Here is a 144179-nt window from a genome sequence, read left to right as displayed (position 1 = left end):
AGCTCCTCCCTACCCATAATGTACCAAACCCTAACTTACCTCAGATCTCGTTTGTTGCTTTTCACATATAGATGTGGTCAGCTTTGCTGTCGAGCCATTTTTCAGATAAGTGCTTTGCAATAATATTTTTTTCCCTTTTCTCATTCCTGTGTATATTTAGTGCATTTTTTACATACCATTTTTTTCTTAAGAATTTAAACTTTTGCTAATTGTATACGTCTTTTTTCTTTTCTGACCTTTCTCTTACACCATTGATATATTCCTTTTGTACCATAGTTGGTATCTTTTTTTTCTTTTTACTCCTTACCCTAAAAAAAAAAAAAAACTTTCTATTATTTCTTTTCTAGCCATTTTCATAATATCTGAAAAAGGTTTAAGAAATGCAGAAAATGTGGCCACAAGTTACCTTGTTCTGACACATGATCTCTGCATCTGTTGTTTAGGCCTGTAACATCCTAATGTAGAATGCAGTATTTGTCAAAGTTTCAATCCGTGAACTATAGCTAACTTTAAAAATAAATTGAGTTTAAAAGGTTTACTGCCCACTACTCTCCTGGAAGCCATGTTTGGGGCTCAGCCCCCTAAGGCAGCTTCTAAGGACGCTCCATAGAAGTCCCTGAAAAAGTCAGGTTCTTCAACTCTGTCTTCTACGGAGCCTCCACACAAAAAGTCCAGATTGGATCTGAAGCCGTCCGGCTCCAAGACTGCGACAGCATCTTCTGAAAGGTCTTTGGATCTGACTGCTTTATTTCCTAAGGTACTTCCCTTAATCCGATACTCTCCATCTATAGACGCAGTGCCTTCTAGAATCCCATCTCCCTTCATAGAGAGATGGCGGTCCAAGACACCATCTGGTGCTTAATCTCATTCTTCCAGGTATCTCACTGAAGCCGACATGGGTTGAATGATGAGGAAGTCTCTCAGGGCAGATACAGATGAGAATTCTCCTTGCTGTTACCCCCTTAGTTCAGGAAAATGTAGCCAGCTGTACCCCTCCAGTGCTGTCTCCTTCTCCAATTTAACACTTGTTTCAGAGTCCTTGGATCTGTGTTTGCTGAGACTGTCTGTGTCTGATCCAAAGACAGTGGTTTCCTTGGATCTAAATATTTCTTTGAGCACCCCGACTCTGATGAATTCAGAGCTGAATGGCTCTTGGAGCCAAAGCATCTCGGTCAGATTCGAGGTGTTGGAGTCGACTCCGAAGTTGCCAGAGCCATCTCTGCCCCTTGGCACCTTGGCCATAGACAGCTCGACTGCGACATCTGCCTCTGGTAGGTTGCCTTTCTGGAAGATGGGCCTGATATGGCAGAAGCATGTCTTCTCTGCTCCATTGGCTTCCTTCTTCCTGGAACAGTCTGCTTTTGAGGTAGTGGAGAGAGTGATGTTCTTCGTGTTTCACTGTTGCAGTCATTACATTTTGGTAATCTGCTGGCAGGTTGCCCTCAGTCGGCCTGAATTCCAAAGTCTTGGGTCCTGCGTCGGTTGCTGTCTTCTCTTCCATGACGTCAGGTCGTCAGGGGTATAAAACATGCAGGCAATGCCATTTTCTTTAGTGTTTCTTGCCGCGAGGTGCCCGAAGCAGAAGCTTTTTCACAAGTGCCGGTTGGCCGACTTCTGAAAAATTTTTAGTTTGAGTTTCAGAACCGAAGTCTCCTCTAAAGCTAAGTACCCCATTGGGGAAACTTTATTCTTGCTTTTTACCAATGTCAGAAAAAGTTAGTAGTTGTATTTCTTGTGGGAAGCAAATACCTCATAAGGATTTCCATTTATACTGTATTCCTTGCCAAGGCCCTGATCACAACGTGCCTGGCTGTCGGTTTTGTGCTAGATTTAACCAACGCACCATTAAGTGTCGGTATCTTTTTGCATCAAAGTATTTTGGAAACAGATTTAACTACCCAGAAATGTCATCGGATAACAATCCAGCCACCGGAGTATATAAAAAACACAAAGAAAAGGATAGAGAAAGGCTGTTGAGATCCAAAACTGACCACAAAGCTTTTCCTAAGCCAGTCGCCGGTTCTCCAGTACTCAGTGAGGCACTTTCGCAGCCCCTGATACCCGCTACCTTCGAGTCACAGGCCTCTACATACACCCATGCGGAGTCCAGTATGCTGCAGGAGACTCAGGGTATTGGACCGACAGAAGCATCTCCCTCAGATGGGTCCGGATCCGCTGAGCAGGCATCGGCTTCTGAGGGTGTATTCAGACCTCAACATTTCTATATCAAACCGACAACAGCTGCAAAACCAAAGACAAAAGCAACTTCTAAAACTAAGAAACCGATGCATGAGCCATGTGCACAGGCCTCTATGCCTAAAAAACAGATGATCAAAATGGCCGAAGACCTTATTACTTGATCAGGGTTACCCACCCACCCACCCCCGGATAAGAGGCCTAGGCAAGACACTGATTATGAATCTTCAAATCAGGGTTCTATTTCTTCTTGATTCCTCCTCTGATCAGGAATTGTCTTTACCCCCCTATGAGGATTCTGATGCTGAGGAGTCTATTCCATCTGCATCTCCTCCTGAGGATTATTCATTTGGAGAAACCTTGTATACATTGAGGGAGCATTTTCACTGGGAGGGTCAAGATTTCTCAGAATCAAAAAGAGGCTCAGAGATTTCCTCCTTCTCCCTCAGCACAAGTCTTTAGCCATCCCCCGTTTTAGACATTGTGGATGATGTGTTTTCGGAGTCAAGCTTGACCCCTGACTCCTTACCTTGGGCTCCCAGTAAACCTGACAGATATTACAGGGTACCTGATTCACATAGATTTTTTTTTTAGTAACCCTGCTGCTGATCCTGAAACTATTTGACAGGGTCCAAAGGGAGTTAAGGCCTCAACAGCAAAAACCCCTACACCCTCTGACAGGGATTCAAGGGCACTAGACAGATGGGGAAAGAAGGTTTATACATCTGCAACCTTGGCAATCAGGGCCTTAAACTGTCAATTTCATATGATCAAGTACCAGCAACATGTTATGCGATTGTTGAAACAGAAAATTATGTTGATTACAGAATGTGCAGAAAATAAAGAATTGCAGGAATTATTGCATGCAGCTGAACAAGTTGGAAAGCATACTTTGCAGTGTGGTTTTGATTCCTTAGAGGCCTCCTGCAAGGCTGCAGTTACCGGTTCTGTGATTAGGAGGCATGCCTGGATAAAGGAACAAAATTTGCCTGATCATGTTAAAGCTAAATTGCTAGATGCACCTTTACAGCATGATTCTCTGTTTGGTACTAAAGCAGAAGAGGTTCTAAAGAAAATGGAAGGCAAAGCTAAGTCTATGCAAATGGTTAAAGACTTCTTAAAAGTGCAGCCACCAAGATTCAGTAGACACTGGCCTACAAAAAATTGGTCCTTTCCTGTGTCGGACAGAGCTCAAAGGGGCAAATCCACATGCCCTAAGGGTTCCAGATACCAGGCGCAAGAGTCATACAGGTCAAAGAAATGGGGTGCTTCCACCTCCAAATCTGGGGGAGATAAAGCGCATACCTACAGAAAGCAGTCCAAATGACTTCCCTCTGCCCACACCAAGCACTTATCTTTTGGCAGCACCCATAGGGGGAAAACTATCACCTTTTGCTCAAAATTGGGAGTTAATAACCCAGGACAAGTGGGTACTAAACATTGTATCACACGGATACAGATTCCATTTCCACACTCTACCAATGGCAGGTGGTTGGCCAGATCTGCCCAAAAATCAGTGGGCAGAGGCACAGAAACAAGTTAGATCCCTCATGGATATGGGGGCCATTCAGCCAGTACCAGAACAGGAAAAAGGACAAGGATTTTACTCAAGACTGTTCCTGGTACCCAGAAAAGACCAGGCCTGGTGGCCAATACTGGACTTACTGATTTTGAACACATTCCTGGACATTCCAAAATTCAAAATGCTGACTTTGCAACAGCTGCTGCTCATGCTGGGCAAGAATGTTGGCTGGTGACTTTAGACCTAAAAGAGGCATACCTGCATGTCTCAGTAAGACACTTGTGCAAAAGATACCTCAGATTCAAGGCTGGCTTAATGCATTACCAATTCTCTGGACTGCCCTTTGGCTCATCTACTGCGCCCAGGGTCTTTACTAAGTGCCTAACACCAGTAATTGCATTTTGCAGACAAAGAAGTATACAAATATATCCTTATTTGGACGACTGTCTCATTCAAGCAGAGAACAAGGACACTCTTCTTCGACACCTGGCATTTGTGAGAAGGCTTCTAACATGCCTAGGGTACACAGTAAACGAAAAGCAATCACAACTAGTACCCTCTCAAAAGATAACATTCCTGGGTGCAAGCTTGGATACAACTTCCCAGATGGCTTGCCTCACGCCAGACAAACAAAGGCAACTGACTACTTACTTCAAACTGATGGCAACAAAAACCCAGTCTTCTGCAAGGCAAATTCTGCAGGCTCTGGGCTTCATGGCATCCTGCATCCTACTAATTCCATATGCAAGACTGCATATGAGGAAACTTCAGTGGTACCTAAAATGTTTATGGAGCCAACATGCACACAGCCTAGAAACAATGATTCCTGTCATTCCCTGCCTGCAACAGGAGTTTCTTTGGTGGGCAAAGGCATGTCACCAAAACAGGGGGCTGCCCTTCACTCTACCCCAGTCCAGCCAGACCTTAACAACAGATGCTTTAGATTATGCCTGGGGGCCCACATGGCAGAAAGATGCATTCAGGGCTTATGGACACCAAAACAAATGCATCTACCTATAAACCAGAAAGAGATGCTAGCAGTGCAAAATGCCCTAACAGCCTTCAAGGACTTACTTCATCCAGGACAATTACTGATAAAGACGGGCAACACCACAGTCATGTGGTATATAAACAAGCAAGGAGGCACACACTCATACCCCCTTTGCAGACTAGCCATGGCACTGTGGGACACAGCTATAACTTACAAAATACATCTTCAAGCTCAGTTCCTGCCAGGAAAACAAAACACTCTGGCAGACGATTTAAGCAGAAACCTTATGGATCATCACGAGTGGAAACTAAATCTACAAGTTTTCAACATGATAACAGAGAAATGGGGGAGCCCAGACATAGATCTATTTGCTTCCTCTCGAAACTACCAATTGAAAAGATTCTGCACAAGGACTTATCACAGACAAGCATGGAAAGTGGACGCCCTATCCTTCAGTTGGAAAAACCTATTTGTTTACGCCTTTCCTCCTCTGCCTCTTCTACCAAAGAGAACAAAGATGATATTAATTGCCGTGGACTGGCCCCGCCAATACTGGTACCCAATCCTAAGGCACTTGTCTCAATACCCAGCTTGGACATTGCCTCTAAGACAACAACTACTGTCCCAGCAAAACAATCAGATCCTGCACAATCAACTACAGACCCTGAACCTGGAAGCATGTGTAATCATGTAGCCATACAAATAACACCTCTCAGTAAGGCTGTGATGGATGTCATTTTGGAAGCCAAAAGGCCTAGTACTAGAAAATCTTATGCTGACAAATGGAAGAGATTCTGTGCTTGGAATCAAGCACAAGGAACTGATGAAGTAGAACCAAATATTCCTCAGATATTACAATACTTAACGGAGATGCTGGACAGAGGCCTATCTTTCTCATCAATCAAAATCAATGCCTCCATTTCGGCTCATTACAATATGGAGCCACCTAGTTTTTCTCATCCTTTACTTTCAGAGGAGCCAAAAACTTAAGGCCTCCTAGAAGATCACCATTACCTGCATGTAACCTCAATTATGTATTGGAAAACTCACCCTACCTCCATTTGAACCTAAAGTTCTTATCATGGAAAACAGCTCTGCTGCTAGCAATTACTTCAGCAAGAAGAGTCTCAGAGCTTCAGGCCCTCATGGCCATAGAGCCTTTTATCATATTTTACCCAGAGTGTCTCTGAGGACAAATCCTACTTTTATGCATAAGGTGGTTTCCAGTGTGGCCCTTAACCAAACAATTCACCTGACAACCTTCTATCCAAGCCCACAGAACAAGGGGAGAGAATTCTGCATTCTTTGGACGTACACAGACAGCTAAGACTCTACTTGAGCAGGACTAAATCTCTAAGAAAAACTGAGCAACTACTAGTGTCATATGCTGCAGGATCAGAAGGAAAGGCTATTTCAAAGCAGCCATTATCAAAGTGGATAAGCCACTGCATCCGCTTTTACTACTTACACCCTGGGAAACCTGTACCCAAGGCCATTAGGTCTCATTCCACCAGAGCTGCAGCTACTTCAGCAGCCTTTCTAAGAGGAGTACCAACCAAAGACATTCTAGAAGCTGCTACTTGGAGCTCTGTTCACACTTTTACAAAGCATTACCGTTTGCCTCTTTACTCTAAATCCAGGGCAGGCTTTGCCACTGCAGTTCTGCAGGGCCTTATAGCCGCACCTAATGCTATTTAACTCCAGCCTCCCTACCATAGCTTTGGGATTCTACCCAAATGTAATGACTGCAACAGTGAAACACGAAGAACATAGTACAGTTCTGTACACTTACCATAAATGTAGATGTTCGAGTGTATTCACTGTTGCAGTCCAGGTTACCCACCCGCCATCCCCGTCTCTCTAAAATTTATCTTTCCTTCTCTATCCTCTACTACCTTTGTGGTGTATTTGCTTGTAGATGAAGATAAAGTTTATTTTGATGCATGTATATATCTATAGTTATGCTACCTTTTTGGTGACACCTGACATCGCGGGCAAGCAAAACTAAAGAAAATGGCGTCGGCTGCATGTTTTATACCCCTGCCAACCTGACATCATGGGAGAAAAGACAGCAACCGACGCAGGACCCAAGACTTTGGAATTCAGGCCGACTGAGGGCACCTGCTAGCAGATTACCCAAATGTAATGACTGCAACAGTGAATACACTCGAACATCTACATTTATGGTAAGTGTACACAACTGTACTTTCTCTGCTTCGGCAGAACAGATTGGCTGTCCCCCATCGGATCTTCCTTCGACATGTCATGTGTTTCTGTGCCGTGACCCTTGACATTTGACTCCACAGGGACAGTGAGTCCAATCCGCCCAGACTACCCAGCAGAGTAATACTGTCTCCTCCAACACTTCCCCGAACATCCACGGAGGATGTTCCCTGGAAGAGAAAGTGCAAAAGGAGGCACTTAGATTTCCACAGGAATCTATCACAGAAGGCACTGATTTTGACATAGGGAAAGGATCTCCCAGATCACCACCTGAAGACTTCTCATTTGGAGACATTCTAGAGATCCTCAAGCAATTGGGTGGGTCTCCTCCAAAAATCCTTCTCCAGAGGAATCCCTGTTTCTGGAGGCATTTGGATCTGGCCCATCTACTTCCTGGATGACTCTGCCCACTGATGAAATAATTTCAACTCTCAGTGGGCATGGAAGGAACCTGATATGGTTGAACCTATCCTCAAGAGATCAGACAAATTCTGGCACCTCCGATAGGAAGGCAGTATTGGAGCAATGGAGAGTACCATTGAATGCCATGGTCACGAATGAGGAACTTGCAGAACAAAGTTCCGGTGTCCATCCCCCCTAATAGAGAGTCCATGGCTTTGGACAGATTTGGGAAGCATGTCTGTGCTTCAACAACCTTTGTTGTTAGGTCGCTGAATTATTTGGCACATTTCACTAGGTTGCAAAGAGATTTGATAAAGGAGCTATCAAATACTCTTTCAGGGACCCACTACTGCAGAGACTCAAACTTCAGTAGCCTCACAGTGTGCAAACTTTCAGTCCATCTCTAATTAATCCATAAGGCTTATCTCTCATGTAGCTGAGGGTACCTCAAGGGTGGCAGGTTCAGGCATCTCAATAAGAGACACGCCTGGATGCACTTGTGTGGCTTTGCTGAGCCTTTCAAGTCTTTCTTTCGTCAGTGCTCCTTTTGACAGATCTTCCTTATTTGGCCCCAAGGTGAAGGATACACACTGTAGCTGTGAAAAAGATGAAAGATCCTCTCTGCAGTAGTAGTACATTTTTTGACCATTCAAAGAACCTTCTTTAGGAATCAATGAGAGGGATGAAAAATGTGGTTCAAAACATCTCAAGGTCCTTTCCAGCACCCACGTGGCAAAGGTTCCCCCAGAGGTAAGGGGGAACACTAATGGAAGATGTCGCCCACACGGCAGAGGTGGCCTGCAGAATTAAGGGTGTACAGATGCTTTCTCTGACTGACCCTATCATCGCTCCTGAAAGGAGGCCTGATTTTCCCCCTCTGGAGTCAATCAGTGGTCATGTATCCCTGTACCAGAGAGCTTGGCTAGATGCCACAAATGGCACTTGGGTGCAGAAGATGATTCCCAAAGGTTCTATAATTCCTTTTTCACTTCTCCCTCCATTCTCACAAATATTTCCCGATGTTCCACTCAATCAGAGGAAAATAGCATCCCTAGAAATACAAAAGTTGCTAGAAAAAAATAAAAAAAAGTGTCACCCAAGAGGTCTCACCAAACCAGATAGAGTCCAGAACTTATTAATGAGTCTTTTAGTATCAAAGAAAACAGGGGACTGGAGACCAATTCTGGATCTCATCAACTTGAAAAAGTCATTCTGACATTTAAATTTTCAAATGCTTACGGTTCAGTTCATTCTGCCATTTTTAGACAAGGACAATTGGATGTGGTCTATAGACCTTCAAGATGCATATTACATAAAATTGAACATGCAGTCCAGGAGGTACTTATGCTTCTGGCTGGGAGCCAATCATTACCAATTCCAAGCCCTGTCCTTTGGTCTCACCACAGCACCCAGGATGTTCACCAATTGCATGGCAGTGATGGCAGCTCACTTGAGACTGCAGGGATTCCAGGTGTTTCCATGTTTAGATGACTGGCTTATTACCACCATGACCAGGCATCTACTCATATTAGCGAGAGACCAGGTTTATTTATTTTTATTTTACATTTGTTTACTGGGAAAGTCCGACTGGAACGAGGTCCATTTGTAGCAGAGGCCCCGGGAGAAAAGCTCCACAACAACACAATTACAAACAAAAAACAATAATTCTGTACAGAGATATATATACATTCAAAGAGATATACTATGCAATAGTTTGTTCTGAGCAAGCTTAGCTTATACATAGTAGACCCTGAATGTCAGTATTGGTAGAACAAAACGCACATTGAGTGATGCAATCAAAAACTGATGCCATTAAGGAGACATCTCACAAGATAAAATAATTTGCAAGATAGTAGGCCCTGTATGGGAGCATTTGAGTACTGTATATTAGAGGTGGTAAGTATTGAATAGAGGAGGGTAGCAGGAAAACATTTATGTGATGCAAGGACAGAGCCATGACTGCAAGAGGAGTGACTTTTTGAAAAGTGAGATAGATGGTGCTGAGGAGATATTTTGTGGGAGGTTATTCCATTCCCTAGCGATGGTGTGAGAGAAAAGAGCTTAACCTGCAGTATTGTTAGCTTTGAATATGCAGAGCAGAGTTTCATTGGATGAGCACAGAGGACGGATTGCTGAATATTGGTTTAGTAGTTGGTTTAGGGCTGGGGTTTTGTGGGGGTTCCTTATTATGCTGAAAGTGAGCACTAGTTGATGGTAACTAATTAGCTGAGGGAGTTCTAACCACTGTAGTTCCTTTAGGGCAAGACAGTGATGACTTCTAAAAGTGAGTTATTGGCAAATTTTGCAGTTTTATTGTAACACGATTCTAGTTTGTTTAGGTCTGTTTTCCTGATATGAATTAGGATTTATGATGCATACATTAGGGTAGACAAGAGGTGGGTTTGGGCTTGTTCTGATAGGAACCGTTTGTGTTTGTATAAGGTTCCTAATTTTTTATGTACCTTTTTAATGGTTTGCGAGATATGGACATCAAAGTGAAGATCCTTATCTATTTCAACACCGAGGAGCTTAGTATGGGGGGAGGGGGGAGGTTATGGTGCCGTTTTTGGATGTGATAGCGAAGGAAGGAGATGTGGTTTTGGTTTTATTGGGGGTAAAAAGGAGTAATTTGGTCTTGTTGGGGTTTAAAATAAGTTGGATCTTAGTAATCCATTGTTCCACGATTGGAAGGATTCTTGAGTAAGCTTTTGAAGAGTGGTTATGGATGGGGCTGAGCAGATTAGTGTGGAGTCATCTGCATACTGTATAAGTGATGCATGCAGGGTGGAGGCATGTAGTTTGTTAGTGAAAATGGTGAATAGTAGAGGACCTGGTATTGATCCTTGAGGGATGCCTATAGTAGTCGGTAGTTGAGGTGATAGAAAACAATCAGTCAAATGGCAAGGTATACTATCAGAGAGAGAGTTTTTGAACCAGGAAGTAGTGGATGGGGCGAAGGAAATGGTGGATAAAGTGTCTTAAAAGTAGGTTATGCGAGACCATGCCAAATGCTTTAGATAGATCTAAGAATATGGCTGATAGGAAGAAGTTTTTTCTTAGTTGGTTAACCTGGCTGGTAAAGGAGAGAAGAGCAGTAGTTGTACTGTGCTTCGGGCGGAAGCCATGCTGTGTGAGGGAGAGGAGATTATGTGAGGTTAAGAAGTGTATTACCTAGGTGTGAATACATTTCTCTAGGAGCTTGGAAAGAGGGGATAGGATAGCAGTGGGCCGGTAGTTTGATAGTTCATAGGAGTTGCAGCCTTTGTGAAGGGGAATAGTATATGATACTTTCCGTAGTTGGGGGATGTAAGCTTCTTGTATAGAGCGGTTTATAAGAATTGAGACAGGGGAGGCTAGCGACTCTGCAGCTAATTTTAGAAAATTAGTGGGTAGACCATCTACTGTGAAGAGTGGTGGGTTTTAGTTTAGAGAGTAGTTTTCTAACTGTGGAGGTTGGTGCAGGTGAGAGTGTAAAGGTGGGTATGTTATTTTGATCTATAGTTGGGGTGAATTTAGAGTTATTGTTGGATAGCTGGGTAGATAATGGGAGAATAGATTCTGTGAAGTGATGGTTAAATTGAGAAGCTATCCTGTCATTATCAGTATTGGTGCTGGGAGCTGGGGTGGTAGTTTTGCCAGGTTTTAGAAGGGAATTGATAGCCTGCCAGAACTTTTGGGGGATTTTGGAATGTTTGTTTTGAATGTCTAGTAAGTAGTTTTGTTTATCCCTTTTTGTTTGTTGTTTGGCCTCTCCAAACTTGCTCCCTTCTGGGAATTACAATAAATTACAGCAAATCTCAGTTGTACCCCTCTCATACACTGGAATTCATAAATTTCAATCTAGTATTTGCAACAGCCTCGCTTCCCCGAAACAGAGTACATACATTAAGATTCCAGGTTGCAGAAATTATTTTTACCACCAGAATTTCAACCCAATTGATTCTTCAAGCCTTAGGGTCAATGTCAGCGGCCATAATGCTTGTTCCCCTGGCAAGATATCATATGAGAATTCTTCAGTGGATGCTAGCATCCCAGTCATCAAATATTTTATCAATGGATGTCAGCTGAAATAAGGGTTACACAGACATGCAAGAAAAACCTTTGGTGGTGGATAAGGTCAGATCAGCTTTTACAAGGTCATAGTGACCATGGATGCATCTCCGATTGTGTGTGTGTGTGTGGAGGGGGGGGCACTTTCTAGGGAAAACAGTCCAAGACACTTGGTCCCCCAAGGAGGCCAATTTGCATGTAAATGTCCTGGAGATGAGAGCAGTGCTTTTAGTGTTGCAAGCTTTCCAGAATGCTGTACCTCTGTGGATAATTATGATCCAAACAGACAATATGTCAATAGTTTGGTGCATCATCAAACAAGGAGGAACCAGGTCTTATTCCTTATGTCGAGAAGGCCTCAGTGTGTGGCAATGGACAATGTCAGCCAACCACTTTCTGACAGCAGTGCACATTCTGGGGAAGTCCAAAGTGATAGCAGACAAATTGGGCAGGTCTGTTCTACTACCTCATGAGTGGTCTCTCAACAAAAATGTGACAGACATGATTTTCCTTAAATGGGGCCAGCCTTGCTGTGATCTTTTCGCATCTCCCGTAAACAGCAATCTCAGCAGCTTTTTTGCCCTAATCCCCCCCAATGGGAAAATCACTGAGGGACACTGCACTCCATGCTTGGCCCTCCGGTCTTCTCTGTGCTTATCCACTAGCCCCACTGATTCCCAAATTCCTACAGAAATCTCCAAGGTTGAAGAGCAAAGGCATCCTCATTGCACCTTATTGGCCTCAACAAGTTTGGTTCCCCTTCCTTTGGCCTCATCTTCTTTACCCACCTTGGATTCTGGATACGATTCCAGACCTGTTGTCCCACCAACAGGCCTGATTTATCTAGATATCTCAAAACTTTAAGCTGACAGCATGGTTTCTCCACTTCCGTTAATAGCCAGACAACCTATGCTATCCTTCACTGTTTCATATACTTTTGTCTTCCATAAATCCTCCACTAGGAAAGTCTACAGGTGTAAGTGGGGGCACAGCAAAAACTTATTGACCCGTTTTTCAAGCCTTACATTAAGTGTACTAGAGTTTTTGGCAGAAATTTTTAGAGAGGGAGCTAGCCTGCTGTACTGTTAAAGTTAGCAATCTCTAACTTTCATGTAGGAGTTGACGGTTCTTCTCTAGACTCTACTAAGATATGCAAGGCTTTCCTAAAAGGTACTATTTTACTTAGTCCACCTTATAAAGATACTACTTCTCCATGGGATTTAAATCTTCAGTTGCAGGCCTTAATCCATTCCCCCTTCAAACCAGCAGGAAAATGTGACCTTAAATTTCTGACTTGGAAAACAATATTTTTAGTGGTTATCACCTCTGCTAGGAGAACTTAAGAACTGTTATCCTCTAAACTTCCTTACTTGATTTTCCGTAAGAGTAGAGTGTCATTAAAAACAATCTTTCCTTCATTCCTAAGGTGGTGTTGGAATTCAGTAGCAATCAGTCCATTAACTTTCCCATTTTCTTTCCAAAATTCAAAAACAAAGTTGAATATATGTTATATTTGTTGGATGTTCATTGACAGTTGTGTTTCTACTTGCACAGAACAAAAAACATTTGAAAATCTGATCAGTTATTTTTATCCTTTGGAGATGATAAATTGGGCAAATGTGTTACAAAGCTAACATTGGCAAGGTGGAATATGGACTGCATAGCCTTTGTCTATAATAAAGCGGGCATTTCATTACCAAAACCTTTAAGAGCTCACTCTACTAGATCTATAGCAACCTCGTCAATATTTTTATCCAGTCATTCCATGGATGACATATGCGCAGCTGCTACTTGGGCTAATCCTCATACTTTTGTAACTCATTACAAATTGGATCTGGTCTCAAGTGGAAGAGCAGCCTTTAGTTCAATTGTGCTGAGGAACATCCATCCTTAGAGTCCACCCAGGATATCAGCTAGCTGGGAACTGTGTCCCAGTGTTTGAGGAATGAATGAAAGTTGACAACATCAGGCAAAGAAATTATGTACTTGCCATAATGTTTCATCTGTGTTGCCCATTTTCATTCTTCCTCAATTCCCTCCCACCAACCCCCAACCTTTGTCATCATGGACTTCTGGAAGAATAAGATGTTAAGACAACCCAGAAAAACACCAGTGTCTTATATGGAGCTCCAGATGTTGGTGTCTTTTGTTAGGAACATTCAATATCTATTTATGTCATCTAGCAAACAAGGTTTGAGGTGTGTTAGGGTTTAGTGCATTACGGGTAGGGAGGAGCTCGAGAGTTTTAGTTGGCCATGAGTAACAGCCGAGTCTGATCCGAGGTTCGGATCCGAACCCCATGGTTAAGGAAGAATGAAAATGAACAACACAAGTGAAACTTTATGGTAATTACATAACTTTTGATTTGATGTTATTTTCATTCGTGCCTCAGTGAATGGGTTTGGATCTGATCCTTTGATCTGACTCGGCCACTTTCTCTCGATTCTAGGATCTGAGACTCTAGCTCCTCCCTTAGCCATAATGCCCCTGATCATATATTTCCTCGGATCTCATTTGTCACTCTACAGTTTGGTCAGGATTGCAATCTCTTGAGCTTGTTGTGGGTTTTGGGAATGTAAAATTTATATTTTTGTCTTTAAATCTTTCCTTTTAGTCATTTACAAGAGTCTCCCTTGCCCTCTATTTGTACTAGTCTGTCAAATTTAAGAAATATTCTTGGTAATCTTCCTTACCTTTGTTGGTAACCTTTCTTCCTTCCTGTACCTCACTTTACGGTATTTTGTTTTATCATTGCCGGTACAAATCTTTTTTTATAGTTTAAAAAAAACCTTTCCTTTTCTTCTTTATTCATCAGGCTTTCTGCCACATGTTATCTCCCAATATGGTGGAAAAGCCGACAGGGTTTAAGAAGTGCACTTCCTGTGGGCATAAGATTCCCAACTCTGATGCCCACAAGGATTGCATTTATTGTCTAAGCCTGGCATACTTGGACACCTCCTGCTCCATCTGTGCTGCTTTTAATACCAGGGCCATAAGTGATAGGAGTAGTAAGCTAGTACTAAAAGGCCTCCTTTCAGCTTCTGCTCCTTCATCTGGTATTTCAACATCAGAGGCTCAAACCCATTTTCATAAGTCTAGGGAGCCCAGAGTGCACCCCTGCATGATCTCCAAAGTCAGTGCTTTCTTCTGAGCCTCCTTATAAGATTTTCAAGAGTTTGGATCCAAAGCCTATAGATTCGATGTCTGCCATTGCTAAGTCTGTTCTACTCCGTAGTCCAAGGTTTTTCCCCGAAGTTGGTATCTTGGAGTTTGAGGGCTCCCTTCCTTCAGGTGATCCCTGAAGAGTCTTTCAGGCCTCCTAAAGTCTTTCTGAGGCAGAGGTGGATAGGATGATGAGAAAATTTCTCAGAACACAGATCCAGATGGTGGTCTTGTTGGCTCTGTTCCCATCGGATCCATGAGCTTTAAATCTTTTTTCCATTCTGTTATTGCTCCTTTTCTGATCCGACCTGCCATTTCACAGCCCTCAGATCCAAGATCTTCGAGAGTTGAACTGTTGGTTCCAGAGATACCCCTATCTTCCACTGTGGCGACTTCCCTGATATGATCGGCTCCTTCCCCCCTTGAGCATAGTGGTTCTTGGAGTCAAAGCATTGGTGTCGGATCTCAAGGGTTGACTTTGACTCCAAAGTTTTCGGAGTTGTTGCTTCCCTTCAGGGCTTCAGCTTTGGACAGCTGTGCTCTGACTCCTCCCTCAGAGAGTTTGGGAGGGCCTTGGATCATCTACCTCAAGAGTCTCGGCTCCGGTGAGATTGTCCTCTATTTCTCCTGGTCCTTCCACCTACAAGGTGGTGGAGAGGGTTTTCTCTCACCCCAGAGCAGTTTCAGATCCAATCTCTGTTTCCTGTTCTGATCCTGTGTCCAAGTCTACTCATCCTACACCTCAGGGACAGCCAGCCTGTTTGAGTTTCCAAGCAGTTCCCTGTAGGGAACTCCCACTTCTTCTGACACCTCTTCACAACACCCCACAGAAGAGGTTCCTCGAAAGAGGTCATGCAAGAGGAGGCACTTAGATTCCCCACAGAAGACATCATTTTTGATGAAGGTGAAGGGTCCCCTAGATCTTCACCTGAAGATCTCTCATTTGGAGACATCTTAGAGATCCTTCACCAGAAAAGTTGTTGGTCTTCCCAAACCCCTTCCCAGGAGGAATTGGTGCTCTTGGAAGCCTTCTTGTTTGGACCGTCTATGACTTGGGTCCCCCACCTCATCTCTTGCAGGGCGTGGAAGGAACTGGACTCCATGGAACCGATCCCCAGATGCCCAGACAAAATTTTGAGCGCCACCTCTGACAGATAGCACTGAGCCAAGGAAATCCCTGTAGATGCCACGGTGGTTGCAGTAGCCAGTAGAAAAGAGCTGGCTGAGCAGAGTTCCACTCTCCATCCACCACTAGGGAATCTAGGATGTTGGACAGGTTTGGGAAGAGAGTGTTTGCTTCAGCAACCTTTGCCTTACGGTCACTGAATTACCTGACACATTTCACTAGGTTACAGAGGGATTTAGGTAAGCAACTCTCGAAGATACCTATGCTTCCATCTGTGAGACAGTCATTACCAGTTCACAGCCCTGCCCTTCAGTCCCACCACATCCCCTAGGGTGTTCACCAAATGCATGGCAGTGGTAGCAGCTCATTTAAAACTGCTCGGATTCAGTGTTTCCTTACTTAGACGACTGGCTCCTTAGCCATCTTCTGGAAAGAGCCAGAGATTACTTACTCCCAATTTTCTCACTGTCTGGGAATTACAATCAGTCTGGCCAAGTCACAGCTTCACCCAGTTCAATTCTTGGAGTTTATAAGGGCTCGACAACACACAGTCAATTGTCTAGCTCTTCTGACTCAAAACAGAGTTCTTACTTTGAAACTGCATGTCATACAGGTTCTTGTTTATCCTTCTCCCCCAGCAAAATCGTAATCAAAACTCTAGGATTGATGGCTGCTGCAGTAACTTTAATACCCACTGCTTGCCTTCATATGAGAATTCTTTAGTGGACTCTTAACAGCGCACTGGTCTTTTCATCGACATCCCTTATGATATCAGATAAAATTATCTCATGCTTGCAGAAAATCCCTGCTGTGGTGGATACACTCTGAAGAAATTTGTCAAGGGTGTCCATTTGATGTACCTCCCGATAACTCCACATTGACCAAGGACTCCTCCCAGTTGGGGTGGGGATGGGGCGAGGGCATTACTTGGGAAGAATCATTCAAGGCACGTGGTCCCCAGAAGAGACCAATTTGCATATAAATGTCCTGGAGATGAGAGCAGTGCTTCTAGCTTGGCAGGCCCTTCAGAGCTCTCTTCCACTAGGAACTATTGCTATTCATATGGAGATGTTGGTAGTCTGGTACATCAACAAACAAGAGGGAGCACCAGGTCTTACCCATTTTGCCGAGAAGCAATGAGAGTTTGGCAGTGGGTTATCTCCAACAGTTTTTTTGTAGTGATACACATACCAGGGAAGTCCAACATCTTAGCAGACAAGCTCAGCAGGAGCCTTACAAGTGATGTCTCAGTCAGTCAGTCTGGCAAATATGATCTTCCACAAATGGGGCTAACTGTGCTACGATCTTTTTGCCTCTCTCCTTAACAACAAATGCAGCAGGTTCTTTGCTGTAATCCCCCTTCAGGGACATTCACAGACAGATTCTCTAGTCTGTGTTTGGCCCTCTGGTCTCCTTTATGGTTACCCTCTCTTGCCTGTAATCCCCAGGTTTCTTCAGAAAGCACTTCAGTTGAAGAGCAAAGTAATCCTCATTGCCCCTTCTGGCCTCAGCAACTGTGGATTCCCTTCCTGTGGTCTCACCTAGTTTGTTCTCCATGGACACTGGATCCCAGTCCAAACCTCCTGTTCCCCCATCAGGGATGAGTCATCCAGACATTGCAGGCCTCAAGCTGATTGCATGTTTTTTCCAGTTACAGTGATGGCTAAACAATCCAGGCTTTCATCAGTAGTTCACAATTCTTTTTTTCATGTCACAAACCTTCGACTAGGAAGATTTACAAGAGTAAATCAAAGATCTTTTCTTTTTGGGCTCATCAGAGAAAGTTAGATCTTTTCACTGCTCCACTCCCTGCTGTTTTAGATTTATTGCCTCCATCTTTCAAAACTGGGCAGGTTTCTCCACCATCACAGTTCACTTTGCAGCCACCTCCAACTACGCCATTGGAGATGATGCTTCTGCTTTGGCTTCATCTAAGTTATGTAAGACCTTTCTTAAAGGTACCTTTTTCATTAGACCTCCAATTAGGGACCCCACTCCACCTTAGGACTTGCCTTTATATTACAGACTTTGGTGCACTCACCTTTTGAACCTTCGGCTAAAGTAGACCTTAAATTTCTGTTTTGGAAAACGGTCTTTCTGGTGGCTATAACTTCAGCAAGATGAGTATCTGAACTCCAAGCATTCTCTTTGAAACCACCGTATTTGATTTTTCACAAAGATAGTTACTTTATGCACTAATCCTTCCTTTCTATTAAAAGTTGCTTCTAAAGCAGACATCAATCAAGTAATCAATTTACCAGTTTTCATTCCCAAATTTGACAGTAAAGGAGAATATAGTCTTCATATTTGAGATGTACATAGGCAACTTCACTTTTACCTTCACAGGACTAAAGAATTTAGGAAAGGTGATCAGTTGTTTGTTTTTTCCATTTTATTACTAAAAAAGAAGACAGTCTCCAAAACTACACTAGCCAAATGGATAACAGATTGTTTTTCTTATGTTTATTCCTTGAGAGCTTAACCTTACAAAGACAGCTGAAAGCGCACTTAACTAAGTCAATAGGTACATCAGCTGCTTTTTGGGCTAGAGCCTCCATTGATGACATTTGTGCAGCTGCCACTTGGTCTAATGCTCATACTTTTATTGCGCATTACAAATTGGACATCATCTTTAGAAACAGAGCTGCATTTGATTCTGCAGTTATCCAGAACATCCTTCCATGAGGACCACCCAAGGTTACCGTAGCTGGAGACTCTGTCCTGTTCATTGAGGAATGAATGAAAATCATATTGTCAGATATAAAAGCTGTGTGCTCATCATAACTATGCAGCTGAATTGTCAGTTTTCATTCTTCCTCAGTTTCCCTCCCACCTTCCAGCTATCCATGTCTTTGGGAGAGACCTACTGGAATTGTTGATAGGAACCATAGTTCCTGTATGAGATCCCGTTCTTTCAGCTGTCACCTTCCTGTTATGTCAGTGTTAAGATACCTTGTTGTGATGTGTAATAGCAACAAACTCAATCTAAGGTAACACAGTGGTCAGGAGCATATTATGGGTAAGGGAGGAGCTGGAGAATCAGAACCTAGAATCAAGAGAAAGTAGCTGAAATGGATCCAAGGATTGGATCTGAACCCATTTGTTGAAAAACAATGAAAATGGACAACGCAGATGCATAGTTATGGTGAGTATGTTAACTTTTATTTTTCGTCTTGTAAGGAAAAATCTGCTTTAACTAACTGTTTCTTCTATTGCACAGGTCACTATTCATTGTTTACAATATGTATATGATACATATTCCAGGGCAATGGCCACTGGTATTGTTTTGAGGAGGTTTACATGGCTGTATTCTCAGAACATTCCAGATGATAAAAATGAGATTTTAAATTTCCCTTTGGCTAGAGATTTAGTTTTTGATCCCTGTGCTGCAGAGATGATCAGACGGTGATAAGAAAGTATAAGCTGATCCAGGGAATCTCTTAAGGTTTTTCAGCCCTCCCTTTCCAAATTTTCTAAGGGATTCTTTCTTTCCTCCTTCAGCTTTGGTAAAAAGCAGAGTAAACATGTTCAACAAAATACAGGTTAAGCAGAAGTTTAAAAAGAAATGGCAATGGGGTTCCAAAAAGAAGCCTCAAACCTCCCAAAACCAAGGACAGTCTGACAAGTCTGAATGACTGTTGATCAGACATTTACTCCCTCCCACCCTGGCCCATTTTTTTTTTTCTTTCAGAAAGTCTGCATATCTATTCTCTTTGGCAACAGATAGTTGACAAATGAGTTCTAAAGATAGTTTGTCAAGGTTAAAGGTGCCATTGGAAGGAAATTATTCCTTTCCATTGGTCATTCCTCATCCTGCAGATCAGACCCTCTTGTTTCCACATGCTGTCCCAAGGCGTAATAGAACCAGTTCCTCCTTCCCAGGTGGGTAAGGGTTTTTATTCAAGGATGTTCCTAGTGCCAAAGAAAGTAAGAAAATGCTTAGAGAGACCAGTTCTGGATCTTTCTTTCCTAAACTTGTGTGTGATAGTGCCCACATTCAAAATTGTCATTTCATAGCCTTGTTACCTCTTCTTTTTCTTTCAAGTTTCCTGGTAAAACTAGACTTAAAAGATGCTTATCATCACATCTGTATTCATCCAGACTTTAGATATTTCTTAAGGTTTTGTGTGTCTGGATCACATTATCAGTTCTCTGTCCTACCCTTTGCACTGTCCACTGCACCAAGATTGTTCTGGTTATAAACTCATTGCAGGCTACAGGGTAGCCAAATTTTTCCATACTTGAATTACTTGCTTATCTTTGCAGTCTTTTTCAAAGTGTTTCTCTTTCTTGAGTGCATACCTCTCAACTGTCCAGCTTTTCACAGAATGTCAGAATCTTTCCGTCATATTCTTGGTATGTTCCTCCTAAATTTTGTGGTTTTCTAGCAAATCACTGAGGATTGAAGTCATTAAGTAATGACCTATATTTGAGTTTCAGACTTCATCCTGGGCTCTCTTTCTTCCACTTCCAAAATGTAGTAAGCTAGGGTAATCTAGCCATACAGCTAAGGCTAGCGCAGCAGTGATCAGCATGATAAAAAAGTACAGTTGTTTAAGGTAACTAACGAGAACAGTAGATGTTTGTATGATCACTTCTGCAGTAGCTGCTCCTCCCATTTCCCTTGTTTTCTCCCCTATTTTTTGGTGTTTTTTTTTTTTTTTCATTTGTTTACTGGGGATGTCTGACTGTGTCAGTGGCCCTTTTTCAGTGGAGGCCCAGGGAGAAAAGCTCCATTACCAAAAACACTTTACAAACAATACAAAAAATAAGTAGCAATCAAGAATACATACCTTTAATAAATATAGGTAGTGAACAGTTTATAGATAAACAGTAAAGATTGAGAGAGTAATATAAAGTGGAAAAAAGAAAGCTAACAAACTAGCATGAAATAGTTTGTACCATCATGGAGAAATAGATGATCAGTATCATGGTATTGGTGGTAAATATTTGATGTACATGTATGGTATATGAACAAAAATATTTTATTCCAGGGTGTAGACATGTTTCTAGCATTGTCCTTTCAGGGCCCAGCTTCTCTGTCTGTGTTTTCAGGAACGCTTTGAAGGACCTGGCACCCAAACTTGTCTTATAGTCAGCTCAGCTCGAGCTTCCTGATGGTTTGGATGTGTGGAAGGTACCAAGAAGCTTTGGAAGCTGGTCAACTATTATATCCTTGGCATGATATAATGACCCTTATGGCTAAGGCTGCTGCAGCAGTGATCATTTGAACATTTTCTGTTACAGAAAGTATTCGACACAACTGTACTTTCTTTAAGCTATACAAGTAGTCAGACCAAGGACTAAACATAGTTTTGATTATGTAGATGTCTCATTCAAAGCAGCTGCCACTGGTTCCATTCTCCACAGGTATGTGTGGTTGCACAGTTAATCCATATCTGAAGACTTGAAAGCGAAAATTGTAGATTTCACCTTTAGACAAAAATCTCCTTTTTGGATGTCAGGCAGACAGTCTTTTCAAGACCTACCAAGAACAGGGGAAAGATATGAGGGACTGCAGACAGCTTCTATTAATGTCCGTACCTAGGTACCAGAGGAATTATCCAACAAAACCCACCCAGGCCCAACCAGAAACAGGAAGGCCCCCAGAAAGAGCATTCCAAGAGAAAACACAGTGTGATTCCTCTTCTGGGAGGGATCACTTTTGGAGACAAATCTCTTTGACTATGTACAAAGTTAAGATTATATTTGGACAAATCCATTAGAAAATCTGACAAACAGTTGGTCTCATTTATTCACTCATTAATGGGCTTACCAGTGTCTAAGCAAACAGTTGCTAGTTGGATCTCTAATTCCATCTTCTCTTTGCCCTCATTTCCTCAAGCTTATTCTTCCAAGGCATTAGCACCATTTGGGGCCTTCTACAAAGGAATGGATGCCAGGACCATACTAGAAGCTGCCACCTGGTCTTCTGTACATACCTTCACTGAGCACTACAGGTTTCATGCCTTCTCAAGGTCTAAGGCTGCCTTCGCTTGGTCAGTCCTTTCGGGCCTCTGGGACAGTTCTGCATCTCACTTAACCAGTCATCCTTACATCCTCTTCAACTCTGGGAATCACCCATTCATTATGAATACTGCAACAGTGATTTCAGTTAGGAATTGGCATGTTGTGTAAGAATTTACCACAATAGTAGCTGTCCTTTTGATCACTTTTGCAGTATTCCTTCCCATCCTCAATCCCCTTTACATTCCTTTTCTATAGTCTCACTGCTACTCTCTATTCCTCCTACCTCTGTCTCTATATTGTGGACAGCACCTTAGAACAAAAGGGGCTTTCTTAACACTTCATGCGTCACCCATCTTGGCTGACCAGTCTGTCACTGAAAGGGGGTCTTCAGTCCGCTGGCTTGGAGATAGTTTGAGGAATTACCCTCATATAGTTTGAGGAATTGCCCTCATACATCTGCTTATATAACTCTACGCTTACGAGTTTAGATCTCATGTTGGGCATACATCAGTGGTGATAACCCATTCATTATGAATACTGCAACAGTGATTGGTAGGCCATCTACTGTTATGGCAAGTTGTTATACAGCTGTACTTTCTTTTTAGTTTTGAAGAAAGTAAGGGGACCCAAACCAATCTTGGACCCAAGAAATTCCAGATAGTCACGGTACAGTCATTTCTACCTCTGCTAAAAGAGGATGATGTGCTTCATAGATCAGCAGGATATGTACTATCATATCAAGATTGCAAAGCAGTCCAGGAGATGTCTCCATTTTTGGTTGGGAGCCAGTCATTTTCAGTTCAGGACACTGGTGTTTTGTCTCACCACAGCCCCCCTAGGTGCTCCCCAAATGCATGGCAGTGGAAGCAGTACATCTCAAACTGCAGGGGTTCCGAGTATTCTGCATTTACTCCTTACCACTCCAAGAATCTACTAGTCCAGTGCAGGGACTTCTTGCTGCACCTTTCCCAACAATGGGGAATTATAGTCAGTCTTGCAAAGAGTCTGCTAATAATACCAACACAGCAAATAGAGTTTATCAGATGCCACCTGAATACAAATTCCCTGATAGCCAGACTTCCACAATCGACTTCCACAATCCAGAATATTGTGCCTGCATCAGGTAGCTTCAGAGGTTCTTCACCATCCTTGTCCCCCAGCAAGACTTGCCAGACTTTTGGGTTTGATGAGTTCTACAGTCCACTGTTTCTGTTCAGTGGTACTTGGTTTCACACCCCTAAATGCACCATTGCTCTTCCTACCAGTTTGCATAAAATATGTCAGTTGGTGGTAGACCTCCCTCCATAGTGCCAAAGGGGTTGACCATTCTCTCAGCACGTGGGCATTTTTGTGAAGGGAAGGTGGTTTAAAGCTTTTGGTCAGTGACTAAGGCCAGTCTTCATGTCAGTGTCTTGGAGATGAGGGTAGTCCTGCTAGCATTGCAGGCTTTACAGTACTCCTTCCCTGAGGGTGTGATCTCCTACAGACAGACAGTATGGCCATAGTCTGGTGTAAGAACAAGCAGGGAGGAACCCAGTCATATCCATTTTGCGGGGAAGCAATGAATATGTGGCAGTGGGTGATGTCTTCCTGTCGCTTTCTTATTGCAGTGCATATACCAGGAACTACCTTGTGTTCTGGCATATAAGCTGAGCAGATCTAGTCTTCTGCCCCATGAGTGGTCCCTCAGTCAGACAGTGGGGGACACAGATTCTTCAGTCACTGGGACTAAACTTGCTGTGAACTTTTTGCTTCATACCTAAAACAAGTGTAGCAGTTACTTAGTCCTGATCCTCCATAGGTTCAAGCTTTGAGGGACACTGTAGTCCACAATTTGCCCCTGGGTCTCCTTTATGCATTTCTTCCCATTCCTCTCATAACAGAATTTCTTCAGAAAGTCAGAAGGTGCAAAGCCAAAGTTGTCCCCATTTCCCCCTTTTGGCCCCTGCAAGTTTGGTTTTCATTCCTCTGGCTTCATCTAGTTCATCCTGTCTGAGTGCTGGATCCTCATCCAGATCTTCTGAATCACCCATCCAGTCAGCTTCAACAGCAACTGAAAACCCAGAATTTAACCACATGGTTCCTCCAGTTTTAATGGTGGTCAGAGATACTAGAATTTCTGCTGCAGTGATTCATAGTTTATCAACTTCACAGAAACCAAATACCAGAACAATGTATCTAGGTAAATGGAGAAGGTTTACCATATGTGCTTCGTACAATGGGCTAGACCCTTTTTCATCCCCTGTTCCATCCATTTTGTATTTCTTGGCTGAGCTTTTGTACAAGAGATCCAGCTTCTCAACTATCAAGCTACAGTTGGTGGCCATTTCTGATTTTCACTTGGGGCAAAGTCAAACTTCTGTTACTTCTCTAAAGGTTTCAAAAGCTTTTCTGAAGGGAATCTTTCCTGTTAAGACCATCAGTCAGGGATCCTGTCCCCCCTTGGGGGTATTACTATTGTGCTTCAGGCTTTAACAAAAGTTCTATTTCAGCCTGCCTCTATAGCAGATTTTAAATATCTTTTTTGGAATACTCTCTTTGGTGGCTGCCGTATCTGTAAATAGGGTTTTTGAGTTGCAGACCTCATCTTCTAAATCCTCATGTCTGTTTTTTTGTCAGGGCAGACTGTTTTTGAGAACAAATCCTGTCATTCTCCCAGAATTACCCTCTGAAGCCAACCTTAATTAGTCTATAAATCTACCAGTGCTTTTCCCAGAGATTCCTAAGAAGAGAGTATATTTCACACTTGTTTAGATGTTCATTTTTAACTCTTACTTTTATTCACACAAGATAAAGTGATATCAGGAAGTCTGATCAGCTTTTAACTTTGGGATAGAAGTATCTATATTAACTATCTAGGTGGATTTCTGACTGTGTAATGTTTGTGTATGAAAAGTTGGGACTGATTTTGCATGGTAAACCAAAGGCTCATTATATCAGGGTGGTAGCTACTTCTAGTGCCTTTATGGGTAATGTTCCTGTTGATGAGATTTGTGATGCAGCTGTTTGGTCTACTGTACATACCTTTGTGTTGCACCGCAAGATGTATGTGCAGTCCAAATCCAATACATCTTTTGGCTTGACCATTCTCAAGAGTAGCCTTCCTTGATTCCACCCAGGTGTTTCTGTAGCTTGGTACTCTGTCCCAAAGGTTGAATCAGACGAAAAAGACAGCATTAGATAAGAAAGTACTTACCATAATGCTAGATCCATGTAGTCTTGTTTTTGTCTGGTTCAACATCCCTCCCTCTGTCCTCCAGGCTTAATTGTCATTTTTTTAGTTTCCAGTCGAAAGGTTGGACCTGACCAGGGACCTTGTCTTTGGACGGCCTGTTTCTTTCTGCTGCTCATGGTTCCACCATTATTGTCTCTTATGTTATGTAGGCCTGTATAGTTTGTATGGAACAAAATCTTATGACTGTAAGCAGGCATACTCAATCAGCGGTACTCTGAGGAACTGCGGGAAATATGGGTAGGGGGGAATCTGCCCTGGATCCTACCTTCTAGATAAAGGATCTAGTAAACTAGTTGAAAACAAGACAACATGGATCTAGCATTATGGTAAGTATGCAACTTTTGTTTTATTCTGATTAAAATAAAATTAATAAGTGACATTACTGAGTTCAGTAAAGGGGCACTATATAGATGGCATAGGAGTTCCACTTCATGTAAAGGATTTTTGTGCAGTAGAGAGGATTCAGACAACTAATAACACAGTGCATAGTTAGCACATTTTTCAGCTTGATCATGTTAGGGAAGCAAGAAGAATGTTAGTGATTTCGATGAAGGAAAAACTTACTCAGAGGTGCTGAACTTTTATAAACTGGGATATGAGGTTGTGACCTTTGATGCTAAATATACACCACAATACAAGCTGTATGAAGGATAGCACTCAGTCGTCAAGGAAGAGGTAATTTGAAACTGATATTTGAACATAAAAAGAAGTAATGAATGTGATAAGTATGACTGGTATTTATGATGACTGATTTATAGGCTTCTATTATACATACTCCCCCCCCCCCAACTTCCTTTTACTTTACTGCAACCCAATTGTGTGAGCTTCTAATGTGTTAAAATAAATTAATTTTTCTACAGTAACAAATTTTGAAACTCACTGTCACAGCTTTATGAAATGTTTTTGCAGTACATAAAGCCTCCTGACCCTTCATCTCTGTTTCTTGTATACACTAATTCAGAGATTTCTGTTCCTTGACGTAGGAGGAGTGCTCCGAAGTACCAAAACCTCAGATTTTGGTTTGCATTCTCATTTTTTTCTTTCACAGTTTTGCCTTTCCAAGTTTTACAGATCAAGTTCTCAGAATTACAGTAGGAAACACTCTATTGTGAATAATCATAATTGCAGTGAAAGGCTAGATTTTTATTAATCTTTCAAATGACAGATGAAATATGTTGTTTGAGGGGTTAAACTTTTCAGAGCTATTCCAGCTTGTTTTTACTTTTTTTTATTTTAAGAAAGCTCTCTCTCAAGTCTTTTTTTTAAGAATAGTGATATTTGTCCTTAGTAAGTTTATGTGGTAGTGATTTAAGTATTTTTCTGCAAGTTATCTTTGTTAGTATGATTTTAATTGTGCTTTTGAGATTTGTCGGGAGTTGTCAGTCATTTACATTGTGAAATTCTTTCCAAGAAAAGTTATTTTTGTGCTGCCCACTTGCAGTGATACTTTAGTGTTTATTACCAAACTGTACTTAATGCCATGCAAAGCAATTACAAATGTTTGCATCAAATGGATTAAACAATATAAGCTTACAAAGTTACAGTAGCAGATATTGGATCATAGGAGAATACTAGGCTATCGAACCGGAGGTCATGTTAAGGCTAGCTGTTTCATCTCAATGTAATACCATAGAAATACTAGTTAATACCCAAGATTGCATTTAGTGATGACTTCCCATGTCCAGGAGGTTGTTGGCTGTATCCCCAGTAAGAATTTACGATGCCATGTCCACTCGTCCAGGTTCCTTTTGAACAATGTCATAAATGTCATAGAGGTGCTTTGTTTCATATGAATTGGTAGCCTGTTCCAAAGACGTGGCAGTCTCTGTTAGATAAATCTGTCCTTCCAGCATGTCCTATTTAAGTTGCGGGCCATATTTTGGTCCCTGAAACGTGTAGCTCTAGTCTTGTTTGATTTACGGATATGCAGCAAGTTCATTAGGTTTGGGTCCTGGACTGCTCTGCAATCCAGGCATAAGTCTCCCCTAAGAAGTCTATATGATACAGAGTATAATGATGGGGACTTTTGTTTGTCTGTGTAAGGCGCATGCTGGAGCCCCTTGATCTTCTATGTTAGAACCTCTGAGGTCTCTGTAATTGCTGCAGGTACTTTGAACAGTACATGCCAAACGGGGTGTTGTACGCATTTATGGGCCGGATAAGTGCAGAGTATAGAGGGGGTTATAACTTCTTTTGCTCTTGAGGGCGATGTCTTTACTAATCAAGTGTGCTACAGAGAAAGCTTTCCTTACACCTACTTTGCAGTCCTCTGCAACTTGGTCAGCCACAACCCCTCGGTTTTGACCTGAACTTCTAAAAAGTATATATCAAACAGTAGGGGGCTCAGCAGTGACCCCTGTGGCACCCCACTGTAGCTGGTTTGCTGGTTGATATGAAGTCACCCACTTGGATAGTGTGTCTGGTTTGTGAGCCATTTGGCAACACATCTTACAATGAAGGGGTTTACATTCAGTTTGCTAAGTTTATCAGTAATGTCTGAATGTGGAATTGTGTTGAAAGCCTTTGCCAGGTCGAGGTTTGCTGTGTGCACAGATTTGCCCTCGTCAGTGGCCTTGGTCACATTTACATAGAAATCCACCAGATTTAACAGGCAGGATTCTGCCCTTTACGAAGTTGAATTGGGTAGAATATAGGGTTTGGAGGTCACCTGTGTCTTTGAGGTCCATAATGATACGATGTTCTTCTATTCATATACTGCTGTGTTCATGACATCAGGGAGTTCGCCTCTGGTGAACTCTCGCACGTCCTGTCATTATACAAAAGTTAAATGCTACCACTAGGGTGCAGGCATCGTCCTGCATCTCTCTTGGACATCAGTCGTAAACGGACGTCGGTTATAAAGCGGATGTTAGCATGCACCTCTTCAGAACTTTACTGCTGCTTCTGTAACTGCCAGCTCTGGTTGTCGCATTGCCAGTAGAACCATTCCTTCATCCGACTTCATACAAGTACCCCTTAGTAGCACGTAACAAATAGAAAACCCCTGTTTTGGGTTACATGTCAGGTAGGAAGGGCAAGTGTAGGTGTGGAAGACCAATTCCACATGAGGATTCTCATGAGCTCTGCCTATTCTGCCTGGGCCGTGAACACGACCATACCACTTGTAGTATTTCTCAGGCCTTTGTCCCCAAGACCCTCAGAAGCTGTCTCACAGCCTTAAAACTATACCTTGAAAATCAGAGAATTAAAAGTCTAGCTTCTAGGATGGGACCAAATGTCGGAACCCTCAGATGAGCCCCCATTCAAGAAGGCCAAAAAGAGTAGGCATGAACAGACTGCTGCGCCCTCCACTCCAGCCGATGCTGTCAAGGCCAGTGAAGGCCTGGAGTCTGAGACGCAGTCCTTGGAGCTTCCTTTGGTGGAAGGCACTGAGGAAATCTCTCCTTTGCCTGAGGTCATGTCCCGGAGGGATTCCCAAGCGTCCGATTCGGTCGCTGAAGGGGAATCAAGGCTCATTATATCCGAGGGTCCACATGGCGTCTCCCAAATCAGAGTATGTGAGGACATGGTCTCTGATGTAGTGAAGTGTCAGCTGGTGTCCGGCCCTCTAACCCTCCACTGCATTTCTGAATCCTCTGCTCCAGACACCCATAAGAAGAGGAAAGAGAAAACTAAGCATATTTCTCAGCCGCTGCCTGCTTCACCTGTCGAACAGAGTCCGGATTGGCAGGTCTTCACCCATGGCTTGCCCAATGCCTTTCTGGCCTTGCTTTGGGGCCCTACGCCTGCCCAGACCCTCATGCCCTCTACCCCTGAGGGGCCTGCTCCAGACATCTCTTCACAGAAGAGGATTCATTGGACGATGAATCCCTAACCTATACTTCTCAGATAGCTTTTCCTCTGGGATATGCTTCGCCAGAGGAGGAGTCCAGTGGCACTGAATGCCCTGGTTAGGACCTCACCTTTGGTGAGACCATCACCAAAATGCAAAATTTGTTCAAATGGGACAGCAGTCAGGTCACTGCGACCCAAAAGACATACTATGAACTCCTACAACTGGAGTGTCCCTGCTCATCTGCTGTGCCCCCAGTACACCCTGCCTTTTGGGATGCCTTCTTCGCTGCTTCCAAAAATCCTGACTCAGCCCCTAGCACCAAAGCGTCCAGACAGATTCTATAAGGTGCCTGAGGAGGTAACCTTCCTGTATAAAGCTCCTTCTGCGGATGTTGCAGTTATTTCTGTGACCGCCGTCACAACCTCAAAGTTACTACCATCCTCCTCTCTACTGCCCTCTGATAAAGAGAGCAGAATGAAGGAACATCTAAGAAAGAAAGCTTATACGTCTACCACCCTAGCAATAAGAGCAGTCATTTACCAGACACACATGTCTAGGTATTCCTTGGCTCTCTTGGAAGATGTGGTCAAGCAACTGGGAGAGCTCCCTGACTCTCCTGCTAAAGCCAAAATTTCCTTCCTCCTGAACTCCTGCACACAAGTGACCAAACACTCCAAGTGCAGCAACGACACTGTTGAAGCATCTGCTTGGGCTGCTGCCTCTGGATCTGTCATCAGGAGGTCCTCCTAGTTAAGATTGCAATCTCTCCTTGATGACATAAAAGCCAAGCTGCTAGATGCACCCCTGGATAACAAAAACCTGTTTGGGTCAGCTGCTGCTGAACTCTTTGACCCTCCAGACCAAAGGCAAGGAACTGCAGGAACTGAGATTCTCCCCAGTTCCACGCTTTCAGAGGAACTACTCAGCTAAAGCTTCTTTTGTTAGGTCCTCAGCCAAGAGAATGCAGACTAAACCTAGAAAGGACCACAGGAAGCAGCACTCTTCCAGGTCTCTCTCCTCTACTCCACCCTCTAAATAGTCCTTTCAGGGAAAGCCTGGTAGTCTGTGACTACCAGGCCCTCCATGCAGTCCTCCCTCTTTCCATGCACCTCTCCTTCTCCCTTCCCGCTTGGACGCAGGTTACCCAGGACTCCTTGGTCCTGTCTGTCATAAAACAAGGATACCTCATGACCTGGGAGATGAGACCCTCTCCCATAGGCATCCCTCCCCCACCCAGAGACCAAATCCCACTTTTCCTCCCAATCCTGCAGGAACTTCTGACGCAAGGAACCTTAGGCTCATAGGTGTGTACTAGGCTAATGGCCCTGGGGCCTTTACAAGCCTAGCCATAGGATTACTCTGGCATAGTGCCACTCGACCTTGGTTCCCAGTGCCTATGTCGAGTAGAGCCACTGAGGTTATCCCCGGGGTGGATTTTCTGGTTCCCATCCACTCATCAAGATGTCTCTTGAAGAAGGTCAGCGAGGTGCTCTGGTTGACATGTATGGGAAGTCTTTTCCATAGCATGGGCAGTCTTTAGGTTATGAACCTGTTCCTCCAGCATGTTCTGTTAATTGTGGTAATGAGGTTAAGGTCTCTGGAGCATGTGATGCGGAGGGATTGGGATTTCTTTAGATGTACCATTTCTAACACAGCTGGGTCAGAAGAGGCCTTCATGAGGTCCCGCCCTCTGCAAGAGGGAAGGGACTTTACTGAAGAATTTTCCTAGTCTCCAGGAAGGAAGGTCCATGGAGGCCCATCCTGGACCTATCCTACCTCGACACTTTCCGCTGAGTCCCCTCCTTCAGGATGCTCGCTCTCCCTACCCTTCTTCCACTTATTTTGCCTCAGGCATTCCTAGAGTCCTTGGACATAAAGGATGCCTACCTGCACATTCCTATTCATAAAGTACCTTCGGTTCTCAGTGGATTCTGCACGCTATCAGTTTTGTGCTTTACCCTTTGGTCTTTCTAAAGCCCGAAGAGTATTTACAAAATGTCTGGCCTCAGTCATGGTCTTCGCCAGGGCAAAGGGGCTACAGCTTTTTCCTTATCTGGACGGCATCCGTATCCAGGCTCCTTCAAGTTCCATGGCCCTGCAACACCTGCACTTCACCATCTCCCTCCTTGGAGGCCTGGAATTTACCATAAATCACAGAAAATCCTCCCCAACACCCTGTCAGGATCAGGTGTTTCTAGGATGCCGGATTCTGACAAGGGAAATGTTGGCTTGCCTGTCACCAGAAAAGATTGTGATCCTCGCCTCTTTCTTCCAGGGTGTCCTTCCCCCTCAAAACTATCTCAGCCAGGGAATTCCTCAGGATCTTAGGATTCATGGCCTCCACTATCCCCATGGTCCCACTAGCAAGGCTACTCATGAGGAAGTTTGTGTTATCTGAGAAATATCTGGAAACAACACCTACATCCTCTAGAGTTCACAATCCCCATACTTCCTTGCCTGTCCCAGGAACTGAAGTGGTGGATCTCCCAGATTCAGTCAAATCCGGGTCTGCCCCTACAGCCCACACCTCCAAACTAAGACCTTTTCACAGGTGCATCAGACACAGGCTGGGGGGCAACCCTAAGACACTGGAGAGTGAGGAATGCATGGACCCCTGCTCAACAAAAGGATCACATCAGTATCAAGGAAATGAGAGCCTTGATACTGGCTTTGGATATTTTCAAGGGTCAGCTTCTCCCAGGCACCCTGAGGTGGTACACAGGCAATGCCACTGTCCTGTGGTACATCAACAAACACTGGGGGGTAAGGTCCTACCTCCTGTGCAGACTAGCACTGTAAGCTTGGGAAATAGCACTGGAGAAACAAATCATTCTCCAAGCAGTATATATCCCCTCTGCAGACAATGTGATGACAGATTCCTTAAGCAGGACCATGACCCTGTCTCATGAATGGATGAACAGAGAAGTGTTTCTGGACCAAGTCCATCAATGGGGTATTCCGAATGTGGATCTCTTCGCCTCCCCCACGAACAGACAGCTCCTGACCTTCTGCTCCAGGTCACTTCACCCAGAGGCTTGAAAGGTGGACGCTCTATCAATCTCTTGTAAGGGGATGTACCCATATACATTCCCTCCCTTCCCTCTCATTCAAAGAGTTGTCCTGAAAATTCAGAAGGAACAACCTCATATCTTGCTGGTGACTCCCTGCTGGCCAAGGCAGCATTGGTTCCCCCTTCTATTTCTTCTAGCCAAAGGGAGTCACCACAAGTTACCCCATAGAATGGACCTGTTCACACAGGACAAGGGTGCACTCTTGCACCCTCAACTGCCCACTCTGAGCCTCACATTGTGGGTGATAGGGTGTTGATTCCCTTCAGACACCTGTATACGGAGGACGCGATCCAGGTTCTGCGGGAGGCCAGAAAACCAACAACAAGAAAATCTCATCTCTCAAAGTGGAAGAGATTTTCCTTATGGTGTCAGAAAGAACAACCTACAACCACTGATGGCAGAGCCCCCAGTGGTCTTGTCCTACCTGTGTGACCATATGAAATCCGGACTATCATATTCCTCCATTAAAAACAACCTATCTGCCATCTTAGCTTGCCTACCCCTGGTACCAATTTTAGCATCTAGATTAGAGATCAAACTCTTCCTGAGAGGGGCACTACTCCTCAGGTCACCAAGGAAGCCCATTCTGCTTTCTTTGGACCTTAATTTTGTCCTAGAAAAATTGACACTACCACCATTTGAACCAGCCAAAGACTGCTCGCTCCAGTACTGCAATTGGAAGACTATACTTTTGGTGGCCATAACCTCTGCCAGAAGGATCTCTGAACTCCAGACCTTATGGTCTATCCCCCCTTCACTGTCTTCCACAAGGACAAGGGTATGTTTGCGTACTAACCCCATTTTCATGCCCAAAGTGGTAAATGACCTATCCCTAAATCAGACCATCAACCTGCCAACTTTTCCCCCCTCTCCGCAGAACCAAGCAGAGAGGATTCTGCACTCCCTAGACATACGCAGACAGCTCAGGTTTTATTTGGCCAAAACCAAATCCTTCTGAAAATTGACAGGCTCTTCATCTCCTATCACCCTAGAGCCCTGGGTCAACCTGTTTCCAAGCAAACTATATCCTCCTGGATATAAAAAAAAAAACATTTTCTTTTGTTAAACCAACCATGGTAAGTCACTCTCAGCCCCAGTTAGGCCACACTCTACCAGGGCAGTGTCCTCCTCAGGGGCTTTCCTTAAAGGATTGGACACAGCTGCTATCCTTGAGGCAGCTTCTTTTGTCCTCAGTTCACACTTTCACCAGACACTATAAACTGGATATGGTCTCTAAAACCAGGGCAGGATTTGCCAGAGCTATCCTCCATGGGTTTGTGGAAATTGCTTCTGGTCCGCCTCCCCTTCATTAGGACACGAGTTTTTGCGGTCTCCCTGATGTCATGAATACAGCAGCATATGAATAGAAGGACATAGTATTGTTGTGTAAGAACTTACCATAACCTTAGACGTCCTTTTCTTCTATATGCTGCTGTATAGTTTCCCACCCAGCCTTCCCCCACACAATTGTCTGTTTCCAGTTTTCTGTAGTAGCCACTCCATAGTCGCTGATTCTGGCGGCATTCAGTTCTGAAGAGGTGCGTGCTGACATCCGCTTTATACCCAATGTCCGTTTACGACTGACGGCTGAGAGAGGTGCAGGAAGATGTGTGCACCCTAGTGGTAGCAATTAAGTTTTGTATAACGGCCGGACGTGCGAGACCAGAGGCAAACTTCCTGATGTCATGAATACAGCAGCATGTAGAAGAGAAGGACATCTAAAGTTATGGCCTTTCCATGGCCTTGTAGATGGGACTGGTCAGGTTTATGGGTCTGTAATTCCCCGAGTCTGTGGCAAGGCTGCAAGACCACCTTTGTGGAGAGGAATAACTGTTGCTCTTCTCCAGTCCACAGGAACAAAACCTGTGGTTAGGCAAAATACAACCTTATTCCTTTCAGTGACAATATTTTATCTAGCTCCAACACCCTAGCCCAAAGGTTCCTAGAATTTATAAACTCATATGCTATGGAACAACTTGTTGCCACTCCCACAAGAGGGGAAAACATACTGGACCTGATCATCACCAACATGGGGACTCTATGCTCCAGACCAGAAGTGTATCCCTCACTGGTAAGATCAGACCATAAACTAATCTCACTGGATATTCACATCCCGACTCCACCCCCTGCCCTGAAAACCACAGTGAAAAACTTCTCTAAAGCAAATTTCACACTCCTCAAAACCGAGGTGGAATCCTTCAAAGCCCCCTGGCCTGTGGAAAACACGGCCCAGACCGCAGAATCCTTTATAAATGCATTCTATGAACACCTTCAGGAATGCATGGATCATGCAATCCCAAATAAAACCAAGACCCAATCCCCCAAAGGCAGATGTCCTGTCTGGTGGACCCCAGCCGTAAACAAACTATACAATAGAAGGAGGAAGCTACTACATGATAGAGCAAAGTCCCAAAAAGGGAAGGCATCTCTGGTCAGTATTAGCAAAAAACTACGGGCACCCAAATTCATCTAAGGCCAGCTTTGAGAGAAAAATTGCACAGGACACTAAGGATAATCACAAGGCTTTCTTTAGTTATGTTAGGAACCTGGGTGGGAATTCCCAGATATGCTCAGAATTAGTCCAAAATGACAAAAAATACACCGAACCCACAGACATTGCCAACATCCTAGCTGACAGGTTCAGCGCAAACTTCTCCCCCCCCACCAAAAGGGCAAATATCTATCCCAGCAGAGTGCTGCCCCCCTGACATCTCAGATAAGAGCTGCCCTCTCCAAAGCAAAAAACACAGCATCAATGGGACCAGACGGTGTCCCGGGCTGCGTCCTACATGAACTCCAAGAAGAGCTAAACCCAAACATAAAACTTCTGTTCAATCTCAGCCTTACTACAGGATATGTACCCAAAGAGTGGCGTACAGCAACAGTGGTCCCTCTCCACAAAGGTGGTGCCTCAACAGATCCTGGAAACTATCGCCCCATAAGCCTGACTAGCTTGGTCTGCAAAGCTATGGAAAGGATCATCATGGACCTCATAAATAAAGATATTGGGGACCTACAGACACTGGATCCTACCCAGTTTGGCTTTGTTAAGTGCAGATCCTGCCTCTTAAACCTGGTTGATTTCTTTGAAACAGTCACCAAGGCCATTGACGAGGGGAAGGTGGTCCACACAGCCTACCTGGACCTCACAAAAGCCTTTGATGCAATATCCCACTCGGGCATTATAGATAAGCTCACCAGCTTAAATATAAACTCCTATGTCACTAGATGGGTTGCAAACTGGCTCAAGGACAGAACCCACATGGTTAGAATTGCTGGAGCCATGTCAGACTCCAAACCAGTTACAAGTAGCGTCCCACAAGGCTCAGTCCTGGGACCTCTCTTGTTCGGTATATATTTCTCGGAGGTACAGGCCAACATGGAAGGACTGTGGCTGACAAAGTTCGCAGATGACTGCAGACTGGACGCCATAATCGACTCTCACAAGCATCCTCCAAAAGGGCCTCATAGAAACAGACAACTGGTGCCAGAGCCATGGCCTCAAGCTAAACGCCAAAAAGTGTGTAGTCATCCCCTTTGGCAAAAACAAAGTGCCCACAAATTACCACATAGGTGGTAATCCATTAAATACAGAAGAAATAATTAGGGACCTGGGGACCCAAGTTGATAGCAGTCTCTCATTTGACAACCACGTGGCCAAAGTGGTTAGAAAAACATTTTATATAGCCCACCTAATCATGAAGGGATTCACATCTAGATCAGGGGAGGTCATCGTGCCTCTTTACTCATCCTTCATCAGGCCCATAATTAAGTACAATGCCCCTTTTGGGATGTACCTTACCAGACACCTGCAGCAACTGGAAAGACCCCAAAAGTACCTCACCAAGAGGATCAAAGGGCTCAAACAGATGCCATATGCTGCCCGGTTAAAGAAACTCTAGCTCTACTCAGTGGCATACCGCCTGCTCAGAGGCGATTTCTGCCTGACGTATAAAGCCATGTCCAACCCGGAATTAATGGACATGCTGCACCTCAGAAAATCCAAATCCCATCGAGCTACGCGCTCGAGAGACTTGAACCTCAGCACAGCACTGAAATAAATAGGACATGTTGGAGGGACAGATTCATAACCCAGAGGCTCCCTTCACTCTGGAATAAAATCCCAGTCCAGGTTAGGCAGAGTCCCTCATTAACTCTCTTCAAGTGGAATCTTGATGAGTGGATGGGAGATCGTAGGTTTACCCCGGGTATCACTTCTGTGTCACTGTTAGATAGAGGCACAGTATACTAACCTCGAAAAAGTGCATAGCAAAATTAATTTAAAATGGGTGGCGAAAGCCAAACACACTCTGGCTAGGCTTATAAATGCCCTAGGGCAGATAGCCTAGTATGAACTTATGAAACTATATGTAAATGTGTGGGTGTGTATGTGTGTATGTTATGTATAAATATATATATATTTATGTGCGTGTGTATATCTTTCCCTATATATATATATATATTTTTTTTTTGCTGGTGGATGAAACATCCACCAATATTCTAAATGTCATCTTGATATGTGTTGGATTTTATATTTAATAATAAGAGGTATGTAGTATTATCCAGAAATTCCAGAATAGACTTCATTGCGACTTTTATAATATTGTTACCGAAAGGAATAAGGTTATATTTTGCATCAAAGTCACAGATGACAAGACTTGCATGTAGCCAGTCCCAGAGTGCTTATCTTTTATGGTATTCACAAAATTTGTGAAAGTATAGAAGCTTTTTTAGATGCCCTGTTGTATTAGGTGCACAGAGATGTTTAGGAATATATGCATACGAGTAAAAATTAGAATGGTCCTGTCCAGACAGTTGCTGCTGTTGTGTTCTTCAATGTCTCTGTGTTTCACTCAGTCTATAAAAAAGAGAAAATCGCCTTTTTTGCCACATATAAGTGCATCCTTTTAATCTTTTAGTTATTTTTCAGTTAGTCATTGAGATATTAAGTTTTTTTGTCATTCTAGACTTTTTCTGGCTGTGTAACTTTTCTTGTCTTGTAACCTCCCCATTCCCCATCTTTGAAAAAAAAAGAAATCTTTAAATATCCTTCAAGCTTTAATAGATGGTTGTGATTTGGCTATTGTTTTAGGATTTTGGTATAGATTTTCAGTGAGGGTTAAATCTTTTCTGATTAGCGTAGTCACAGCATGGGTAAAGATGTCAAGGTGTCCGAAGAAGTGTGGGCATAAAATCCCCTCCCTGTGATCCACATTAGATGTGTGTTTTGGGATAGGGAATTTGGATGCAGGCTGTTGTGTGTGCAAAAATTTTAGTTCTCGTACCCTGATAGAAAAAGTAAGTTCTTAAAGGATTACTTTTTGATGTTGCCAAAGAAAAGGAGAAGGGCATAAAAACAGGTAAGACAAATCGTCCTCAGAAGAAAGAAGGGTGGATGACTCAACACTTTTTGGAGAAGCACTCACCAGTAAATGTATCCAAGCTGTCTGTGTCATCTTTGTCTCACCCTGAACTTTCCTCGTTAACTACGCAGTCCAGATTGGACTTTTCCCCCCAGACATGAATAATCTGGAACAACTGACTCCTTTTGGAGGAGAAGAATAGGGAGTTTCTCAGAGCAGGAGCTTTCCCAATTTTTATTCTTTCGTCCAACATTGGCTGCATCATTTTGTTTTTCTAGGATCAACCAGAGCCCTACCAAGTTGGATTGAGATAAGATGTCAACATTTGTGAAGGCTCAGCTTCAGTATGGTGTAATTTTGGGCACCTCTGGGGGGGTAAGAAAAGAACTCCAGTCCACCTTCACTACTCTTCTTCCCTTTTGCCCTGTTTCACAACGGAGTCCTGGATTGGAACCAGTGAAAATCTGTGGCATTGTTTGTAGTGCTAAAGGATATTTTTTCTTTGGCCTAGACGGCTGTGAAGGTGTTGACAGTTTCTTTGACAAATACTTTGTTGACACCAACTCGCACTAGGCCAGAGGATTTTGCCTGTCCAGGCCCATTGTCAGCATAAATGATGTCAGCATTTGACCTCTCAGTATCAAAGTCTTTTTTGGTGAACTTGACCCCTGAAATGCCAACAGTTGACACTAGTATCCATCCATTAGCACTGGCATAGATGCAGTTAATGCCAATGGATTCATGCCCAAGTACCTTGATATATGGTTCAGTTCAGAGTAGAACAGAGGTGATGACCTTGTAAGACCCAGGTACAAGTTCCACTTGTTCTACCTGGAAACGTCATTCAAAAGGAGACTTGCAGCCACATGTCGATCATACCCCACAAGGCAGAAGACCCACATAAGCAAGGATTGACGAGGTCTGGAATGCCTTCAACTGAGGATAGCTTGAATGAGTCTCCTTCAAGCCCATCTAAGAAAAGAGTATGCAAAAGGAAGCAGTTGGACTCCCCTTCCCAGATAAGATCTTGTTATAAAGGCGCTACTTCTCATCCTTTCCTGAAGACACCTCATTTGGTGAGCTCCTTGAAATGGGGAGGCAGAGGAGTTTCCGGCCAGTCAGCCTCAGCTCCCTGGAGGAATAGATCTTGCAAGAGGCTTACATGTCCCCCCCCCACGGCATTAGTAGTAACCATCCTCCCCCATAAGCTCATTGGTGTGATACGTTCCAAGGTATGGAAAGAGACAGATTTAATTGTGCCCATCCCTTGGAAACCACAGTGATTCTGACCTCCACATGTAGGCAACACTGGAGCAGAGATCCACTTACTAATTCTGTAGTAGTGTGAGTCATGGGTGATGGATAGACTCACTACCTTTTCAGTCAGTCATATCAATGAATTCATTGGTGCATGTGATAATGTTTCAGAGGGATTTAAGTGAGAAAGCTATAGATATTCTATAACAGTTGCCATTGGGCGGCCAAGATGGCACAGCTAAAGACCAAAGCGGCAACCATTAACTTTTGATGTTAAGTTGTCAATCTCGCCTTCATTCTTGCTGGATGGGTTCGGAGCCGATCCTCGGCTCCGACTCGGCACTTGCTTTAGCTCGAGAACTCCTTTTACCAGCTCGAGGCAACCCTATATCCCATGATGCAAGGCGGAACTACCTCAGATCTCATTTGCCGCTTAGCGAAAGATGTCTCCTTTGCCAGCTGAGGTGAGTTTTTCTTAGTAAAATAAGAAAAGTGTAGTTAGGAGTTTAATTTCCCTTTTTGAGCGTTAGTTTAGTCTGTAATCTAGTTACAGCCCACCCTTTCCCTCTTTTTCAGTCCTTTTGTAAACTTTTATAAGTTTTAAGTTACAGTAGTTTAGTCAGGCCTAGTTCCCCCTTGGTTATCCCTTCCTGTGTGTTTGTGTAGGGATTAAGTTGTGTGTTTGTGGGGACTGTTTGTGTCTATCCTTTTTAGGATGTCTAGAGAAGGCAAGGTCTCAGGCTTCAAGAAGTGTGACCAGTGCTGTCAGAAAATGTCCCTGACAGACGGTCACACTTCTTGTGTGTATTGCCTGGGGCCTTTGCACCTGTAGGACTCCTGTGCGTTGTGTCATGCTTTTAGCCAGAGAGTCCTGCAGGAAAGGAGGAACAAACTTATTCTCCGAGGTTTACTTAAACCTGAAGGTTCTCCTCCTAAGTCAGGAAAACCTCATAAGCCACCGAAGGCTCAGGCTACAGTGTCCAAGCCTCCTCCGGTGGCTTCGGCTCCGTCGGAGCCGATACTGTTTCTTCTAAAGTAGTGGGTTCGGTGCCGGCCGGCTCCGATACCCTGACTACGGTGGCCTTGTCGGCTCCGGCTGGAGCCGACACCTTATCCAGCATCGGAGCCGAGATATCCTCGGCTCCATCTGGAGTTCAAGGGACTTCGGCTCCGATGGTTTCGACCCATAAGAGATCCCGGTCCCCTTCTATTATGAGTATTCACTCGGCTCCGGGGTCTCCTCTTTTATCGGAGCGGAGCCATCAGAGCCGGTCTTCGAGATCTTCCAGGCTGTCTGACCACGACTTGGAGAGGGTGGTAAGCAGGCTGTTGAAGTCTCAGGCACTGGCCCAAATGCTCCATAGCCCGTCTCAACAGACTGCGGCTATAACCCCTATCATTGAGCTTCCTCCTCCGAATCCACACCAGAGTTCGGAGCCGGAGCTTCTTGGGACAGCGACTGTTTCGATGCCGGAGCCGATACATCCTTCGGCTCTGTCGTCCTCGGCTCCGATCTCTTCCTTGAGACCTTCCTTGGAAGGATCCGGTCGTCGGGTTTCCACTGTCGGCTCCGAGGGGGCTAGTGGCATCGGACCCTTGTCCGACCCCGCTCTCCCTCTCGGGGCTTCGGCTCTGGTAAGCTCGGCACCGACATCGGCCTCGGAGCCTTCTCTCTCTTTGGAGCCGACCATTCCTGTCTCTTCGAGCGGTGTGTTCTGGTCTCCCGGGGAGAGGAGCCTTTGAGGTGATGAGGAGTGTCCTGGCCTCAGAGCCAGGTCAGCGGTCCGTCCCTCTAGCTCCTCCCTCATCAGTGCCTGCAGATGCCTCTTGCCAGCCTCTTGCTCTCAGGCCCAGGGATCCATCGCCCCAGGTTTCCCCACTGGGAATTTCCTCCTCTTCCGAGGTTTCTCCTGATCCTGCAGGGGAACCCCTCGAAGAGGACGTAAGAGGAAACACACAGACTCCCCCGAGTCTACTACATCTGATACCGACTTAGATGAGTCGGAGGGTTCCCCCCAGTCCCCCTCTGAGGATGTCTCCTTTTCAGACATCCTTGAGCTCCTCAAACAGAGGGGGAATTGGCCCTCCATTGACCCCTCCGAGGATGAGTCGGTATACCTGGAGGCTTTTGGATCCCGACCCTCCACCTCCTGGGTGTCTCCGCCTTTCGACCCACTCATGCAGGTAGTGGCTCGGAAGGCGTGGGCGGCTCCAGATTCTGTGGAACCTGTCCCCAGGAGACCATCCAAGTTCATAACAGCCCCGTCGGATAAACAGTTCCTTTCCAAAGGTGTCTCTGTGGATGCTATGGTGGTGGCGGCGGCCACTAAGAAGGAACTGGCGGATCCTTCAGTACCTGTCCATCCTCCTAACAAGGATTCTAGGACCATGGACAGGTATGGAAAGCGGATGTTTTCTTCAGCGACCTTTGCTATGCGTTCGCTGAATTACCTTTGTCACTTCACCAGGCTTCAACGAGATATTCTCAAGGAACTGGGAGAAGTAGTCCAGGATCCTTCTGCTGCTGGGGCTCAGGAAAAGATTGCCTCACAGCTTGCTATCCTGAATTCCATATCTAACTCCTCCATGCGGCTCATATCTTATGCGGCCGATGGAGCGAGCAGGGCCGCAGGCACAGGTGTTGCTCTTAGACGCCAAGCCTGGATGCGGCTGTGTAATTTTGTGGACCCCTTTAAGGCGTCCTTCACCAACACCCCCTTTGATGGTTCGGCTTTGTTCGGACCTCAGGTGAAGGATACTTTGACCAGATGTGAGCAGGACGGTAAAACTTTCTGCCATTGGAGTCCAGTTTTCCACTCCTTCTAGACCTTATCCCAAGGGTCAGAAGGGGGGGAAGATGTGGTTCCGAAAAGCCCAAGGAGCTACACCAGACACACGTGGTCAGTTTACCCCCAGAGGCAGAGGGGGTAACAATAATAGACGCCGCCCTAGAGGCAGGGGGGGTCCTCAGAACCAGGGCAACAGGGAATCTCTTCCTGAGAAGCCCTTTCAGCATCCCTGAGGTGTTGCCCGACTGTCCACCCTTGGAGGCAGTCGGGGGAAGAATTTCACTGTACCCAGTAGCCTGGCAATCCCTATCCCAAGAGAAGTGGGTACAGTCGATCATATCCGAGGGTTACAAAATCCCCTTCGAAAGGTTTCCCGTACCTCTACAATCCCTTCCAGACATCTCACCCGGTCAAAGGGATTTGGCAAGACAGGAGGTTTCAAAACTCCTGGAAAAAAGAGCCATCCAGACAGTGCCGTCAGACCAAGTAGGATCCTGCTTCTACTCAAGATTCTTTTTGGTCCCCAAAAGGACGGGAGATTGGAGACCGATACTAGACCTAAGCAGACTAAACAAGTCTGTCATGAAGGCAAGATTCCGGATGGTCACGCTGCAATCCATTCTGCCCTTTCTGGGCAAGGACAACTGGATGTGCTCTGTAGACCTTCAGGATGTGTACTATCACATAAAGATTCACAGACGCTCCAGAAGGTTTCTCCGCTCGGCTGGGAGCCAGTCATTACCAATTCAGAGCACTGCCCTTTGGCCTCACTTCAGCCCCCAGAGTGTTCACCAAATGCATGGCAGTGGTCACAGCTCACCTGAGACGTCGAGGATTCCAGGTGTTTCCTTATTTGGACGACTGGCTCCTCTCCGCCACCACCAAGCATCAGCTTCTTCGGTCCAGAGACTACACCCTACAGCTTTGCAAGAAACTAGGAATTTCGTAAATTTTGAAAAATCCTCTCTGCTGCCTTGCCAATCTATCACCTTTATAGGCAGAGTTAAATATCAAAATGTTAGCCAGGCTAACAGATCAAAGGATTCTGGACATCCAAAAATTTGTTCAGCTTCTGTTACTAAGCAACAAGATCAAAGCCAGGTTTGTCTTGAAAGTTCTAGGCCTAATGGCTGCGGCCATTGTTCTTCTTCCACTGGCTCGCTTCCACATGCGTCTCCTGCAGTGGATGTTGTTCACGCAGTGGTCGTACCACAATCTTCCTATGAGACACGAGATCTTGGTAACACAGTCGTGCAGGGCTCATCTACGATGGTGGATATCTTCCCCTCTTCTTCATCAGGGCCGACCCTTTATTCCCCCTCCTCCAGTTGCCACCGTCACCACGGATGCCTCTCTGATCGGGTGGGGGGGGCATTATCAGGGCAGGATGGTCCACGGGACGTGGCAACCCATAGAATACCATCTGCACATAAATGTCCTGGAGATGAGAGCAGTGCTTTTAACGTTGCAAGCCCTCGACGACTTTCTTCCCACGGGGACTATTGCAGTACAAACGGACAACATGTCCGTGGTCTGGTACATCAACAAACAGGTCGGAACCAGGTCCTATCCGTTATGTCGAGAAGCTCTCAGACTTTGGCAATGGGCGATTTCTTCTCAGCGGTTTCTGATAGCAACGCACATCCCCGGCAGGTCCAACCTATTGGCGGACAGGCTAAGCAGATCTATTCTGAAGCCTCACGAATGGTCTCTCAATCAATCTGTAGTGGATCAGATTTTTCTGAAGTGGGGCACTCCTTGTTGCGATCTTTACGCTACCCCTCAAAACAGCAAGTGCCCAGATTACTTCACACTATTTCCCCTTCCAGGCCAACCCTTGAGAGACTCTCTAACCCAGGATTGGCCTCGGGGACTTCTTTATGCTTTTCCTCCCTTTCCATTGATTCCACAAGTCATTCAGAAAGCCACCGTTTGAGAGCCAAATTGATCCTCATTGCTCCATATTGGCCTCGACAAATTTGGTTTCCGTCTCTACATCGTCATCTTCTGGTGCAGCCCTGGCATCTGGACCCAGTTCCGGATCTTTTGATCCACCAGTCGGGTCAGCAGCACCCGGCCATTCATTCTCTCAACCTCACTGCTTGGTTGCTCCACTTCAGGCTACCAATGATTTCTGACTCAGTCAGAGACATTTTAGTGTCTTCTTTGAAGTCGTCCACTAGAACTATTTATGCTAGCAAGTGGCGACGTTTTTCAATTTGGGCAAACGCCAGAAATATTGATCCTTTTACTGCTCCTGTACATTCTGTTTTGGATTTCCTGGCGGAGGTTTTTCATTCAGGATCCTCGTCATCTACAGTCAAAGTACAACTGGCTGCTATTTCCAAGTATCATGTTGGCTTGCATGACAATAACATCATGTCTCATAGGTTATGCAAGGCCTTTTTGAGAGGAGTTTTTCTCCTAAAACCGCCTGTGAAACATCCTCCTCCGCAATGGGATCTAAACTTAATGTTGGCATCCCTAATTCTACCTCCTTTCGAACCGTCTGCTTCATGTTCTTTGAAGTTATTGATGTGGAAAACTATATTTTTACTGGCTGTTACTTCTGCAAGAAGAGTTTCTGAGATTCAGGCCCTCTGTATTCGTTCTCCTTATCTGGTTTTTCATAAGGATAGGGTTTCGTTAAGAACTAACCCTTCCTTTCTTCCCAAGGTTGTATCTCAAACCAATATTAACCAATCTATAGATCTACCAGTTTTCTTTCCTAACTATTCTGACAGAGCTGAACAGAAGCTGCATTTTTTGGATGTCCATCGTCAGCTCAGGTACTACTTGCATAGGACTAAACAAATTAGAAAATCAGACCAATTGTTTGTCTTCTATGCAGAAAACAGGTTAGGTCTTCCAGTTTCTAAAGTGACCTTATCTTGGTGGTTGACTTCCACCATTTCCTATGTGTACTCTCTCAGGGGCAAACAACTATCTTCTAAGCCAAAAGCACATTCGACCAGGAGTCTATCCACTTCTGTAGCCTTTCAGGATAGACTTCCCATTGACACTATTTGTGCAGCAGCTACTTGGGCCACGCCTCATACCTTTGTGTCTCATTACAAGTTGGATTTGGCCTCCAGAGATAGGGCCAGTTTTGGTTCCACAGTTCTCAAGAGTCTGTTCCATTGAGCCACCCGGGATACAGGTGCTAGGGACGCGGTCCCATCCAGCAAGAATGAAGGCGAGATGGACAACTTAACATTTAGAAGTTATGTACCTACCATAACGTTCCATGTTAGTTGTCTTCTCCTTTCTTGCGTCCCTCCCTCCTTCCCCCTGGCCTGGACAGATCTTGGAGAGTTCCTATTAGATTGCTTCCTCTGGAGCATTGTTATGAGGACTTCTTGTAGGAACCATGGTTCCTAATTATGTTAGGATAGTCTTTAGCAGGGTCAGTTAGCTGCCAAACGAGATCTGAGGTAGTTCCGCCTTGCATCATGGGATATAGGGTTGCCTTGAGCTGGTAAAAGGAGTTCTCGAGCTAAAGCAAGTGCCGAGTCGGAGCCGAGGATCGGCTCCGAACCCATCCAGCAAGAAAGAAGGCGAGAGAAGACAACTAACATGGAACGTTATGGTAGGTACATAACTTCTAATTTCTTCACTGGCCATGCACTTGTTACTAGAATGACTAGCTCAGGCATTCTTGTACCACAATTCTGACAGTCCTGTATCCCTTGCCTAAAAGAAAGCTCCTCTTTTCCCACTTTCAGAACACAACTTCGAAAAACAATTCCAATAAAAATCTGACTGTAAGTGCTTTTCTGTTGGACGTACCTAATTCCTCCTTCACCTCCATCACATCTTCTTCCACCATCTGTTCTCTCCTGCTGCTCACTCATGGAGTTTCACTGGAGAGCAAGGGTTTATGGCATAGGTGAGAAATTTGATCTAGGAGAGGGGTTGTTGCTGTGAGAAAAAGGTGCCACCATTTCCAGTTTCCCAATAGATACCAGCTAAAGTCTAACTTTCTTATAGGTGTATAATTTAGATCTTCATAGGTAAAGAGAGAACTTTGATTCACAATTGAGAAGTGTGGAAAATTAGTTTTTGGCACAAAGTTAATTTGAAGGCTTTTTGTTTATTTCAACGATTTGTACACAAAAATAAAGAACATTGCAGTAACAACAAAATTCCCACCACCATATGGCAATCTCTGGCTGTTTTTAAGGAGAATTTATCCATGAAGAGGCTCCTCAGAATTTGAAAAATTATTTAATATTGCAGTTTCTTAAGTAATGTTGTGATTACTGTACACCTTCACTGTTAAATATGAAATATCTTTTAAATGCAACTAAGCAATCTTATTGAAAATAAGGTTTGTAGAAAAAACAATATTGTCTAATAATTTTCATGTGAAGTAGTTTGCGCTGTTACCCTATATTCATGTTTTAAGAACATCTGTTTTATGCTTCAAACAGGAAGTTGTTACAGAATTTAACATTTACTTAAAAAATGTGGATGTTAAGCCGCGTTGGTGCAGTGGTAGGGTTGTCGCCTCACAGCAAGAGGTTCGGCTATTCGATTCTCGGCTGGAGAGCCTTCTGTGTGGAGTCTGCATGTCCTCCCCGTGGTCGAGTGGTGTTCGAAAGACATGCGTGAATGGGCGTGCCTTCGTTGAAGGTTCGTCGTCGGGCTGGCACCTCGGCACCATAAAAATCGACTGCCAGTCATTTGCAGACCGGAGTTCTGCTGTGGCGACCCCTAACCGGGAAAAGCCGAAAGAAAAACAACAACTTAAAAAATGTGTATGCTGTCTGAAGGTGTCGCTGCAGAAGTGTAATTCCTTATACTCAGCAGTTAGGTGCAGACAGATGTCTGATTTTGAGATCTTTCAGATGTTCCTAGTGCAGAGCTGGTTTTCACCTTTAGTGCTGAACATTATCTGATACAGGGCTTAAAAAGGAAGAGCAGCCTGCACAATTTTTAGTTTATACATGTGTATGTGCACAAACACACACACACACACACACACACATATATATATATATATATATATATATATATATATATATACACGTGTGTGTGTGTGTGTATATATATATATATATATATATATATATATATATATATATATATATATATATATATATATATATATATATATATATGGGGGTTTTTTTGGCCACCAAAAGAAATGTTAGTCACTTTTGGAGACTTTCCAGGCAAGAAGTGCCTGTTTTGGAACCTTGTATCTGTTTTGTATCTGATAGACTTTTTAAGTTTTAGGAAATGTTTCTGAGGTCTGTGATATCCCCTGTATAAAAAAAAAAATGTGCTTGAAAAAGATAATTTCCCCTCAAAAAACTACCACTTTTTTTTTTTTTTTTGTTTGGGGGGGGGGGGGTCACAGGATCACATCCTGCATGCACTATGCTGCTTTCATTAAAACTGCCTCTCTTTCGGTTGGAGGGCCCAAAACTGGACTGTGTTCCCTTAGCACAGAACATTTTTGGTATTGGCATAGGCATTGGCTGCCTTAGTGATGACAAGGAACACTGTTGCTGTTATAAAGAAAGTATCTCCTGACAAGAGAGGTTTAGAAAATGGCTTGTATGCCCTGATCCAGAGAGGCAGTAAATGACTTGTCCATTTCTTTCCCTGCAGCCTGTGTTCATTGCATCCATGTCTGTCCTGATCTGTTTAGAGACAGACAATGAAAGCATGTCTTAGAGTAACCAACAATTTAAGCATGTCTAAGAGTAGCCAGTACTCTGTTGAAGCAAGTGAGATCTTTGGGCTTGATGCATGTTCCCAGGTCCCCAGAACAGAAGTCTGCCCTTCACTAATTCATGCTATCCCATTAGATGGGTTCTTCTCCACAACATCCCATTCACTGTACTGCAGAAGGCTTTATAGGGTCCAACCACTGTTAGCATGTCCCCTTTCCCTCCTCATAAGGAGGATGAAGCGGCTGCTTTTAATGTTATATGAATGGCACCTGAAGGCTGGATAGCCATACTGCTGACATCAGCCCCAGTTTCTGTCCCTTTTGATTACTGTAGGTTTTTAGAGGAATGGACAACAGCCTGACACAGGATAAGCCTGTAAATTGCTTAATTTTCTGTGTCATGGACTGCTGCTTCTTAAAAATGAAAGAAAGACATTTCTTCCACGTTTATATTTTGGATTCCAAAATGGACAAGGAAGGCCTGGTATAATCCATGCAGATTTTCTCTCCCATTTGCTGTGTCAGAGACGAGGATTAGATTGTTTTTTCTGGTTCCCCTATTGAAATTGTGCATTTGGAGGCACAAAACATAATGATGAGGAAGCACTTTAAGTGTGGCTCCTAGGAGGTCTTGGAGTCTTATAAAAAAATACTTGGACTTGAGGAGTCTGGAAAACATCAGTTTTGATGCATTTCCACAAAGGTGGCCCTGGTAACTATCATAAAGTTATGGAGCATGTTATTGCAGACTTCATTAGTCTGGACTTTAAAAAATTGTCTTAACCCCAGACCCTCGTCAATTTGTCTTGTTAGAGGACAGTCCTGCATCTTTAACCTCATTAATTTCTTTGAAAAATAACCAAGACAGTGGATACAGATTATGAAGGTACATACAGCATACCTGAACCTGGCTGAAGCCTTTTACCCTGTTCCCCTTGCAGGCATTATTGACATACATGTAAATGTTAAAGGTAAAGCCTTGTTTATGGTGGATAGTTAAATAGCTGTCTTAACAGAACCCATGTGGTTAAGAGTTGCATGTGGCACTTATGAAAGCAAAAGGCTACCAGTGGTATTTGACATCTCTTTCTTAGATCATCAAGCCAACACTCTTGGCTTTTGGTGATCTGAGTCTGCAGATGACTATAAATTGTTGCTCAATGTTACAGTGACTCCAGTTGCTCCAGCATGGGTTAGACCATGTTAATAATCGGTGCAAGGACAATGGTCTGAAATTAAATCTGAAAAATGCAGCATAGGTTATTTTGCTAAACATGCTATGTAGGTGATACACCCCTGTAATTAGACACTTTTGTAAGGGATCTAGGCACTCTTGTTGATTATTCCTTATTGTTTCATTATCATGTCTCTGCTGTATTTTTTGGAAGCCGTTTATCTGGTTCATCTAATTGTATTTATTTTTATTTATTTAACATTTGTTTACTGGGAAAGTCCAAGTTGGAATGAAGCCAATTTTCAGCGGAGGCCCGGGGAGAAATGCTGCAGACGCATGTCTTTGTAACATGGGAAGAAATCCACAAAAATGCAGGGAGGACATGCAGACTCTGCACAGAAGGTGCCCCAGCCAAGAATTGAATTGGAGAACCTCTTGCTGTGAGGTGACCACGCTACTGCTGCATCACTGCACCATCTAATTTCCAAAGGTGTCTCCACTAGAGTCGAGGAAGTCTTAATTCTCCTTTACTTGTATTTCATCAGACCTGTTGTTGAATACAATATACCATGTTAAGTTGTCTGTCTCGCCTTCATTCTTGCTGGTTGGGATCGGAGCCGATCTTTTGCTCCGACGCTGCCATCTTCAATAGCTCGAGAGCTGTTTACTGGCTCAAGGCTACCCCTTATCTTATGATGCCTAGCGATAGCTACCCAGATCTCGTTTGCCGCTTCAGCTGTGAGATGTCGTTTTTCTGGCTCAGGCTCGTATAAAGCTGTTTGTATAACTTTCTTACTCTAGAATTCAACACTTTTAGTGTTTTATTATTAACGTTAGTCTTGTGTTGTGATAGTTAGTGTTTAGTGGGTAGTATCCCTTCTTTTCCTTGTAGAACTCATTTAACTTAGAGAGTTCACCCCCACCCCTCCCCCTACCTCTTCTCGTCAGGTAGGCTTTCCTTCTATCTTTCTCATAGGCATTTAAGTTAGAGGCTTTCCTATTTACTTAAAAAAAAAAAAACAAAACAAAAAAAAAAACCTTCAGCTATAGTCTTATAGTAGAGTGTGTTTTTTGTGTAGACTGTATATTGCTTCTGGTAGTTGTTATAATTGTTGTTTTCCTTCTTTAACGATGTCAAAGGAATCCAAAGTTTTTGGGTTCAAGACATGTGACTCATGCTGTTAGAAAATATCTCTGACAGAAGGGCACACTTCTTGCGTCTATTGCTTAAGCGCTGTGCACCTGCAGGACTCTTGTTCTATCTGCCATGCCTTTAGTCCAAGAGTCCTGCAGGAGCGTAAGAATAAGCTTATTCTTAGGGGTCTTTTAAAACCCCAGGATTCACCGGCCAAGAGCTCTCAGCCTGTGAAATCCCCTAAACCCACCAAGCTGTCGGCTCCAAGTTTGGAGCTCTTCGGTTCAGATTTTACCTTCCACTTCTATTCCGGCTGGTACCGACAAGTCAATCTCCCCATCTGCTCCATCAGAGACTTCGGAGCCACAAGAGGCTGAGGTCCCCTCCGCTAGAATTGGTACATTCGGCTCCTCGGTCTCCTTTATTTCAGAGCGAACGTAGTCACCGATCCTCTCACTCCTCTCGATCCTCTCGGCTGTCGGATCATGATGTGGAGAGAGTGGTCAGTAGGTGGCTAAAGTCGCAGGCACTGGCCATGATGTTGTCCAGCCCTCCTCAACAGGTGTTGGCTCCATACACTTCTCTCGTTGTTCCTCCTCTGAGTCCAATGAGTTCGGAGCCAGAGTTCGTTGGGGTTCGAGTAGTGGAACCATCGGCTCCAATAACACTATCTCCTTCGGTTCCGACGTCGGCTCCGATCCCCTCGGTGGTGCCGTCCATCGAGGGATCTGGGCGCCGGGGCTCCCTCGTCGGCTCCGAGTCCCCCTCTCAGAGCTTCGGCGCAGGTTAGCTCGGCTCCTACATTGGCCTCGGAGCCGTCTCCCTCGGTGCGGAGAAAGATTCCTATTTCCTCGGGACCGGAGCTTTCTCTGCATCGTGGCAGGGATGCCTTCGATGTCATGAGGAGTGTGCTGGCCCCTGAGTCAGCTCCACTATCAGCCCCACCGGCTCCGTCCCCCTGTGCCAACTTCTGCCCCTCCTCCAGACCCCAAGCGTAGGGAACCGATGCTCCAGGACACCCCATTGGGTGTTTCCTCTTCTTCCGAGGCTTCCCCTGATCATTCAGAGGAGCCCCCCTCGTAAGAAGAAGTGCAAGAGGAAGCATATTGACTCCCCAGAGTCTGTCACTTCTGATACAGACTTAGATGATTCGGAAGGGTCCCCAAGATCCCCCTCTGAAGATGTTTCCTTCTTGGACATCTTGGAAATGCTTAAGCAGAGGAAGAACTGGAATCCCCTAGCCCCTACCGAGGATGAGTCTGTATTTCTGGATGCTTTCGGTTCCCGACCTTCCACCTCCTGGGTTTCTCCGCCTTTTGATCCTCTTTTAGCAGTGGTGCTTGAAAGGCTTGGTCAGCTCTGGATACAGTGGAACCAACACCGAGGAGACCTGGTAAATTCATCACAGCACCCCAGGATAAGCAATTCCTTACTAAAGTGTTCCTGTTGATTCCATGGTGGTAGCAGCAGCCACCAAAAAAGAGTTAGCGGAGACTTCTTCGTCTGTCCATCCTCCTAACAAGGAGTCTAGGATGATGGACAGATACGGAAAACGAATGTTCGCTTCAGCGACCTTCTCTATGAGGTCACTTAACTACTTATGTCATTTTACCTGGCTTCAGAGGGATCTCTTTAAAAAAGCTCGGCGATGCCTTTCAAGATCCATCAGCTGAGGGAGCTCAAGCTAAAGTAGCTTCCCAGCTGGCGACGCTTAATTCTGTAGGTAACTCCTCCAATGAGGCTCATTTCCTATGCAGCCAATGGTGCGAGTAGAGCCGCAGGTACGGGTGTGACCCTTAGGAGGCATGAATGGATGCGGCTGTGTAACTTTGCGGAACCCTTTTGAGGATCCTTCACCAACACCCCCTTTGATGGTTCCTTTCTTTCTGGTTCACAGGTGAAAGACGCTTTGACTAGGTGTGAGCAAGAAGGCAAGACTCTCTGTGCCGTGGGAGTCCATTTTTCCACTCCCTCTAGACCTTACCCCAAAGGTCAGAAGAGTGGCAAGATGTGGTTCCGAAAATCCTAGGGAGCCTTGCCTGACACATGTGTAGTGATTTTTCCTTCAGAGGCAGAGGGGGAAACAATAATAACAGATGCCACCCTCGTGGCAGAGGGGGTCTGCAGAACCAGGGCAACAGAGAATCTTTCTCTGATAAGCCCTTTCAGCATCCCTGAAGGGTTGCCCGGCTGCTCACCTCTGGGGGCAGTCGGGGGAAGACTTTCACTGTACCCAAAAGCCTGGCAAAATGTAATGCAAGACAGATGGTTACGGTCCATTATATCTGGAGGTTACAAAATGCCCTTTCATTAACCCCCCCTTACCGTCAAAGAAATCCCTTCCAGATGTTCCACCCAAGTAGAAGGACCAAGCAGTAATAGAAGTTTCAAAACTGCTAGAAAAAAGAGTCATCCAGGAAGTCCCGGCAGACCAGCATGGATCCGGAATTTACTCAAGGTTCTTTTTGGTACCAAAAAAGACAGGGGACTGGAGACCGATTCTGGATCTCAGCAGACTAAACAGGTCTGTACAAAGAACAGATTTTCGGATGGTCAAGCTACAGTCCATTCTACCCTTTCTGGGTCAGGACAATTGGATGTGTTCGATAGATCTTCAGGACACGTACTACCATATCAAAATGGACAGGCACTCCAGGAGATTTCTTCGCTTCCGGCTGGGAGCCAGTCATTATAAGTTCAGAGCTCTGCCCTTTGATCTCACCACAGCCCCCCGGGTGTTCACCAAATGTATGTCAGTGGTCAAGGCTCACCTGAGACGTCATGGATTCCAGTTGTTTCCATATCTAGACGACTGGCTCCTCACTGCTACTACCAGGCATCAACTCATACAAGCCAGGGACTGCACAATCACAATCTGCTCCCAGCTAGGTATTAGAGTAAACTTCAAAAAATCTGCCTTGTTGCCCTGTCAATCTATCACTTACATAGCAGCAGACTTAGACACAAGGAACATGTTTGCAAGGCTACTGCTAGAAAGGGTGTCTACAATTCGTCAGCAAGTACAGATTCTAATGCAGAGCAAAAGGATCCAAGTCAGGTTCGTCCTTCAAACTCTGGGTTCCATGGCAGCAGCCATTCTTCTAATCCCACTGGCCCGCTTTCATATGAGGATCCTTCAGTGGCTTCTGTTCACACAGTGGTCTTTCCAAGAGTTGCCCATGTCTCACATGATCCTGATTACAGAAGCATACAAAAGGCACCTTTCATGGTGGATGGTCTCCCCACTAGTTACTCAGTGCAGACCCTTCATTCAGCCCCCTCCGGTAGCCACAGTGACCACAGATGCCTCCCTGATAGGGTGGGGGGTGCATTATCTGGGCAGGACAGTTCAAGGCACTTGGCAACCTCACGAGTACCATCTGCACATAAACGTCCTAGAAATGAGAGCCGTGCTCTTAGCGTTGCAAGCCCTTCAGGACTCCCTTATTCAAACAGACAATATGTCAGTGGTGTGGTACATCAGCAAACAGGGCGGAACCAGATCCTACCCCCTGTGTCGAGAAGTACTCAGACTGTGGTAGTGGGCGATTTCCTCCCAAAGATTTATGATTGCGACGCACATCCCTGGGAGGTCCAACGTCATAGCAGACAGGCTCAGCAGAGCTATCCTCATGCCTCATGAGTGGTCTCTGAATCAGGAAGTTGCGGATCTTATTTTCTGCAAATGGGGACAGCCTTGCTGCGATCTTTTTGCCACCCCTTTCAACACCAAATGTAGCAACTACTTCTCCCTTCTTCCGCTTCCAGGTCACATACCCAGGGATGCTGTAGTCCACGATTGGCCTCAGGGACTTCTTTATGCCTTTCCTCCATTTCCCCTGATACCGAAACTCATACAGAAAGCAAAATCGTTGGGTTACAAAATGATCCTCATTGCCCCCTACTGGCCTCGACAGATATGGTTCCCGTTCCTGCACCATTACCTTTTCGACCAGCCCTGGACTCTGGAACCGATTCCAGATCTACTGATTCATCAATCAGGTGGGTTGCATCAATCCCTCCAAACTCTCCAGCTCACAGCTTGGTTGCTCCACTTTCAACCTTAGCCAGGCTTCCCAGCATTTCCCCGACTGTACGTGAGATTGTCTCCTCTCTCAAGTCCACAACCAGGAAAACTTATGCTAGTACATGGAAATGTTTTTCTTGTTGGGCAGAGGCTAGCAACGTAGATCCCTTTTCAGCCCCAGTCCACGAAATTCTAGAATTCCTAGCACAACGTTTTCATTCCCGGTCCACTTCTGCTACGATTAGGGTTCAATTAGTGGCCATTTCTAACTTTCATGTTGGGATGTCAAATTCTAACATTATGTCTCATAAGCTCAGTAAAGCCTTTTTGAGAGGGATGACTCTCCTTAGGCCTCCAGTGAGAGATCCCCCTCCTCCCTGGGACCTTAATTTGGTCCTAACTTCCTTAATTCTGCCCCCTTTTGAACCAGCAGCGTCCTGCTCCATTAACTTTTTATCTTGGAAGATGCTCTTTCTGGTAGCTATTACTTCAGCCAGACGCGTCTCCAAACTTCAGGCACTATTTGTTCGCCCTCCATACTTGGTTTTTCATAAGGACAGGGTTGCTCTGAGGACTAATCCTTCCTTTCTTCCTAAAGTCTGCTCAGGAAGTAATTTAAACCAATCTATAGACCTTCCTGTGTTTTTCCCTAATCTCACCAACAAGGCAGAGTACAAATTACACCAATTGGACGTTCATAGACAGTTATGTTTTTACCTCCACAGAACAAGGAAATAAGGAAGTCAGACCAACTATTTCTTTCTTATGCCTTAGGCAAACAAGGTTTCCCAGTTTCCAAGGTGACCTTATCTAGATGGTTATCTGCCACTGTTGCCTTCATTTATCAGTTAAGGAACAAAGAGTTACCTATCAAACAGAAAGGTCATTCTACTAGGGCCTTGGCAACTTCTGTAGACTTCCAGTCTGGGTTGCCCATGGATTCTATCTGTGCAGCTGCTACGTGGGCAAATCCTCATACCTTTATTTCTCATTACAAGCTGGATATGGTCTCCAGGAGCAGAGCTGACTTTGGTTCCACGGTTCTGAAGAGTCTGTTCCAATGAACCACCCAGGATATTAGGTGCTAGGGATGCTGTCCCAACCAGCAAGAACGAAGGCGAGACAGACAACTTAACATAAAGAAGTTATGTACCTACCATAATGTTCCATTTTAGTTGTCTTCATCTCGCCTTCTTTCTTGCGTCCCACCCTCCGTCCCCCTGTCCTATTGGACCAAGAGGAGTTCTTGTTTCACTGGCTGGGTGTTCTCTGGTTTGTTTCCTCCACTGACTTAGAATATTTGGCAGGTATAGTCAACCTATTTGTTTTTAGACCATTTTTTTTCTCTTGCTATGTCTGGAGTTAGCTATTTCAAACGAGATCTGGGTAGATATTGCTAGGCATCATGGGATAAGGGGTAGCCTCGAGCCAGTAAACAGCTCTCGAGCTATTGAAGATGGCAGAGTCGGAGCCGAGGATCGCCTCCGATCCCAACCAGCAAGAAAGAAGGTGAGATGAAGACAACTAACATGTAACATTATGGTAGGTACACAACTTCTTTTTTTGGCATGTATCTGTCTAAACATGTCACTCAACTTGAGAGATATTGGTGATAAGATCTCAATGATACCTACCTGTGCATTCCAGTTTCACAAGGAAAATAAGCAGTTCCTTATTTTAGAGTTGGACCACAGAAAATTACTGAGGCTCAACATATAGCATGACCTTTTAGAGGAGTTGACAAAGGTTAATGTATTGCAGAATAAAAGGAATGTCTCAGAACAAGAAATTTACTCATAATCTTTCTGGACTCCCTTATAACTCAGTTTGTTTTTAGGACTAGCTGCATTGCTTAGGTCTAGGAAATCTCTGTTTAATGTTTGATTGTTTTTGATTGACCTTAAGGTAATTTAAAAATGAAGATTTTTTGCATGTTTTAAGGAAACTGCTATAAAGCCTTAGCTGTGATTTTGGTATAGAGGAGTGTCTGGGGGCAGGGGACAGAGAGAGAGGCCCCTTGTCAGCACAACATATACACGGCTGTGTCTGATTTGTTTAGGTCCAAATGTATGTAGTGCATAGTGGCTATGACTGCAGATAAAAGATAATTTGGAATCAAGGCATTTGATTTTCATTTTATGCATTTATTACGAAGATTTATTAACTGGTTTTGGTTTGAACTGCAGAAAGAGGAGACTGGCAAAGAGATCGGAAGTTTAATTATGGTAACCAACAGTGGGGGCCAGATAGGCATCACCAGTATGATCAGCAGAGAGATCAGCGATACAAAGACTATCATTATGATGATCGTCGACCTCATGGTGATCCACGTAGGAATTCTGCCAACTACAGACCAAACAGTGCCCCACGGAAGAGGTTGTATGAACAGTATGGTGGTGATAGAGATCCCAGACATAGAGACTATTTTGACAGGTACATTTTCACATTCTCTTTTTAGTTGAGTTGTGTTTTGCTTGCTTTGTTGATTTATCTTTTTGTTAATGGTGAATGTTTGGCACCCTCCTTAATTAGTCTAAATGTGGGTTAATCTTTTTCTTTCCATTTTAGCAGTTTGTTGCAGGATTCTGTTTTTGGGGGTGGTGCATGTCCATCCTGTGAGAAGATGCTGTCTGCCGTGGGCATTCCTAGCCCCTGAGGGTGACTGTTCTTTTCTGCTGCTTGAACATTTCAGATCGCAGTCCTGACTTAAGCTTCTGCTTACAGTGACTTAGCATTAAAATTTTCTCATAAATGCCAAGCAACAAGGTGAGACCTGCACCAGCAAATGTTTTTTCCACCTGGGGAGGAGCATGACTTGAAGCTGTGCAAGTGCATCAACTTCGTTTCCTGCACACATCAGATTATGGTAGTTGTCAAAAGTACCTAGCTGTAACTGAACAGGAGGGTCCCATAGATCTTTGCCAAAAACTGGAAGAAATCTAGAGAAAGTCTGCTGACAGTTCAGTTTATTTCCGAAATTGCCCTTTAGACCCTTGCCATCCCCATGTTATATACTTGCCTTTAACTAGTGAGAGATGAGACTTGCATCAGTTATATTGCTTGGGGGGGGGGGTGATGGGACCTGGTGGAGGTGCAACCTATCTCCTATTCTTTCTTGTCTCCCTTTTTTTTTTTCTTTCTCTGCAGCCAACCATGTGCTGCCTCCAGCTCCTTTCTGCTTTCACCAGGTCTACTATACCCACCTTAGCCTCTTCTTTACTCAACCTGACCTATGTCAGGAGCCTGTGAAGAGACTGGGACTGGTGCAATGTCATACTGCTGCTGGGCAGTGTACCATAACTTTTGCCTCTTGCAGCAGCCTTGACAACTCTATAATAGCTGCCCTTGGGAGGTGCGTGAGTGCTTCCAGTAAGCGGCTTACCACTTATGCAGCATGAAGCTCACCAGGCTTGTGCACTGTATTGTTGCAGTGAGCTTTGGCAGCCTCCCTCCTCCTAGGACGTGTGAGCTAACATCAACAGCAATCTCTTGTCAACCCCCAGTAGCTCCTCTAGAGTTCATCCTGCTAATCAAACAAGGGTCATGTGGAGCACAGTAAGAGCCTTATCCCACTCTGCCATGGAGCCACTTTCCAGCTACCATCTGCATCCCAGATTGTAGGTGCTGTCCCTTTCTCAATCATACTAGTGTCCAGTCTGATTCTAAGTAATGGTTTCCTGAATCTTTTGGCAAAGGCTTGATGGTTACTCGAGCCTTAACACTCTTCTTTCCAAATTTCCATCTGTTTATTTGGCTTTATGGTGTAGAGCGCTTGAGCCATGACTTGTGACTCAGTTGGCCTGGGTTCATTTAACGATCCAGACACAGAATGGGCATGGCTGTTTAGGAAGAGGTGTGAAGGGACAGTGTCTACTGGCCTGAAACTAGTAGGGTAGTTGAGGAGCTCAGCTTGATGGTACATCTCCTATTCTTGAATCCCTAGTACAGACCAGAGATCAAATGGGAGCTACCCATTTGCAAAAGGGCATTGTTACTTGAGGGGCTGTGTCACTATGTGAGGGGAGGGGCCAGGACATTTTTAAAAAAAAATCCTATTGCTAGAATGTTTGTGAGGGCACAGGTTTCCCTTATGGCTGCCTATATGATGGCCGCTTTAGAGATCCATAGAACTTGAGGATTGTCAGTCACTGGGGCAAAAAGCATGGAAAAAAGTCCAGTGATGGCTGCCTGTATAATGGCCGTAACATCATCAGCTGTTTGATGGGCAGGAGTGTAGAACTGTCAGCTGGGTGGTTGATAAGGGCATGGTCCAGAAAAAAACTAAAGTTCATCTACCCCACCTCAGACCAGCAGGGTTCAGTGGGCCAGGTAGAATAGGGTCTTTCCAATCTAGAGTTTAAGGCCAGGCCTCCTCTAAGTTAATGTTATAAGTTTGGTTGGTCTTTTCCAGAGAGGTATTGATTTGCACCTTTAAGAACATGGTATGATGCCAGCACCAGCCTTTCTGGTCTTTCCACAGTCTTTACCAGGCATGCGCTCAAGCATTGACTCAGTCACCTGACAACTGGTGAGTATTCATCACATTTTGCTCTCCACAGATATCTTACATGCATGAACTTGTGCTGCAGTAGGTATAAGACTGTAGAATTTCCCTCCTCTTATTTTTTCTGAAGAGTTTGAGGGCCCAGAGTCATATTACCTCCAAGACAGTCTGAGAGATCATGGTAATTTATTTTCAAGATGGACAAGGATGAGTCCTTCCCATATTACAGTTTGTTACTAATGCACTACACCTTTAGATAAATCTATTTTTTTAACCTCTTTGCCACTGTTTCCTGTAGATTATCAACTGCCTTCTGGTTAGTCAACTTATACATTCCCACTTTAGTGGTAGTGAGATTTGACCGTGAAAGGTCATCATTATGTCAGTCATCAGAGATGGCTCTATTTTTCCCCCTTGTATTAGCCCTGACCTCCAGTGCCCTTCCATTTGACAACCTGTAGATGGAGCATGCAGTGAGAATCAACATTAAACCATCCCTTACATCCACAAGGGGCTTATGTTTGCAGGGCATCCTTTCTCACCTACATGAGGCAGAATGTAGTTGTTACTCAAGCCTTCACTAAGGAAATCAGGCCATTTATATGTACGCCTTGGACTGTGCATTCTTTCCACCCCAGGATGGGCACACCCATCCTCCTAACCTGTACTGTACTCTGGTTACAAGGGCCATCCTAGTCATGTATTTCTGTCTCTGTGCAACTTTTGGAGAACTGTTGAAGGTCATGAAGTCCTTTGTGGACTGGTCTATGGTTGTTATCCCCCCCCCCCCCTTCCAGAAACTGTCCTATGTTTCTGAAGAAGAAGAATGGAAAGAGAGAGACATTAGATCATGTTCCTACTTTGGAATTAGTCATTAAGGATATCCTTTTTGCAGTTTTGAAACACCTGAACTGTACTACTCTGGCTCCCTTGAAGGTGTGGATGCTTTTTTAAAATCCTCAGCCATATAGTAAGATCCTGCCAAAGCATTGTCGTGCTGATTCCTGTGTGATCTCTTCTCACTTAAAATTCAGAGAACTCTGTACTTGGCCACGTCACCACCAGACAAGTTGCTAAAAATCTTGGAGAAGGGGTGTACAGGAGAAAATTCTTTTCTGCCACATTAGTTCTGTGTTTCACCTTACCAGATGCCAGTCCTCCCAGCTGGATTTGTCAGTAGAAGAACTTTCCTCCCTACCTGAATGTGTGCTCAAGGAAAAGGAGGTGAAGGTAGACTTCTTGAGGAGAGCTGGAGTTTAGACTTTGCTGATGGAGTGGCTGAGATGGTAAGCACTTGCATGTGCCAGTTAGTCTGGAATGGCTGAAATTGTCCTCCCTTCAGGGGAGTCTTGGGCAGCCCTTTCTGGCCTTCCATTGAAATCTATCCATCCATTGAAATCTATCCATCCTCAACCCCTTTTTCCCATTTTGCACAAGGGGTCGGGGTGTCACTTCAACAGTGACAATCATCTCAAGCCAAGGTTTACACTGCTGGGTGGCCAGCCCTGCCTTGGTAGTTCATCTCTACCACTCACTCGCACCTATGGCCAATTTAGTGTGTCCCAGTCACCTGCTGTATGTCTTTGGAATGTGGGAGGAAACTGGAGCACCTGGAGGAAACGCACATGACCACAGGGAGGACATGCAGACTCCACACAACAGTGAGAGTTGAACTGGAGAACCTCTTGCTGTGAGGTGACAACGTTAACAGCTTCACCACTGTGGGGGGGTGCACTAACCAGCCTGGCTTCAACGGGATGATCTAGTGGATGGCCATTTGAAGAGAAGGCAGACACTCCTCACTGAGGAGTAATATCTCTGTACCCTATTCTTGCTTCCTTCATCTCTCCTTTTATTCTTCCAAGCCTAGCTGGTATGCCAAGAAGAGAAGCAGCAGCTTCCTTATATCCAATAAATACTCCTTGTTAATGCATGCAAAATAGTGGTCAGGAGGAGGAATGAGGTGCAAGGGATGTAGGAACTGTGCAATTTATGTATTGTTGAAGTGAATTATTAAAAAGAAAATGTACAGTGGGTATAAAAAGTGTACACACCCCTGTTAAAATGCCAGGTTTTTAAAAAATGAGACTACAATAAATCATTACAAAACTTTTCCCACCTTTAATGTGACCCATAATCTGTACAATTCAGTTGAAAAACAAACAAATCTGTTTAGGGGGGGGGGGGGGTATATAAAAAAAAACGTACAGTACACTGGATGCCTAAGTGTGCACACCCTTAAAGTAATACTTTGTTGTGTGTGCACACCCTTAAACCAATACTTTGTTGTGCACACCCTTAAAGTAATACTTTGTTGAAGCACCTTTTGATTTAATTATAGCATTCAGTCTTCTTGGGTAGGAGTCTATCAGCATGGCACATCTTGATTTGACAATATTTGCCCACTCTTTCTTGCAAAAGCACTCCAAATCTGTCAGATTGTGAGGGCATCTCTTGTGCTCAGCCATCTTCAGGTCACCCCACAAATTTTCTGTTGGATTTAGGTCTGGGCTCTGGCTGGGCCATTCCAAAACTTAAAATTTCTTCTGCTGAAGCCATTCTTTTGTTGATCTGGATGTATGATTGGGGTCATTGTCGTGTTGAAAGGTGAAATTCCTCTTCATCTTCAGCTCTCTAGCAGACGTGACTGGTATTTGGAACTGTTCATAATTCCCTCCACTTTGACTAAAGCCCCAGTTCCAGCTGAAGAAAAGCAATCCCAAAACATGATACTGCCATCACCATGCTTCACTCTGGGGATGGTGTTCTTTTGGTGATGCGAAGTGTTGTTTTTGTGCCAAATGTACCTTTTGGAGTTGTGGCCAAAAAGTTCAACCTTTGTCTCATGAGACCATAACACCTTTTCTCACATGCTTTTGGGAGACTTGATAGTATTGTTTTGCAAATTTTAGCCAGGCCTGGATTTTTTTTTGTGTAAAAAAAGGCTTCCATCTTGCAACCCTAACCCATAGTCCAGACATGGAGAATATGGAAGATTGTTGTCACATGTAGTACACACCCAGTACTTGCCACAAATTCCTGCAGCTCCTTAAGTGTTGCTGTATGTCTCTTGGCAGCCTTCCTGACCAGTTTTTGTTTTGTCTTTTCATCAATTTTGGAGGGACGTCCAGATGTTCTTCATGTTTCACTGTTGCAGTCATCACACTTGGAGTTATCTGCCTAGAGGTAGCCCCTCAGTTGGCCTGAATACCAGAGTCTTGGGATTTCTGTGTCGGATGCTGTCGCCACTTCCATGACGTCAGGTCGTCCGGGATATAAAACATGCAGCCGACGCCATTACATCAGCTTTTCTTGCCATGCGAGAGCCCGAAGCAGAAGCAGTTCAAAAGTGTTGGTCGGCCGCTTCCTGAAATATCCATTTTTCGAGTTTCAAACCTGAAGTCTTCTAAAGCTAAGTAATCCCATTGGGGATCCTTTTGTCTTGTTCTAAAGGATGTCAGAAAAAGTTAACAATTGTCTTGCATGTGGAAAGCAAATACCTCACAGAGATTTTCATTTTTACTGCGTCACCTGATTAGGCCCAGACGACGATGTCCATCGCTGTCGGTTTTATGCCTTGTTCAATGCCCAAACTATTCGTCGTTGGGCTATTTTTGTCACTAAATTCTTTCGCTCTCGTTCACCGTATTCCGAAATTGCTTTGATAAGCCATCTGACTACCGATCTTCCAAAAAAATGCAAGGATAAAGACAGAGACAGACTGCATAGGTCCAAAACTGCCGACGATGCTTCCGTTAAGCTAGTCGCCAGTCCGCCGGTACTCAGTGAGGCGCTTTTGCGGCCCCTGTTACCCGCTTCTACAGATTTGCAGGCCTCTACTGAGACACATTTGGTGTCTGGTATGCCACGAGATGCTTCTTCGACTATGGAACCTGCCGATGTCTCTACCTTGGATGGGTCCAGAGCCGCTGTGCAGGCACCGGCTTCTGAGGGTGCATTCAGACCTTCCAATGTTCGTATTAAGCCGACTACTTCGTTAATGACTAAAACTACCGAATTTCTCAGGCCCAGAATTTGCACTACGCCTAGGTAACCGATGACCATAGCGCATTCTCAAGCTCCTATGCCACAGAAACAAATGCTTAGACTGACTGAAGACCTTATTACTTTAATTAGGTGAAGCCAGCCCCTCTGAAAGACAAAGAATTTCCTTTTGCTTCTACAGACCATGAGTCCGATGACTCTTTGACCCCTGTGATTACCAGGAACATACCCTTATCTACCTATGAGGACCCAGATGCAGAGGATTCCATTCCCTCTGCCTCACCCCCAGAGGACTTTTCTTTCGGTGAAACCTTACATACCCTAAGAGAGCATTTCCTCTGGGAATGCCAGGACTACCCACAGTCAAAAAGAGACTCTTGGAATTTTTAGACTTACCTTGGCATAGGCCTCTAGCTATACCCCATGTCCTGGATATTGTAGATGACTTCATGGAATCCAGTCGTACCCCTTATACTTTACCACCAACTCCTAGAAAGCCTGACAGGTACTACAGAGTACTTGACTCTCACAAATTTCTCTTTAAAAATCCCACTATGGATCCAGAGACCATTTCCCAGGGACCTAAAGGTATTCAGGCTACTACAGCTCAAAACCCTACCCCTTAGGGCAGGGATTCTATGGCTTTTAGACAGATGGGTTAAGAAGGTATATATCTTTGCAACTTTTGGCATCAGGGCTTTAAATTGACCAGCAGCATATTATGGAACTAATTAAACAAAAAATGTTGTTGATTCCTGATTGTGCAGAAAATAAAGACTTACAAGAGTTGATGCATTCGGCAAACCAAGTTGGTAAACATACTTTGCAGTGTGGTTTTGATGCCTTAGAAGCATTTTGCAGGGCTGCTGTCACTGGGTCTGTTCTGAGAAGGCATGCTTGACTGAAGGAACAAATCTTGCCAGACCATGTCAAAGCAAAATTACTAGATCTTCCATTAAACCAAGAATGTTTGTTTGGCTCAAAAGCAGAAGTAATTCTTAAAAAGATGGAGGAAAAAGCTGAATCTATGCAAACTGTTAAAGATTTGTTACAGGTACAGCCACCTAGATTCAGTAGGCATTGGCCTTTAAAAAATTGGTCCTTTTCAGTCCCTCCCTGACTTTCTCAGTCCAAACCCAGGGGCAACAGACCACAAAGACTACAGTCTCAGGGTATGCACAGCTCTAAACAATGGAGTGCTCCCTCCTCAAAAACGGAGTGGTAAGCTACCCCCTTATGGAAAAAGTTCAAAATGACTTGTCCTTCATCCTTCCCAGCCATGACTAAGTACTTGCACCCCTACGGGGAAGACTCGCCCTGCATGCAAAAAACTGGGAGTATATTACCCAGGACCGATGGGTCTTAAACATTGTATTCCAGGGATACAGATTCTACTTCTCCCACTGCCAACCCCAAGCAGATTGCCAGACCTTCCTCCAAACCAGTGGGTAGAGGCCCAAAAGCAAGTACTTTCTTTCCTCAGTATCAGAGCTATTCAACCTGTTGCAACAGAGCAAAGGGGACAACGTTTATACTCCAGACTGTTCCTGGTGCCCAGAAAAGAGAACTCTTGGCACCCTATTCTGGATCTGTCAACTCTCAGCTCCTTCCTGGTGGTACCAAAATTCAAAATGCTTACACTCCAGTAGTTGCTTCTTATGCTAGCCAAGGACTCCTGGCTAGTCACCCTTGACTTAAAAAAAGCTTATCTGCACATCTCCATAAGGGAATCTTGCAGGAAATATCTACATTTCAGGGCATGCTGTATGCACGATCAGTTCTCTGCACTTCCCTTTGGCTTATCTACTGCGCCCAGGGTTTTCACAAAGTGCCTGGCTCCAGCCATTGCATACTGCAGGCAGAGAAATATTCAAATTTACCCATACTTGGATGATTGCCTGATTCAGGTGGACAGTCAGGAATTGCAACTTCAGCACCTGATGTTTGTAAAGCGACTCCTAACTTCTCTGGGGTATTCCATCAACAAAAAGAAGTCACATCTGGTGCCCAGCCAAAAGATAGCATTCCTGGGAGCAAGCTTGAACACAACTTCCCAGATGGCATTCCTCACTCCAGAAAAGCAGGTTTATTTGACAAATTACTTTAAACTACTGGCCACCCAAACCCAGCTATCTGCAAGAAAAATACTGCAAGCCCTAGGGTTCATTTCCTCATGCATTCTACTAATTCCATATGCAAAACTGTATATGAGAAAACTTCAGTGGTACTCGAAAAGTCTCTGGTGTCAACATTCTCTGGACTGCAAACAGTAATTCCTATCATTCCTTGCCTAAGGGCAGATTTCCTTTGATGGGCAGAGGCTTGCAACCACAACAAGGGACTCCCTTTCACTCAACCCCCCGCCGCCCAAACCCTGACAACAGACGCATCAGATTATGCATGGGGGGCTCACATGGCAGGCAAATGCACTCAAGGGAAATGGAGCCGAGGACAAATTCACCTGCATATCAATCGAAAAGAAATGTTAGCTGTCCAGAATGCACTGACAGCCTTCAAATACCTTATCCTGCCAGGACAACTCTTGATAAAGACAGACAACACCACAGTTATGTGATACATAAACAAGCAGGGGGTGGACTCAGTCCTACCCATTCTGCAGGTTAACCATGGCTCTGTGGAATACAGCCTTGAGCTATCAAGTGCACCTGCAAGCTCAATTCCTGCCAGGCAAACAAAATTCACTGGCAGACGACTTAAGCAGAAATCTAATGGACCCACGAGTGGAAACTGGAACCCAACTCATTCATACTTCTAATACACAGGTGGGGGACACCAGAAGTGGACCTATTTGCTTCCCCCAAAACCATCAACTAAGCAAATTTTGCAACAGAATTTCCCCAGCCAAGCATGGAAAGTGGATGGCCCTATCCTTTACATGGGAAAACCTCTCAATCTATGCATTTCCCCCTCTGCCCCTCCTTTCAAAAGTACTACTCAAGATCAAACAGGACAGGCCAAGGACAGTCCTTATTGCAACAGACTGGCCACGCCAGCACTGGTACCCACTCCTACTCAGTCTGATAGCAGTGCCACCCTGGCACCTACATCAGACCCCCTCTCTGCTGTCCCAGCAGGAGGGACAGATTTTCATCCTCAGCCGCAAATCCTGAACCTGGCAGCCTGGCTTATTCCCTGAATACATCACCAGCAACCCTCAGCAAACAGGTGCTGGATGTTATCCTTGAGACCAGAAGGCCTAGTACTAGGAAATTCTATTAAAAAAAGTGGAAAAGGTACTGTTCTTGGAGCCAGTCTCAAGGAAAGGACACAGCCGTGCCCACCTTACCTCAAATCCTAGATTATCTAGCAGAGCTGCTCCACAAAGGCCTATCCTTCTCATCAATTAAGATTCATGCCTCTGCCATCTCAGCTCATTACAATACTGAACCCACCCCTCTTCTCTCACCCTCTGATCAAACAGTTCCTGAGAGGAGCTAACAATTTAAGATCCCTCAAGGAGAGCTCCCACTCCTGCCTGGGACCTTAACTTTGTACTAGTGAAGCTCACACTCCCCCCTTTTGAGCCTGCTGCTACAGCAGAGTTAACATTCCTCTCTTGGAAAACAGCCTTACGTCTAGCTATCACTTCAGCAAGAAGAGTGTCTGAGTTACAGGCCTTTATGGCTGTGGAACCCTTCATTATCTTCCATGCGGACAGGGTTTCCCTCAGGACTAGCCCATCATTTATGCCCAAGGTGGTATCCAGTGTGGCTTTAAACCAATCCATCTATTTACCAACCTTTTTTCCTAATCTTCAGAATAAAGGGGAAAGGATGCTGCACTCCTTGGACGTGCACAGACAGCTCAGGTTCTACCTTGACAAGACTAAACCTTTCAGAAAATCTAACCAGTTGCTAGTCAGCTTTGCTACAGGGGCAGAAGGCAAGGCCACTTCAAAGCAAACCATTTCTAAATGGGAAGCACACTGCATCCATTTCTGCTACAAACACCATGGAAAACCTACCCCACAGGGGATCAGACTTCATTCCATTAGGGCTACCTCAACCTCTACAGCATTTCTCAGGGGAGTCCCTCCCAGGGACATCCTGAAAGCTGCATCCTGGAGTTCTGTACACACCTTCACCAAGCATTACCACTTACCTATCTTTTCTAAATCCAGAGCTGGATTAGCCACAGCAGTCTTACAAGGCCTGCTAGCCAGCTGTAATACTTAGACTGCCTCCACCCTTCCTCAGCTTTGGGAATCAACTCAAGTGTGATGACTGCAACAGTGAAACACGAAGAACATGGTACAGTTGTGTACACTTACCATAAATGTAAATGTTCGAGTGTATTCACTGTTGCAGTCCTGGTTACCCTCCCTCCAGCCCCCTGTCTTTCCTGTACTTTCTACCTATCCTCTTTTTTGGCCATATCTTATGGCAATGGTATTTACTTTCTACTGGAGGTGTTCCACACCATGTGATTGCTTCCTATTTGGGGGCTCCTGACATCTGGGGCAAGAGAAACTGATGCAATGGAGTCGGCTGCCTGTTTTATACCCCTGACGACCTGACGTCATGGAAGAGGTAACAGCATCCGATGCATAAATCCCAAGACTCTGGTATTCGGGCTACCTGTAGGCAGATAACCCCAAGTGTGATGACTGCAACAGTGAGTACACTCGAACATCTACATTTATGTTAAGTGTACACAACTGTACTTTCTTTGCAACGTCACTGTTTTCCCAGATTTTCTCCACTTTTTGATGACTGTCTTCACTGTGTTCCATGGTATAGCCAATGGTGTGGAAATTTTGTACCCTTCTCCCGACTGATACCTATCGACAATGAGATCCCTTTGATGCTTTGTAAACTTTCTGTGAAGCATGGCTTTTGCTATAGCAGACAACTGAGTAAATGGTCAGGAAAATCCTACTAGGACAGCTGAACTTCATTTGGGATTAATCAGAGTCTCTTTAATTCATGGCTGGTATGTACCCAAGAAGAATGAATGCTGTAATTCATTCAAAATGTGTTCAACAAAGTATTAGTTTAAGGGTGTGCACCCAGAACAAAGTATTAGTTTAAATGTATGCACACTTATGCAACCAGCGTATTGTACTTTTTATATTTTTCCCCTAACATATTTGTTTGTTTTTCAACTGAATTGTACCAGTTATAGGTCACATTAAAGGGGGGAAAGGTTTTGAAATGATTTATTCTGGTCTCATTTTTTTTTATCACAAAAACCTGGAATTTTAACAGGGGTGTGTATACTTTTTATATCCACTGTATGTATACTGCCTGGGAATATTGAAAATGTCACTGTAGTTTTAATTTCTTTTACTTTATGCATACCCGTGTCTTTATGCAAATTGTGATTTAATAAAGTTGTTTAAAAAGTAGATAAAACACACACACAAAGAAGAAATGCTTCTTTATTGTTATATACAGTCTTGCTGTTTATATTGATACCAGCCATGTCATCCTTGAAGATGACTCTACACCCTACGGTTGGACAGTATTTCTCAAGAGTTTTTCCAGCTTCTGTTGGAGGCATTGTAAATTTATCGATGTTATTTTTGTGGTAGTGGAGGACCCTATTGTAGAACTGGTGGGCCTTTCCCCATAAAAGGTTCTGCAAGGTGTCCAAGCCACCTCCATTTAATTCTTTGGACAGGTCTAGGCTGTCTTCCTCAAACTGGCTTTAGCTGTTCCTTCAGCTCTAGACTAAACATCCAGTTTCCACCTCTTTCTGTTTCTGAAGGGGTCAGAAGGTTTGAATTCCTGCCATCTTGGACATCAGTGGTTTCCCTTATTACAACTAATAAGTTCTGGGTGATCAATCTCCCCAGTCGTCTCTCTGCTGTTGTATGATTCATGTATGGTAGCTTTAGACATGTCTGTGTTCTAGCAAATTGCTGTCTAGATCTGCACATCAGGATCCTGTGCTTCACTCTGGGTGGGCACCTCTTACCAAATTCAGTATGTAGAGTTGCTGTTGGGCTTTCTTCTGCATCCATTGTATTTACCAAGTTGTTGTCAGTGTTTACTGGAGCTTTGCAGGAGCTCGAGCTTCACGTATTTCACCTGCTTGAGCAACTAAGTTCTGAAAGTCCACTGAAAGAATGTTTGGTAGCACTTAAGTTGGGTAAGGACACATTAGTGGTTTCATGTTCAAACTCTCTTTTACTTTCTAGACTTGATGGGATTTGCAGAGCTAAGGATGTGTGTGTGTTGCAGTAGAATGTTAAGTGCCAGTGGCTTTGAAGTCATCACTTTCAAAAGATTTTCTGGCATCAGACCTCTGCCATTGACCCTGGATTGATGGGCAAGTCTCCTCATCCTTCAAGTGAGCCTTGTGCATTAGGGCAAGGGGACAGTTCATGGCGATGTATTCACCATTCCTTGGTAAAGAAGTTCCTCCATTTTTCTTCCATTTTGTCTGGTTCCTTGCTTTAAAGCAAAATTCAGAGAAGGAAACCATTTGGCTGCACCTCATAGCCAAGAACATTTGGTTTTAGACTCTCAGGTCCCTAGTAGTAGAGGGAGCTCTTCTGGTATTAGCCAGTGAAGTTACATTAGGACCTGGCTCTTACATTAGGACCTGGCTCTTTCATTAAGACCCCCCACTTATCCTGCTGAATTTCTTGGCTAGGTTGTCAGAAATTATTGAGATGCTCTCCCTCAGTCATAGTACTGTGTTTGAGCAATGCATTGTCCCCTGAACTGCCCCAGTCCAGTCAGCCAGTTTTTAGATGTATGTGCCCTGACTCAGACACCTGTACGATTTATAGGCCTCGGTCATTCTACACTCACACGTCAGCTATTCCTTCCTGTCATGACCTTAAGGAGGGTGGGATTATGACAAATCATTTGGCCACATAATTCCTTAAGAGAAGTTTGTGTCATTTGTTAAAACAAATGATGATGATGTTTCTGTTGGTACAAGTTATTTTTTTTAACTGTATATTTTTTGTATGCCTGGCCTGTAGTACGTTTCCTTCTCATTACTAATGGCTCTGTGGGATGTGAGGGGTGGCAGTTTACTTGGAAGGAGGGATTCCAGTGTGAACTAGTCTTCAGTATTTGAAGAGTAGTTCACAAAGAAAGTTTTAAAGCAAAAAGTAAAACGAATCTTGTATTTTATTTGTATATTTTTTTATTTATTTTGCATTTGTTTACCGGGAAAGTCCAATTTGGAATGAAACCAATTTTCAGCAGAGGCCCAGGGAGAAATGCTCCAGACGTACGTCTTTGTAACGTGGGAGGTAACCGGAGTACCCGAAGGAAACCCATACGAGTGCAGGAGGGCATGCAGACCCCGCACAGAAGGCACTCCAGCCAGGAATCGAACCAGAGAATGTCTTGCTGTGAAGTGTCAACACTACTGCTGCACCACTGCACTTTCCAGACTTTCCCTACTGTTTGTATAAAAAATGGTATCAGAGAATGGTGTGTAATTTTAAATATTTGTAGATTTTGATGGGAGAAAACTGCGAAAGCTGAGAAAATGAATTGGAAATTCTCAGTTATTCCTTACTTGAAGTAAAGACAATTTGTGTTGATTCCTTTGAGTTTCTGACATTATTGATTTGGAAAGAACTTGCAATGAAATTGTATCATGACACTGATATGGCTAAACTGATTAAAATTATTTGATAAAAATGTTCTCAGTGGAAAGAAAGGGCAAGCCATATGTATTTCTCTCTAATATTGGTAACCCTCTTTGTAGGGTCGTCTTGTGGTTATCTTTTTTTGCTGATCAGAATGAATTTTGCTTCTGTTTTGCTTGAAGTTCCTACTTTCTGGATTGGGTGTGTATATATTTGATGTAGTAGGTTGACTGCCTAAGTGGATTTTTCCACTGTGCCCGCTGAATCTTTGCCCCTGCATATTTCATATCTCGGTCCTTGCTGACATCATTCTGTTCCCATGCTTTTTTCCTTCAAGTTGTTTGTGTTTGTATGGAGCCTGCATTGGTTGGCAAAAGGAAGCTTCTAAGTGGGACTGGTGCAGTGGTGGGAAGGAAAAGCTAGAGTTCTTGACTGGTCAGTGTCTCATCTTCCTTAGGCAAATCTAACCCTCCTAAAGTAAGTCCATGTATTATTTTTCCATGGCCTCCTGGTCCTTGCTGAACTGAAGATTGGCTCATTTACGTGAGCTTGTTCAGGTAGATCAGAATAGTTAGGACAGTACTGCTTGTTGACGGAACCCCAAGGCCCATCAGGGTTAGCCTTCCTTGGTTGAGGAGGATCTGTCAGACAGGCCCATACCAGAATTTGTGTTTGAAAAGCAGGATGTCAGAGGCTTTGTTTCTTGGTCGGTGGTTGTTGTGGGCTTGTTGATAAAAAATACTAGATATAGGTCTGGTGAGGATGTCTGCCCATTGCATTTGGGCAGTGATCTGCTTGACACCCACTACCTGTTCATCTTGCATTGGCACAAGCTTGTGCAGTGCCCCTTGCTCAATGTTGTTGAAGGATGTTGGGTCTCCCTCCCCCCTTTTCTTGGGAACCTTCTGGTAGTGAAGTTCTTAGCACTAAGATGGGGAAGTATAGTGACTGCCAGTTTCTTGAGTTATACTGCGTGTGCCTTTTTTTGGAGATTTTTCTGTGCCCCCGCGGGCCCCCCCCCCTCCTGGCTGAGCCTCTCATAATGCTGTTTTGGAAACTTTGAGACTCATCACTTTTGATACTGCAATCCTTAAGAGGGTCAATATCTAGTGTAAGACAGTAGTCACTTTGTCATTTTGACATTTTATTTATTTATTATTTATTTATTTTACATTTGTTAACCGGGAAAGTCCACTGGACACATGTCATGTTCATGTATGTAATTTAATGTTAAAGCATCCTGTTTATGGGCTGCCAGTGATCCTGTGGACCACAGCTGGGTTTCTTCTATGCTACCTGAAATTGGACTTAGTGCTTTGGACAGGTATGGCTAGTGTGTGTACTCATCAGGTACAGTAAAGCTTAGGGCCCTGCATTCTGTATTTCATCTTTCTAAATCCCAGACCTTGTTGGTAAGGTCTGCACTTGTAAACCTTGAGGAATTTCTAGTTGTAGACTGTTTCACATATTCTATCTCCAGCTTTTCAGATGGGTCTTCAGGTTCTCCACTGTAATGTATACTGTGCAGATGCAGTTTTGTACATGTTCCTGCACAAAAGAGTATGGCTGATGCCATCGTTTTCAAGATCTGACTTTATCTGCTGTGCTCTGGGTGCTCCCTTCAAAGTTGTAGCACTTCTTTGGCCAAACCTGTCAGGCTGAGCTAGATGACCTTAATAAGAAATAGGTCTCCTTGGTGGAGAGCTGTTTCTGTTCCCTTTAGTCTCTTTCCAAGAGAAGAAGGCTTTTTTTAGTCAGCACAGAAGCATGTTTAAGTATCCTCTGGTGCTTCTCCATTGTGTTAGGAGAAACCCTTGTGTGTTGTCTGCTAAGTCTCTGTTGCTGTAGCTTGAACTGAAGTTTGGAACAATGTCCTTCTATTCTCGTGTTGCAGTATTTATACTGTGAGATTCTCCACTTCATGCAACCCAAAAGTTGGCTCCAATACAAAAGCTTTCAGCCTGGTTGCTGCAGGTGCATGGGACGTCACACATGGGGCCATAAACCAGGGACCTTAAATATGACGTCTGCATGCACAGATCTCAGAACTTTTCTGCCGCAGTCGAACGTAAGATTGAGCACTTGCTCTTCTCAATCAAGACGTTTAAAGCTAAGTACCTTGTTGGGGATTTCTTATTTATTTTGTTGCTTGAAGCTTGGTTAGCTGCCTTTACTTTAACTGATGTAAACTAAGAAAGGTAAATGTTGATGCGGACGTCAAATTCCACATAAAGACACCCACGACCATTGTGTCTTCTGTCTTGGCTGGGAACACGACCATACTTCATTTGCCATCTGCCAGTCTTTCGTCTCTGAAACCCTTAGAAGCCGCTTGGCTGCCCTTAACCTGTATTGAGAAAATCAACGACTTAAAAAAACTAGCCCTTAGGATGGATCTGTAATCGGCTGATCCGATAGAACCGCCAAAGAAAAAGACCAAAGTTTCACGGGCTATCACCACTGCCTCTCTGTCCCCCAGGAAGAAGATGAAGAGGTCCTATCATCTGGATGTTCTTTGTGTTACACTGTTGGTAATCACATTTGGGTTATCTGCCTGCAGGTAGCCGTCAGCCAGCCTGAGTACTAGAATCTTTGGATTTATGCGTCGGATGCTGTCGCTTCTTCCATGTCATCAGGGGTATAAAACATGCAGCCGACGCCATTACATCAGTCTTTCTTACTGTGCAGTGCCCGAAGCAGAAGCAGTTCGCAAGTGTTGGTTGGCCGATACCTGAAATTTTCTTTTTCGAGTTTCAGACCTGAAGTCTTCAAAAAGATAAGTACCCCATTGGGATCCTTTTTTCTTGCTCTAACCAATGTCAGAAAAAATTAACAATTGTCTTGCCTGTGGAAAGCAAATACCTCATAGAGATTTTCATTCTTACTGCGTCACCTGTTTAGGCCCTGACCATGACGTTCCTCACTGTCTGTTTTGTGCCTTGTTCAATGCCCTAACTATTCGTCGTCAGGCAATTTTTGTAAATACTTTCATTCTCGATCTCCCTACTCCAAAATGGCTTTGTTAAGCCATCCGACTACCGATCTCCTGAAAAAACGCTAGGATAAAGACAGAGACAGACCGCATAGGTCCAAAACCGCCGCCGACGCTTCCAATAAGCTAGTCGCCAGTCTCCTGGTACTCAGTGAGGCGCTTTCGCAGCCCCTGATACCAGCTACTACAGATTCGCAGGCCTCTACTGAGACCCATTCGGAGTCCGGTATGCCACGAGATGCTTCTTCGACTATGGAAACTGCAGATGTCTCTACCTTGGATGAGTTCAGCGCCGCTGTGCAGGCACCAGCTTCTAAGGGTGTTATTCAGGCCTACCGATTTTCATTTCAGACCGACGACTTTGTTTCAAGCTAAAAGTACTGAATTCCTCAGGCCTAAAGCTCGCACTAAGCCTCAAAAAACAATGACCAAAGCGCATTCTCAGGCCCATATGCCTCAAAAACAAATGAGTAGAATGGCTGAAGACCTTATTACCTTAATTAGGGGAAGCCAGCCTTCCCCCTCTGAGACCTGGAACTGATTTTCTTTCTGATTCTTCTGATCAGGAATCTGATATCTCTGTTTCTTCTGACTACTAGGATTTACCCTTATCTACTTATGAGGACTCTGATGCAGAGGATTCCATTCCCTCTGCTTCCCTTCCAGAAGATTTTTCTTTTGGTGAAACCTTGCATACCCTTAGGGAGCATTTCCGCTGGGAAAGCCAGGACTATTCTCAATCCAAAAAGAGACTTGGGGAATTTTTAAACCTGCCTCAACACAGGCCTCTAGCTATCCCTCCTGTTCTGGAGATTGTAGATGATGTTTTATTGGAATCCAGCCTTACCCAGACTCTTTGCCTCCAGCTCCCAAGAAACTGACAGGTACTACAGAGTACCTGACTCTGTCAAATTCCTTTTCAAGAATCCTACTGCTGATCCAGAGACCATTTCCCAAGGACCAAAAGGCATTAAGGCTACTACTGCCAAAAATCCTACCCCGTCTGATAGGGATTCTAGAGCTTTAGACAGATGGGGTAAGAAGGTATATACTTCTGCCACTTTGGCCATTAGGGCTTTAAATTGCCAGTTTCATATGTTAAAGTATCAGCAGCATATTATGGGCTTAAACAGAAAATTATGTTGATTCCTGACTGTGTTAAGCACAAAGATTTAAAAGAGTTAATGCATTCTGCTGACCAAGTAGGTAAACATAACTTTGCAATATGGTTTTAATGCTTTAGAAGCATCTTGCAGGGCTACTGTCACTGGGTCTGTACTTAGAAGGCGTGCTTGGCTTAAGGAACAAAACTTGCCAGCTCAAGTTAAAGCTAAATTACTGGATGCACCCTTGCACCAAGAGCACCTTTGTGACAACAAAGCGGAAGTTGTCCTCAAAATGATTGAGGAAAAAAATAAATCTATCCAAACTGTTAAAGATTTCTTACAAGTACAGCCACCTAGATTCAGTAGGCATTGGCCTTCAAAGAACTTGTCCTTTCCAGTCCCTTCCAGGCCTTCTCAGTCCAAACCCAGGAGCAGCAGACCACCAAGATTTCAATCTCAGGCAATGCACAGATCTAAGCAATGGGTGGCCACTTCCAGAGCAGGGAGTAGTAAGCCTCCCCTATGGAAAAATGGCATAATGACTTATCCTTACCCCTACCAAGCCTTGCTCAACTACTTGCTCCCTTAGGAGGAAAGCTTACCCTGCATGCAAAAAAACTGAGAACTCCTTACCCAAGACAAATGGGTTTTAAACCTAGTTTCCCTAGGATACAGATTCCACTTCCACTCACTCCCAACCCCAAGTGGATGGCCAGACCTTCCCCCCAAACCAGTGGGCGGAGGCTCAAAAACAAGTGCTCTCTCTCTCTCTCTCTCTCTCTCCCCCCCTCCTCAGTAGCCGGGCTTTTCAACCTGTTCCAGCAGAACAAAGGGGACAAGGTTTTATTCAAGACTGTTCCTGGTTTCCAGAAAAGAAAACTCCTGACATCCTATCCTGGACCATTCTATTCTCAACACCTTTCTGGTGGTTCCAGAATTCAAAATGCTAACTCTTCAGCAGCTTCTTCCTATGCTAGCCAAGGATGCCTGGCAGGCAGCTCTAGACTTAAAAGAAGCTTACCTGCACATCCCAGTAAGAGAATCCTGCAGAAAATTCCTTCAGTTCAGGGCAGGCTCCATGCACTATCAGTTCTCTACTCTGCCCTTTGGCTTATCTACTGCGCCCAGGGTATTTACAAAGTGCCTAGCTCCTGCCATTGCATTTTGCAGGCAGAGAAATATTCAGATTTACCCATATTTGGAAGATTGCCTGATTCAGGCAGTGAGTTAGGACTTGCTATTCCCCTGCCAACAGATTGTATTCCTGGGAGCAGGCTTGAATACAACTTCCCAGATGGCATTCCTCACTCCAGAGAAACAAGTTCATTTGACAACCTACTTTAGACTACTGGTCACAAAAACCCAGCTATCTGCAAGGAAAATCCTGCAAGCCCTGGGGTTCATGGCCTCTTGCATTCTGTTAATTCCATATGCAAGACTGCGTATGAGGAAACTTCAATGGTATCTAAAAAGCCTATGCTGTCAACATTCTCAAGACCTGGAAACAATGATTCCTGTTATCCCTTTTCTAAGGGCAGAGTTTCTTTGGTGGGCAGAGGCCTGCAACCACAACAAGGGTCTACCTTTCACTCTACCCTCTGTCGCCCAAACCCTAACAACAGATGCTTCAGACTATGCAGGGGGGGGGGGGGCTCACATGGCAGGGCAGTGCATTCAGGGCAAATGGAACCCAAAACAGAAGCACCTGTATATCAATCAAAAAGAAATGTTAGCTGTACAGAATGCCCTGACAGCCTTCTGAGACTTTATTATTCCAGGACAACTATTGGTAAAGACAGACAACACCACAGTTATGTGGTACATAAGCAGGGGGGAACCCATTCCTACCCACTCTGAAGACTAGCAATGGCTTTGTGGAACACAGCCTTGAGCTACCAGGCAAACTAAATTCACTGGCAGACGACTTAAGCAGAAATCTTATGGACCCACACGAGTGGAAACTGGAACCCAAAATATTCAAGCTCTTGAGGAATAAATGGGGGACTCCAGAGGTAGACCTGTTTGCCCCCCCCCCCTCAGAACTACCAATTGAACAAATTCTGCACCAGAACTCCCCACAGTCAAGCTTGAAAAGTGGATGCCCTGTCCTTTACCTGGGAAAGCCTCTCAGTTTATGCCTTTTCCCGCTGCCTCTCCTCTCTAAGGTAATACTAAAGATCAAACAGGACAAGCCAAGGACAATACTGATTGCACCAGACTGGCCACGCCAGCACTGGTACCCCCTTTTGCGTAGTCTGACAGTGCTACAACCTTGGCACCTGCCTCAGACCACTTCCCTGCTGTCCCAGCAGGCAGGCTAGATTCTACACCCTCAGCTTCAAACCCTGAACCTTGCTGCCTGGCTAATTCCCTGACCTCACCTCCAGCAACCCTCAGTAAGCAGGTGCTGGATGTCATTCTTGAGGCAAGGAGGCCTAGTACTAGAAAATCCTATTCAGAAAAGTTGAAAAGATACTGCTCCTGGAGCCAGGCTCAGGGGATGGGCACAACGGTGCCCAGCTTACCTCATATACTAGATTACTTAACAGAAATGCCCCACAAGGGCCTATCTTTCTCTTCAATTAAGATTCATGCCTCTGCCATATCAGCACATTATAATACTGACCCACCCCTCTTCTCTCATCCCCCTGCTAAAACAATTCCTTAGAGAGGCCAAAAATTTAAAACTGCCCAGAAGGGCTCCCACTCCATCCTGGGACCTTAACTTTGTATTGAAAAAACTCACTCTTCCCCTCTTTGAACCAGCTGCTACAGCAGAGTTGAAATTCCTTTCTTGGAAAACAGCTTTACTTCTAGCCATCACTTCAGCAAGAAGAGTGCCTGAACTGCAGGCCCTCATGGTAGTGGAACCCTTCATTATCTTCCATGCGGACAGGGTTTCCCTCAGGACCAATCCATCCTTCATGCCCAAGGTGGTGTCTAGTGTGGCTCTTAACCAGTCCATTCATTTGCCTACTTTTTTCCCTAATCCTCAGAATAAAGGGGAAAGGATACTACATTCTCTGGACGTACACAGCTTAGATTCTGTTTGGACTGGACTAAGCCGCTCAGAAAATATGACCAGCTGCTAGTGAGCTTTTGCTGAAGGACAGAGGGGAAGGCCATTTCAAAGCAAACAGTTTCCAAATGGATAGCACATTGCATCCATTTTTGCTACAAACACCATGGAAAACCTACCCCACAGGGATGAGAACGCATTCCACCAGGGCTACATTTACCTCTACTGCATTTCTCAGAGGAGTCCCTGCCAGGGACATCCTGGAAGCTACAACATGGAGCTCTGTACATACTTTCGCCAAGCATTACCACCAGCCTATCTTTTCTAAATCCAGAGCTGGATTTGCCACAGCAGTTTTACAGGGCCTTATTGCTAGCCCTAATGCTCTTTAACTACCTCCACCCTTCCTTAGCTTTGGGAATCAACCCAAATGTGATGACTGCAATAGTGAAACACGAAGAACATAGTACAGTTGTGTCCACTTACCATAAATGTAGATGTTTGAGTGTATTCACTGTTGCAGTCCTGGTTACCCTCCCTCCAGCCCCCCTGACTTTTACTTTTCCTCCTTGTTTTTCATATATTATATCATGTGCATTTGTTTTTTGCTGGGGGTGTTAAGTACCATATAATTGCTTCCTGTTGTGGGGGCATCTGACATCTGGGGCAAAACAAACTGATGTGATGGCGTCGGCTGAATGTTTTATAGCCCTGACGACCTGACGTCCTGGAAGAAGCGACAGCATTCGACGCACAAATCCAAAGACTCTTGTATTCAGGCCGTGTGAGGGCTACCTGCAGGCAGATAAACCCAAATGTGATGACTGCAACAGTGAATACACTCGAACATCTACATTTATGGTAAGTGTACACAACTGTACTTTCTGAGGGATTCTTATCTCCTATGCTTCACAAGTAGCCTCACCCCTGGAATATTATTCTCCATCTCCAGATGAAGATTCTATTGAAGGAGACTCCCCTCTAGAGAATATTAACTTTTGGTGAAGCCATAACCAAAGTGAAGGAACACTTCAACTGGTATTCTTCCCAAATGTCAGAAACTCAAAAAAGATACTTTGAACTGCTGCAGGTTGAATAACCCTCCCCATCAGCCATTCCCCCAGTGATGTCCTTCAAGAATGCAACTGCAGTCATAACATGTGGGTTGTCCTGCCTCAGGCAGCCCTCGGTCCGACGTCGGCTGATGTCGCATTTCTCTCCGACGTCAGAGCGGCTGGAGTACATAAGCATCAGCCGACGCCATCTTCTTCAGTCTTTCTTGCCGCGCGGTTCCCGAAGCAGAAGCAGTTCGCAAGTGCCGGTCGGTCAGCTCCTGTATTCTTCGATTCCGAAGTCATCAAAAAAGCTAAGTACCCTGTTGGGGACCTTTTCTTGCCTCAGCTGATGTCAGAAATTACTGAAAAAGTTAACAATTGTCTTTCTTGTGGTAAACAAATACCTCATAAGGATTTCCACTCTTACCTGTCTTCCTTGCCTTGGCCCAGACCACGACGTCTCGGCCTGTGTAGCCTGTGCTCGCTTCAACAAGCGCACTCTCAGGCGCAGGGCGGAGTTCGCTGAAGATTTTTTCAGCGATAAATTCGCTTACACAATGCCGTCGGATCTTCCGACATCACAAACTCCCAAGAAACGAAAAGACCGGGACCGACATCCTCGGCCCGCGTCTACCACCGACTCCACGCCAAAACCTACCGCGGGTGCTCCGGTTCCCTCTGAGACGGTCTCTCCACCGCTCCGAACTGAAGACACCTCATTACCGACGGCTCCGATTCCGGATATCACTCCGACGCCAGTTATTGATTTTCCTCCGGATACCGAAACCGAGAAAATGCCCGAGACCATTGCTGTAGACAAGGTCACTCCTGCACGTGGAGCTGCCAGGCCTCCTATGGCCATGTCTATTAAGGCCTACACCAGGGCTAAGGCAGCCAGCAAAACAAAGCATCTTACTACTAAAACCTTTCCTCAGCCTACTCCAGAGACACAAATTATGTCTATGGCTGCTGATTTAATTTCTATGATTAGAGGTTCACAGGCCCATCCTGAGAGAGGATCCCAGCCTCCTTCTGATAAAAGGCCTCGGGTTGAACCCTCTGACCCTATTCCGTCAGATGAAGACTCTGAGGGCTCTGTCCACTCTTGATAGCCAGGAAGAGCTCTTCCAGACCTATGAGGACTCGGATGCAGAGGATTCCATCCCCTCGGCCTCCCCGCCTGAGGATATTTCTTTTGAAGAAGTTCTGCATACCATGAGGGAACATTTTAAGTGGCAAGGCCAGGAATATTCCGATTCCAGGAAACGCCTTCGGACTTTCCTTAAGAAGCCCCAGCACAGGCCCTTAGCTATTCCTCCTGTACTTGATGTTTTGGATGATTTATATGCTGACTCTAGTGTTACCCCTGACTCTCTTCCTCCTGCTCCAGCCAAGCCAGACAGGTATTACAGGGTCCCAGAAACTCATTCCCATTTATTCAGGACCCATACTGCTGATTTGGAAACTATTTCTCAGGGGCCTAAAGGAGTTTCAGCTTCCACCTCTAAAAATCCATTGCCCTCCAACAGGGAAGCTAGATCATTAGAGAGATGGGGCAAAAAGGTTTACACATCCACTACCTTATCTATGAGAGCTTTGAATTGCCTTTTTCATATGTTACAATATCAAGATTTCCTGTTAGAAGATTTACAAAAAACATTGGCCACTCCTGATCCTTTAGACAGGAAGGCTTTGCAGGAAGCAGTACATAACACTCAGCAAGTAAGCAATCACTTCCTGCAGTGTGGATATGATGCACTGGAAGCTTCATGTAGGGCAGCTATGACAGGGGCAGTCATTCGTAGACATGCATGGTTAAAAGATCAACCTCTACCAGATCATGTAAAGGCAAAACTTCTGGATGCACCTTTGGAAAAGAACAAGCTTTTTGGTGCTAATGCTAAGGATGTGTTAAAGACCATCGAGGAAAAAGCAAAATCAGTTCAGACGGTGAAAGATTTCCTCCAGGTTCAACCCCCCAGATTCAGTAGGAATTGGCCTTCAAAAAAATGGTCCTTTCCTAATCCAGAAAAGTTTCAAAGGGGTAAAAACAGACGTGGCCGAGGAAGAGGCCAATACAGAGGTCCTCACAGGGGACGACAATGGCAGCCAGGAAACCAGAGAAGTGACGCAGGGGTTTCACCTGCCCCACAGCCACAATCTCAATGACTTTCCTCTACTTCCGCCTACCAGGGAACAAATAGAAGCTCCCTTGGGCGGGAAATTATCTCTGTTTGCAGAAAATTGGCACAGACTGACAAAGGACAAATGGATTTTGGACATTATAGACCGAGGCTACAGGTTCCATTTTCATACCTTGCCAAGAAAACAAGGCATGCCAAACCTACCACAAAACCAGAGGGCAGAGGCTATCAAGCAAATCTCTGCTGACTCGAATGAAAGCAATAGAAAGAGTTCCACAACAAGAACAAGGCCAGGGTTTTACTCAAGACTGTTCCTTGTTCCAAGAAAAGAATCTCAATGGAGACCAATACTGGATTTGTCCGCATTAAACACTTTCCTCATAGTACCAAAGTTCAAAATGCTGACTCTACAGCAACTCCTTCCCATGTTGGGCAAGGGGTCTTGGCTGATTACTCTGGACCTCAAGGAGGCATACCTGCATGTCCCTATCAGACACAGCTGCAGAAGACACCTCAGATTTCTTGCAGGGCCAGAGCATTATCAATTCTCAACATTGCCATTTGGCTTATCTACTGCGCCCAGAGTATTCACAAAATGCCTGGCTTCAGTAATTGCTCATTGCAGGCTCCAAGGGATACAAATCTACCCGTACCTGGACGACTGCCTCATACAAGCGGACGACAAATTGATGTTGACAAAAAACTTGGACTATGTCATACGATTACTTCAAGCTCTGGGATACACAGTCAACTTTCAAAAGTCAAGACTGAAGCCATCCCAGCAAATAATCTTCTTAGGAGCCAAATTAGACACAGCCTCTCAAATGGCTTACCTGACAGAAGACAAGCAAGAGAAGTTAACTCATTACTTCAAAGATTTAGCAAAACTCACCCAGATGACTTCAAGGGGATTCCTACAGGCCCTGGGTTACATGGCATCCTGCATTCTCCTGGTTCCATTAGCAAGACTACACATGAGAAAGCTTCAATGGTACCTAAAAAGAATTTTGTCTCAGCACAGCAACAACTTGGAGACAACCATACCGCTCATTCCATGCCTACAAAAGGAATTCCTATGGTGGGCTTCGGTGAGCCAGGCCAACACAGGTATGTCATTCAAAAAACCACAGATAACACAGACCATGACCACAGACGCCTCAGACCTTGGATGGGGGGCGCACATGGAAGGCAGGTGTATACAAGGACAATGGTCTCAAAAGGAAGCACATCTGTATATAAATCAAAAGGAAATGCTGGCAGTAATGCATGCCATCGAGGCCTTTCAACACCAACTTCAACAAGGCCATTTACTGATACGGACAGACAACACCAATGTGATGTGGTATATAAACAAGCAAGGGGGCACCCACTCTTACCCCCTCTGCAGACTGACAATGCAACTTTGGGAAAAATCACTGAGCCTAAACATCCAGTTACAATCCCAGTTTGTTCCAGGCAAAGACAATGTGCTGGCGGACAGCCTAAGCAGGAATTTCACAGATCCACACGAGTGGAGGTTACATCCGAAGATCTTCACACAACTCACTTCGACATGGGGCAGGCCAGAAGTAGACCTATTTGCCTCTCACCTCAACCATCATCTACAAAATTCTGCACAAGGACATACCATCCAAAAGCTTGGAAAATAGATGCTCTCTCATTCAACTGGAACTTCCTAACAATCTATGCATTCCCACCTCTGCCACTGATGACCTCAGTACTACTAAAGATCAAAGCAGAGAGACCCAAGGGAATCATAATAGCTCCGGACTGGCCAAGACAACACTGGTACCCACTACTAAGGAGCATATGTCACACCAGGAGGTGGGCCCTTCCCCAATGGCCTCTACTTTTGACTCAACACAATCTCAAAACAGTGCATCCAAACCTTCAGACACTGCAGCTAACAGCCTGGGAGATCCCATAAATAACCTCAACCTATCTCTCTCCAAGGAAGTTCAGCGGATACTAACAGAGGCTCGAAGACCATCCACCAGAAAGGTTTACTTAGCAAAATGGAAGAGATTCAGCAATTGGAATACCAGCAAGGGGCATGATGCATCATTGTTGAACATCCCACTCATCTTGGAATATTTGGCGGATATGCTAAAGAACGGCCTCTCATATTCTTCCATAAAGATACATGCATCAGCTATTTCAGCTAGATATAACACTGATCCTCCTGTCTTTTCACACCCTTTGCTAAGGCAATTCCTCAGGGGAATCAAGAACATCAAGCCACCAAGAAGGGCCCCAGTGCCAGCCTGGGACCTCAATTTTGTCCTAGAAAAACTGACTCTACCTCCTTTTGAAGCCAGCAGCTTCAGTTGACTTGCAATTTCTCTCATGGAAGACAGCTTTCCTGTTGGCAATTACCTCAGCAAGAAGGGTTTCGGAACTACAGGCCCTAATGGCAATACCACCATTCATAATTTTTCACAGAGACAGGGTTTCATTAAGGACCAACCCTACTTTTATGCCAAAGGTGGTATCTAGGGTTTCTTTAAATCAAGCTATTCATTTGCCTGCTTTCTTCCCCAATCCTGAGAATAAGGGGGAAAGACTATTACATACCTTGGACATTCACAGACAACTTCGATACTACCTGGACAGAACCAAGGCCAGTAGGAAGTCTGAACAACTTTTTGTAGCTTACGCCCCTGCAGTCCAAGGAAAAGCAATTTCAAAACAGACAATTTCAAAATGGATTGGACATTGCATCAGATTTTGTTATTCCTTTCATGGAAAGACTGTTCCAGCCAATGTCAGACCACATTCCACAAGAGCTACAGCCACCTCTACAGCATTCTTAAGAGGGGTGCCTACTAAGGACATTCTAGAAGCTGCTACATGGAGCTCCATGCATACATTCTCCAAACACTACAATCTCCCTCTATACTCCAGATCCAGAGCAGGCTTTGCTTCGGCAGTCCTGCAGGGTTTGATTGCAACACCATCTTTTTCCTAGAGCATACCTCCTCCACCAGCTAAGCTATGGTATTCTACCCACATGTTATGACTGCAGTTGCATTCTTGAAGGACATAGTACAGTTTTGTACCTACCATAAATGTAGATGTCCGATAGACATGCAACTGCAGTCGGATTTTCCCTCCCTCCATACCCCTCTATGCCTAGGACCCTCTCCTATCCCTGTTTCTCTTAGCTGGGGATATCTGTTATGGTGTATTTGTTTTATTGCTCATTTATTTCTCTGGAATCCTGTTTTGTCTTCCAATTTGATTACAGCCTTCCTTGGAGGGCACCTGGCATCTGGGGCAAGAAACACTGAAGAAGATGGCGTCGGCTGATGCTTATGTACTCCAGCCGCTCTGACGTCGGAGAGAAATGCGACATCAGCCGACGTCGGACCCAGACTTTGGAATCCGGCCGACCGAGGGCTGCCTGAGGCAGGACAACCCACATGTTATGACTGCAGTTGCATGTCTATCGGACATCTACATTTATGGTAGGTACAAAACTGTACTATCCCTGCTTACCTTGATGCTTTTGCTTCTTGCTGTAAGAACCCTGACTCTGAGCCACCAGCCCCAAAGAGACCAGACCATTTCTACAAAGTGTCTGAGGACCAGAAATTCCTAGTTAAGCCCCCTTTGCCGGCCCCTGCTGTCATAGCTGTGGTTACTCCCTTCCTCATCTCTGTTACCTTTGGATAAAGACAGTAAAATTATGGATAGGCTGGGCAAAAAAAGTATACCTCCTGTACCCTGGCCTTCAGAGCTATTAATTATCAAACTTGTATGGTTAAATTTGCTGTGGACTTAGTTTCCCAAGCTAGTATGCTTCTCAACTCCCTGCCTGATTCCCCTTACACAACTGAGGTAGCATCTAAGCTATCCATGGCATCCCAGGTGGCCAGGCATTCTATAAGATGCAGTTGTGATGCAGCAGAAGCCTCTGCTATATCAGCTGCAACTGCATCAGTTATGCGTAGATACTCCTGGCTCAGACTCCATCCTCTACCAGAGGACTTTAAGTCAAAAATCCTGGATGCCCCACTTGACAATAACCTCCTGTTTGGAAAGAAATCTGCATAACTTTAAAATTCTCCACGAAAAAAGCAAAGAGTTGCAGGACATTAAGCACCTGCTGGTCACACCCATACCCAAGGTCTGCAGAAACTATCCTGCTAAGACATCCTATGTCAGAAGGGCCCCTTCTACAGCCCCTCCTCCCTCTAGTAGGTACAGGAAAGGGATTAGGAGACAACCTCCCTTAAGGATTACCTCTTCTCAGCCATCTCAAAGACAGTCCTTTCAGGACAGAAATAATGGCAACAGTGCACGACTGCCTTGCCTTACTTCCCCTATCTTCCCATCTCTCCCATTGTCTACCCCTCTGGAGAGACATCTCCTCAGACAACTGGGTGCTGGCAGTAGTGGAAAATGGATATTTACTATCCTGGCAGGAAAAACCCTACCTTCAGGGCATTCCTTTCCCACCAAAAAATCATCTCTACCTAATTCTTCACATTATACAGAACCTACGGGTTCAAGGCACCACAGAACCTGTCCCATTAGGACAAGAAGGAAAAGGTTTCTACTCCAGATTTTTCCAAGTGTCAAAAAAGGATGGACCATCCTAGACTTATCCGCCCTAAATCTTTGTCTGAAAGACCCCTTTTTCAGAATGCTGTCCCTACAGACCCTGCTTCCACTATTGCCACCATGAACTTTCATGGCCACTTTAGACCTGAAGGAGGCTTACCTCCACATCCCCACACACCCAAACCACAGAAAATACTTAGGTTTGTTGGCACACTCCGTTTACTGCCTTGCCCTTTGGTTTGTCCACTGCACCAAGAGTTTTCACAAAATGCCTAGCTCCCACCATAGCATTCTGCAGGACCAAAGGCATACAGATCTCTCCATACCTGGACAATATCCTCATTCTAGCAGAACAAGAGGAGACCCTCAAAAAGCATCTCCATTTCTCCATGTCTCTGCTTCGGGGACTAGGTTTCACTCTGAACCTCCCCAAATCATCCCTATCCCCAGAACAAGACAAAGGTCTTCCTAGGGTGCAGGATCCATACAGACCTAATGAAGGCACTTTTACCCCAAGAAAAAGTTATCTCCATGACTGATTATTTCTGGGACCTTCTCCACACAGACCAGCTGTCAGCAAAATGGTTCTTGCGTCTCCTGGGTCTTATGGCAGCCACAATTCCCATGCTTTACAGAGCGAGGATGTACATGAGGAAAATGCAGAGGTACTCAAAGAATGTATGGTCCCAGCACAGCCATCCTTTAGACTCCCTAATACCTTTCCTTCCTTGTCAACAGACAGAACTAAGGTGGTGGATACAACAAATTCAAAGGAATCCAGGCCTTCCTCTGCACACACCCAGACCAGCTCAACACATGCACACAGATGCTTCAGATCTGGGCTGGAGGGCTGCTATGAAGGGATTCAAGGTACAGGCACCTTGTCAGACATCCCTCCTAAAAAAAGCATATCCCCGTCAGGGAAATGACAGTGGTTCTGTTAGCCCTGGAGGCCTTTCTTCCTATCCTTCAGCCAGGTCCACTGCTAATCTTCACAGACAACACCACTGCCATGTGGTACATCAACAAACGGGGGGGGGGGGCAGGTCTTACCATCTGTTCAGGCTGGCAATGCAAATTTGGGAATTAGCCTCACAGAGCAACTTATCCCTGCAGGTAACATACATCCCTTCCCAGGACAAACAACAGGCAGATAAATTAAGCAGGTCATTCTCCCTACATCACAACAGGTTGGTACACAGGGAAGTTTTCCTAGACATTGTCCTCCGATGGGGTACCCCTCAAGTAGATCTGTTTGCCTCCCACTGAACAGACAACTACAAACTTCTGTACCAAACACCACTCTCCACTAGCTTAGAGAGTGCACGCCTTCACCATCTCATGGAAGGGACGGTTTCTGTATGCCTTTCCACCCTTCCCTCTCATTCAGAAAGTCCTCCTGAAGGTCAGGAGAGACGTGCCAAAAACCTTGCTGGTGACTCTTTACTGGCCAAGAAAGCATTGGTTTCCTCACAAGGTGGACCTACTCACACAACAGAAGGGAACTCTAATCCATCCACACCTAGAAATGCTGAACTTAATTCCCTGGGTAATAAACTTCTAGTACCCTTCAGACACCGCTACACAGAGGACATGCTATCTGTCCTCTAGGAGGCCAGGAAACCCAATGCAAGGAGGTCCTCCATTTCTAAATGGCAGAGATTCTCCATATGGTGTCTCCAAAGACATAAGGACCCCCTTATAATGGATGTCCCTTTAGTCTTCGCTTATGAGTGTGAATTTAATTAAAGCAGACCTTTTATAGTCTTCTATGAAAATACTCCTGTCTGTTATCCCTGCCTGGCTAACCCTGGAACCTCTTTTACTCTCCAGGGTGGATGTAAAATTGTTCTTAAAAGGGGGTCTTGCACATCAGACCTTTCAGAAAGCCTACTCCACACCCTGGGACCTGAACTATATCCTGGAAAAACTTAAGCTACCTCCATCCGAACCAGCCACTTTGACATCGCTGCAGATATTCACATGGAAAACAGTCTTGCTTGTAGCCCTCACTTCTGCAAGAAGGGTGCCAGAGCTTCAGGCACTCATGGTATGCCCCCCTTACACTACCTTCCATAAGGACAGTGTGACGCTGTGCACCAATCCCTCCTTCATGCCCAAAGTGGTCAACGAACTTTCACTAAACCAATCCATTCACTTACCAACCTTTTTTTCCTCTCCTCAGAGTAACAGTGAGAGAATACTACACAACTTGGATATTCACCGATGATTAAGATTTTATCTGGACAAAACGAAGGTCATCAGAAAATCATACCAACTCTTTGTTTCCTTCCACCCCAGAGCCCTGGGCAAGGCAGTCTCCAAAGAGACTATTTCCTGTTGGATCAGAAATACCATTTCTTTCTGCTACTCATACCATGGAAAGGCCCTGAATCAGAGGATCAAGGCCTATTCCACCAGAGCAGTAGCTTCTTCCAAAGCCTTCCTCACAGGCTTGGACACAGCTACCATCCTTGAAGTAGCCACCTGGTCCACTGTGCATACCTTCACCAAACATTACAAACCGGACCATATCTCCAGAGGAGGTTTTGCTAGGGCAATCCTGCAAGGATTTATGGAATCTGCTACCTCTTCCTCCACCCCTCCTCCTTCCTGAGCTGTGGTACTTTCCCACAGTATAAATACTGCAACATGAGAATAGAAGGACATAAAATAGTTGTGTAAAATCTTACCATAACCATAGATATACTTTTCTTCCCTTCTCTTCCATGTTGCAGCATTCCTTCCCTCCCATCTGACCCCCTTTTTAAGTAGTTGCAGGACTAAGAGACTCCATGGAGCCCTTACCAGCACTAGGTCCATTCTCTGTCAAGTCTGTGGCATTTCACCTAGCTGAAAGACATCTTTTGGCATCTCCTAGGCCATTGTCTGACTGAGCAGTTACTTCTGAGGTCTGTGTGTGCAGACATCACATTTAAGGCCCCTGCTTTATGGCCCTACATGTAATGTCCCACGTAACTGCAGCAACCAGGGTGAAAGCTTTTGTATAGGAGCCGACGTTCAGGTCGCTTGAGGTGGAGAATCCCACAGTATGAATACTGCAACATGGAAGAGAAGGACATCTATGGTTATGGTAAGATTTTACACAACTATTCTTTATCCTGACTCACCTTTTCTAAGAAGAGTCAATGTCCTTCTATTCCCATGTTGCAGTATACTTAGTGTGGGATTCTCCACCTCAGGTGACATGAACGTCATCTCCTATACAAAGAAGCTTAAACTTGGTTGCTGTAGGTGCATGGGATGTCACACGCAGGGCCGTAAACCAGGGACCTTAAATGTGATGTTTGCATGCACAGTCCTCGGAACTTTTCAGCTGAGGTTGAACGTCAGATTGATAGCTTTGCTCCTGTACTATCAAGATGTCAAAAGCCAAGTAGCCCATTGGGGATTTCATTTTTTTATTGTTGCTTGAGCTTGGTTTGCTGTCTCTTCCCTCCCTTTTTAGCTGATGTCCACTAAGAAGGGTAAATGCCGATGCGGGTGTCAAATTCCACATAAAGACTTGCACGACCATTGCATTTTTTGCCTAGGCTGGGAACACGACCATACCGCTTGTCCAATTTGCCAGTCATTCATCCCAAAGATGCCCAGAAGCCATCTGGCCACCCTTAAGCTTTACTTAGAAAACCAGAGGCTAAAGAAACTAGCGCTTAGGATGTCTCCAGAGTCAGGTGCCCAGGCAGAGCCTCCATGCAAAAAGACCAAGTTATGACGGCCTACTACTACTGCCCCTCTTCCATCGGATGCCTGATTTAGGAGTTGAGGGATGTCCATTAGAGCTGTCTACTTCGACTCCCCTTGAAGAAGCCACTTCTGAAGTAACGGCGGCATGTCCATGGAGGTATCTTAGACATCTGTTTCTACCGATGTCAAAGGGGTACCAGGCCTCGCCAGATGCCCAACTGGGATACCAGATCCCGAAGCTCTATCTCCAACAATGGCCCCTGAAACTAGGCCTTCGCCCAGCACTACTCCTTTGAAAAGGAAACAGAAAAGCAAGCATCTGTCTCCCTCTGTTGAGAGATTACCTGACAGGCAATCCTTCATTCAATCCTTAATGCAGGTCTTCAAGTCCCTTAGGCCCTCGGCCTCTTCACCCTCCACCATCCCTGTTCTCAGCTCTAGGCCTGCCTCAGCTTCTTCAACCTATCTTCTCACCTCTCATGTAGGAGAAGAAGAAGAAGAGGAGGTTTACTCATCATCATCTGATGAGTCAAATCACGTACTCATCACATATTGGTTCTCCACTGGAATACTATTCCCCTGATGAATCCATAGAAGGGGACTCCCCCAGAGGACATTGCCTTTGGGGAGACCATCACAAAAATGAAAGAAAATTTCAAAAGGGATACTTCCCAAATGACTGAAACTCAAAAGCGAGGGTTTGAATTACTATAGCTAGAATCTCCCTCCCCATCTGCCATCACACTAGTTATACCCACTTAGCTTGATGCATTTTCTTCAGCATCAAAAAATCCTGAGTCACAGCCACCTGTCCCTAAGAAACCTGATCATTTTTGCAAGGTTCCTGATGCACAGAAATTCCTGGTGAAACCCCCTTGGCAGACCCGGCAGTGATTGCTGTATCAGCTGACAAGCAGTCTAGATCAATACTTTCCCCGTCCCTTTTACCTACTGAAAAGGACAGTAAAAATATGGACAGGTAGACAAGGTTTATACCTCCTCCACCCTAGCCTTCAGAGCTATCAGCTGTCAAACTCATATGATAACATATGCCCTAGACCTAGTATCTCAAACCTCTATCCTCCTGTCCTCCTTGCCTGACTCCCCTAACAAGACAGAGGTAGCTTCAAAACTGTCCCTGACTTCTCAAGTAGCCAGATATTCAGTTAGATGCAGTTATGATGCAGCAGAGACCTCTGCAAGGTCTGCTGCTTCCACCTTAGGGCTATGCTGATATTCTTGGCTTCGCCTTCAACCATGCCAGAGGATTTCAAGTCCAAAATTCTTGATGCCCCTCTTGACTACAACCTCCTGTTTTGGAAACATTCTGTAGAACTCTTTAAAAGCCTTCAGGAGAAAAGCAGTGACCTTCAAGATGTAAAACACCATCTAGTGTCCTCCATTCCTAAATTCTACAGGAATTACCTAGCCAAAACTACCTTTGTCAGGAGGACCCCCCTCCTCTGCTACTCCTTCCTCTTCCAGACATAGGAAAGGACCCGGGAGGCAGACACTCCAGACCAGCTTCCTCTCAGCTTACCCAAAGACAACCCTTTCATGACAGAAATTGCTCCAACAACACGTGACTGCCTTGCCCACCTCTTCCACTGCCTACTCCTTTGGAAAACTATCACTACAGACCACTGGGTTCTGGCAATAGCAGAAGAGGGATATTTCCTTTCTTGGAAAGAAAGACTCCCTGCAAGGGGCATTCCATTCGCATCCAAGAACCAACTACACCTTATTCCCCAGATCCTACAGAATCTTCTGAATCATGGGACTATAGACCTCTGTCCTCTCCAGGACAAGAAGGAAAAGGTTTTTACTCAAGGTTATTTCTAGTACCAAAAAAGGATGGCTCTTGGAGGCTAATTCTGGATCTGTCCTTTCTAAACCTCTTCCTAAGAGTTCCAGCTTTCAGAATGTTATTCCTCCAGACCCTTCTTCCACTATTGCCAGCCCAGGGATTCATGGCCATGCTAGATCTCAAAGAGGCCTACCTCCACATCCCCATAAAACCCTCTCACAGAAAGTACCTACATTTTACTGGGCCCTCTTCTCACTTTCAGTTTACAGCCTTGACCTTTGATTTATCTACTGCACCCAGGGTATTCGCAAAATACCTGGCCCCCAGCAATAGCCGATTGCAGAACCAAAGGCGTTCACATTTACCCCTACCTAGATGACATCCTTATCCTTGAAGAAAAAGAGGACTCCCTAAGAAACCATCTGTTTACCATGTCTCTGCTACAAGTATTGGGGTTCACTCTCAACCTCCCCAAGTCATCCCTAACCCCACAGCAGGACAAAATCTTTCTGGGATGCAGGATCAAAACAGACTTGATGCAGGCATTCCTTCCTCCGGACAAAGTTCTCTCCCTTACTGTCTACTTCCAGGACCTGATCCAGGTACAACAACTATCAGCAAGACAATTCTATGGGTTCTGAGCCTGATGTCAGCCACCATTCTTGTGCTGCCTTTAGGCAGGATGCATATGAGAAAACTGCACTAGTGTTTGAAGGATGTGTGGTCCCAACACAACCATCCTCTAGAATTTCAGATCCCACTCTTACCCAGCCTCAAAGCAGAATTAAGATAGTGGATTCAACAAGTTCAAATGAACTCAGACCTTCCACTCCCCCCCTCCCCCCACACACCAGCTCAGCACATGCACACAGACGCATCAGACCTGTGATGGGGGCCATCAATAAGAGTCTCAAGGTGCCGGAGAACTGGCACCCTACCCTCCAGAAAAAACATATCAGTGTGAGGGAGATGACAGCAGTCCTTATGAGCCTGAAAACCTTTCTCCCTATCCTCCAACCAGGTCCTCTTCAAATTTCCACAGACAATACCACAGTCATGTGGTACCGCAACAAACAAGGAGGGACCAAGTCCTTTCTGCTATGCAGGATAGCAATACAGATTTGGGACCTAGCCTCCAAAAACAACTTATCCCTGCAGGCAACCTACATCCCATCCCAAGACAACCTACAGGCAGATGTTCTCAGCAAGTCATCCTCTCCACATCACGAGTGGATGTTGAACAGGAAAGTTTTTCTAGACGTAATCCACCAGTGATGCACAGCTCAAGTAGATCTGTTTGTGTCCCCCAGTTCAGACAGTTGAAAACATTCTGCACCAAGGACCATTCCCCACTAGCCTGGAAGGTTGATGCCTTCAACATTTCATGGAAGGGGTGGTTTCTGTATGCATTTCCCCCCTTCCCTCTCATTCCAAAAGTCCTCTTGAATATCAGGAAGGACAAACCAAAAATTTTGCTGGTGACTCCCTACTGGCCAAGACAGCATTGATTCCCTGTACTATCGCCAAGGGCAATCATCACAAGTTACCCCACAAGGTGGACCTCTTCACACAGCAGAAGAGAACACTCATTCATCCTCACCTTCAGATGTTATGCATAACACTATGGGTGATAAACTTTTAATTCCCTTCAGACATCACTACTATGAGGGCATGCTTTCAGTCCTGAGGGATGTCTGGAAACCTACTACAAGGAGATCCTACATTTCAAGATGAGAAAGATTCTCCAAATGGTGTCTCAAAAAGCATAGGGATCCCTTTCTAGCGGACTTTCCTCTAGTCCTAACTCATGTGTCTGAACTTATCAAGGCTGGCCTTTCATACTCTTCAGTGAAAATCCACCTATCTGCAGTCTCTGCCTACTTACCCCTAGACCCCCCTCTGCTGTCCAAGCTAGATGTTAAATTATTCCTGAAAGGGGTCTTGCACATCAGATCGCCAAGAAAACCTGTCCCACTGCCATGGGACTTGAACTTTATCCTAGAAAAACTCACACTGGCCCCGTTTGAGCCAGCCAGCTCTGCCACACACCAAATGTACACATAGAAAATGGTCCTACAGGTGGCCCTTTCCTCTGCAAGAAGGGTGTCAAGAGTTATAAACTCTCAAAGCCTGCCCACCCCTCACTATTTTCCACAAGGACAAGGTGACCCTGCTCACTAACCCTTCTTTCATGCACAAGGCGGTCAACAAACTGTCTTTAAACCAGTCCATTCACCTTCTTCCCCCTCCCACTAATGGCAATGAGAGGATACTCCATTCCCTAGATGTGCACAGGCAACTGAGGTTTTACTTGGACAAAGTCCATCAGAAAATCCAATCAGCTTTTTGTATCCTTTCACCCCAGAGCCCCTGGCAAGGCAGTCTCCAAACAAACCATTTCCTGCTGGATCAGAAAAACTATTCACTTCTGGTACTCCCACCATGGTAAGGGCCTACTGCAGGGGGTAAAAGCTAACTCTACCAGGGCTGTGGCATTCCTCAAAGCCTTCTCCAAAGGCCTGGACACACCCTCCATTCTGGAGGCGGCCACCTGATCCTCTATACCTACCTTTACCAGGCACTACAAATTGGACCACATCTCCAGAGCCAGAGCAGGGTTTGCTAGGGCAATCTTACAGGGCTTTCTGGAATCAGCTACCTTTACCTCCACCCTTCCTTTTTCCTACGCTGTGGCACTCTCCCACAGTAAGAATACTGCAACATGGGAATAGAAGGACAGAGAATAGTTGTGTATAATCTTACCATAACCATAGATATCCTTCTCTTCCATGTTGCAGTATTCCTTCCCCCCTTTACTCCTGTTGACCTGCCCCCCCCTTTATTCCTGTTGACCTGCCTAGAGGGCACCCTGGACCACCACCTAGACTGTGGTTGGACTAACCAGAAAATGGCACTTCACACTTATTGTGGACATTATTTGATTTATACTCGTGACTGTCCGACTGGGCAATTAAGTTCCGAGGTCTATGCATGCAAACATCAGATTCAAGGTGCCTGGTTTAGGGCCCTGTTTGTGACGTCCCACGCACCTTCAGCAACCAGGCTTAAGCTTTTGTATAAGAGCTGACATCCATGATGCCTGAGGCAGAGAATCCCACACTAAGAATACTGCAACATGGAAGAGAAGGACATCTATGGTTATGGTAAGATTTTACACAGTTATTCTTTCTTTGGAAGCCATCATAATCAGGATTGTACCACTCTTGCCCCCCAACACACAAACTTTCTGTGGTTCTACTCCTCTTTTCATTTCTATTTTGATGGCAGGTCTGCCAGTATGTAACTTTTGTACAGCACCACAGCACAGTGCATCTTGCAAGGAGAAATAGAGGCTTTCTTTTTTTCAGTAGTGATGGAGGTAATTTCATCAGGTCCCTTGGCCTTATCTCTTTCATGTTGAAGGATCTTTTGGGATATCCTACATCACTGTTACAGTATTCTTAACCTTGGGGGTCTTCTGTCAAGGATACCCCAATGTCCAGCCACTATACCAAAGCCTTTCTATGTTGTTTGTACCATACCTCACATGTATGCTCCCCACACAGGATGTAGGGCATAAAGGTGACGTACGGATGCAGTTGCCAAGAACTTCTTTGCCACCAGTCCAAACAACATCATCGCTCATCGGTCTGAATGCCCTTTGCTGTGCTGAGTACCTAGGTATCTGATAAGTGCCCTGTTAGAGTCTTTTTTTCTTTTTGCTGTTGGTCTTGTTTTCCTTTGGTTACATGGAGTTCATGTCATCCAAGAAGGGAAAATTTCAGTGTGGGAGTCAGATTCCCTGTAAGGATCATCATGAACAGTGTCAATCTTTTGTTTGGGTGCTTCCCATGACCATACCTCTTGTAATATTTGTAAGGTCTCTGTTCCTAAGACTCTTAGAAGGTGGCTGTCTTCCCTGGCCATATGTCTCGAGAACTAGTGGCTTAAACGGTTGGCCCAGGGTAGCATGACAGAATTGATTAACCCAGAGGTACTTAAGCAAGAAGAAGACCAAGAAATCTCGCCTGGATTTTTCAGCTGTCCAGCCTCTACTGGGTGTCTCTGTAGAAGCAGGTGATAGCATTGTAGGCTGTCCAGTGTCTACTTCAGATTCCTCTGCTGCAGCCCAGTCAGAGGCCGGCATGGATCCTTCTTTTCGCATATCCTCTGAGGCTTTGCAGACATCTGCTTTGGATGTTGAGGGGGGAACTGAGGTTGATTATCTTGGAGAGCCCTACAGGGATTCTGCAGATTCTGGTCACAGAAGAGGTTTCAGGTGCTCTTATTGAATCTTATTAGGTTTGGAATCTAAGGTGTTTGTTAAGGCTGACATCCCTACTTAGAAAAAAACAGAAGATTAGACATTCTTCTGTACATTCCAAGGGCCCTCAGAAGGAATGGCAGGAGTTTACTCAGAGCCTGTTTAATGCCTTAATGGCCCTGAAACCTCCCCAAGGGGTTTCTGTGCCTACTCCCCCTTATACTTCAAAGTCTTGCAAAAGGCCTGGGGAACCTGATTCCTTGGATGAGGATTTGGAGTCTGATGAAGCGTCCTTGTCTTACTCTTCCCAGATGCCTTCTCCTTTGGCTTATGTCTCTGTTGAAGATGAGTCCATTAGCCCCGAGACTCCTTTGGAGAAGTTGTCTTTTGGGGACACGGTAGCAAGAATGATGGAATACTTTAAGCCGGATTCTTCTTAGGTGTCTGATATCCAGAAGAGGTATTATGAGTTACTTCAGGTGGACACGCCTAAAACTTCTGCAGTACCTCTTGTGTTGGCTGCTTTGTTAGACACCTTTATAACTGCTTCTAAGACTCCGTTCCTATTTGTGTCATCCTCCTGATCCTGCTGTGGTGTCAGTCTCCTCTGACAAGGTTGCTAAGCTTTTGCCCTCTACCAAGCTTCTGCCTTCAGATAAGGATTGTGAGGTCATGGAGAGAATTAAGTCAGTACTGCTTCCGCTTTGGCCTTTAGAGCCGCCAATTACCAGAACCATGTGACCAGATATGCTCTGGCCTTGATTGCCCAGGCTTGTCAGTTATTTCTCAGAAGCAAAGTCTTCTGCTCTGTCTGTTTTTGGTTCTACCTTTTAGGTGGTTTGCCACGCTATCAAGTGCTGCTGTAATGCTGCTGTTGCCTCTTCCAAAGCTGATGCCTTTGGGTTTGTCATTAGGTGTTACTCTTGGCTTTGCCTGCAGTAATTACCTGAAGATATTAAGGCCAAGTTGCTGGATGCTCCTTTGAGTAATAAAAGTCTCTTTGGGGTTGCTGCTGCTGATCTGTTTAACTCTCTTCAGGAAAAAGGTATAGCTTTGCAGGACCGTAAACATATATTTTTTTACATCTATCCCCAAGATGTTCTTAGTGTTTCACTGTTGCAGTCATCACACTTGGGTTACCTGCCTGCAGGTAGCCCTCAGTCGGCCCGAATACCAGAGACTTAGTATTTCTGCATCGGATGCTGTCGCTCCAAGACTGACGTCAGGTCGTCAGGGGTATAAAAACAGGCAGCCGACGCCATTACATCAGTCTTTCTTGCTGAGGAGCCTGAAGCAGAAGCAGTTCGCAAGTGCCGGTCGGCCACTACCTGAATTTTCGTTTACGAATTGAATAACCCTGAAGTCTTCTAAAGCTAAGTACCCCATTGGGGATACTTTGTTTTTTGCTCTAACCGATGTCAGAAAAAGTTAACAATTTTATTGCCTGTGGAAAGCAAATACCTCACAGAGATTTTCATTTTTACTGCGTCACCTGTTTAGGCCCAGACCACGACGTACCTCACTGTCGGTTTTGTGCCTTAACGCCCAATCCATTCATCATCGGGCTCTCTTTGTTGCTAAATTCTTTTGCTCTCTATCTCCATATTCCGAAATGGCTTCGGTAAGCCATCAGACTACCAATATTCCGAAAAAACATAAGGATAGAGACAGACCGCATAGGTCCAAAGCTGCCGACAGTACTTCCGTTAAGCTAGTCGCCAGTCCGCCGGTACTCAGTGAGGTGCTTTTGCAGCCCCTGATGCCTGCTTCAGTGGATTCTCAGGCATCTAGTGAGACCCAGTTGGAGTTCGGTATACTGCAAGACTGACTCTTTTTTGACAATGGAACCTGTGGATGTCTCTACCTTGGATGGGTCCAGAGCCGCTGTGCAGGCACTGGCTTTTGAGGCAGTTCTTCGCTCAACTGATGTTCGACTCAAACTGACTTCTTTTTTTTCTAAAACTACCAAGTTTCGTAGGCCCAGAGTACGCACTACGCCTAGAAAACTTGACGACCAAAGTACATGCAGCTGCTCCCATGCCACAAAAACAAGTGCTTAGAATGGCTGAAGACCTTATTACACTGATTAGGGGAAGTCAACCATCCGCTGCTAAGAGAAAAAGAGACCAGTCCCCTACAGCTTCTACAGACCAGGAGTCCGATGACTCTGAGGATGTTCTTCATGTTTCACTGCTGCAGTCATTACATTTGGGTAATCTGCTGGCAGGTTGCCCTCAGTCGGCCTGATTAACTAAGTCTTGGGTCCTGCATCGGTTGCTGTCCCTTCTTCCATGACATCAGGTCGTCAGGGGTATAAAACTTGCAGCCGACACCATTACATCAGTCTTTTTTGCCACGTGGTGCCTGAAGCAGAAGCAGTTTGCAAGTGCTGGTCGGCCAACTCCTGAATTTTTTTTTTTTTTCGAGTTTCAGAACCGAAGTCTTCAACTAAAAAAGCTAAGTACCCCATTGGGGAAACTTTTTCTTGCTCCTTACCAATGTCAGTAAAAGTTAATTGCATTACTTGTGGGAAGCAAATACCTCATAAGGATTTTCACTTGCACTGTATTCCTTGCCTAGGCCCTAATCACAACGTGCCTTGCTGTCAGTTTTGTGCAAAATTTAATCAACACACTATTAACCGTCAGTATTCTTTTGCATCTCAGTATTTTGGTTCATGTTTCAATTATCCAGAAATGTTGTCGGTTAGCAATCCGACTACCGGAATTCACAAAAAACGCAAAGAAAAAGACATTGACAGACTGTCGAGGTCAAAAACCGACGACGATGCTTCTCCTAAGCAACTCACCGGCTCGCGAGTACTCAGTGAGGTGCTTTTGCAGCCCTTGATATCTGCAAATTCAGATTTGCAGCCACAGATGTCTCTACCTTGGATGGGTCCGGAGCTGCTGTGCAGGCACCGGCTTCTGAGGGTGTTTTCAGACTGAAGGATTTTTGTATTAAACCGACACCATCTTTAAAACTAAGATCTAAGTCTGTGTCTAAGAAACTGATGCCTGGGCCACATTTGCAGGCCCCCCCTATGCCTAAAAAACAGATCAAAATGGCTGAAGATTTAATTACTCTGATCAGGGGTACCCATCCCTTTCCTTCTAAGAGGCCTAGGCAAGACATTGATTATGACTCTTCTGAACATGAATCTATTTCTTCAGATTCTTCTAGTGAACAGGATTTGTCTATTCCCTCATATGAGGATTCTGATGCAGAAGACTCCATTCCTTCTGCTTCTCCTCCAGAGGATTTTTCGTTTGGGGAGACCTTGCATACTTTAAGGGAACATTTCCATTGGGGAAGTCAGAATTTTTCTGAATCTAAAAAGAGGCTTAGGGATTTTCTTCATCTTCCTCAGCATAGGCCTTTGGCTATTCCTCCTGTGCTAGACATTGTTGATGATGTTTTTGCAGAATCTAGTATGTCACCAGATTCTCTGCCTCCGGCTCCTGTTAAACCAGACAGATATTACAGGGTTCCTAATTCCAACAAATTCCTTTTCAAAAACCCTACTGCTGACCCTGAAACCATTTCTCAGGGTTCCAAAGGTATTAATGCCTCTACTGCTAAAAATCCTACCCCTTCTGATAGAGACTTCAGGGCGCTGGATAGATTGGGTAAGAAAGTTTATAGTTCAGCAACTTTGGCAATCCGAGCTTTAAACTGTCAATGTTATATGCTTAAATATGAGCAGCATCTCATGGGGCTGCTTAAACAGAAAATTACGTTGATTTCTGATTGTGTGGAAAACAAAGATTTTCAGGATTTATTGCATTCAGCTGAACATACTTTGCAATGTGGTTTTGATTCTTTAGAGGCCTGCTGCAGGGCTGCTGTGACTGGCTCTGTGCTAAGAAGGCATGCTTGGCTCAAAGAGCTAACTCTGCCTGATCATGTTAAAGCAAAATTGTTGAATGCTCCTTTAAAGCAGGACCGGCTTTGTGGTGTAAGGGCTGAAGAAGTTTTGAAAAAGATGGAAGATAAAGCTAAATCTATGCAAACTGTGAAAGATTTCTTACAGGTACAACCTCCAAGATTCAGCAGGCCTACTAAGAACTGGTCCTTTCCAGTTCCAAACAGACCCCCCTCAAGCCAAATCCGGGCATCCCAAAGGCTCCCGTTTTCAATCGCAAGGATCTTACAGAGCAAAGCAATGGGGTGCTGCCTTTTCCAAATCTAGAAATAACAAGACACCCCCCCTACAGTAAGCAGTCTCAATGACTTTCCTTTAAGCCTTTCAAGCACTTACCAGTTAACCGCCCCTTTGGGAGGAAAGCTGGCACTTCATGCAAAAAACTGGCAACTTACAACCCAGGACAAATGGGTTTTAAATGTAGTATCCCAAGGGTACATATTTCATTTTCACGCCCTGCCAATTCCAGACGGATGGCTAGACCTGCCCCCAAATCAGTGGGCAGAGGCCCAGAAACAAGTGTTTTCCCTCATGAGCATGGGGGGGCTATACAACCAGTACCAAAAGAGGAAAAGGGACAAGGTTTCTATTCAAGGCTTTTCCTGGTACCCAGAAAAGACAAGACTTGGCGTCCAGTCCTGGACTTATCTACTCTAAACACCTTTCTGGACATTCCAAAATTCAAGATGCTGTCCCTGCAACAGTTACTTCCTGTGCTAGGCAATGATGCCTGGCTGGCAACTCTAGATCTAAAAGAGGCATACCAGCATATCCCTATCAGGGAGTCCTGCAGAAGATACCTCCACTTCAAAGCAGGCTGCTTGCATTACCAGTTCTCTGCACTGCCCTTTGGCTTATCTACTACACCCAGGGTCTTTACAAAATGCCTGGCTCCAGTAATTGCTTTTTGCAGACAGAGAAACATTCAAATATATCCCTACCTGGACGATTGTCTAATACTGGCAGAAGACAAGGACATTCTTCTACAACATCTGGCATTTGTAAAATGGGTTCTAACCTGTCTAGGGTACACTATAAATGAAAAGAAATCACAACTGGAACCCTCTCAAAAAATTACATCCCTGGGTGCAAGCTTGAATACAACTGCCCAGATGGCTTTCCTTACGCCAGAGAAGCAAACTCATTTGGTGATTTACTTCAAACAGGTGTCCACAAAAAACATGCTTTCTGCAAGGCAAATTCTGCAAGCCTTTGGGTTCATGGCCTCTTGCATTCTTTTAATTCCATATGCAAGACTGCATATGAGGAAACTGCAGTGGTATTTAAAAAGTCTGTGGAGTCAGCATTGTCAAAGTCTGGAAACAATGATTCCTGTCATTCCGTGCCTGCAACTGGAGTTCCTTTGGTGGGCAGAGGCCTGCCATCAAAACAAAGGATTGCCTTTAACACCTCCCCCTGCCACCCAAACCCTGACTACAGATGCATCAGACTACGCATGGGGGGCACATCTGGCAGGGAAGTGCATTCAGGGCAAATGGAGCCCAAATCAAATACACCTTCACATCAATCAAAAAGAGATGCTAGCTGTACAGAATGCTCTGACAGCCTTCAAGGACTACCTACTTCTAGGACAGTTAAAAGTAAAGACAGACAACACACAGTTATGCGGTACATAAACAAGCAGGGGTGAACTCACTCCTACCCCCTATGCAGACTAGCCATGATGCTGTGGAACACAGCCTTAACCTTTCCAGTACAACTACAAGCTCAATTCCTGCCAAGAAGGATGAATGCACTGGCAGACGAACTAAGCAGAAATCCTATGGACCCACATGAATGGAATCTGGAACCACGGATTTTCAAAATGTTAACACGTAAATGGGGGAGCCCAGACATAGATCTATTTGCCTATCCCCAGAACTATCAGCTGGACAAATTTTGCACAAGGACTCATCACCAAAAAGCTTGTAAAGTGGATGCTCTATCCTTCAGCTGGAAAAACCTGTCAGTCTATGCCTTTCCTCGTCTGCCTCTGCTCCCCAAAGTTCTAATAAAAGTAAAACAAGAAAAGCCAAAAATGATTTTGATTGCTCCAGACTGGCCTCGACAACACTGGTACCCCCTCCTGCGCAATGTGTCACACCTTCCCCCTGGCACCTGTCTTGCTGTCTCAGCAGAACAACCAAATTCTGCACTCTCAGCTCCAAACCTTGAATCTTGCAGCGTGGCTAATAAACTGAATCCACAACTGGCATCCCTCAGCAAACCTGTGATGGATGTCATTTTGGAGGCCAGAAGGCCTAGTACTAGAAAATCTTATGCTGATAAGTGGAAAAGATTCCGTGCTTGGAACCAAGCACTAGGTATAAGCGCAGCAGTGCCCAACATTCCTCAGATTTTGCAATATTTGACTGAGATGCTCCACAAGGGCCTGTCTTTTTCTTCAATTAAAATCCACGTCTCAGGCATTTCAGCTCATTACAACACAGATCCTCCCCTCTTCTCACATCCTTTGCTAAAACAGTACCTCAGACGGGCAAAAAACTTGAGGCCCCCCAGGAGAGCTCCAACCCCTGCATGGGACCTCAACTTTGTGTTAGAAAAACTCACTCTGCCACTTTTCGAGCCAGCTATAATGGCAGACTTAATATTTCATTCCTGGAAAACAGCTTTCCTTTTAGCTGTTACCTCAGCTAGAAGGATTTCAGAACTTCAAGCCCTTATGACAAGGGAGCCTTACACCATTTTTCATGCGGACAGAGTGTCCCTTAGAACCAACCCATCCTTCATGCCTAAACCCATCCTTCATGCCTAAGATGGTATCCAGTGTGCCTCTCAATCAGACCATTCATTTGCCAACCTTCTTCCCCAATCCACAGAACAAGTGGGAGCGGATTCTGCATTCATTGGATGTACACAGACAACTTAGATTTTACTTAAGCAGAACAAAACCCTCAAAGAAAATCTGAATAACTTCTGGTGGCTTTTGCTGCAGGGGCAGAGTGAAAGGCCATCTCAAAGCTAGCCATTTCCAAATGGATCAGCCATTGCATTCACTTCTGTTATACACATCATGGAAAACCTGTCCCCAAGGGGGTCAGATCCCATTCCACCAGGGCTGCATCAACCTCTGCAGCCTTTCTCAGAGGTGTTCCTACCAGGGACATTCTAGAAGCTGCCACCTGGAGCTCAGTCCATACGTTCACCAAGCATTACCATTTACCTCTCTACTCTAAATCCAGGACTGGTTTTGCCACTGCTGTCCTGCAGGGCCTTATTGCTTGTCCTAATGCTTTATAATTCCATCCTCCCAAACATTGCTTTGGGAATCTCCCCAAATGTAATGACTGCAACAGTGAAACACGAAGACTATAGTACAGTTGTGTACACTTACCATAAATGTAGATGTTCGAGTTTATTCACTGTTGCAGTCCAGGTTACCCTCCCTCCAACCCCCTATTCTTTCTTCAGATTCTACCTCTAACTTCTTTCACTATGCTTAAAAGCTCTTTTTGGTGTATTTGCTTTTGGGATTGGTGGGAAATGTATGTATATTTTGGTGTTTTTTAACTTTATTTCTCCCCATTTGGGGGGGACCTGACATCTGGGGAAAGAAAAACTGATGTAATGGCATCGGCTGCATGTTTTATACCCCTGATGTCATGGAAGAAGAGACAGCAACCGACACAGGACCCAAGACTTTGTTAATCAGGCCGACTGAGGGCAACCTGCCAGCAGATTACCCAAATGTAATGACTGCAACAGCGAATACACGTGAACATCTACATTTATGGTAAGTGTACACAACTGTACTTTTCTGATAATGAAGACATGCCCTTATCTGCTTATGAGTATTCCGATGCAGAGGAATCCATTCCCTCTGCCTCCCCTACAGAGGATTTTTTTTTTGGTGAAACCTTGCATACCTTAAGAGAAGACTATCCTCAGTCCAAAAAGAGACTCGGGGAATTCCTAGAGTTGCCTCAGCACAGGCCTTTAGCAATTCCTCCTGTCCTGGATGTTGTTGATGATGTTTTTATGGAATCCAGTCTTACTCCTGACACTTTACCTCCTGACCCTAGGAAACCAGACCGGTACTACAGCATACCTGACACTCACAAATGTCTTTTCAAGAATCCTACTGCTGACCCAGAGATCATTTCCCAGGTGCCTAAAGGTATCAAGGTAACTACAGCCAAGAATCCCACCCCTTCGGAGAGGCAGATTTAAATTTCCTCTCTTGGAAAATAGCCTTGCTTCTGGCCATTACTACAGCTAGAAGAGTGTCTGAGCTACAAGCACCCATGGCTGTAGAACCCTTCATTATTTTCCATGCTGACAGGTTTTCCCTCAGGACTAACCCTTCCTTTAGGCCTAAAGTGGTGTCCAGTGTGGCTCCCAACCAGTCCATCCATTTGCCAACTTTCTTCCCTAATCCCCAAAATAAAGGGGAAAGGATCCTGCACTCCGTGGACGTGCACAGACAGCTCAGATTCTACCTCAGTAGGACTAAGCACTTCAGAAAATCTGACCAGTTGCTAGTCGGCTTTGCAACAGGGGCAGAGGGCAAGGCCATTTCAAAACAATTTCCAAATGGATAGCACACTGCATCCATTTCTGCTATAAGCACCATGGGAAACCAGCCCCTCAGGGGGTCAGAACACATTCCACTAGGGCAACATCTACCTCTACAGCATTTCTCAGGGGAGTCCCTACCAGGGACATCCTGGAAGCTACTACCTGGAGTTCTGTACACACCTTCACCAAGCTTTACCACCTGTCTATCTTTTCCAAATGTAGGGCAGGTTTTGCAGCAGCAGTACTGCAAGGCATACTAGCCAGTTCTAACTCTTCTTGACTGCCTCTACCCTTCTTCAGCTTTGGGAATCCACCCAAGTGTGATGACTGCAACAGTGAAACAGGAAGAACAAAGTACAGTTGTGTGCACTTACCTTAAATGTAGATGTTTGAGTGTATTCACTTTTGCAGTCCTGGTTTCCCTCCCTCCAACCCCACGTTTTTTCTCTCTCTCTGGCTATTACTCACCCCTTTCAGGGGAATTGTTATTGGTATTTACTTTTTACTGGTGGTCTTTTCCCCACCATAACTTAGCTCCCTATTTGGGGGGGGCTCCTGACATTTGTGGCAAGAAAAACTGATGTAATGGCGTCGACTGCCTCTTTTTATACCCCTGACGACGATGTCACTCCTGGAGTGACAGCATCTGACGCAGAAATACTAAGTCTCTGGTATTCGGGCCGACTGAGGGCTACCTGCAGGCAGATAACCCAAGTGTGATGACTGCAACAGTGAATACACTCGAACATCTATATTTATGGTAAGTGTACACAACTGTACTTTCCAGCGGAACTATCCTACTAGGTCTGCTGCTTTTCACAGGCAACTGTTGTCAGGCCAACAAAGGCAGGAAGGGTGGTAGACAAGCTCCTCCTTAGTCTTCTCAGGTTCCTGTGGCTCAGAATCTTCCTTTCTCTGACAGGCCTGCCTCTCTTTGACATTTTGCCCTCTCCCCCCCCCAAACCCGTGGCCAGGTTCCCTTGTCCCTTCATCTTTTCCTCTTGTCTTCCAAACTGGCAACTCCTCACTTCAGATTCTTGGATTCTGTCCATCATCCATCAGGGTTGCTTCATGGTGTGGAAGTCCCTCCCTCCTTTTTCAGGGATCCCTCAGCCTCCCCAAGTGCAGCTTCCTCATTTCTCAGACATTCTTGCGTCCCTGGTAAACCCCAGGGAACTACTCAGCCTATCCTTCCTTCCCAATTAGAAAAAGGATGTTCCTAGATACTTGAAAGGAGGGCTTTTGGAGGCCTAATCTAAATTTCTCCTTGCTCAACATTTTTGTCAAAGTTCCTTCTTTTCAGATGCTTTCTCTTCAAAACATGTTCCCTTAGTTGCTGCCCCAAGCTTTTCTGGTGTCCTTGGATCTGAAGCATGCTTACCTTCATATTCCTATTTACCCTATTTTCAGGAGGTTTTTATGTTTGTCTGTTTCTTCCTCTAATTTTTAGATCTTTGCTTTGCCCTTTGGCCTTTCTACTACAACAGAGGTATTCACAAAATGCCTAGTTCCTGTGATGGTCTTTTGCATGCTCCAAGGAATTCAGATTTTTCCTTATTTGGATGACCTGTTGATTCAGGCACCTTCTCCCAGCTCACTGTTACAGGCTGTGTAGTTCATATCTCTTATTCAAAGTCTGGGGTTCACTATCAACTTTCAAAAGTCTGTCCTGACTTTGTCTCAGGATCGTGCATATCGGGACTGCAAGATTCAGAGGTTTTGTCCTTGACAGCTTTCTTTCAGTCTCCTCTTCTTCTGCCTGGCATTCAGGCCAGAGAGTTTCTACAGGCCCTAGGATTCGTGGCCTCTTCTATTCTGATGCTCCCTCTTGCCAGACTGTATATGCAGAAGCTTCACTGGCACTTCATCTGTTTGGCTTCAGCAGTGCCACTCTCTGGATTTCAGAGTGCCTCTCCTTCTTTGTCTCAAGCGGGAGGGAGTTCAAGTGGTGGATTCAACAGCATACCCTCAGATTAGGCCTGCCTTTTTAACCTCTGGTTCCTTTTCAAGAACTGTTCACTGACACCCCAGAAATTGGGTGGGGGGCTTCTTGTGGTCACTTGAAAGTTCAAGACCTCTACCCTCCCCCATCAGAAGTCAGACTATATAATCTTCAAAGAGATGAGAACTCTGATTCTGGGCTTTCAAGCTTTTAACCTCATACTCTGTTCAGACCCTCTAAAGGTTTACACAGACAACACAGTGATGTAGGTTAACAAGCCGGGGGCACAAGGTGTTATCTTCTTTGCAGGCTGGCTCCTTGGGCCTGGAATCTGGCCATCACTTATTGGCTAACCCATCACGTAGTGTATAATCCTTCAGAACACAGTCTAGTGGCAGACACACTGAACGGGTCCAAGACACAGGCTCGCAAATGAATGCCCTGCAGAGACATGTTTCTGGACATAGCCTGTCAGACAGGTATTCCTCAGATAGATCTCTTTGCCTCCTCTCTGAACAAACAGATGTTCTTCGTGTTTCACTGTTGCAGTCATCACATTTGGGTTATCCTGCCAGGGGTAGCCCTCAGTTGACCCAAATACCAGAGGCTTTGTTATCTCTGCATCGGTTGCTGTCACTCCAGGACTGACGTCAGGTCGTCAGTGGTATAAACTCAGGCAGCCGATGCCATTACATCAGTCTTTCTTGCCAAGGAGCCCGAAGCAGAAGCAGTTCGTATAGTGCCAGTCGGCCGCTACCTGAGTTTTCGTTACCGAATTGAAGTTGAAGTCTTCTAAAGCCACGTATCCCATTTGGGATCCTTTTTTCTTGATCTAACTGATGTCAGAAAAAATTCTCACCTGTGGAAAACAAATACCACACCGAGACTTCCATTCTTACTGCATCACCTGTTTAGGCCCAGACCACGACGTCCCCTGCTGTCGCTTTTCTGCTTCGTTCACATCCAGAACTATACGTCATTGGGCCCTTATTGTAGCTAGATATTTTCGCTCTCAGTCCTCGAATTCCAGTATGGCTTTGGTAAACCATCCGACTACCGATCTTCTGAAAAAATGTAAGGATAAAGACAGAGACAGACTGCACAGGTCCAAAACTGCCAAAGATGCTTCCGTTAAGCTAGTCATCAGTTCTCCGGTCCTCAGTGAGGTGATTTTACAGCCCCTGATGCATGCTTCTGTGGATTTGCAGGCCGCTACCAAGACCCTTTTGGAGTCTGGTATGCCACGAGACTCTTCTTCAACTAAGGATCCTGCGGATGTTTCTACCTTGAATGGGTCCAGAGCCGCTGAGCAGGCACTGGCTTCTGAGGAAGTACTACTGATACTCTACACAAACCGACTTCTTTCGCGTCTTCAGTTCTGTCTAAAACTACCGAGTTTCTAAGGCCCAGGGTACGAACCACACCCAAAAATCCGACGACCCAAGCTCGGGCACCTGCTTCCATGCCTCAGTCTCAAATGCTTAAAAAGGCAGAAGACCTTATTATGCTTATTAGGGGAAGCCAGGCTACCCCTTCCAAAAGAAAGAGACTTCTCCCCAGTAGATTTATCTGAACAGGAGTCCGATGACTATGATGCATCTGAATATGAAGATATGCAGCCCCTCTCTGCTGGTGAGGATTCTGATGCTGAGGAATCCATTCCTTCTGCCTCTCCACCCGAGGATTTTTTATTTGAGGAAACCCTACATACTTTAAGGGAGCATTTCCAATGGGAATGTCAGGACTACCTTCAATTAAAAAAGAGATTCAGGGAATTGTTAGATCTAGCACAGCTCCGACCTTTGGCCATTCCTCCTGTCCTGGATGTTGTGGATGATGTTTGTAGGGAATCCAGTCTGACTGCTGACACCCTTCTTCCTCTCCCAGGAAACCTGACAGGTATTACAGAGTCCTGGACTCTCACAAATTTCTTTTCAAAAATCCTACAGTTGACCCCAGAGGTCATTTCTCAAGGACTTAAAGGAATCAAAGCAACTTCAACTAAGAATCCCACCCCCTCAGATAGGGATTCCCGAGCATTAGATAGATGGAGTAAAAAAATATACACCTCTGCTACTCTTGCTATTAGAGCATTAAATTGCCAGTTCCACATGCTGAAATATCAGCAACATACCATGGAACTCCTCAAACAAAACACATCATCTTTTCCTGCTTGTGCAGAAAACAAAGAATTGCAAGAGTTAATCCATTCTGCAAATTAGGTAACTAAGCACACCTTACAATGTGGCTTTAATGTCCTAGAAGAATCTTGTTGGGGAGCAGTCACTGGTTCTGTTCGTAGCAAGCATGCTTGGCTTAAGGAACAGACCTTGCCAGACCTTATCAAATCCAAATTATTGGACGCACCCTTGAACAAAGACAACTTATTTGGCACCAAAACAAGAGAGGTCTTAAAAAAGATGGAAGAAAAAGCTAAGTCTATGCAGACGGTTAGACTTCTTACTTGTCTAGCCACCGAGGTTCAGTAGGCATTGCCCCTCCAAGCAATGGTTCTTTCCTGCCCCCTCCAGGCCAGCTCAGTCCAGACCCAGGGGAATCAGACCCCCCCCCCAGGCAACAGCTTCAGGGAATGCAGAGATCTAAGCAATGGAGTTCCTCCTCTTCAAAAACAGGGAGTGCAAAGCCACCCCCTTATGGTAAGAACTCACAATGATTTTACACTTTCATCCCCTACCTCTGCCCACCTGCTTGTGCCCGTAGGAGGGAAAACTCTCCTTCCACGCAAGCAACTGGGCCACCATAACCAACGACTGATGGGTCCTCAACATAGTGTAAATGCTGGAAGATAAACTCTTTATAAAAAACACGGCAAAGCTTTCAGGTAAAAACCCTTCTTCAGTGCATACATTTCAACAGTTAAAAACAGAACATTTAAATAGTGTGGGTCAATATCACATGACTTGCAGCCAAACAGTCACATGACATATATATACTAAAAAATAGTATTTTCACTTTAATTTTGTTTGTTGTAAAAACTTTAAAACCGGTTTCAGTGTTATCACATCATTTATTCCTGGTGATTTATCTGCCTGTAACCTAAGTATCCAGTCATATTCTTTCAACTCCAATTTATTATTTATATCACCCCCTCTTTGCGTTGCCTCTACTGCATATATAACACGAAATGTAAATCTGTGTTTAGCTCCATATTCTTCTATGTGTTTAAACAGGGAATTAGTTCTTACAGCCCTATTGATCTCTGACTTGTGTTCAATTATTCTATTTTTAATTTTCTTATGGTTTTACCTATATAGAACGATGAACACTCTGAGCATGTGGCCATATATATTACTGAGGTAGTGTTGCAAGTAGCTTGAACATTAAACCTATACATTTTCTTGGTAACAGGATGTTTAAATAAATGACTATTACCTTCATAAATGTCTGCACAACATGTGCAATTATAACATTTGTACGTTCCTGGTTTTGTAATACTACTGGCTTTCAGTGTATGAAAATCTTTATAGCACAATTGCTGCTTTAGTGTTTTCATATTTCTAAAGGAGAAATATGGCTTGTCATCTAATATTTTCCTTACTTCCATACATGCCATTAATATAAGCCAGTTTTTCTCTATAACCCGTTGTACTAGATGTGTATTAGAGTTATAGGAAGTAACAAATCTCACTTTTTTGTCAGGTTCCCTTGCTCCACCCATTATAATATCTTCACTATATGTGGGTTTAAGGGTAGTATTCCTTAGTGCTATGGTTTTGTTTTTACATTCCAAGACTAATCTACTGTTATAACCACTAGAAAGTAATTCCTGTACAGTAGATTCCAGTTGTGTGTTGAACATCACCTCATCCGTGTTTAGCTTACTAACTCTACCGAGCTGTGACCCTACTATACTCCTAAATACATGGGGAGCGTGCATGCTGTCTGGATTCAAATATCGTCCTGAATGTACTTCTTTTTGATATATGCTGGTTTCAAAAGAATCTACAGTTTTGTTTAACAATAGATCTAAAAACACTATCTTATCCTTGGAGACTTCCATTTTAAACTTCAAAAAGTTAGTACTTTCATTCAAGTATAATAAGAATGACTTCAGCTGAGACTCAGTTCCATTCCACAATAAAAAACAATCATCTACAAATCTCTGGTAAAATGCTATGTTGTTCGCAAAATTATTATCTTCATTCAATATACTTTTCTGCTCCCAGATATATAATACCAGGTTAGCATAGGTGTTTGCTATGGACGTGCCCATAGCTACACCCGATATTTGTAGATATATTTGTTTGTCGAATAAGAAAATGTTGTTTGTTAAAACTAAATCTAATAGTGCACAGATAGTTTCTATTTTACGTGCTGTGTAAGGGTCACAGCTCGGTAGAGTTAGTAAGCTAAACACTGATGAGGTGATGTTCAACACACAATTGGAATCTACTGTACAGGAATTACTTTCTAGTGGTTATAACAGTAGATTAGTCTTGGAATGTAAAAACAAAACCATAGCACTAAGGAATACTACCCTTAAACCCACATATAGTGAAGATATTATAATGGGTGGAGCAAGGGAACCTGACAAAAAAGTGAGATTTGTTACTTCCTATAACTCTAATACACATCTAGTACAACGGGTTATAGAGAAAAACTGGCTTATATTAATGGCATGTATGGAAGTAAGGAAAATATTAGATGACAAGCCATATTTCTCCTTTAGAAATATGAAAACACTAAAGCAGCAATTGTGCTATAAAGATTTTCATACACTGAAAGCCAGTAGTATTACAAAACCAGGAACGTACAAATGTTATAATTGCACATGTTGTGCAGACATTTATGAAGGTAATAGTCATTTATTTAAACATCCTGTTACCAAGAAAATGTATAGGTTTAATGTTCAAGCTACTTGCAACACTACCTCAGTAATATATATGGCCACATGCTCAGAGTGTTCATCGTTCTATATAGGTAAAACCATAAGAAAATTAAAAAATAGAATAATTGAACACAAGTCAGAGATCAATAGGGCTGTAAGAACTAATTCCCTGTTTAAACACATAGAAGAATATGGAGCTAAACACAGATTTACATTTCGTGTTATATATGCAGTAGAGGCAACGCAAAGAGGGGGTGATATAAATAATAAATTGGAGTTGAAAGAATATGACTGGATACTTAGGTTACAGGCAGATAAATCACCAGGAATAAATGATGTGATAACACTGAAACCTGTTTTAAAGTTTTTACAACAAACAAAATTAAAGTGAAAATACTATTTTTTAGTATATATATGTCATGTGACTGTTTGGCTGCAAGTCATGTGATATTGACCCACACTATTTAAATGTTCTGTTTTTAACTGTTGAAATGTATGCACTGAAGAAGGGTTTTTACCTGAAAGCTTTGCCGTGTTTTTTATAAAGAGTTTATCTTCCAGCATTTGCATTATTTGTGACTGTTGCTTCCTCAACATAGTGTCCCAGGGATACAGATTTTATTTCCACACTCCGCCAACCCCAAAAGGGTTCCCAGATCTTCCTTCAAATCAGTGGGCAGAGGCCAAAAAGCAAGTCCTTTCCCTGCTGTCCATGAGGGCAATACAGCATGTTCCTGCAGAACAGATAGACAAGGTTTCTGCTCCAGACTCTTCCTGGTACCAAGAAAAGAGGGCACATGGCACCCCATCCTCGATCTCTCAATTCTAAACACATTTCTGGTGATACCAAAATTCAAAATGCTCACCCTCCAGCAGCTTCTACCAGTGCTTTCCAAGGATGCTTGGTTAGCCTCCTTAGACCTAAAAGAGGCCTACCCTACACATCCCAATCAGGGAATCATGCAGGAAATACCTAGGTTTCAGGGCAGGATCTATGCACTTTCAGTTCTCTGCACTTCCTTTTGGCTTATCCACTGCTCCCAGAGTTTTCACAAAATGCCTGGCTTCCGCCATTGCTTTTTGCAGACAAAGAAATATTCAAATTTAACCATACTTAGATGACTGTATGATTCAGACAGACAGGAAAAGCTGCTACAGCACCTGACTTTTGTAAAGGACCTACTGACCTTCCTGGGGTATATTATCAATGAAAACAAATCAAAACTAGTCCCCACACAAAAAATTGTATTCCTGGTAGCAAGCCTGGACACAGCATCCCAGATGGCATTCCTTACTCCAGAAAAACAAGCCTACCTGACAGGCTCCTTCTTTCAGCTAGCCATCAGAACCCAATTATCCACAAGGAAAATCCTGCAAGCTCTAGGGCTTATGGCCCCCTGCATCCTACTCATTCCATATGCCAGACTGCATATGAGGAAACTACAATGCTACCTAAAAAGCCTTTGATGTCAACACTCTCAAGACCTGGAAACTCTCATACCAATGATACCTTGTCTAAGGAAATATTTTCTTTGGTGGGCAGCAGTATGCAGCCACAAGGGACTTCCCTTCTCACAACCCCACGCTGCCCAGACCCTCACCACAGATGCATCAGACTATGTCTGGGGTGCACACCTGGACGGCAGGTGCATTCATGGCCATTGGTGCCCAGATCAAATACATCTTCACATCAACCAAAAAGAGATGCTAACTGTTCAGCACACCCTGACAGCTTTCAGACCCCTATTCTCCCAGGGACCTCTGCTGATTAAAACAGACAACACCACAGTGATGTGGTATATCAACAAGCAGGGAGGGACTCACTCTTATCATGTCTGCAGGCTCGCCATGCCCCTTTGGCACATGGCCTCAGCCATGCAACTACACCTGCTAGCACAATTCCTGCCAGGCACTCTAAACTCTCTGGCAGACAACTTAAGCAAAAACGCGATAGACCCACATGAGTGGCAGCTAGACCACTTAACCTTCACCCATGTAATCCAGAAATAGGGCACCCCAAAGGTTGACCTTTTTGCCTCCCACTCCAATCATCAGCTCAGCAAATTCTGCACCAGGGAACCTCACAGCAAGGCCTGGAAAGTGGATGCTGTATTCTTCCAGTGGGTAAACCTCTTGGTCTATGCATTTCCCCCTCTACCACTCATTCCAAGGGGACTACTGAAAATAAGGGAGGAGAAACCAAGGGCAATCCTGATTGCCCCAGACTGGCCATGCCAGCACTGGTACCCACTGTTGCGCAGCCTGTCACCCCTGCCACCATGGCACCTACCTCAGATCCCAACACTCCTGACCCAGGGGAATGGAGGATTCATGCATCCCCAGTTGCAGACCCTCAAACTGGCAGCCTGGCTTATTCCCTGACCTCTCCTCAAGTTGCCAACTTAAGCAAACAAGTCCTAGATCTTATACGTGAGGCCAGTCGCCCCAGCACTAGAAAATCCTATGCTGACAAGTGGAAAAGGTTTTGCACCTGGATCCAGGCTAAGGAAGCTGGAACGGCACAGCCCTCCCTACCTCTTATCCTGGATTACCTGGCATGCCTACTAGACGGGGGTCTATCCTTCTCTTCTATTAAAATTCATGCCTCTGCCATCTCTGCTCACTACAGCACAGAGCCACCTCTCTTCTCACACCCTCTCATCAAACAGTTCCTAAGAGGGGCTAACAACTTAAGGCCTCCCAGAAGAGCTCCTACCCCAGCCTGGGACCTTAACTTTGTGTTGGAAAAGCTCACCCTACCCGCCTTTGAACCTGCAGCTTCAGCAGAGTTAAAATTTCTCTCTTGGAAGACAGCCTTGCTTCTGGTCATCACTTCAGCTAGAAGAGTATCAGCGCTATAAGCACTTATGGCTGTAGAACCTTTCATCATTTTCCATACTGACAGGGTCTCCCTCAGGACTAACCCATTCTTCATGCCTAAAGTGGTGTCCAGTGTGGCTCTCAACCAATCCATACATTTGCCCACCTTTTTCCCTAACCCACAAAACAAGGGGGAAAGGATTCTGAACTGTCTCGATGTGCACAGACAGCTCAGATTCTATCTGGACAGAACTAAATCTTTTAAAAAAACTGATCAATTGCTAGTCAGCTTCGCAGTAGGGGTAGAGGGCAAGGCCATTTCCAAATAATCTCCAAGTGAATAGCACACTGCATCCATTTCTGCTACAAACAGCATGGGAAACCACCCCCAAAAGGAGTTGGGACACATTCCACCAGGGCAACCTCCACCTCTGCAGCTTTTCTCAGAGGGGTCCCCACCAGGGACATCCTGGAGGTTGCAACATGGACATCTGTTCCTACCTTCACCAACCATTACCACCTGCCTATCTTCTCCAAATCCAGGGCAGGCTTTGCCACCTCAGTCTTGCCAGCCCCCTCTCTTCTTGACTGCCTCCATCTTTTCTTCAGCTTTGGGAATCAACCCAAATGTGATTACTGCAACAGCGAAACACGAAGCACATAGTACAGTTGTGTACACTTACCATAAATGTTGATGTTCGAGTGTATTCACTGTTGCAGTCCTGGTTTCCCCTCCCTCCATCCCCCTTGTCTCTCTCTCTCTCTCTCTTCCTCTCTCCTTACAGGAAATTTTTGGTATTTACTTTCTACTGGTGGTGTTCTTCCACCATAGCCTAACTCCCTATTTGGGGTCTCCTGACAGAGCAAAAAAAAAAACTAATGTAATGGCGTCAGCTGCCTGATTTTATACCACTGACGACCTGACGTCAGTCCTGGAGCGACAGGAACCAACACAGAAATACTAAGCCTCTGGTATTTGGGCTGACTGAGGGCTACCCCTGGCAGGATAACCCAAATGTGATGACTGCAACAGTGATACACTCAAACATCTACATTTATGGTAAGTGTACACAACTGTACTTTTCTCACCCTTGCATAGGGAATGACTGGATTAAGGACCTTAGATTTGGTAACAAGCTTTAAGAGAGAGCAAATAAATGAAGAAGAATATTGAATTTTATGAGTTTTTTTAGCAAGTATGTGTTTGCTTAGTAGCAGTTCTGCAGCTGGTGTTTCCATGGAAACAATCTGATAAAGATAAACTGTCTGGCTGGTTCTCATGTCTCCATGGAGACAATCTGATAAAGAGAAACTAGCTGCAGTCGGTGGAGAGTGATTGGCTGAGGAAAAATAGAAATTGGCTTGGACATAATGTTCTCTGAAAAGCATTCAGGGGTTTTCCCAGCTGGAAGAGCTATAAAGCTAAAACAGAACCAATTATCTCTTTGTAGAAGCATGGGCTGCATCATGCTTTTTAGCATGCACAGCCTTTCTTTTAGGTTATTTCAAGTCTGTAAGTGTGGCTGTCAGTTTGGGACTTTTATTCCTATTAGGAGGCCAAAACTTTTAACGTGCACATATCTTTGTCTGTAAGTATTAAGTTAATAGGTTTTAGGGTGTATTTGTGTGTGTGTGTGTGTTTTTGAGGGCTTTCAATAAAACAAAAAGTTTTGTAGGATGCGACACAGACTCAAATGGATATGACAAGAAACAACTGTATAAACATTCAACCTGCCAAGCAGCACATGCATGTAACTCAAAAGCTGGAACTAGACGTTTAACAAAAAGGGTGTTAAACATAAAAGATGGGAATAATAACCTCTTCATGCAATGATTCTTTCTGTAATGTCTTTAAATGTCAACAGTCTTACAGATAAATACAAAAAAAAAAAGAGAGTAGTGAACTATATTTAAAATGTAGAGTGCCAATAGCTGTGTTACAGGAGACACACTTGGCAAGAGCTGAACAACTGCATTTGATAAAGAAATGTTTTCAGGATGATTATGCAGTGAAATGCCTGGGACAAAGGAAAAGAAGGTGTACTTATATTAATTTCAAGAGGAGCTCCAGTAGTGATAGATGAGGATAAAAAAGATAATGGAAGATTTCTAGTGTTAAGGGGCTACTGGAAAGGGAATAGGATTACACTGCCATGTATTTATATTCCACCTAAAGCGCTATAATGGAGCTTAAGAAAATTCTGAGAGAAATAAGTTTTCAGCAAAGAATGCTACTAAAGGTGAGTGTGATTTGTAGCAGTGAAGATGTGTTGGGGGGGCAGAGGGGAAAGTATAACAAAGGAGGGTAGATTTTTTTTAAAGACTACATTTATGAAAACATTTAGCATGGCAGATGTGAATTCAGTAATAGGACTTTTGAGTGAGTTTATGTACTATTCCCCAGGATGTAAAACTGGGCTAGGCTAGACAGAATTTACATTTCACAAGAACATGTGCCTTTAATTGAAGGTCATGATATGCACCTAATAACTATTTCAGATCATGTGCCAATAATAACTAAAATAAAAACACAGGGTACTGAAGTAAAAATGAGACACTGGTGCTTTCTCACCTATCTGTTGAAAAGAGAGGAATTTAAGGAATGGTTAGTGGAGATTATTTGGAAGCTATTAGGGAGGATAGAAATTTCTTCTGAAAATATAGGTAGGGAGTGGGATAAAATTAAGGTGTAGTTTAAAAATAGGGTGGAAATAAAAGGGAGCTATGGTTAAGAAGTAACAGGAATTATTTAGAGGGACTGACATATGTTAAAGTATTCCAGAATAGGGGGAGTCTCACAGAACAAGAAGAGTATCAACTGCAGAATTCTAAGCAGAAAATAAGGGATTACCTTGGTAATATGCACGAGTTTAGAAAGATTGTTTAGCAACTGTTTTTGATAACACTAGAATACAAACACTTTTAGCAGAACAACTCAGGTAACAGAAAGCAGAAATGGCTTGTCACCAGGCTTAAGGAGACGATAACAACAAAGGTAACAAGAGATCCTGTAGAGGTATTAGAAACATTTCGGAAATTCTGTGAAAGGCTGACTAAAGCAGAGAAATATGGAAATCAAGATAAGATGCAAATAGAAATGTTTATGGAAGAATTAATTATGCCAAGATGAGAGGCAGATGAGGCTCAATTACTGATGGTTAGTATAGGAGGAGATGGCATAAAAATTGTGATGTATAATCAATCTAAAGGAAAGTCCGCAGGAATAGATGGTATTCCTGTGGAAGTTTGGAAGCTAGGAAGGAAAAAAACTGAAGAACTGGAAAGTTTTGTTTGACAGTGTTTTAAGAGGAGGTGAAGTACTAACATCCTAGAAAAAAGCAGTGGTAGCTATAATATCAAAATAGGGTAAAGATCCATCGAACCCAGCTTCATACAGGCCCATTTCAATACTAAACTATGATTATAAAGTATTCATGTCTATAATGGCTAAAAGAATAACAAAAGTATTGACAAAATTGATAGATAATGGATCAGTGTGGTTTTCTGGAAGGGAGGCAAACATTTGACAACCACAACCATAACAGAATACTGATGATCCAGAGGGAAGCAGAATTTAAGAAAATACCATTGTCTTTGGTGGTCTTGATGCAGAAAAATCATTTGACAGAGTAAGCTGGGACTTTATGAACAGGGCAATGGAAGCATTTGCATTTCCTGAAAAAACTATAAGGTTGATTAGAGGCATATACAAGGAATCCGAAGTGAAACTTAAAGTGGGTGGGGTCCTATTTGATCATTTCTGCTTCAGCAGAGGAACCAGGTAGGGTTAGCAAAGAACATAATGGACTCAGAATTTCAAGGATATAATTAATTTGGTAGTGAAGAAAAGCTAGCTCTGTTTGCAGACGATGATATTTTATACCTCAGAAAATCAGAAAGAGGCATTAACTTCAGTGAACTGGAGTTTGGGTTTATTCCTTCTGGTTGTTTAGGCTCAGCCATTTTGGGAAGGTCCCTACTCCCAAACATTTGAAACTGTTGAATTGCTGTAAGTTGTTTTTTTTTTTTTTTAACCTGGAGGGTTGTGGTAGAGTTTTGTTTAACAGTCTATCTGCACATTTTAAGGGTTTATCAAGTGCCACAGCCCGGGTTGTGGTATCCATGTGCATACCAAATGTATTCAGCTTTTTCTGTAGGATCATTTGTATAATTCTCTTAAATAGTCACTTTAAGTAGAGTGTTTTAACTTTCAATGGATAAATGCTTCATATGAGTTGGATTTGCTTGTATCTTCTTTGGTATTCATTATACCTATCTTTTAAAGCTTGTCCGTTACCAAGTGTGTTGTTTCTTCCTCCTCCTCCAGGTACATACCGTTGTGTAGTTTAGTGGAGTTATTTTTTTTGTCCAATATAGCTTTTATTCCTTAAAGGCTACAGAGGCTTTTGCTAATGCAGACTGTTGTTCATAGGTTCATACTAGGCTATCTGCCCGAGGGCATTTATAAGCCTAGCCCATTGTTTTGTGGCTTACGCCACCCCTTTAGTATGGGGAACTATACCCATTATTTTGCTGTGCCTCTGTCGAGCAGTGACACTGAGGTAATTCCTGGGGTATATCTGTGATCTCCCATCCATTGGTCAAGATTTCTCTTGAACAAGGCCAGCGAGGTGCTCTGCCTCACATGTACCGGGATTTTGTTCCACAGCATAGGGATTCTTTGGGTGATGAATCTATCTCTCCAGCACGTCCTATTAATAGCCGTGTCGAGGTTTAAGTCTCCCGCCCTTGTGGCTCTGATGGATCTAGATTTTTGAGGTGGAACATATTCATCAAATCTGGGTTTGACATGGCCTTGTATGTTACGCAAAGGTCACCTCTGACCAAGCGGTACGCGACTGAATAGAGCTGGAGTTCTTTCAGTTGGGCAGCATAGGACAGATTTTTGAGACCCTTTATCCTTTTGGTGAGGAACTTTTGTGGCCTCTCCAGCTGCTGCAAGTGTCGGGTCAGATACATAGCGAATGGGGCATTGTACTCAATCATTGGTCTGATGAGTGATGAGTAAAGGGAGACTATGACCTCCCTTGATGTAGATGAGAATCCCTTCATGATAAGGTGGGCAATGTAGAAGGACTTCCTAACTACTTTAGCTACATGGGTGTCGAATGACAGACTACTATCAACCTGGGTCCCCAGGTCCCTGATAACTTCTTCTGTGCTCAGTGGATTGCCACCTCTTTGGTAGCTAGGGGTAACCTTGTTTTTCCCGAAGGGTATGACTATGCATTTTTTGGCATTTAACTTTAGGCCGTGGCTCTGGCACCAGTTATCCGATTCTGTGAGACCCTTCTGAAGGATATCTGTGTCAGATGTGTTTTCTACTAAGGTGGCCAGTTTGCAGTCATCTGCAAACTTTGTCAGCCATAACCCTCCTGTGTTTGCTTGTACTGAAAAGTAGATGCCAAACAAGAGTGGGCCCAGGACTGAGCCCTGTGGGACACCACTTGTGACAGGCTTTGAGTCTGACATGGCGCCAGCAACTCTGACCCTGTGGGTTCTGTCACTCAGCCAGTTTGCAACCCATCTTGTGATGTATGGGTTAACATTTAAGCTGATGAGTTTTTCAATGATACCCGAGTGGGGTATTGTATCGAAGGCCTTAGCCAGATCGAGGTAGGCTGTATGGACTGCCTTTCCTCATCAATGGCTTTGGTGACTGTTTCAAAAGTCAACCAAGTTTAAAAGGCATGATCTGCCTTTGACAAAGCCAAACTGGGTTGGATCCAAAGTCTGCAAATTCCCTATGTCTTTATTTATGAGGTCCATTATGATCCTCTCCATGGCTTTGCAGATAAGGCTTGTCAAGCTAATGGGCGGTAATTTCCAGGGTCTGTGGAGGCACCGCCTTTGTGAAGTGGGACCACAGTTGCAGTGCCACTCCTGGGTACATATCCAGAGGTAAGACTTTGATTAAACAGCTGTCCTAGCTGTGGGTTTAATTCCTCATTGAGTTCGTGGAGCACACAGCCGGGGACACCATCGGGTCCCATGGATGCTGTGTTTTTGCTTTGGAGAAAGCAGTTCTCACTTGGGCTGGAGATGTTTGGGGGCTGCACTCATTTGGTATAGATATCTCTCCTTTTGGGGAGGGGAGAAGTTTGCACTGAACCTGTCAGCCAGTATGTTGGCAATGTCTGTAGGATCAGTAATCTTCACATCATTTTGAACTAGTTCTGAGCATATCTGGGAGTTTCCTCCTAGGTTTCTAACATAGCTAAAGAAGGCCTTATGATTGTCTTTTGAGTCTTTAGCTATTTTTCTCTCGAAATTTGCTTTGGATGATTTTATGAGAGCTCTTAGTTTTTTACTTATAGTGATCAAGGGTGTCTTACCTTTTAAGGATTTTGCTCTATCTTGTAGTAGCTTCCTCCTTTTGTTGTAGAGTTTGTTTATGGCTGGGGTCCACCAGACTGGACGCTTGCCTTTGGTACAAAGAGTCTTTGTTTTGCTTGGGATTGCCTTATCCATGCAGTCCTGCAGGTGCTGGTAGAAGGCGTTTGTAAGTGATTCAGCGGCTTGAGTATTGTTTTCCGCCGGCTCGGGGGCCTGAAAGGAGACCACACTAGTCTTTAGAACCTATATAGCATAACACTGAGTTCCTTCTAGCATTCTGTCTACAAAAAGCAAGTCCGCTGTTAAGAACTGCAATGTTCTGCCTACTCCACAGTTCTTTGTTTCATTTATTTCAAAACAGAAAATGAACATTAAAAACAACTACAAACCACGGAGAAGTCTAAAAAGTAGTTTCACAACCTTCTTACCTTCCCTTAAGGAAACAGAAGAGAGCCAGTGTTTTAACAAGCATCCTGTCTTGCTTGATAATTGTTCAGGAACTCTAGTTAGTGAAAGTGATGCTGAGCTCTTCTGCTTCAGAATCTTATGGTCTTATCTCTTACAGAAACTGCACACTGTTAGCTACTTAATGGAGTTACTTTTTACAATTTTAAGTGGTTTATTAAATTAGACTTCTCCGTGGTTTGTAGTTGTTTTTAATGTTCATTTTCTGTTTTGAAATAAATGAAACAAAGAACTGTGGAGTAGGCAGAACATTGCAGTTCTTAACAGCGGACTTGCTTTTTGTAGACAGAATGCTAGAAGGAACTCAGTGTTATGCTATATAGTGACAAGAGCTGTGTGTGGGTGAATGGGACCCTACCTGCATGGGACATCTACCTAGGAGGTTCCTTTAACTTCCTTATAATATCTTGTGCCTGGCTGCTTGAGTCTTGTTTCCTGCTTTTGATGCATCTTGAAAATAATTGCTGCAATAATTTCCTAAAATTCATAGTATTTTTATGGTAAGTCAGCTTTGTGAACATCACTGTGCATGATGTTCTTCGTCTCACATTGCTGCAGTCATAACCTGTGGGTAGTCCGCTGTCCTCGGTCGGCCCGAATACCAAAGAGTTAGGCTGGCGTCGGTCATGGGCACCCGGAGCTGACGTCAGTACGTAGTAGTACTTAAGCGCATGACCGACGCCATATCTTCAGTCTTTCTTGCCGCGTGGTCCGAAGCAGAAGCAGCGTTTGCAAGTGCCGTTTGGCGTTCTGAAATTTTCATTTTTCGAGTTTCAGACCGAAGACCAAGTTGGGCTAAGTACCCCGTTGGGGAAAATTTTTGTCTTTTCTTGCCTCAGTTAATCCGGATGTCAGAAAAAGTTAATAATTGTATTTCTTGTGGGAAACAGATACCTCATAGGGACTATCATTCTCTCTGTATTCCTTGCTTGGGGCCTGAGCACGACATAGTCGGGTGTCGCTTTTGCACTAGATTTAATAAGCGCACCATTAAACGCAGATTAGACTGTGCTAGGCTTGTTTTCGGTAAGCGGTGTAACTACAACATGCCGTCGGATCCTCCGACGCCCGCTACCGCAAAAAAGCGAAAAGATAAATCTTTAAAGTCTAAACCAGATGAGTCATCCGTTGCGGACGCCGGTTCTATGGAATCTACGGATGAATCTGTGGATCCAGCCGAGGTCTCGGCTGAATCCCAGGGGGAACCTTTACTATTACAGGAGTTGGCCTCTCAGGAGTTAGGTCAGGCCGAGGGTGCTTCTCAAGTTTCTGTGGTTCCATCCTTACAAAAGGTTATTAGGCCTTCTACTTCTGTCACTAAAGGCCCTGCTAAGGCTAGACCTGGTCTTTCTGGTACGGGCCACAGCCTAGTTCTTCGGGCTCTGTTCCTAAAAAACATATGTTGAAAATGGCAGAGGATTTGATTACTTTGATCAGGGGTTCTATGCCCCCTCCAGAGAAAAGGCCTAGGGTGGAGACAGATTTAGAGGGAATGGAGCATTCCTCAGATTACTCTGAGTCCTCAGCTGAGGATATTCAGGATTCGGATGCAGAAGATTCCTGTCCTTCTGCTTCACCTCCAGAGGATTTTTCCTTTTCTGAAACCTTGCATTCCATGAGGGAGCATTTCAAGTGGGAAGGTCAGGATTTTTCAGATTCTCGTAAGAGGCTTAGGGAATTTTTTTTTTGCCACAACATAGACCTTTGGCTATTCCCCCTGTTTTAGATGTTGTTCAGGATGTTTTTTCTGAAGCTTCCCTTAATCCTGATTCTTTACCCCCTGCCCCTGTCAAGCCAGACAGGTATTACAGAGTTCCAGAGGCACATAAATATTTGTATAAGAGTCCTAGAGCTGACCCGGAAACTATTATTCAAGGGCCTAAGGGTGTCAGGGCTTCTGTGGTTAAGAATCCAGTTCCTTTGGATAAAGATTCTAGAGCGTTGGATAGGTGGGGTAAAAAAGTGTATACCTCTTCTACGTTAGCTATGAGGGCTTTAAATTGCCAATTTCATATGCTGAAGTATCAGAACTTTCTGTTAGGTCAATTGAAATCTAAGGTAGATGCTTTATCTGAAGGTATAGAGTGAAAGGAATTGCAGGACTTGGTTCATGCTTCAGATCAAGTTGGTAAACATTCCTTGCAGTGTGGCTTCAGTGCCCTTCAGGCTTCTTCCAGGGTGGCTGCTACTGGTTCAGTTATTCGTAGACATGCCTGGCTTAAGGATCAAAATTTGTCAGAGCATGTTAAAGCTCGGATTTTGGATGCTCCTCTTCAATCTGAAGTTCTTTTTGGTTCCCCTGTGGAGTCAGTTTTGAAAAAGATGGAAGACAAAGCTAAGTCTATGCAGACGGTTAAGGAATTTTTGCAAGTGCAGCCCCCTAAGTTTAGCAGGAATTGGCCTGCAAGAGGATGGTCTTACCCTTCTTCGGATTTTCAGTCTAAGGGCAGGTCTAGATGTGGTAGGGGCAGGGCTCATGCTCAGGGTTCTTTCAGACCTAGGACTTGGAGGTCTCCTGCCCAATCTTCTGGTGAGGTCAGGGGTCAGCCTTTTCGTAAACAGACCCAATGACCTGTATCTCCAGCTGCCAGATTCTTCCTTTCTGGCAGCTCTTCTAGGAGGAAAGTTGGCACTTTTCAAACAAAATTGGCATTTGGTCACCCAGGACAAATGGGTGTTGGACATAATAAATCAAGGCTACAAGTTTTATTTTCACACTTTTCCTCCTTTCAAAGGCATGCCAGATGTACCTCCTCAGCAAAGGCTGGAGGCTCACAAACAAATTTCTTTGCTTTTACAGATGGGGGAAATCGAGGTGGTACCTCCGTCAGAAGAAGGCCTAGGGTTTTATTCTCGTCTATTCCTAGTGCCAAAGAAAGGAAACACTTGGAGACCAATTCTGGATTTGTCCATTCTCAATGCATACCTAGACATTCCAAAGTTCAAGATGTTAACATTACAGCAACTTCTGCCTCTGCTAGGCAAAGATCACTGGATGGTAACTCTGGATCTCAAAGAGGCCTATCTTCACATTCCTATCAGGCCCAGCTGCAGGAGATTCCTGCGTTTTCGGGCTGGTACTTCTCATTATCAGTTCTCTGCATTGCCCTTTGGTTTATCTACTGCGCCCAGGGTGTTCACAAAGGTTCTGGCTCCTGTAATAGCTTTCTTAAGACTGAGGGGAATACAAATGTATCCTTATCTGGACGATTGCCTGATTCTTGCTCAAGACAAAGACAAGTTACTTCAACAGCTACAGTATGTAATGGCAGTTTTAAGGTGCCTAGGGTATTCTGTGAACGAAACAAAGTCCAGTCTAGTATCCTCTCAGGACATGTGCTTTCTGGGTGTGAGACTGAATACAGCCTCTCAGATGGCTTTTCTGACCCCGGACAAACAAAGAACTCTTCACCTATACTTCTAGCAATTATCAGTACTGTCCAGGCTGACTGCAAGGACAGTCCTTCAAGCCTTGGGGTTCATGGCATCTTGCATTCTGGTACTTCCCAATGCCAAACTGCATATGAGGAAGCTACAATGGTATCTCAAAAGTGTATGGACTCAACACTGCCACGATTTGGACACTGTCATTCAGATAATACCTTGCATCCAGAAGGAATTCTTGTGGTGGGCTCAGGAATGTCACCTAAACAAGGGACTCTCTGTGACCCGACCAGAGGCGAGTCAGATCTTAACGACGGATGCCTCAGACCTGGCTTGGGGAGCACACTTCAATGGGAAATGGATTCAAGACACGTGGCCTCCCAGACTACAGCATTTCCATATCAACATGAAGGAGATGTTAGCAGTCCAGTTTGCCCTGATGGCTTTCAAGGGCCTACTTCAACCAGGACAGGTGTTGATACAAACAGACAACACTACGGTCATGTGGTACATCAACAAGCAGGGGGGAACCCATTCTTACCCTCTTTGCAGACAAGCTATGATATTGTGGGAGACTGCTCTGAGTTTGCACATCACTCTTCAAGCACGGTTTCTGCCAGGAGCACAGAACTCCTAGCAGATGTATTGAGCAGACAAATTGTGGACCCCCACGAGTGGAAATTGGATCCTCAGGTATTCCAACAGTTGACAGTGGCTTGGGGAACTCCAGACATAGATCTGTTCGCTTCTCCTCAAAATTTCCAACTACCAAAATTTTGCACAAAGATGTTTCACCCAAAAGCTTGGAAAGTGGATGCTCTATCTTTCAGTTGGAACAACCTTCACGTCTATGCTTTTCCTCCTCTGCCTCTCCTTACCAAGGTACTCTTGAAAGTCAGGCGGGACAAGCCTTGCATGATTTTAATAGCACCAGATTGGCCTCAACAGCACTGGTATCCTCTGCTGAGGAGTTTAATTCAGGAGCCTCCTTGGCCTTTGCCACAACTTCCTCACTTGTTGTCCCAGTCAAGCAGTCATTTGCTCAATGTCAGGGTGCAGTCCCTGCATCTAACGGCCTGGCGTATTCTGTTTTAGAGCCTGTGGGTTCTCAGCTTCCTCAACAGGTGTTAGATGTCATTTTGGAAGCTAGGTGGCCCAGCACTAGAAAAGTTTATGCTGATAAATGGAAGAGATTTTTTCTTTGGAGCACAACAAAGGACTTTGATGTCTCTGTACCTAATTTGAGTTTTACACTGCAGTACCTTACTGAATTACTAGACAAGGGTTTGTCATTTTCCTCTGTGAAGGTTCATGCTGCAGCCATTTCTGCTCACTATGATTGTGACCCTCCTTTATTTTCTCACCCTTTGTTTAAGCAATTTCTTAGAGGGGCAAAAAATATAAGACCCCCACGTAGAGCTCCTACTCCTTCCTGGGATCTCAATTTTGTGTTGGAGAAGCTTACTTTGCCTCCTTTTGAACCTGCAGCTACGTCTGAATTGAAGTTTTTGTCTTGGAAGACTGCCTTTTTGTTGGCCATTACTTCTGCTAGAAGGGTATCTGAATTGCAGGCTCTCATGGCAGTTGAACCCTTTCTGATTTTCCATAAGGATAGAGTTTCTTTGCGTACTAACCCTACTTTCATGCCAAAAGTGATTTCTAATGTGGCCTTGAACCAGTCTATCCATTTGCCTACCTTTTATGCTGATCCCCAAAATAAGGGGGAAAAAATCTTGCATTCTTTGGATATACACAGGCAGTTACGTTACTATTTGAGCAGAACTAAGGAGTTCAGACAGACTCAACAGTTATTTGTTTCTTTTGCTTTGAGTTCACAAGGGAAAGCTGTTTCAAAGCAGACTATTTCAAAGTGGATTGGTAATTGTATTGCTTTTTGTTATTCTCATCATGGGAAGACTGTTCCTGCTGGGATAAGACCTCATTCCACTAGGGCTACTGCCACATCTACTGCCTTTTTGAGGGGTGTAGCTACTAAGGATATTTTGGAAGCAGCTAGTTGGAGTTCAGTTCACACTTTTACTAAGCATTACCATCTCCCTCTTTACTCCAAGTCCAGGGCTGGGTTTGCCACTGCAGTCTTACAGGGCATGTTAGCAGCCCCTAATGCTTTTTAGTTTGCCAGCCTCCCTTTTCCTTTGCTTTGGGATTCTACCCACAGGTTATAACTGCAGCAATGTGAGACGAAGAACATAGTACAGTTTTGTACCTACCATAAATGTAGATGTTCGAGGATCCACATTGCTGCAGTCCTATTTTCCCTCCCTCCTTCCCCTCTATGGTTTGGGGTTGTGGTTGTTGTTGTTGTTGCTCCTTGGGGATAATTGTTATTTTCTCCTTTGTGGCTCTGGCCTTTCCTTTTTTAAAGGCCTTCTGACATCTGGGGCAAGAAAGACTGAAGATATGGCGTCGGTCATGCGCTTAAGTACTACTACGTACTGACGTCAGCTCCGGGCGCCCATGACCGACGCCAGCCTAACTCTTTGGTATTCGGGCCGACCGAGGACAGCGGACTACCCACATGTTATGACTGCAGCAATGTGGATCCTCGAACATCTACATTTATGGTAGGTACAAAACTGTACTGTTTGTAGATAATGGTAACTTTTTGGAAATGATTACAATTTAGTGTGAATTGCATGAAATGTCAGTTAATTCCCTTAATTCCAGCACAGGGAACAGTGCATTTTTTCATATAACACAGAGAACTAATGTACCCATCCATGCAATATTTCTAATGTTTTAAATATAAATTTTTATGCACTGCTGTCCTTGTGCTTCTGCATTGTATTATAGTGTCCTACTTTTCAGCTTTTTACTATGGTATTAACAAGTGTCACACGGTAGGTGATTTATGTTGCATTGCTAAATAAGATGTGATTTTCACTTCAGATTTAGTGAGATGGTTGTACAGAGTAATTCAGAATAACTGTTCGCATTAAGGTCTGCAAGTGTGTAATTGTACTGAAGTGCACTTTGTTGGTAGCCATTCATTCTTCTGCCTAGCTATTTGTGTTTAGTATGGTGAGTGGAGTAGTCCACATACCCTTTTCAAGCACAGTCACATTACCATAAAAAGTTTCAAACATTTCAAGTACATATAATAACCAATCAGTCCACTCCAGCAGGTGTTTCCAAAAAAGATGGTTTGTTAAATAGCGCTTTTGTCCTTTCATTCCCAATGGACTTCATCAGACTAATAAATGTTTTAAAACACATGCAAGTTTTAGTAATGTTTATTGAAAATCACGTTTGCTTTGTACCAGTCAACATACATTCCAGCTCACATGCGCTCCAGTTCCTATAACCTAATACATTAAAAATATATCTCTGAAAAATTCACAAAAAATAAAATAACAGCAAACTTGAAATTTGTACTAGGAATTGAACATAACACATTTTGCTTATAAGGCTGATGTATTAACCACTACACCATTTTTGATCTGTGGGGTTCCTGCCTCCATACTTTACAAACAGGTGTTTTGTTTTGGCCCTCTTCTGGGACTGTAATGCTGGTAAAACTAACCCTGTAACTGTTCTGAGTCTGCCACATAGGCTTCCTCAAGATGCTAACTTGGAAGACTGCTGTTCTGGTAGTCTTAATATCAGCCAGACACATCTTGGAATTGCAAGATTTTATCTGTAGAAAGCCTTTTCTGCTTTTCCATAAGGATAGGGTCAGTCTGCTTACTTAACTATACATCTGAAGTTTTTAATCTTCTTCCTATTCATCATAGATGGGTTCGGTTCCAAGCCCTCGGAACCGAGTCGGACTAATACCAAGCTCGAGTACACCAAAAACCCTTGAGCTAAGCTGCTACCCACAATGCCCTTCTCCCAGTTACCTCAGATCTCGTTTGCCGCACAGCCATATAGTAGTGTTTGACCGAGCTCTCCAGCTATGTGTTGTATTTTTCAAAATGTACTGTATTTTGTAAGTTTTTTCTCCTAAAACTCTTTTATATCTTAACTTTAACCAGCTCTACCCACAGGTATCCTCCTCTTACCATTGTTGGTAAATGCCCTTCTTTACCCTTGTGGTATTCTTAATACCATTGTTGGTATTTTTCTCTTCTCCTTCTTTTCTCTATCTTTTTTGGATTGTTGAATTGATATACTGGATATGTCTGAAAAGAGAGAGACTTCGGGGTTTAAGCATTGCACTGCCTGCAATGGTAAACTCCCCAGTAGCGACCTGCATGATGATTGTGTATATTGTCTGGGGGTTTCCCACTTGTCTGTGAAGCCTCCCTGTCAGATTTGTGTCATTTTCAGTCAGCGGACACTGAATGAAAGAAAAAATAAACTTATTTTGAAAGGTCTGCTTTCTTCACCCTTTTCTGAGGCTCTTATTGCTTCAGAGGTCTCAGCCCCTCCATCAAAGGACAAAAAAGTCGTTATTCTAACCCCTCTTCACGGGCTGGTGATAAGGGCAAATCTCATAAGCATAAGGTCCACAAGTCTTCCACAGAGAACAAGATTGCCTCCTCAGCTTCGACCACCTCTGTTCCGAGTTCAGCTCCAGTGGTCTCTGCAGATATTTCGATGACTTCCACATTGGCGCTGCCCTCGGCACTGACTGCTATGGTTCCAAGTGTGATTTCGGCTCCAGCCTTATTGCTTGCTATTAACCCGGCACTGACGTCACCTATCTCTATTCCGAGATTGGTACCGACCACTTCTTCGTAGCCGGTAATGACTTCCACTCCAGCTATTCCCTCGTCTCCGAACCCTTTCTCTGCACCGATAGTCCCTCGAAGCTGGAATCCTCTGTGCCGACTTTTCCTACACCATGGACCTAGTACTCCCCATCTTTGGATCTGTTTTCAGGACAAGCCTTTAGCCCTTTTTTGGACCGACCTGACTCCCCCTCAGGAGTTTCGGTAAGGTCCACCAGGAGTCTATCTGAATTGGATGTGGTGTGCCTGTTCGATCAGCTGTTGACAGCCAGAGGGATTACAAATTTTCCTAAAACCCATCCCACTATGGGTTTTGGAGCCATTGTCCCCACGACTCCCACCTATTCTCCTCCCTTGGACCCTTCGGTTCCGAGGCTCATAGCTCCCACATTTTGGGAGTAATCCTTTCTTCGACGCTGACAGTGACCTTCTCTGAGGCTCCAAGGCCCCTTTGGGTTTTGGTTCCTTTGGAACCACCCCTTCCTGAATCTCATGCTTGGGGGGTGGAATCCCTGGCTCCAGGTACGGTTCCAGTTTTTTCATCGGTTCCGTCTTCGGATCTGGGGGCAATACACACCTCGGTTTTGCTTGAAGTTTTGTCCCCGGGAGCGGGCTGCGCAGAGCAGGGTGTGACCCCAGTTCCAGGCTCCCATTCCTCTTCGGGCGGGCCTTCCTTCCATGTGATGGAGAGTGTGCTTGCTTCGGGAAGCACTCCTCCTACATTGGACCTTCCCCCTGCTCCTTCTGAGCTGCAGCTATCACAAACCACCTCCCCAGGACACTGAGAGCGCAAGCCTCAGGAAACTCCTGTACAGGGTAACCTCCCTTCTGAGTCTTCTTCAGACGCTCCCACTGAAGATCTACCTCGGAAACAGACATGTAAGAGGAAACACATGGACTCCCCGGAGGAGTCCCTCACAGAGGATATGGATTACGATGATGGGGAAGGGTCCCCATGGTCACCCCCTGATGATGTCTCCTTTTGGAGACATCCTGGAAATTTTGAGGCAGAGGGGTGACTGGAAGCCCTCCAATCTTTCCTCAGAGGAATCCGTATTCCTGCAGGCCTCCGCTCTTGGCCCTCTACTTCTTGGGTGACCCCCACCTGCCGATGCATTAGTCCAGCTCATCGTGCAGAGGGCATGGAAGAACCCTGATACCCTTGAGGCCATACCCTGAAGACCAGACAAGATACTTTCCCCTCCAGAGGAACAGCCCCATTGGTCTAGTGGCTTACCAGTAGACACTATGATGGTGGTGGCCGCCACAAAAAAGGACCTTGCGGAGGAAGGTCCTACTGTCCATCCACCCAACACAGAGTCCTGTGCGGTGGACAGATTAAGGAAGCGAGTTTTTGCTTCACTGACCTTTGTTGTCAGGTCTCTGAACTATACAAGGCTCCAAAGGGATCTCATCTCTTAACTCTCTGAAACTTTTGTGGGTCAAGTTTCTGACAGGGCACACGATAAAGTTGCTTCTCAGCTTGCTAACCTAGGGTTGATCTCCGACTCGTCCATGAGGTTGCTGTCCCATGCAACCAAAGGGGCACCTAGAGCTGCAGGTGCAGGTGTAGTTATGAGACGCCATGCCTGGATGTGCATTTGTGACCTCATGGACTCCTTCAAGTCTTCCTTCTTGAACGCTCCTATCGAACCGTCCACTTTGTTCGGTTTTAAAGGGAAGGACTCATTAGCCAGGTGCGAGCAGGATGGAAAAACCTTATCTGCCATTGGCCTATGTTTTTCCAAGCCTCTGTGGTCTTTCCCCAGGAACCAGAGGAGTGGAAAGAGATGGCACAAAAAATCTCAAAGCCCTTTCCGTAGTGCACGTGCTAAGGATTCCCCCAGAGGCAGAGGGGGTTCCAATAATGGAAGAAGCCCCTTTAGGGGCAGAGGGGGTCCCCAAAACCAGGACTCCAGGGATTCTTTCTCCAGACGACCTTATCGGCACTCCTGAAGCGCTGCCCAATTGCATTCCTTTGGAAGAAGTTGGGGCTTGGTTTTCTCTGCACCAAGCTGCCTGGCACTCGATTACAGAAGATCAGTGGGTGCAGAGAATAATTTCCAAAGGTTATTACATCCCTCTAATATCTTACCCAAGACCTCCAAAATACCTTCCTGATGTTCTATCCAGTCAAAGGGAAGAAGAAGCTTCAGAAATAAGAAAGCTGTATCAAAAACGAGTCATCCAGCAAGTACCCCCAGACCAGTGTGGATCTGGTTTTTACTCGAGATTCTTTTTCGTGCCAAAAAAAAAAGATTCACTATCTGGCCTAATAATCAGATGCTAGATCCTTTTTCAGCTCCAACAGCTGCTGTACTTCAGTATCTTTCTGAGTTGTTTGACAATGGGGCATCAGCTTCTATTATTCGAGTCCATTTAACAGCTGTTTCCAATTTCCATAACGCTTCAGATGGCGTTCCTCTTATCTCTACCCGCCTTTGCAAGACCTTTCTCAAGGGAGTTTTCCATAGCAGACTTTTTATCAGGTAACCTGTAGAGACATGGAATCTCTCTCGGGTTCTACAGTCTCCCTCTCTACCCCCCTTTGAGCCTGCTGCGACATGTGATCTTAAATTCCTGTCATGGAAATTTTGTTTTTGGTAGCGGTCACATCAGCCAGACAAATATTTGAATTTACAAGCCTTGTGCATCAAGAGCCCGTATCTAATCTTCCATAAGGACAGAGTATCCCTTCGTACTAACCCATCCTTTCTCCCCAAAGTGGTGTCCGACTTCTCTATTAACCAGTCCATTGAGCTCCCTGTGTTTTTCCCAAATTATTCCAACATGGGAGAATACTGTCTTTATTCATTGGACGTACATAGACAATTACGTTACTACTTGAACAGGAATAAGTCCTTCCGCAAGTCGGAACAACTTTTCATTTCCTTTTCTGGTCCAAGAATGGGATGTGCTGTCTCAAAAGTTACTTTATCAAAGTGGCTCAGAGACTGTATTACCTTTTCATACTTCCTAGCGAATTAATCTAAACCTGTTTAAATCAAAGCTCATTCAACTAGGGCCATCAAAACAAAATATAAGGATAAGTGTTTGACAAGTAAAAAGTAGTGCTGATTTTTTTTTCCATGGTTTGTTACAGTAACATAGTCATACTTTTTCACATTTGAGATTGAATGGCATTTTGTGTATATATAGGTAAATAGTGAGTGCTATTTTATGGTTGTTTTTGTCCTGTTATAGGCACCATCATGATCCAAAACGACGAAGATCAGATGAGTTCCGCTCTCAAGGTTATCACCAGGGAGGCAGTCACCAACAGGACTTCAGAAGGATGCCTGACCACAGAGCTGGTATGGGCTACCATGGGCAGGGACCTTCGGACCACTACCGGCCTTTCCACACAGACAAGTCTTGTGAATACAAAACACTTCCTGTTGGGGCAGATCCCCGGTCACCCACACTACAGAAGTCACCCCATGATTCCTTGTCACCACTTGATCACAGGTCATTGGAACAGAAAGGTACCCCAGACTATAACTGGAATATCCGAAAAACATGAAAAACATGTTGCTTGAGGGTGTCTCTTGATTTTTTTTTTCTTAATATATATTAATGGTTTCGACTTAATTCTGGCTCAGGCGGGCAACCACTGCTTGGTTTATGGCTGCTAAATCCTTGTTTGTGAAAAGACTTGGAGGAACTTTCCCATTGCAGCTGGTTGTCACTGTATGTATAAATATATATAAATAAATAAATAAAATATATATATTTTTGCCAGGCAAGACTGGACAGATTAAAGGAACCCATGATGCACATTTGAAAATTCTCATGTTGTTCCTTAAAAAAATAAGGAATAAGATAAAAAACACGAACTTCTACACCTTCCGATATATTTTTTGTATGTACATCATCGGCAACAATTCACTTTGACAGAATTGTAAAACTGAGCCTAATCCCAAAGTCTGTAAACTTCTTTCAAAGTTGCAACAGCACTGTCATGTGAAATTGATGCTCATAGTAAACAGAGTCGTAGGCCGAATGTCTGAAATGAAGTAGATCATTTAAAACAGCCTGAAGTTAAATTGGAGTGGCAATGTCTGTTCTGAACAGTTTTGAGGCACTGTTTTAGTGTGTCAGGGAGTTCAGTTTCTTTTCTGTTTTAGTAGTTTAAGCGCACGTTTATTTCTGCTAGTATTAATATACATCTTTTGTGGCACAAGTTTAAGGAATATCAGCTTTATATTTGTCTGGACTCTAAGGTAGTTGTCCTATATAAATTGTTGCTGAGAGGAAAGTAACAATGATTAAGCTATTTGAAATGTTTTAATTTATACAACAATTGTGAAACATTTCATCTGTAAACTTTGCACTTTGAGAATAACATAGTGTGGTAACATCTGGGCTGCCTGGTTGTCTGGCATACCTGATGCCTGTTCATATATAAGAATTTGTGCCATTTTTGGGAGATTTGTACACAATCATAGCACTAATATTACAAAATATACAAGTTTTCAGCAGGTGAGGTCTAAGCAAGACAATCTCTTGGATAAATTATTAAAGGGGATGTACTGGACAGTCAGTTTGGGATTAATGTTTGGAATATTCTAGGTTTCCATGAGAAAGTCTAAAATCTAATCTATCTTTCTGTTCTCATTACTAGTGGTTGATGTTTCTAAGCCATGACAGAAGTTTCCTGTCAGTTTGTTGTCTTCTTCAGGTAGCAAGAGATGAGTGAAGTAATTGTAGATGAGAACACATTAATGATCGCTGAATATTTGACAGCCATTTTCTTTTTGTTTCTAAAATTGTTTTTCACGAGTACATACTACTAGTTTTAAGTAGTTTAATACCCAGAAAATTTCTATATTAGTTTAATCACGAGAATTTCAGAAGGTCCCCCACATATTTTGCAGTCTTCAGGTCAGAAGCCTTTTAGAAACTTTTCTCTGTTAACCTAAGTGTTGGTCAGCAGGTGGTTTTCTTTACATGAATGCAGGAGAAGGCCAATCTAAACACAGGCTTTCTAATTTTTTTCCCCATGAATCCTGCATAAATTTAAGTAAAATTTGTTTCTGTAAAAAATTAATGAATAAGTAAATGCTATTTTTGTGGGAAATTGATAAAATAATTTGCTGCTGTTTCTAGTTGAATGTAGCCCAGGCAGGTGCCTGTGTGGGGAAAAGTTGAAATCAAGTCAGAGAATTTTTTTTTATTTTTTCTTTAAGACAAGTTATGAATTTCAGCAGTTATCAGGGAGGCAGGATTTTACTTGTTTTTTCCTAAGTAAATTCATTGAAATGAAGACCCTTAAGTTAATGAGGAGCAATGCAGACACTGAAAATTGCACCTTTAAGTGTAGTATTAATATATATAATGAGTTATACGTTTTTCCCTCCACATTTATATATCCCCACTTTCACATGCTTTAGTGTTTTTAAATTTGATATTAAGATACCCTGATGCAATTGTAAACAGTTGCAAGATTTACTTTGTAGTGGTGTTAAAGCTTTTTTTCACGTATCACTGTAGCTGCCTTTGGAAATGTGTAAATTGCTTTAAGTGACTGAAAGGGATAAAGATAGACTGAGCCAGTTTGATAGAGATTAAGTGATCTCTGCAGGGATTTGCAACTATTGTAGAGAACAAAAGACCTAAAAGGAAAGAGAGAATTTGGATTTATATGCCACCTTTCTTACAGACTGCATTCGCAAGAGCCTTTTGTAACAGAGGGTGGAAGGTGTCGCTCTCTGTGAGAAAGGCAATTCAGCAAGCAAGACAAATCAGTGTGACTAAGCATCAAAGTTTGAGCATTCACATGCCCATTCAGGCCATGCCTCACTGTTGCTGTTTACCTGCTCAATAGTCCTTGGAACTGTGCTGCTGTGGTGTAATAGTGCTCATTTTTAGTACAAGTTATAACATTGAAATGTGAAACTACAGTCTTCTGCACACTCTTGTCAGAAAATGGTGTGAATGCAAGAGTACTCAGTCATGAGATGTAAGTTTAACAACACAGCATTTATATCCTTTTAGCTGACATTGCAGTAAGTGATTAAAGCCTCTTCAAATGACAGCTTCATAAATGAAGTAGTAAACTTTAAATTATTTTGAGTTGTATAAAATGTTATCTGTGGCAGTTGCACGGAAATTTACTGACAAATAGCTTAAGTTGTAAAACAGTATTCATTGTGTTATTTATTCATGGCAGTGCATTAGATAAACTGTTCAGTACTTTATTGGTGGGGGAATCCTTAAATGGACCTTTTCATTTTCAAACCTGGTGCTGTAGTTGGACACAGTAGTAGAAAACAGCTACAATGAACTGTGTCACCACACTAGGTATCCTATGCGTCTCTGGTTGCAGCTGAAATTGACAGCTTCTATATTGCATTAGATTGTAAGTAAATATGTGGTTAATATCTGATTACTGTGACCCCAGGGAGTGTTGCCTTATGGTTCAAGACCCACCCTCTTAACTAACTTGGAAAAGTTTCTCAACTTTCTGGGTGTAATGTCTTTTTCATTTTATATTTTAAGGTGCTGAACTGCTACCCATTTTACCTACTGTCACACATTCCTGCTGATGCACTATGCCACTTGATTTTTCTGTTGATTTCAGCTAAGTGTGGCTTACATAGCACTTTGTATTAACGTAAACATTAAGTGTTATGTGAAAAAACATACCTACTTCTCAAGCAGTGGTTGATGCACTTTGTCCTAGAAACAAGTATGCTTTACAAAAAAGCTGGGAAACATCTTTGAAGAAAGTGATATATTTGCTTGCTCATGCTGCTAGCCATGAACATTCTTAGCAGCAGTTCTCGTAATTAAAAGTTTCCTCATTTTTTTTTTTATAATGGTGTGATAAAGAAAAGTGGTTATTAGTTGTGCATGTGTAGAACATATGTGTAAAGTTTGCTCAGAATTTGGAGATCTGATTTCTTGTTGGGAGATTGATAACTTGTTACTTTAGGTAGAGCTCTTGAACACCTGGCTGAAAATTTGCCTAAGTAAATGTGGGAGGTTTTGTAAGTAGTATTTGTCAGTACTTTATAACATGCCAGAAATGATAACCAAGTCAGCTTTGCAGAATTTGTTGACAGCAGTGAAACTTCAGAGACTAGGATTTATGCATAATACTAGTAGTAGTAGTATTTTTCTCCCATTTATCATTGAATTTTGGCTAATCCTAAACAAAGCTGTGTTAACTGTCTTAACCTTTTTATTGATATTGGTATGTTTCCTGTACCTCAAATTGTATATTAACCAACTGTCACATCATTGTGGAAGCTAGAGGCACTTAAGCAGATTTTGTTTCAAGCAATAGTTCTTATCAGCCATCTTAAGTGGCTATTGATACATGTTGAGTATTTATTCTCTGAAGTAATATGTAATGTTTGTACGTTGACCATAATAGGGAATAGGGAACTACCGAAGTAACATTAATGAAGTCCTGCTCTTCCTGGGTACTTAACTGTTGAGAGGTGTATCCTATACAGAAGTGCCTGTTGACCCATGTAGACAGCTGCTTAAGCATAGTTTTTGAGTAAACTGTAGTGGCTTGTACTGTTCCACATTTAATCTGTGACCTTCTGCATCAGTGACTTAACACATTATAATACCATAAGCATTGCACTTCATATGTTGTGTATGATAAATAGCAAAAACTCTTACAAGTCTTTTAAAGCAGCAAGCCTTGCCTTGTGTCACATAATGTATATGCAGCACTTTTTTATGCTGTTAATTTCATGTTGCACTCAGCTGTTGTTTTGTAAGAAAGGCAGAACTGGACCGTCTGAAATCCTTTGATCCCTTGTGATATGAGGTGTTAGTTGAATAAGGAAACGTGTTTAAAGTAATTTGTCCACTAATCAAACCATTAAAATCTTTGTGCATACTTGAATGAAGGAGAACTATTTTTGAAAAGACCTTTTTTTCTCATTATGTTTTTTCATATTGGCCTTCTTTGTACAGATGGTATTGCAGTGTTCAAGTTTTAAGGCGTATGACTGATATATCTGAGTTCAGGCTGTTTGCACTTCTAGAGGGCATCATTACGTCCGAGTGAAAATGTTACCTTCATTTGTACAAAATGTTTTCTATCTTGTATATTTATGTGCCATATGATGTAACAAATGATGTAACTAACCAGTCCCAGTGTTAAAAAGTAACTACAGTGCTGTATCAGGTTTTTGGAACAGACAATACAGGCTAAGCAAGTACTGGTAACTGACCGAAGAATTTTGCCATTAACTTAAAAATTTGATGTCATAGAGATTGCTGCACTTTCTTTCCAAGCTTATTGTTTGTGCCTGCAATTTATTGTTTTTCTTGTTAGTCATTGTAGCGTTTTTTTTGGCATTTGCTTTTTTTGGGTTATAAAATGGTATGCAGTTCCCCTGTCCTCAAAATGAAATGGATGTTCACCGTACTTTTCACAACTGACCAGGTGAATAAATGTTTAGTGTTTCCTTTTTTTTTTAAGCTTTCACTGGTAGCCAGTTGTGAAAAAAGGTTGCCAGGGGGAGTGGGTCATCACTTTTAACTGTATCTTGTTCATTTCTTGATTAGTTTATCTGATTTGTTAACAGTGTCAATGGTCCAATGTTTGAAAATGTACTCGTAGAGGTGTTCGTTTTATTTGGCTACCGTGCTCATAATGAAGAATTATTGCTGGTCTGTTCGGTTTGGAAGCTGTATTAACAGTCTAGCTTTTAAGACTTCAAGATGCATTCATACCTACCTCTGTGAATAGCTAAGCACATTAACGCGCTGTTTCACAGCAGGTTACAGAACACAACAGTATAAGGATGAAAACTGTTTTTGGTTTGAAACACATTCCTTATCTTGAACTTAAAAGTAAAATTGTCTCTTTTTTTATGTACATCGTCTTAAGGTCATGCATCTTTGATGTGTTGTAGCAGCAAGCTATACATTCATGCTCATGGAAGTTGGATACTGAACAGAGGTGGCACGATGGAAACTGAAAATAACTGCCCTTTTTGTTAGCTAAAAATGTAATTTTCTGTAAAACTATGTGGACTTTTAAACTGTTAATTAAAATCAAAAATATTAATTTATATTTGTGAAAAATGCCACTGTCCTAGTGCTTTCAGATGTAAATATATTGTTTATATAGTATGTATTAAATTTTCCTACATTGTATACAGAGTTGTTTTTAGTAATTATTGTGAATGTTGCTGGTCTTTGTGTGAATATATCAGTAACTGTTTCTCAGCAGTCTTCACACCATTTTTCTAGAGAATTGAACTTTTATTTTTTAAGCATTGACTAATATTTATATGCCTGTTGAGTATGCTGACGGTCAGTGTTCTGCATGCAACACAACGCATCTCTGTAGAACACAGATTTACAGTTTCAATTTTTTTGAGCAATGTAAAAAGTACAGATTATTACTAGTGTTGTGTCTGACAGATGGTGTTTGCATTATCAGTAACTTGCCGTTGTTAAGCATGTAAATTCAAATATCACTGTCCCCTGTTCCGTCGAGTCTTGCTCCCATGTTTATTTTAACATTGCTCACTTAAAAAAAAAGTTAAACCAGAAATGAATTATTCGCAACATACTTTTGAGATTAGGAATTAATTATTGACCATATTTTATTTTCACTATATTACAAATAGACATGCATATTAGTTTGTTCTGTGTCAGTATCCTCTTCAAACTTCACATCCATTACTGGATCCCATACAGCCCCCCTTTTTTTTAATATATACTATGTTCTGTTTGTGATCCCTAATAGTTTTTAGTTCATTATTTTTCATCTTTGTAAAATCTTTTCATATATTGATGGGTTTGCCTTGGTTTTCCATTTTCTGGTTATAGCTTTCTTAGCCACTATCAACACTGAAGATAGCAACACTTTTCACATTTTTTAATACATGTGTCTTAAGTGCACCTAATCAACAAGATGTCTATACTGAGGTTAAATTCTCTTCCATGTAGAAGACATGTTATTTTTTATTCAATCAACTCTGTACATTCCCAAGACACATTTTCCCAGTCAAAAGCATAGCTAGGGTGAGGTGAAGGGGCAGCATCCCCGGGTTCAAGGTGATGTTCTTCATGTTTCACTGTTAGTCATTACATTTGGGTTATCTGCTTGCAGGTAGCCCTCAGTCGGCCTGATTAACAAAGTCTTGGGTCCTGCGACAGTTGCTGTCTCTTCTTCCATGATGTCAGGTTGTCAGGGGTATAAAACATGCAGCCGACGCCATTACATCAGTCTTTCTTGCCGTGCAGTGCCCGAAGCAGAAGCAGTTCGCAAGTGCCAGTTGGCCGACTCCTGAAATTTTCATTTTTGAGTTTCAGAACCAAAGTCTTCAACTAAAGCTAAGTACCCCGTTGGGGAAACTTTTTCTTGCTCCTTACCAATGTCAGTAAAAGTTAATAATTGCATTAATTGTGGAAAGCAAATACCTCATAAAGATTTTCATTCGTACTGTATTCCTTGCCTAGGCCCTGACCACGATGCACCTTGCTGTCGGTTTTCTGCTTTATTTAATCAGCGCACTATCTGTCGTCGGTATATTTTTGCCTCTAAATATTTTGATTCTCGGTTTAATTATCCAGAAATGTCGGTGAGCCATCCTACTACCGGGATTCTGAAAAAACGTAAAGATAAAGACAGAGACAGGCTGCCGAGGTCCAAAACTGCCAAAGATGCTTCTCCTTAGCCAGTCGCCAGTACTCAGTGAGGTGCATTCGCAGCCCCTGATACCCGCTACTTCTGATTCACAGGCCTCTACTGAGACCCATTCGGAGTCCTGTATGCCGCGAGATCCTTCAACTATGGAACCCACGCATGTCTCTACCTTGTATGGGTCTGGAGCCGCTGTGCAGGCACTGGCTTCTGAGGGTGTATTCAGGCCTACGGACTTGCATATTAAACCAATGCCTCCTTCTTTACTTAGGCCTAAATCTCGATCCATGCCTAAAAAGCCGACGCCCAGGCCACATGCTCAGGCTTCTATGCCTAAAAAAACAAATGATAAGAATGGCTGAAGATCTAATAACTCTAATCAGGGGTAGCCAACCCCCCCCCCTTCTAAGAGGCCTAGGACTGAAGTTGATTCTGAATCTTCTGATCAGGATTCTGTTTTTTCAGATTCTTCTGATGATCTGGATTTGCCCTTATCTACTTATAAAGATTCTGATGCAGAGGACTCAATTCCCTCTGCTTCCCCTCCTGAGGATTTTTCTTTTGGGGAAACCTTGCATACTCTAAGGGAGCATTTCCACTGGGAAAGCCAGGATTTTTCTGATTCAAAAAAGAGGCTTAGGGATTTCCTTCTCCTGCCTTTAGCTATTCCTCCTGTACTAGACATTGTTGATGTTGCTTTTTCAGGATCTAGTTTGGCCCCTGATTCCCTGCCTCTTGCTCCCAGAAAATCTGACAGATACTACAGGGTCCCTGAGTCCCACAAGTTCCTTTTTGAAAATCCTATTGCAGATCCAGAACTATTTCACAGGGGCCCAAGGACATTAAGCCTTCTACTGCTAAAAATCCTACCCCTTCTGGTAGAGACTCCAGGGCACTGGACAGATGGGACAAGAAGGTTTGCACTTCTGCAGCCTTGGCCATTAGGGCTTTAAACTGTCAGTTTCATATGTTAAAGTATCAGCAACATGTTATTGGACTGATTAAACAGAAAATGATGTTGATTCTTGGCTGTGTGGAAAATAAAGAATTACAGGATTTAATGCATTCTGCTGAACAAGTTGGAAAACATACTTTGCAATGTGGTTTTGATTCATTAGAGGCCTCTTGCCAAGGGCTGCTGTTACTGGGTCTGTGCTCAGAAGGCATGCTTGGCTTAAGGAGCAATCTTTGCCTGATCATGTTAACGCTAAATTGTTGGATGCTCCTTTAAATCAGGACCGCCTGTTTGGCAACAAGGCTGAGGAAGTTCTTAAAAAGATGGAAGATAAAGCTAAATTTATGCAAACTGTTAAAGATTTTTACAAGTTCAGCCTCCCAGATTTAGTAGGCACTGGCTGTCTAAGAATTGGTCCTTTCCAGCCCCTTCCAGGTCTTCTCAAGCCAAACCCAGACAAAGCAAAAACCCCAGGTTTCAGTCCCAGGGGACACACAGAACTAAGCAGTGGGGGGCCTCCACTTCCAAATCTGGGAATAATAAGACACTGTCTCAATGACTTCCTTTTAAAATTTCCAAGCACTTATCAACTCACTGCCCCTTTGCGAGGAAAGATTGCTGTTCATGCAAAGAATTGGGAACTCATTACCCAGGACAAATGGGTTTTATATATAGTATCCCATGGATACAGATTTCACTTCCACACGTTACCAACACCAAGCAGGTGGCCGGACCTACTCCCAAATTAGTGGGCAGAGGCCCAAAAACAAGTACTTTTTCTCTTAAGCACAGGGGCTATTCAACTGGTACCAGAAGAGGAAAAGGGACAAGATTTCTACTCTAGACTTTTCGTGGTACCCAGAAAAGACAATTCATGGCATCCAATCCTGGACCTGTCTATTCTAAACACCTTTTTGGAGATTCCAAAATTCAAGATGCAGACTCTTCACCAATTACTTCCTATGCTAGGCAAAGATGCCTGGCTGGTAACACTAGAATTAAAAGAAGCATACTTGCACATCCAAATCAGGGAATCTTGCCGAAGATACCTATGCTTCAAAGCAGGCTACACACACTGTCAGTTCTCTGCACTGCCCTTTGGCTTATCTACTCCGCCCAGGGTATTCACAAAGTGCCTAGCTCCAGTTATTGCATTTTGAAGGCAAAGAAATATTCAAATATACCCATACCTGGACGATTGTCTAATTCAGGCAGAAAGCCAGGACATACTTTTGAATCATCTGGCCTTTGTACAGTCTGGGGTACACCATAAACGAAAATAAATCACGCCTGGTACCCTGTCAACAAATTATATTCCTGGGAGCAAGCTTGAATACAACTTCCCAAATGGCTTACCTCATGCCAGAGAAACAAATTCATTTGACAACCTACTTCAAACTAGTGGCCACAAAAACCCTGCTATTTACAAGACAAATACTGCAAGCCGTGGGGTTCATGGCCTCCTGCAGTCTTCTAATTCCATATGCAAGACTGCATATGAGGAAACTACAGTGGTATCTAAAAAGCCTATGGTGTCAACATTCTCAAGACCTAGAAACAATGATTCCTATCATACCTTGCCTACGCCTAGAGTTCCTTTGGTGGGCAGAGGCCTGCCACCAAAACAAGGGACTAGCTTTCACACCACCCACTGCTGCCCAAACACTAACAACAGACGCATCAGACTATGCATGGGGGGGGGTAACCTGACAGGGAAGTGCATTCAGGGCAAATGGAACCCAAGTCAAATGCACCTGCATATCAATCAAAAAGAAATGTTAGCTGTACAGAATGCTCTGACAGCCTTCAAGGACCACATTCTTCCAGGACAACTAATATTAAAGACGGACAACACCACTCTTATGTGGTACATAAACAAGCAGGGGGGTACACATTCTTACCCCGTCTGCAGACTAGCCATGGCATTGTGGAACACAGTCTTGAGCTACCAAGTGCACCTACAAGCTCAATTCCTGTCAGGAAAATGAAATACACTGGCAGACGGACTAAGCAGAAACTTCATGGACCCACATGAGTGGAAACTGGAACCAAGGATTTTCAACATGTTGACAAGCAAATGGGGGAGCCCAGATATAGACATGTTTGCCTCTCCCCAGAACTACCAATTGGACAAATTTTGCACAAGGACTCCCCACAAACAAGCCTGGAAAGTGGATGCTCTGTCCTTCAGCTGGAAAAACCTATCAGTCTGTGCCTTTCCCCCTCTGCCTCTGCTCTCCAAAGTACTACTAAAAATCAAACAGGACAACCCAAGGATGATTTTGATTGCTCCATATTGGCCGTGCCAACACTGGTACCCCTCCTGCGCAGTGTGTCATGGTTATCTCCATGGCACCTGCCTCAGACTCCTTCCCTGCTGTCTCAGCAGGAGAACCAGATTCTGCACCCTCAGCTTCTAACACTGAACCTTGCAGCCTGGCTAATTACTTAATCTTTCCTTTACCATCCCTCAGTAAACCTGTGATGGATATCATTTTAGAGGCAAAGAGGCCTAGTACTAGAAAATCTTATGCTGAAAAATGGAAAAGATTCTGTGCCTGGAACCAATCTCCAGGGATGAGCACAGCAGCACCCAATTTACCTCAGATTTTACAGTACTTAACTGAGATGCTTCACAAGGGCCTGTCTTTTTCCTCCATTAAAATCCATACCTCAGCCATTTCAGCGCATTATAACACAGAACCTCCCCTCTCATCCATTGCTCAAGCAGTTCCTCAGAGTGGTCAGAAATTTGAGACCACCCCGGAGAGCTCCAACCCCAGCCTGGGACCTTAACTTTGTCTTGGAGAAACTCACTTTACCTCCTTTCGAGCCAGCTGCTACTGCAGACTTAAAATTTCTTTCTTGGAAAACAGCTTTCCTTTTAGCAATCACTTCAGCTAGAAGGGTATCTGAATTACAGGCCATTATGTCAGTGGAGCCTTTCATCATCTTTTATGCGGACAGGGTGTCCCTCAGAACCAATCCATCCTTCATGCCCAAGGTGGTATCCAGTGTGGCTCTTAATCAGTCCATTCATTTGCCAACCTTCTGTCCCAATCCACAGAATAAAGGGGAACGGATGCTGCATTCCTTAGATGTACACAGACAACTTAGATTCTACTTGGACAGGACTAAACCTCAAAGGAAATCTGAACAACTGCTGGTGGCATTTGCTGCAGGGGCAGAGCGGAAGGCTATTTCAAAGAAACCATTTCTAAATGGTTAAGCCATTGCATTCATTTCTGCTATAAGTACCATGGAAAACCTATTCCCCCAGGGGATAGGACCTCACTCCACCAGGGCTGCATCTACCTCTACAGCCTTTCTCAGAGGCGTCCCTACCAGGGACATCCTAGAAGCTGCTACCTGGAGTTCTGTACATACTTTCACCAAGCGTTATCATTTGCCAATTTTCTCTAAATCCAGAGCTGGCTTTGCCATTGCAGTTTTGCAGGGACTTATAGCTGGCCCTAATCCTATCTAAATTCCTGCTCCCAACCATAGCTTTGGGAATCTACCCAAATGTAATGACTGCAACAGTGAAATGCGAAGAACATAGTACAGTTGTGTACACTTACCATAAATGTAGATGTTAGAGTGTATTCACTGTTGCAGTCCTGGTTACCCTCCCTCCAGCCCCCTAACTTCTTTTGGCTATACCTCTACTTTCCTTTACTATGCTTAAAAGCCTTTTTGGTGTATTTGCTTTTTTGTTGGAGGTATATTTTTGTACTTTTATATTTAATTGCTTCCCATTAGGGTGGCATCTGACATCTGGGGCAAGAAAAACTGATGTAATGGCGTCGGCTGTATGTTTTATACCCCTGACGACCCGACATCATGGAAGAAGGGACAGCAACTGATGCAGGACCCAAGACTTTGTTAATCAGGCCGACTGAGGGCTACCTGCAAGCAGATAACCCAAATGTAATGACTGCAACAGTGAATACACTCAACATCTACATTTATGGTAAGTGTACACAACTGTACTTTACGGAGCATGATCGACAGTATTGTAATTTCAGCATTATTTCTGTACTGGCATTTGCTGTCTGGACTGAAGCATGTGATGCAGCTCATGTGGTATTCGTTGTAGCAAGTGGCTTGTTACAGTTTTTAAAGTTTGAAACGTAGGAGTTTTTTTGCTCATCAACTTGAGGAATGCCAGTTGAGGGCACAACACCAGGCGTTAGATGAACTAGGTAAGGCTCTGCTCCCAGTAACCTCCTCGTACATCATCCAACAAAATGCCTCTTGTTTATGGGAACATTTTTTTCAAGTCTCGTAGGAGTAATAGGAATAGTTGTACAAACATTTCTATGTAAATATTCCAAATTTTCTTACTTTAGTCGCATAGATAGGATGAAGACATGTATGTTCATCACATTGATCACTGCTGCAGTACCCTAAGCTGTACGGATTATGTCCTGCTAAGGATGTAATAGCTGCTCAGCTTCCAAAGCTTCAGGGCATCTTTCATGTGACAAAACTGTTTACTTGAGCTGAGATGACTTAAAAGACCTGTTTGGGCACCAAGCCTTGCAGAGCTTTTTTGCAGCCAGTGAGAGTGCTACTATGCAGGCTTTCAAGGATTGGCAATTAGCTAACACTGTTCCATTGCAGGACAGAAGTATGCTTTTTATTGTTTAAAGATAGTTTCCGGATAAAGGAAGTGTTTTTAATCTAGAAAGATGTATTTTTGTTGACTGTTTACGTATACTTTTAAATGGGAGTGCACATTTGTTGACAGTTTAAAAATTATTAAAACTGTTTAAAATAGTTTTTCTGTGGAGAAACTGCGTTCAGTTTACTTTTGGGGGGTTGCTAAAGTGAAGTAAAGTACTTTTTACTGTGTTTTTACCAGGGGGTTACTTGTAGATACTTTCTATTTTTTATCAAGCTGTACAGTTTAGTTTTCCAGGGGAAAGAAGCACCACTTTTGGCTTGACTGTGGAACAAATGAGTCCCTCAGTCGGACCACCTTCCAGCCCCCAAAATTAAGTTAACTAAACAGTCTTTTCCACTACAGCAGCCTTGTAATTTGCTGCAGTTGCAGGTGACTGCTGTGGCCAAAGCCGGTTTCTCAGACCATTTATCTTTTTTCCCGAATCCCTCTTCTGCTGCTTATACAGTCACTATGGACTGGGGATTAGCCATGCCATCTTCCTTTGGAGGTGTCCCATCAGTGGGCAAGGGAGAAACAGTATTGTCTGCCTTGGGAGAAGGCGCAGGGAAGTTGGCTTTGTCCCTGCTTAGCCAGAATGTTGTGCCCATCCCTGGGGAAGGTTTTGATGCCACTAATAAACATGCTTGCCCCAACTTTCCTTTCAAAAATAGAGAACTAAATATGTGCCCTTAACTGCACCAGTTCCGTGGACAGAAATAGTTTATTAGGGCTGGATCAGGGTCTTTACAGACTGTTGACCCTTCTTTATAAGGTGTTTAAAAAAAGATTTCTCTTTCTTGAAGAAGTTCAAGATTCCTCATCTGTAGAGGAGTGTGATGGGACAGCTACAAAAGTTTCTCCCCAGATTTCTGATTCGGGTTCATAAAAGTGCATGATATCTGAATCTCCTTGTGAATAATTCTCTTTGAGACTATTTCCAGAGTGTGCCAGTGTTTTCAGTGGGGGAACACTGAAGTTTTTCAGTCCCACCAAGAATACCATGAGGTGTTATTACTGGAATTCTCAGAC

The 144179-nt window shown here is 44.0% G+C and overlaps 1 protein-coding gene across 1 annotated transcript; it reads left to right on the top strand.

The window, feature by feature from the left end:
* Positions 1-55351: 55351 nt before the first annotated feature.
* Positions 55352-136028, top strand: LOC122806205 (chromodomain-helicase-DNA-binding protein 2-like; the record flags this gene model as incomplete). Its single annotated transcript, XM_044076433.1, has 2 exons — positions 55352-55605; positions 130104-136028. Coding segments are annotated over 2 exons (573 nt in total), but the record flags the coding sequence as incomplete, so codon positions are not given.
* Positions 136029-144179: the final 8151 nt, after the last annotated feature.

Source organism: Protopterus annectens, chromosome 7.part0 (genome assembly GCF_019279795.1).
Source record: "Protopterus annectens isolate FY-2018-M chromosome 7.part0, PAN1.0, whole genome shotgun sequence".
NCBI classification, from domain to species: Eukaryota; Metazoa; Chordata; order Ceratodontiformes; family Protopteridae; genus Protopterus; species Protopterus annectens.
The sequence above is the reverse complement of the archived record's forward strand: the minus strand, read 5'-3'. Positions and strand labels throughout refer to the sequence as shown.